The 144,179-nt window shown below is 38.0% G+C and overlaps 1 protein-coding gene across 15 annotated transcripts; it reads right to left on the reverse strand.

Moving 5' to 3' along the window:
* Window positions 1–3,036: 3,036 nt before the first annotated feature.
* On the reverse strand, window positions 3,037–118,249 carry AFDN (afadin, adherens junction formation factor). Of its 15 annotated transcripts, none has more exons than XM_084203589.1 (35): window positions 117,762–118,249; window positions 84,187–84,382; window positions 82,569–82,681; window positions 80,871–81,034; window positions 80,254–80,414; window positions 79,120–79,277; window positions 74,617–74,728; window positions 74,041–74,208; window positions 72,643–72,687; window positions 68,527–68,621; window positions 67,429–67,691; window positions 65,843–65,912; window positions 63,614–63,729; window positions 58,851–58,912; window positions 57,751–57,956; window positions 54,004–54,024; window positions 53,116–53,261; window positions 50,956–51,050; window positions 48,794–49,059; window positions 48,173–48,316; window positions 46,829–47,027; window positions 45,037–45,140; window positions 43,788–43,874; window positions 24,733–24,798; window positions 24,500–24,573; window positions 23,924–24,042; window positions 22,705–22,899; window positions 22,345–22,436; window positions 21,724–21,912; window positions 18,105–19,127; window positions 16,275–16,310; window positions 12,677–12,811; window positions 10,208–10,499; window positions 5,981–6,059; window positions 3,037–5,226 (listed from the first exon to the last, which is right to left on the reverse strand). In XM_084203589.1, exons 1-35 carry the CDS (start codon window positions 117,870–117,872, stop codon window positions 5,082–5,084), a joined length of 5,547 nt encoding a protein of 1,848 aa, XP_084059715.1. In that variant the 5' UTR covers window positions 117,873–118,249; the 3' UTR covers window positions 3,037–5,081. The 15 variants fall into 15 exon arrangements, with proteins under 15 accessions (XP_084059715.1, XP_084059717.1, XP_084059711.1 ...); XM_084203591.1 differs by having other exon boundaries at window positions 22,705–22,878; window positions 82,569–82,684; XM_084203585.1 differs by having other exon boundaries at window positions 10,403–10,499; window positions 82,569–82,684.
* Between the last annotated feature and the right edge of the window lie 25,930 nt (window positions 118,250–144,179).

Consider the following 144,179-nt stretch of genomic DNA (forward strand, 5'->3'; position numbering starts at 1 on the left):
ACCAAACCAAACACCCCTGTGCAGCTCTATCCACCATTTTCTGGGATCCTGCATCTTCAACAAGTTGCTACAATCTATAGCCTCTGTTTAAAAAAAAAAAAAAAAAAGAAAGAAAAGACCCATCTGGCTGGTTGCAGTTAGGTTTGGCACACAAAAATGTTACTCAGCAATTCCTCCTTGCAACTAGCTCTGCTTTGATGGAAAAATGAGAAATGGACACAGGATAAATGACAAATGGATACAGGCTAAAAAACAGTTCAAAAGTGCTGCAATGGTGTGGATGTTACAAGATGTTGGCACTAAGTAAGGCAGACAGGATCTTAATCAACATCAGCTATTTTGGGGAGGATGATTTAGTTGCTTGCAGGGTGTGACTCACAATTCTTGACAATGAGCTGTGATTTTATATGTAATGCTTATCCTGCAGCAGCAATCAAGTCAGCGAAACTCAGCATCATCCCAGAAGGATCACCTCTGAAGTGTAATGGTTAATCTCTCCCTCACTGTGGATTTTACCCACAATTAATGAGATTAAGGATCTTGTTTCTGTAGGCTGTAACAGACAGGACTTAATTTACTAGCACTCTTTGAAGTAGTAACCTAAAACCTGAGCATCCACTACTCCTATTTAGCCCCTTCTCTGTGCACCTCTGAAGGTCAAAGAGTACTAAAAATTGTCCCATGAGTAGAAAACAAAAAATCTCAGTATGACGTGTAACTCTTCATAACAGCAGCAAATCTCCTTAGGGATCTTCATTCTATTTCCAAAGCTTAGGAGGTTCCTTGATGAACAAAACAGCCTGTTGGTGAGACGTGGGAAAGAAACAATTATAAATCCAGCTATCTTCTAGAAATGCTGCCAGACTGTACTGCAGCACACCCTTCTACAGTGATTCTCTGTTTTAAATCATCTTTTCCCCCCCAACTTTCACCAATTTGATCCCATATTCCCCCTGCAAATGCAAGGCCCTGCCATATTACAGATCCTTCTGTGGAACTTCAGGGCCAAAAATTTAATGGTACTGTCTAAATCCACATTCAGCTCTATTAATTTTAGCATCAGTGAAATACCATACGTGGATTATAAAATCTGTCAGTGGATTACAAATCTTAGGATACTATTAAGTAAGCATTGTCTTGACTACTTCTGATGTATTTCACTTTAACTCCAGTGATGGAACCACAAGACCTACAACGTCCCAGCTCCATAAACTTCTGATGAGTTGTCCATTACAACATTCCAAAATGCAGAATGGGTAGAAAAGCATTTGGAGGAAAAGCCCAGGAAGAAGGCCATTATCCCTCTTCTGCCAAACACAGAGAGATGCTGCCGTATGTCCCATTTTGGGGACGTCCCCACCTCACCACTGTGAGGTGACATTCTCCACACTCAGCAGATGTTAACTTGAGACTGCTGTACTGCACACAGCCTGTAAACATTTTTTGGTGAAGCTGTAAATATCTCATTGTACATTACTGTAGTTGAGTTCTGAGCACCTGTCAGTACCAAAAAACTGAGATTCTCTGAGCAGGTGTATTGCACTGTGGTCTCATTAAATTTACCTGCTATTACAGCTGGGAAAGAAGTCAGCCAACTCCAAATTTTTAGCCCGTGAGGCTTTGCCTTCTGGAACACACAACCAGTAACTGACCCTGAGACAGCAGTATCATTTGACAAAACAGGAGGAAGAGCCAATTCTTATCACATACATGAGTCACTGCATGTGTTTTAAGACTGTTATTGCTGAAGCTCATTTTTACTAGCACTATGTTTTGTGTTATCTAGTTGAATAAGGAGGTAAAGAACAGTCTTGTTTATTCTGCTACTTGTGTACTCATTGCTTGACATACAAACAGCAATCTGTATGATCAAGTATATTGCTTATTATTTCAGGGAACAGGATGCATACTATGGACTTGGTCAACATCTTCATTTCATTGCCTTTTCCTCAAATCCCAGCAAGACTGTAGTACAGACTACCTAAAGGAGTTGAAAAACAGTATATATGCATGACAGGTGCAGAAGGGAGAATTTAACACAATTTTAAATTATTTGTTTTGTAGAGAGATGACTGCATATGCAAATATAACTTCACACAGTTAGCACTCTAAGGGCCATCATCAGTAAAAACACCAAGAGCTGTGCTGCCAAGGTTGACACCTCATGCCCCTAAAGCAAAGCAGGTGCTGCAATGCCCAACAGTATCACACTAGTGTGCTCAGTGAGCAAACCTGACCTGAAGGCATTACTACTGCACATGACACAGTTTCTCTCATAACCCGTGGAATAGTTTGCTCTAGAAATAAAAGTTTCTATGACAAAGTTCACAGCTGCAATAACTACAGACTCAAATACACCACTTTCTGTTTGTACTGGCTCTTTTGTTTAGACTGAGGGACTCACATACAGAAGAGCAATGGATTGTTTCCATTTTCTTCAAGTCTAGACAGTCTACATTCAAAATTATAAGTTGTGTTCTTTTGAGATTATAGGCGCACATCTTCAGCAGATGTACAGCTGCAGCAGAAAGCATCTACAGCACTTCACTGGGGCCAGGCTCCCTCCCCAAGCAGAATTTGAACTGCTGACTCCCATTAACCACAGCAATCCCAATGGAGACTCGGCATACACTATTTACTTTTCCAAAAGATGCCATGTTCTAGGTTCCTCTTTGCTGTTAGAAAAACAACTTTGCACTTGAAGAACTTACAGACACGATGTGACTAGTCTGTATAATCGACACCACTGGTATTTACTACTTCCTAAACTGCTGGTTAAGCTGTAAAAATCACTTCCTTCATGTCAGCACTATAGGTATCAAACAGGCTAAGAATTTTTCCTCTCTGATTAGTGAAGGTCAGCCTTTGTTGATTCTCCATGTAAAATTAATTTGAAGTTTTCACATGAGATACACTGACTTTACTCATAAATACATTTTAAGAGGACAGGCAAGGCAAAACATATTAAGAGCCCCTCTGGTTTATGATAATGTTGTTAGGAATGCAGAATTAAAGAAGAATACAAAAAACATTAAATGCAAAGTTAAATACAATACAAACTTTATTAAAAATAGGTTGCAAGTGAAATACAGTAGAAATGGGAAACTACAGCAGTTTTGATGTTCTTTTTTCAAATAATGCACAGACAAATATGAAAAGCACTTTTACACATATTCACACTTGACCTGAATGCCCAATAGAGGCCAAATCCACTCAACTGAAGGTTATAGGTATTTTTTTGCTAAGCCTTTTTCAGAGTCTAGCAGCAACAGTAATTCAGCCACAGCATAAGTTTTTTTCTTCAAGAAAAATTTGTCACTGTAAGGCTGCTAGTGTTCTCAAGATAAATTGGGAGAGGCTTGCTTTTGCTGATGAACAGACATAGCAAGCATGCAGATCCTTCATTAACACTTTGAACCAGTTTAATCTTCTACTTCATATTTAACAGGTGAAACGGTAAAAGCACACTTTCAAATAAGAAACCTGAAATATGTAAAAAATATTTACACTCCAATTTTCATTAACTTGCATTTATTTATCATACAACTCTTATTAAAAGTGATTTCTTTCCTAAGGCAGTGAAAGTCTACCCCTTTGTATTTGGAAGTGTGCACAAATCCCTAAATATATATTTATAAGAGAACAGTATGATACAGGAAAAAAAAAATCATCTAAAGCCAGTAAAGGGCTTTGTCAAATAGAAAATTTGTTTGGAATCACAATATATATTGTCTTAACATCACACAATGAGAAAGACTCTGATGAGGTCCTTATTCCCAACATCATCAGCCACATAAGCATAGCTGAGGAAATAGTGGGAGGAAAAAGATTAACAATTAAAAATTAAATAAGGCTATAACAGTGTGAAAAAATAGCTTGAACTGCCAAAAAGGCTTTCAGCACAACTGTAATAGGATGTCAGTAAAGCCAGCTAGACAGAATGGGAGCTCACTAGCATTGCTTCCTCAGCAGGAGCAGGGATGGTTCCTTGCTAGCACACCAGCTCTGTTAATGACCTTATGAACGTTCCCACTTCCAGACTGCAGTACTGTATTTGATGCTTTGCACTTCAGTCTTCTTCTCTAATATCCCAGTTGATATCTCCATAGAAAAAAAAAACTATTGCTGAACTGATAATAACAGACTTATCAATACTGTTCCAGGCCTAATTGCCCAATAACTTCTAATACACATTTCTCAGAAAACATACCCACGTGTTCTGCTCACCTTTTAACTGTAATCCTTGCCTTTAACACACTACTAACGTTTTGGTCCTAGCTGATGAAGGGCCACTAAGTGTAGCCTACTATCTATTGCTTATGTAATTTTTAATGAAACAGTTATCCAAAGGTTGTTATCTTCACATTTTTTCGAAGTTTGAAGCACAAATAGTGGGGATACAACAATGCAAACTTCTCCATAACTACAGATAAAATCTTAGGCATCCATTTTAGACCCAACAAATACATAGGAATAGAGACATTTTTATTCCAAGATTTTATCTAGAGAATGTGTGTTATGCCAGTACTAAGTAATGGTAAGATCTGTATTGATATGCTTATCCTTCTATGAACACCATACATACAGTATGTCACACTTGCATATGAAACCTTATTTAAGGTGGCCCAGACATTGGGTTCTTGTCAAACAACCTAAAATACTAATTTCTAGTGCACAGTTTAGTTTAGGCAGTTCAAGCTATTCTCACTCCCTCTGCTCAGCAGCTAAAACAAAAGTGTGTCTGTAAAACACCAGGAAACAGAACTTATCTTTGACAAGTGCTACTTGGTCTGGTGCAAAAGAACTTTACCCCCAAAACAGAAAAAAAGTTACCTTCACGTGATTCATATCTTTAAAAATTTACAGTGCTTTCATTGTATAAACCACAAGCTCCTGGCAAAGTAATCAGTTTTCTTGCTATTGCAACATCTCTAAGTCTTAATTAACAGTCTTAGATATAGAGGAATCAAAGTCACTCCTTTCAGAAAACATTCATTTTCTGTTCATACTTAGTAGTGTGCCCCCAATCTCAATCCCTCAATTTGGAGATCATCCATTACATCTGTTAAGGTGCTTTAATCTTATTTTGTGTTCAGCTCATTTTCCAGTTCCATTAGTTTCCTAGAAGCTTTTACTTTATTGGATACATCTTGACCCTGTGAAAAAAGTCGCTGGCGTTCCCTGAACGTCAGGTTTTCTGGTGCTCCAGGTAAATCTGCATCTTGACTGGAAAGGAAACAAAAACTATTTTTTATAATTCTCATCTACAAGAGTCTTAAATACAATCATTCTTGATGACATGTAATGACAGCTTCTTTGACTACAGCAAAGCAGTCTCCATTCTGTGTTCTGAAAGGTTTTGTTCCTCACACATACCTTAAACTCTGACATCGTGCTATCACTTAAGAGAAATTCATGACTTGACCACTAATTGCATGTCAAAATAAATGGAAATGCTTGCCAATTTCCAACATGAATAGCAGGTTATAAACTAAGGCTCTGCCTGTGTTAGCACAGCATTACTGCTTTGGCTAAACTAAAGCAGTTTTCTGTGGTGGCACATTTCTAAGAAAAAGCACTGGAAGACAAACCTTTTCTTGTCCTATCATCAGTATGCTACATGGTAAAGCCTGTATAAGATATATATACAGCTTAAGTCTTTTATGCTTATTACAAGTTTTTAAAGAATCCCACGGGAGAGATACTGTTCAGATTTATAAATACATCTAAACCAGCTGAAGTTGCTCATTTACAGTGATCATTTTGTTTACTTGTAGTGCCAAAACTCATTGCTGTTCAGCAGTGCTTCAGATCATCTAAGGACTTGTGGAGAGAACTTAGTTGTGTTTTGTAGTAACCCATAACAGAGCCAACAGCAGAACTCTGGAGTAGCCCCCAGAGATGCAACGATGACAACAGAAAATACTGCAGAAGCTAGCCAAGTCAGCTGTATAAAAGCTGATGGACTCCTGTATATCACCTTTTAGATTTTTTGTCTCGTGGATCCCGATAAACTTCCCCAGCAGCTGCTCCTGTAGATCCAGCGTATGAATTTATTCCTTATGCAAAAGAAAGAAGTAAGTTTAAGAACAGCAGCTACAACACAGAAGTTTTATACTGTATTCCTTCAAAAAGGTGCAGTGCTTCTTTCAAGAAACAATCTCAAATGAGAACCATAAATAATCAGAGGTCATCTGACTTCTAGAATATTTAATTCCAGTACTAATAAATTCAAACCCTCTTAAAACAGTCTGTTTTATTAATTCCTAATTTTGAGTCAAAACCCATTTTGTGTAGATTATTCAGCACATGCCAAATCATGGTCTTTATCTTACCATGCCTTATTGTAAAACAGCTACTAGAAGCTGTTCAAAGAGATCAACAGAAAGAGCAACACTCTTGATTACCCTGCGACAAACTTCACAGGAAGTAAGTTAGCTGTAGCTCCTCTCTTTCTCAGGCTAAAAGTAAGCAAAGATTAGTATATAACATCTTTGCAATTCAGCAGAATCAAAATTTTAGCCCCTGTTAAGTCTGATACACAAACTGCATCACTCAGAAGATGGCCCTTTCCTCCCACCCCTGAATTTAAATTTCAAGTCTTGCAGCACTGCACCTTTAAGCTGATATAACACACAGGTTTTACACATTATATTAATTCCTTGTAAAGGTCACAAGACAAAACCTTTTATTTCCAATCAGAAGTTTAAAAATTTAATTTATATACTTAAGACCATATTCTCTTAATAACTGTCAGGAAAAGAGTAAAAAGAAGCATATCACACTATTCACATTTGTCTTCAGACAGTTCTGATCTCAATATCATTCATGTTATGTCTTGTGAACCTTCTTTGGTACAAAAGGAGATGTTTGCTTCTTCCACTGGTACATCGAACTTTTCAGAAATATTCAGTAATTCTAAGTGAGGCTAGAACACATAAGCCAATTTAGCTAATGTGTTCTGGGGCAAATTTTTTCCACCAAGAATTTGCAGCAAACCAAATCATACTAGGTATGCCAGGCATATAAAGATTTTTTTTTCCTCTCAGTTGTGAGTCTTAGATTCCTGTAAGTACTGTCTTCCCTACTTTGAAAAGCTTGTGGCTGGATCCACAAGATGTGGCTCATGGTTTCATTCGCATTTGGATAGCGGTTTTCATTTCAGTGTTAACTTTCTCCTCGGTGAGCTGACAGACCCAATGGTCTTTAAGACCCAGTGGAAGAAAGCATGAGAGCAAAATTTGCAGAAGCATGGTTTACTAGAGTTAACACTCAGAACAAGAAAGAGCTGTAAAGGACAGGAATGTAACAGAGTCAGCGAGATGGGAGATGGTCAAACTGCACAGTGAATTCTGCATTTTGTGCAAACGGCTTTGTACGTTACGCAGGCAGTCTTCATAGAAGCTTGAGCAATCAAGTGAAGTTAACCTGTTCTCATGGCTATTTTAAAAATTATGAAATAAGAGTATTCAGAATTAGTTCTATGGTTTATGAATTAGGCTATTAAAGGCGAAGCATCATACTACAATATTCCTTAACTGTTACCAAAAACCTAATCAAATCTTTGTAAATTGTCCTTTTGATTGTTTTCCAGGAAAAACAAATGTGCACAAACAATACCACAGAACATTTCACTTTCCTGAGATTCGTTTTTCAATTAATATTAACAGGAAGCAGAATTAGAAATGCAAATATATACTAAATAGCATTCTGGGTTGTGGATGATGGGAGGCAGGGAGAGTGGTGCAGACAACTAGTGACTGATGGCTCTGGGGTTGCCTAATTCATTACATGTACAGCCTTCAAAGTGCCAAATAGGGAAGGGAAGCAAAGGCTTTTGCAAGCCTACATGCTGTGATGGAAGGCACATTTTATTTTATTACAGTCAGTTTCAAATAAGAATTCCTAGAAAAAGAAAGTCCTTTGAAAGAAAAAAAAATTAAGTACAGACATAAAGTACCCATATTTCATGTCAGAAGCCTGCCATTTCAGAATATTCTTAATTCTTTGTGATATCTGGTGTTCAAAAGCTGAAGTCCTCCTGGTACAAAATTGGCTGTGGGTTTATCAGTGATTTCACATGCACAGTAGTAGGCATTATGGTAGTACACAGCAGGTAGTGTCCACAATTATACTCCACTCTAATGAAAACACAGTCAAAAGCTAAAATGTTCCCTCACCTTCCTTTAAGATTCAGAACCTATTACAGACCCAGACCGGAGTGACAGTGGGTTTGCAGAAGAGAGGCTATTACCACAGAGACTACTGCATCCTGAGATCACTTTTTTTTTTTTTTTTAATGCAACTTGGGTGCTGTGCTGACCACAAACAGTGGAACTACTGATCATCAACTGCACCAGGGGGACAGTAATTATAACTGAGCTAAACTGTCCCATCAGTAATATTAAAAACTACACAATACAGTGCAGAGCTTCTCTTCAGCACTGGAAGCAGTTCAACGGTAGCAGAAGCTAACCTGACCTGCAAAGGAAAGGATGCTATTTTTCCTTGCTGCAAAATGATGACTTGAGCCTCAACTGAACAGGATGTGGACAAGCAGTTCAGTGGCCTTGTATGTATCCTAAATCAGATTCACATATTATTGCAGTTGGATTAGAAATGTTTCTAATAAAGGGAACCTATTTGGAGGCTCATATCCTCCCTATGCCCAGGGCACACTGCTGAATAAAGCAAGTGAGCGATTTTCCTCACTTTTTTTGTTAGGTGGCCAAAAAAAGCAATGAGGGATGTAATACACTATAGGATTCCACCTGTGCTACCAAGACTTGAGTCCACCAAACAAGCTGTCCATTCAGCTAGAAGCCAGCATAAACACCTTCCCTTAGTATCTCAGGTGACTTGCAACCTTTATCATTTTGAAAGGATGAATTGATCACATAGAGTTGGTTGTCAGGCACTTGTTAACTGCCAGTGTAAGTAAAAAGAATAAACTAGTAGAACGTCATGGCCACCACCTTCAAAAGAACATAGAAGAAAACAAAGGTAGAAGCACCAGCAGATGCTGCTGTTTAAAGACAAAGTATTATATCAATAAAGTGCAATCTTATCAGAGTGAGACATACTCAAAGAATCAAGTATAGAAGATTTCTCCTATACAGCAGCAGTTTAAAAAAAAATCCCCAGACTTTGGACTGAATTAGCTTTGAATTCAGGAGTATAGTTCAACTAGTACTTTGCAAGTAAAATATGGTGCTGAAGTTACTGGCAGCTAGAACTCTAACTGAAATTAAACTTCATTATGGTTGGCTTGGAGTTACACAACAACAAGATGAGGAGTCAAAGAAACATAGAAGTGTAGAAGGGAAGGAGTAAAGCAAACAGTACTAAGATGAAATTTGGATTTTTGTCTCTCTGCAAGGAAACTGCACTGTACAAACCAGAATTTCAGGAATGCTGCCTAATACATGAAACTAACTGTAAGACTTGTATTTCTCTTCGTGCTTGCGTATTTAAGATCTACATCTACAAATGTAATTTTTAAAGCCATTTGCACACACTATTAAAAGAGAGAGAACCCTGGTACCAACAACAAAGCAGAAGATAAGTTCTGTCCATGAACCCATTAGGAGAGATTTCCTGTGTTCAAGAAAGGTACACTTCCAGATGTTCTGAGTAAACAGCAGTCAGTCATACAAAACAAATCACTTAGAGATACAGAGTGAAAGCCAAAACCAACAGTACTTCAAACTGATTGAGTAGCAGTTAAAATAATTTCTGATTCATACATGAAAGATGGAATTTTTGCTTTTGAAAAGTTTGGGTAAAGAGCAAGAAAATTTGAGAGATCAAAATAATTAAAAATTGAAGGATTCATATTAATATCAAGATTTAAGTTAGATCACCAGAGTGAAAATAGTGATTAAGGAAGGCGGAAATCACAAAATAAGTGATTCAATCTAGAGCCCTGGAGTTGAAAATACAAGGACAGTTTTGTAGAGATGACTTATTTCATTGTTTCTACCTTTAGAGCTGCTGGCATGGATGAAACTTGGTTTGTTTGATGGGGGCAGGGGCTGGCTTTTTTTGACAGTAGTACTGTTGGCATTGACAGGAGATGACTGGAATGAGTTGGAAAGAAAGATGCCATCTGAAACTGGGCGAGGCTGGCGGGAGGGCTGCTGTGGCTTAAGGGTGGCAGGAAGAAAGTCACCATAAGATTTTCTTGTGCTGGAGTACTTATCCTGACCTGCTAGATTGGAATCCTCCTCCTCATCATCATCATCATTGTAAGCAACAAACTTGGCAGTATAAATCGTGTCAGGGGAGAGGACCTGTGTTTTGAGGTAAGAGGTGTTTCGCTGAGGTGGGGGAGGAGGAGCGTTAGATGAAGGGGTTGGGGATGGGAGTTCATATTCCCGTGGAAGTGGAGGTCTGTACAGACCAGGCTCATCAGGTTCCAGCAATCTTCGTTCGGCTTCATCGTGCTGCCTGCGCCTTTCAGCCTCTAAGCGACTGTAATACTCCTCTTCCTGGCGCCTCTGAAAGCCCAGAGGAAACAGAAACACAGTGGTCAGACATTTCAATCCATGAAATTTAAGCTTTCCATCACTGAGCTACAAACATTTTCTGTCAATCTTTTTTGTCTCCTTCTCTGGCTATAAGCAGGGCATCTATATGGACTCCTACAAACAATATTTACTACTAAGACTCAATGATTTTCATGGGTGCACTGGTGTGTGGCCAGTGGTTGAACTGTCACATTTGCAAAAAACCAGCAGCCATCCAGTAACACAATGTAGCTGTAATTTACAGATTTACCACTGCCTGTGGTCAGTAAAGCAACTGCCTGTGTAAACTAAGGGCATACCAACATTTATTACTCAAACTGTAAATACAGTTAATAAGGTGCAGATTTACTAAAGCTGTACAGAATCTGTGGGAGAGGAATATAACTAAAATTAACTACCACCTTAAAAAAGGAACTTCATAATTTTGTTTCATGCTTGTACAATGTAAATTAGTCAAGAGAGCCTTGGAATAGATGACTCCTAACAAAGTTTCTAGTATCAACACCACGAAAACTACTTTCACACAAAAAAATTATTACAAAGAACTTTTCCAAAACAGGCATCAAACAAGTACTGTTAAAAGGCATTTAAAACAGAAACTATGCTAATGATATTTATATGAGGCTACTGACCATTTAAAAGGTCATGAAATATCTTCTATGTATTCTTCCTCTTTAAGACTGTTCTGTTTTTTAAACTAAATAACATTTTATTCTGTTCAGCTCTTGTCTCAGACACATTGTAAATTAATACAAGGGTTTATTCAGTAGTTTGATAAAACAAGGTGTATTTGAGACCTGTATGTACATTACAAAACCCTTTGAGTATAAGCATGGAATAATTTCTTCTGGGAATACATGACATTTGAAATAACCATCATGTCTGGTTTTAATCCACAGGTTTTAAAAAAATCCACCTTAATGCTTATCTGTCCAACAGTGAGTCAGTTACCCTGAAAAAATAATAAATACATCTGATCTTGTTCATCTGCAGCGAAGACATGAAACTCATCTCCTTTGTACTACTATCTAAAACCATTTTTCTGATTTTCTGATGGTATTGAGTTCTGAGTTGGTGAAGTATCTCAGTCAACATCTGTCAGTGAAAACTCTTTCAAGTATGATCCAAATGTCATTTGGCTGCATCATTGTCAGAAGTTAAGAAAGCCACACCTGTTTTCTCTTGGTTGCATTTTTTAAGATCCCTACAGACTACTTTTAAAAACTTTCCGCACTCCAGATACACCTTCCTCACTTCTCTTATTACCACCTCTTCCACTCCTCAAACCATACTGTTTATGGGAAACAATTAAACAAAGCCTGAAAAATAAATGAACAAAGTTAATGTATCTAAAGTTTGGGGGCTTTTAAAATGTATTTGCTCAATCTCCCGAGATGAACAACTTTAAAAGCTAGCCTTCTTTCTGAAGTCAGTGTTATTAACAAAGCAAACTGAACAGAAGGAACTGCTTTCTCTAGGAACAAAAAGGTGTTAAGAAACATGCTGAGTCAAATAAGTTGCTTTGTCTTCTAGCTTTATCAGTAAAGCTTCTCATATTCATGTATAATGTTTCAACAGAACCCTACAACCTTGAATTTTTATAATTTGACTGCACACTCATCTGCTGAAATTATTTACTTGCTTTGTAGAAACCACTTCCCTCCCACAGTCCAAACATAAAAAACAATATGGATCATATTTCATACTTCTCTCTGTATATATATTATAAAATACTACAGAAATATGTAAGTGCCATCGACTGGGACACAGGAAAACCCAATAGCACTAACTGAGCCATAATAAAAAAGGTATGCAATTTATGATGGGAGCTGAAGGGAAACAGGAAATACCTGATTTCTTCCATAATTTTCAGAAAGGCTCTGAAGGTAAGAGCCCCTGCTAAAAACCATCAGGTACTAAGCCCGCAGTACTATTATTTCTGCAATACCAGTCAACTCCAGCCAGCAGGAATGGGCTGTGTGTTTAATTCCTTTTTGGTTTGGATAGGCAAACTGAAGCCTTGGGCCATGATCCTTATCACCAGGGCTACTGTGTTTAAACCCTGCTGACCCAACACTGAGCTGATACTGGCCAGGCTGAAGAGGAAAGGCCTGCAAGAACCCCTGTGGCACTCAGAAGACCACAACCTTTTCTTCAGCCTCTCTCCTGGTCCGCTCCTCCTCTTGCTGTCTGCGTTCTTCTTCCTGCCTGGCCCTGTCTTCTGCTTCTCGTTTCCGCATTTCTTCCAATTGTTGCTGCCGTCTGCGTTCTTCATCCTGTAACTAACAGAGACACAATTTTAATTGGTAACTCACATGGGCAAGATGGGTCAAAAATGTAACTAAATACTGGCATCTAAAAATAACTCATTCAGCAGAAAATGCTATGCTACAGATCCATCAATATAATTTCCAGTCATTACGAGTATGCTTTGTTACACTGGCTTGCCTAAAATCCCTAAGGAAAAAAAAAGCAAAATAGAGGTGCACAGAACTACATACATAAAAACACAAATTACACAGGGAGACATTTTTAGCAGTCATGTATGAACCCCCAGTAGAAGACCAAGGTAACTCATGTTCCAAAGAGCTTCAACAACCAGAGTCTCATAGGTACAGTAAAATGAAATTAAATACTTGGAACCAAAAGTCCACAGCTCCAGCAGTCAATTGTTTTTTTTCATTCTGGATTAGAATTTAAGCACTGGAAAATCATGACTCATTAGTCAAAGGGTCAATCCATTTAAAGTTACAGGCTCATTCAGCAAGTCTGCAAATAGTCTCAGGAAATAAAATCTCCCACTGTATCTGCAGCAGATGGGTTTTGAAAAAAGCAGAGAGTGAAGGAAAGAAAACTTTTGACTACTGGGATGAAACAGCTCACAAGAACAACTCATGTCCAAGAGACAAAACTGGTTTATATATGCATATGATTCTGCACAGATAGGAAAATTGGGCACAATCCAAACTTTGCATGATTCCTTAAAGCTAACAGCATATAAGCCTTTGATGGACAGCATCTGAATCGTAAGAAATGTGAAGACAACTGTATTCAGGTCAGAGGCTATTCTAAACATAATACCTATAGGAAAATGGCTAAAAATTGTATGGAAGGCAGAAGTGAGAATACAGAAACTTTTAAGAGATGGCATTTCATTTCTTGATGATCACTAACTAGTTTCTATTTTGGAACATTCTCAGATGAAGGCTGGGAACAGTGGGATGATGAGGTATGCAAGAGCACTTGAAGGAAATTGTGTCTGTAATTCTGTGTGTACAACAGTACCCAGTTCTAACTTCACCCCAAATTTTCAAGATGCAAAGGAAAATCAGCTTTGCATCCCACTTCTAGTGAGAGGGTTGTAAGATTCCCAGGTTGAGTATTTTGATTGGATGCTTCTCTATCCCAATCAGTTTTTCTCTTGTTCAAAAGTCATGTTTTTACCTGATTTACTGTACTTCCATTATCTCATCCAAAGCCACGTGTTCATATTTTAACAGGGAAGAACAACTAATTCATACAGCCAGAATGATGGAGAAAAGCATTCTCCCAGCTGTAACTGAGCAAAGCAGCTGAGCACAAAGCACCAATTCTTTTCCCCTGCTTTGACCCAGCTCTACTGCAAAGTGCCAACCATTTGCTCAGCCACACAACTTTGTCTCCCTATTGCCAACATACACTCGCAGCACTACTCCTACACCTAGGAGGGCAGAGAAGTCCACATTTCTTCTGAGCTACTGCTCCTGGTAAAGGGGTCAGTGGGCTGATCCTATCAGGAATTTAAAGATATTCACAGGACTGGCGGGCCATTCTCAAATCCAGGAAGTCTCAAATTTCAGAAAACATTCATTTCTCCAAGCACTGCTTAGAATACTCTAAAAGATTCTCCAGGAGAATTTTAAATTTATATCTATTTATTTAATGACAGCTAAAAAGCGATGTCAGATCTCACAGGGCCTGGGGAATTTAAAAAACAAACACTATCTAAGCTGACAATTCTTGTATTAACTGTTCATCGCCTTCCTTCAGCCTTGTAATTAGCAGAACAGCTATCAACAATGCTCACCCTAGACATACAAAAAAAAGCAAAAACATGACTAAGTTTTGTTGGTTTTGGGTTTTTTTTAGAAACAAAGTAGCAATTACTTGGGTATATGAAGTGGCATTGTTTAGATGCATTTATGTCTCGAAAGTCATGGGAATGGGATAAAAATAATGAAATTATGAAAAAGTGGTATTTGCTGGGTATAGTGTTCAACTATTTTATAATTTACTTGGTGCCTTTTTTAAAGCTAAATCTATGAACATCATAAATCATCAACTGATTTAGGCCATGCTTCCATCTAGCCCAGTATTCTGCTATCTCTGACCATGGCAAAAAGAGCTGTACATGAGCCTGGCCTTTTCTTCTAGCATTCCCCTGGCATTTAGCATACTACTAGAGATGTCAGCTGGTACAGTCTTGTCTAATCCTCTGAGCAGCTGTTTGCAGGCGTGATGTCTATGCATTTGTCTAATCCATTTTTCAAGCTGGTGATACCATCTGCCTTCACCAACCTCCTGTCACTGAAAGATCCAGATGTTTGCAGTCTGTTTGGAAACGTACTTTATCTATCTAGCTGCAGCTCCAGGAATCAAGGTTTGAGCAAAAAAATATAGGTAGTATGTAGAAAATACTGATAAGATCCTAAGTCTGAAAAATCCATGACTCCTGGCTTGTCCTTAAATTCAAAAAGTTGAACTACTTCACCTGTTCCACTGCTGTAAACCGTTTAACGCTCACGTAACACACAGATACAAAACTGAGCACCTTAGATTTTATAAGTTACCAGAAGTATGCATTTTAAAAGGCAATTTTTTTTTCACAAGGCAGTGCTGAATATTCAAATCCATATTTTGAACTGACAAATTGACAGTTTTTCCAAGCAGCACAAATTAAATTTTACTAACATTCCCTTTCTTCAGAACTGGTACACTAATTACACAGGAATTGACTTTGAAGGGGATGTATTTCTGCTCTGGAAGGCTACAAAACTCCTTTTCCATGCCCAGTCAGTGCAATAAAATACAAAATTAGCTGGAGTCATAGCAATTACTGCTCCAGTTTGAAAGCCTGTCATGTTTTAGATGCAAGAGAATAGTATTAACCAATTGAAACTGAAATTATATTGTAATATAATGATTGCATGTTTATGCAACCAACTTGGAAATATCAGTTTGGAAGTGATTTCTGAGTTTACAATCCATTTTTATGTTAATGTGCCAAAACCAAACACCTGTAACACCTGCAAGCAACAGGGTGTCAGGATGTGCTGAAGAAGTATGCTGCATCAAACTGTAAAGGAAGTGTTCTTAGAGCTCTTCTAAAACCTGCATGGGTACGAAAGGGAAAGGAAGCAATCTTACCTCACAGACTGTTCATTCAAAGTTATTAGTAAGATTTTGTAAACAAAATTGCACAAATCAGCAGATACAGTTTTATGTTAGATCACTGCTGCAACAAACAAATCAAGTCTGCAAGCAGAACACAACATCTAAGAGGAAGGAAACACAGGGAAAGGAATCACCATATCTGAAAACATTCAAATGCATGCTTGCAGATAACTTACTGCTTACAGTATCATAATGATCTCTGAACACCCAAAGATACAAAATCATCATCCAAAGCACATAGGGCTGTTATTAGTAATAATAATAAGGAACTGAAATGGGAAAGAGATATTGAAGAGAAAGAAACAAACATACCAAATCTAGAACAGAGATTGCTGGCACAGCAGTCTGCTGCAGGTAGTAAGAAAGGGGAAAAAAAGAAAGATGCACAGCGTAAATAAAGATAGGTTAGATATGTGCTATTTCAAAAGCATTTTCTTTTATTTGTTTAGTTGGCTGCTTTAGAATGAGGAACTGAATGGACATAAATGTGAAATACAGAAATTAAAACAAATAAACCAAAATATCCAAATAATCCACCTCAGTAGTTCCGCAAAGATGCTACTTAACTGCATCTCTAAAAGCGAAATGTAATCAAAATGAAAACATGAATTCAGTTCAAGACAACTGTTATTTTTTAGTTTCAAAATGTTCCAAAAAGCTGGAAGAACTTCATACACAAACAGTGTTTTAAAGCCAGCACTTGCAGAGAAGACTAATATTGTTATGCAATAGCACTGGCGGGTTTTTTTTAATAACACGTGGCTTTCTTAGCCTTGCCACAGTAAAATTTTTAAGACACTGTTTGTTATAATGGCAGTTATACATGAATTTTTTATGCCCATAGGTAACTGTCTATGTGCCAAAAATTGCCTGTTAGCAATGCTGGACTTTAGGGAAACCTGTTTGCCAAATACATATTTAGCTTTTTCTTTCTTCAGTTTCCAAGTTTGAGGTATCTATTGTTTTACACAGTAATAAAGTTAGGCATAAGGGAAAAAAAGGAAAGCAATGCAGACTGCAGCGAATATGAGAAGAGTAAGTTTAGGAAATGAAGCTGCCAAAACAATCGTGAACTCAAATCCTACTCAAGCCACTAGCTATTTCTGAATGTCAAAACAAGCATGTCCAAACATTTCTCAGGAATTAAACACTGCTTATCACAGAATTAAGTCAACTTTTCAAGACAAACACACAGAAGACACTGAACATATTACAGAGCTAAATTTTAAGCCTGGAAAAGCATAGCTATTGGAATGTAATTTTGGAATCCATGCTGTTATTCAGGAAAGAACAGATTTTACTATAGACACTTCTCAATAACAGTAGATTTATCAGAGTCTTGGGAGACAACAGCCACCAGCAAGTGGTTAAAAATTTCACCATACTATTCAGTTGTATTATCTTATTACATATATTATGAGCTTTCACAGAAGTGAAGCTAAGGTAAGCAAACCTCAGATGCTGATTAAACTGGACACCATGAAAAATCCAGGCCTGTAGGAGTTGGAGCTCTAGACAGGGTGTATTAGCTATTACACCACCCAAAACCACACAGCTCAAGCAATGCCCCCTCCACTGCTGAGGTCAGCACTGAGGGGTGGGTAAAGGTAGAGGTAGCAGCTGTATCAGACCAGCAAGTTGGAATGTGTGTTCAGCTCACGACTCCCTGGAAACAGTATGCATTCAGTGTCTTGTGTTCATGACCCAAGACTATAAATAAAAACTTTTAGAGGTAAATACACTGGGGAGGGGGGGAGAAATCACACTATTTTTATTCCTGATTCTCCCACAAACTTTTGTTATTTCAAATGTTTTTGCTTACCTTTCTGCAAGCAAATTTCTGCCATATTTTACCTTCTAACCATACTCTAGGCACATGGCAAAAAACCTTTATCCAAAGGAAACTTTTCTCTCCCCAAAACCAGAAAAGTAAATTCAATTGCTAAACTGAATTCTATAAAAGGTAGCTTTTCCACAATACATTACTTAACTAATGAAAACACTCTAAGTTATTAATTTTAACATTCAAGCCATTTAAGAAAGTGTCATCTTCCTTTACTCTCTAAGAACACCAAAATACTCAAAAAGCATAAAAACCCACCAAGCCAGAAATTTACAGTATTTCTTTTTAAAGGATTTTACCCTTGCTCTTCTTTCTGCCTCCAGTCGCTGCATGATGAGCATAGTATCCACCTCATCATCCTCCTCTTCATCGTCATCTTCATCCTTTTGCTTTGATTCTTGCAGTCGCTTTTGGAACTGCCACTCAAGCATGAGTTTGCGGAGGCGGTCGTTTTCTTCCGCTGTACGATCAGGTTTGTTCTGAAGGTCCTGAATCTCTTTACTCAGCATGTCCACAATGTGCATCTGTTGCTGCTTCTCCAGCTTCTCCTTCGCATCCCGTTTCCATGGATCTGGAGAGAGGCTATCACCAGAGGACAGTTCTTCCTTGCTGATAGTAATGTACTGCAGATCTCTCCGCTCAATAGTCCGCGGCTGCTGTTGGGGCTGCAGCTCTCGAATAACTGTTTCTTGAGACCTCTGCAAAGTTGAGGGCTTTTCTGATTTCACTTGTTGAAGGGAGACAGGAGGAACCACAGGCTGAGCAGGAATTAGTGGCTGAGAACGCATTTGGCCCAGCTTCCTCTCCTGCTCACGACGTTTCCTTTCTCGTTCTTCTTCCAAACGTGCTTTTTCCTTTTCATACCACCTCTGATGCTCTTCTCTTTTTTTACGCTCAGCAGCAGCTACCTGGGAGGATGCTTGTGCTCCTATCTGATTTGGAGGAGGTGGTGGAGGCAGAGGCAAATCCATTTGTAGTTCATCAAATTCAGCAGCATAATGCACTGGAGGAGGTGGTGGTGGAGGGGGAAGATCTGTTCTGATGGGCTGGGAAATGGCCACTGGAGTCGGCTGGCTAGTGGCTGGAGTTTTCCAACGGCCAGGTCCACTTTTAGTTAAACAAGAACCAGGTGACACTGGTTTGGAGGAATGGTTCAGATGTTCCTGGCTAGATGTGCTAGAATCCACAGATGAATTCATCCACTGGTCGCTGTCTGACTTCCGATCAATGTACTCCACATCCTTCCGTATAACAACTTCCAAACGATTCCTCTCTGGCTGGAAAACTTTGTCTCTGAGCTCTTCCTGGGAATGAGCTACACGCTGAAAAATATTAAACAAGGCATGTGTATCACAGTCCATCCACATTAAAGCATATTTGAAAATGGCTTACAAAACACATTGTTATTACTGAAAATAAGTACTTTTAATGAATTTCAGCATTTCCATACCCAGTAGGTTTCCCAAAACCAACAATAAAATATTTTTCTCAGTCTTCTTAACTCATTCAAGAGATGGAAGTCTTAGCAAGCTCCTCAGAACTGCCTGATAACTGGACTGGGAGGAATGATGAATGCCAAATGGAGTTTAAGCCGAAAACCTCCCCAGCTCACGCAGTTTCTCAGGACCATCCCTGACAACCCCTCCCCCACGTGTGAGTATGAGAGTCCTGGTGGCTCTGAGCAGCAGCTCAGTCATACCAGCTCTGCCATTCAGACTTAACTGGCTTCACTGAGCATCTTTCCTATTGGGAAAGCAAACACAAAGGCTACAGACAGAGAGAAGAGCGCCTCTGCCTACCCTCCTCCATTAACAGGAGAGATGCCCTGCAGGAAGCTCCCATTACTAACACAATTCAGGGTACAGAATCCAGGCAGGCAATCTAATTCTACCTGCTCCTGGAACATGAGTATAATGGTCTGAGATTTTTGTCACTTTAGTGCAACACCAAGTCTTTTTCTATAGAACCTCTGGGTCCCATTGCACTGAACAACCACCTGAAAAGGAACACTTTAATTTAACAGGATTATCAAATCTGTTAATGATTTTCTTGAAGCAAATATTCATACTTTGAATGTTAGGAACTGCTAAGCACTGAACACATAATGCACCAATTATCAACAACTGAGAGAAGACTAACAAAGCAAACTCCTTTTATTTTCCTTCATCAATGACCTTAACCATGACCTCTAAAGAATGCCTTCTTTGAGAGGAACAAGTGTATTTTTTATGCTCTATTAGTCCTACAGAGCTGAACACACAGTTATTTGTGGTAGATTTGCTGTAAAGATGCACCTAGTCAAAGTTTGCTAATGCTTTCAGAATAGAAAACAGGCATTTAGCAGCTTTTTTTACAAGCACAGTTCTCTCTGCAAAGATTAAAGATTATTTTTTTACTTTTGTAGAAGTTTTTCTTCTGTTTTCTTCTAATTTTCAACTTATAAGAACTATAGTCTGGCAGGGAAAAACTATTAACACTTTCAGTGCTAGGAAGAAGTAAAACCTTCTATTTTGCTTTAGCAAAATCCTTTTCAGCCCTGCCTTCAGCCTTAAGGCTATAGCTCAAATTCAGTTCTGTCAACAACTTTAATAGATGGGCTTCATCTTTACCAGTTTTAACCACCTCATCTCAGCTACTCGCTTAAGTTTGTTTTAAGCAGGGGAGAGATGCATGTCCAGGCAACAATTATCATAATTGTATCAGAATTCAGTTAAGACAAATGGGTAGGAACCATTCTCTGGAGACACCCACCTCCCCTTCTCCCATCACTGACAGGAAGCATGTAGATGTTAACTATGCAGCAAAGGTTAAGTGAGATAAAATCATGAAATGTGGAAGAGTTTAGCATGGAAATTCAGTAAAATATTTCTGCATCTATTTGCCTAAGTTGTTCAACTTGCAGCATCCCCTTTCAGAATTACCATCCTACTTTGAGCAAAGCATCTTTTTTTTTACAGCCCAAATAATGAGAATTCAATCTCTATAATACTAAAAAGCCACTAAAATAAAAGTGACTTTTTACTGAATTCACTTGCTCATGCATGTGTGAACAACCTATAAACAATTCTTTCTTTGCTTACTTAGACAGAATCTCAATATAATTTACATGACACTTTTCCAAAAGTAAAAGATAAGCCTGGTGTAAGGTTCTGCTCCTATCGCTAATTAAGAAACAGCACAAATGAAAAAAAAAAAAAAAAAAAAAAGCTCTATATTTTTAAGTCTGGTGGATTAGAGAAAGAAGATCATCCAGTAACTAGATTTAGTAGATCTAGGTTTAATTTCCCGTATGGATTTGAGTGAAGTTCTCACTAGCAGGAGCAGAACAACACTGTGTTTGAATTTCTAAAAGCACAATGGTCATTCCATGTCAAGATGCATCTACACTTTGATAATAGATATTATTTGAAATTATATATTTCTTTTTTTAACTAGGAACAGGGAATGTGTTTCAGTGAACACCTTGGATAGGTCTCAAAGAACTGTTTTATTTCAATTTCAATACTTTATCACTTAAATAACACATTCTTCAGGCAAAAATTTTTCCACATAAACCTTCTTGGAAGAATGGAGATTTAGTTTGCTTTTCAGAAAGCCACAAAACCTTTTACAAGATGAACCCCATTGCACCCCATTATCTCCAACAGGGGGATTAAAATATCCCAGATAACAGGTCTGCAGAACATGGTAACAAATTCTGTGAAAGGAAGGGGGAAAAAAGGCAAAATGAAAAGAAAAAAAACCCCAAACCACAGGGTTCCTGAACCCAAGCCCACCTTGGCAAAAGTATAGTTGTTCCCATCTCATGGTATAGCTGTAGAGAACTGACTATTCTGAAAAAAGTCTCTAGCAGTCCAGGAATGGAAAAGCAGTTTCTTTCCGATTTGTTTCCTCATATTGAAAAAAATTACTTCTCACCTGCATGGTAGTATTGATAGAATGATTACTTTCTGCCTGAAGCTGTGGTTTTTCTTCATAACTTGGCCACTGACTCTGAGCTGGACCCATTCGATCCTGAGACTTTGAAGCTGGGAATGTGAAATATTCTCTAGTATAGGTCTGTGTTGGGATGGGATAAGCTTCAGGTCGCGGTGGCAGAATCTGTTCCTGGAAAAGGGAGAAAAAAATAAGGTAGGATTGTCTACTCACATAGATCTGTATAAAAGATTGTTCTAAACATGCTTTTTCCAAATATTTTCTTTTGGCTCCTAAGAGCATTACTCATTTGGGACAGGAGATGAAGAGGTTGCCTAGTATCAAATATAACTGTGACTATGACTCATGTTTTTATGGTCTCAAAGTGAGTATGCAACATTGTACAAACATAAGAAATCACAAGGACAACTTCACGAACAAAATTTAATGAAATAATTGAAAACTTTCCAAACCTTTCATTAGCTGTAATAAGCAAAACCCCACCCAGTCACAAGCACCAGCACTGTAGTCAAAGAGTTCAGTAAGACACTGCTTTGACTCAAGCCCACTGACACTACTAATAGATAAAGTTTAATAGCCAGCATTTTGCTTGCCATTTCTGACCTCTGTACAAAGATTTCCAGTAGAGACTGAGGTTATTTTGGTGGTAGTTCCAGATGCATAAGCATTCTTTCCCCCAGGGCTTGGAGGCTGATCTGTTGGAAAGTTAAAGGAAGCATTTACATGACTGTTAATAATAATTTACAGACCTTAATAAGGACTTAATAAAGTAACAGTATTCACAAACTAACAACTATTTCGTCTTTAAGTAGTTCTAGCAAGAAGCTTGCTCCAAATGTTACCACTACACTGGTATTTTAAACTTAATCCATTTTTAAAAACAGTCACCCCCTTTTGAATACAATAGCCTCTAAAACTACTGGAGGAGGAATCTATTCCCAAAAGAAGGATAACTTTTCTTACTTGCTACATTGGGACTGGAACGGTGATCGGCCCTGTTCTTCATCAATCTGTCATCCCCTGGCAGCTTCTTTGGTTCACTGTACTCCGTCCACGGCAGCTGAGGACTCTCAGGTGATCCATTTTGCGTGGAATTGTTATACAGCTCAAAACCTTCACTCTTTGGTCGGGGTTTACCTGAGCCACGGCGGTCAGAAACTGTAACAATTGGATATGCAGTTTCTCCTTTTCACTTAACTACTGCCTAGCGTATTTTTTTTCAAACCAGAGCTACCTTGAGCTTATATTTAAAAAATTAAGTTCCCAGTAAAGAAAATGCTAGATTTAAAAATCTTTATTTTTTTCATATATGCAATCCCAGTCTTCTGTCAAATCTACAGAATTCCCTCCATCTGTGTTCTTCAAAAGAACTTCTGACAAGGTACCACAACAATTGGAAAAACTAAATATGTTATTCTGAAAGGTCTCTGGATGACTGAGACATATGGCATCTGGGATGGTGTTGTCAACTGTGATAATAAGGATTTGTTCTTTTAACCCATTCTTTCCTACACTGGTAGTACACTGTATGTAGAAAATGTCTTCATTAACAAAATTATTTCCTTTACAACAGTATTTTATATTGGACTTTAATATGTCTTTTGTTAGTACCCTGAAGTAGGATGATAAAACATTAGAAAGAACTTCTTATGATCAGATACTGAAACTTAAGAAGATACATTTCAACATTTCTAGTTTAAAAAAAAATTAAAATTCAATGGCAAAATACATTCCAGGGCTTCTGTTTACATTTATTTATCTCCTACTTGTTACACTACACTCTGTGGTTACACAGAAGACATACTCTGAGAGGAGAGAAGCTCTTCTAAAAGGGACAAAAAATGCCATTAAGTTTAATTCCCTTTATATTAATTATATTCCGTTTGTTAAAACAAAAATTAATTCAAATCAGAATTGTTTTTAAATGCATAATTAACTTTTGAAAGGTACAAGTGCAAAGGATTTGTTCATTAGTAGACTAGGAAAATTTCAAGCAGTATTTAAAACCAGATGATTTTGTGATAAGGAAGGAATTTTTTTTCTGTGCAATTAATTGATTTTCTGACTTCATATTATAGTAATACTTGGTACGATACTGTAAATTATTCTATTTTCTGCATTCTTATGAACGCAGAAGGCAGACTTACAGAGTTTTCATTAACATCAATATTAGTATCTTTACCTCTTTGCATCATTGGGGATGGCTGATTAAGCAGGGTTGCCAGGCCATGGTAAATTGCTCCTTGTTTTGCTACTTCGAGTGTTACTACAGAACCTGTCCTAGTCATAAGTTCTGCTGCCCTGTAAAAAAAGGCAGAGCAAATAAAACAAAATTAAATTAGGCACTGTATTACTTAGTTACCCTTATTATCAGTAATCTGTTGCTTGACAAAGCACTCTTTTTCAGATTAATACTTAAAATCACTTTGAAAAAAATTACAAGACAATGACAAGAAGATAGGCTTATGCACACAGACAATACTTACTGACAACTACTATTTAGTCCCAGTTTCTGCTTCAAAGGTCAGAAGCCAAAGTATTTAAAATTAGACCTAAATAAAGATTGTTCAAAACCAAAATCCAAATGTATAATACAATTTCTTCTATATAGATAACCCATAGTGTATGAAAAGAAGAGAAAAATAGTACACAAACAGTTGAACTTGTTGCTAAGGTTATCCGAGCTTCTGCCCATCTTGGTACATTATTAAGCTAACATTTTCTTTGCATAAAAACAACCAAAGAAAGCATTCTGTACCTCTCCTGGGACAGGCCCACCAAACTTCGACCATCCACACTAAGCAACTGATCCCCTGCGGCCAGACGACCATCCTAAATATGTGTTCAAGAGAAGAAAATTCATACACCAATGCTAGCAGGATCTCCATTAAAACAATCAATCATTCACACAAACTAGTAAACAAAGGATTTTCAAACATTTCCAAAGGCTCTTGCTACTTTTGAAATTGATGAATTAAGAATATTACTAACCACGTCTGCAGCACCTCCTTTCACAACAGACTTGACATATATTCCAAGTTTGTCTTGACCAGCACCCTACAGAGAAAGAGGCATTAATTTTGTTAATTTATATTTGATCTCTTAAGCACTCCACAAACTTTAATCAAAATTTTACATGGCTAAGTAAACCTCTACTTTTACATATTTTCAAACTGGAGAAAAACCAATTATGAAGAGAATAGTTCCATTCAATTGAAGTCATATGAAAAGTTTAATAGTAGGCCTCTTAGAACTGCAAGCTTTGTTAGAAGCAAAGACTATTTGGTCTTGATGCAAGTTTGAATTAAAAAAAAAATACATTAACCAAAACTTATACTTTAGAAGTTTGCTCTAGTCCCCTTCTAATAAGAAATACTTATTTGCACTTTTGCACACGTTGTTCTTAATACCTCTTTGTATTTTGCTTTTAAAAAGAGCACTGTACCCCAGTGAAACAAGGTAAATTGCAGATTACAAGAAAAAGGAATAGAAATGGTTTTTTACATTCATTAGGACTGTAAAGGAGCCAGTGTAAAGGAACGGAGAGTATCTTTAGCTTTACATAAACAAGTAAAGCAGACATAAGTATTTTAGAATTGACAGAGCCAATATTTAAGTCTAGTGCAAAACCATGCAATTTTGTTCATAAAACATCTTTCTCAAAAGTGTTCTGCTACATTTTGAAAGGACTGTTAACAGTGAACTTATTGCAAGACAGATACCAACAAATACCAAGATACAAGAATGGAAGCATCTATTCAAGCCATGCTGTTGTGTCATCCACATGCTCCACTTTACAAGACACCACACAAATCAGTCCAAATGTTAGTATCAGAAACCTTTAAATTGTCTCTTATCATGTAAGACTATTACTTGTCATTAATCTATTGCAGCAAACGGTGCCGTTTTTCTCTGCAAGTCACTTAGGAGAGTGCTAAGTACGTTTTCAACAGAGCACAGACTTAATTTTAACATCATTTTTCTAACTTCACCCCCCAAGTTGCTTTGATATTGAACATACAGCTTCCTCCTTTTTTTCCCCTCCTCCTTTTCAACTCTTTTGTTTTGGCAGCAAAAGCATGCATTGCTCTCATTGTTAAAATAGAGTAAAATAAGAACCAAGGTGAAGATTATTCCAAAGCTAGTGTTACACAGACACGGCTTTCTACACAAGTGAAAGACCTATTTTCATTAAGTCTAAGGTTAATCCTAAATGTTTACACAAAAGATGCAGAAAAATAATTCCTTCAAGTCCTTATGATTCTAGATTAACATTCTACGTGTCCAAATTTTTCATAATTGCTTAAGTCATACTTATTGATAAAAAGGAAAAATGAAAAAAATAACTAAAATATGGATACTTTCTTTGTCTAGAAAGAATACAGAGAAATTAAGAGAGTTCAGTTCCTTTTTGGTTTTCTTTTTTTTTTTTTTAAAGCTCTAAAGAAACATTGCTGTAACTGCGGAATAATTTTAACTTTATACCAGAAAAATTGGCTAAAATTATGAGAAACACAAGTCAGGAGACAACTAGATAAATGTAATGGAAAATGAAATCATGCTTCACAAATCTCTTTGTTTTTCCCCCAAGCAACCAAGACGTATATGAGGAAGGATGATCTAGCTGAACACCTAGACTTCCAAGCTGGACATCACAAGATCATTTAGCAGGAATTCTTCAAGACTTCAAGGTGACACGCAATAAGAAAGAACTTGTTCTTGTGTGTTAATCACAGGTTCAATAATGATCAAAAGTTGTTAGTTTTCACAAGGAACAGAAGTTTGCAGAGGAGCCGTAAATGTATGTGCCGTTTACCATGCTCCTACGTGTTCCAAAAAAAGGGCAAATAATAATAATGTAACTAAATGTACAAAATAGAAGATTTATCAAATAATTCAAAACCTAGAGCTGGAGATGGATCACCTGATGCTGAACACTGGAGCAGTAATGGCGTGAAGATGTACTTCACTGGCTCAAATGTGAAGTAATGTTTCGACCTCCTAAGGTGCTGGTTCCCACCAGGGCACTGTTGGCAGAACCAGTTACCATCTTTCCTAGCTGGGAACCGAAAATGAAATGACAGCGTTTATACGTCCCTTCCTCTGCCCCCAGCCACTAAGCATTCCTGAAGGCAAGTGCCTTGAATTCCAAAGGGCAAAATAATCAACAGCAACTCAACCACCCACCCTTGCAGTTATAACCTCATGCATCATCTGTCATTGCAGGAACCAAACACCAGCTTTTCTTGGTGGCCACACTGACCAAGATAACCAGATTCCTCTGAAGCCACCTGGAACTGATAGCATTTTTATTCAGTCCTAACTTCAAAGGTTGCTAGCAGGAATCTCTTCCCCTTAGGTCCAGAAATTCAGACAAAGATCTACCTCATACAATGATTAGGTAAAAACAAGCAAACCTTTGGAAGAGCACTGCCACTTAAAACAGTGCTCACATTAATCACGCAACTTTGATGCTCATTTATTGCATCAGACACTATATTCATCCATATGCATCACCTTTCTCATGCTTGATTATGACTCTTAGGCACATTAAACAAAGTTGAAACCTTCTGTATAAGCCCATGATACGTGGCTTATATTGGTTTGCAGATAATGATGAAATAAACATTTCCAATTGCACAAATACCCATAAGAATGGTTTCTAAACTGACTTTAACTTCTAAAGTTTAGTGACTATTTTCAGAGCCATCCTGTATCAGCTCAGAAATCTGGAAGCCAGCAAAACAGAAAAGAACAAAGTAAAAACCACTACGGTCACTAAAAATTTACAAGGGTCACATTTAGAAAACTGCTTGGAATTCTGATAACTCCATTACAAAATGACACAAACAGAATCATCAGAAACATGGAATACCTTTCTTGAGAGAACCAACTAAGCAGACACATTGGCTCCTCAGCTGAGCAACAATCAAGGAACTGAAGGCCAATGGGATTATGAGTTGCACTGATAGAATTATTTATCATCTCTCTGATCAGCCAGTAGAAAACACTTTCTTACTTCTCCTATCACATCTAGCATGCTTTAAATAGTAAAACACAAGCAAAATGCAACCAACCTCCACCCTGCAAAACATTTTCCATAAGATTTCATAATTAAATTGGGAAACAGCCAGGAACAAGACTGCAGAAAGATGCCAAAGTGTAAACAGAAGACAAGATTCTTAGTAGAGCTCTTTGAGGCTTTAGGGAAAAAAAACAACCAAACAAACAACATAACCCCCCACCAAACAGATATAAGGCACTCTGAAATTATAGAAATCTAGAAACCAGGATGAGCCACAGAATAGTTTGGGTTGAAAGAACCTTAAAGACCATCCAGCTCCAACCCCCTTTGCACACACAGGGATGCCTTCCACTAGAGTGGGTTGCTCCGAGCCCCATTCAACATGGCCTTGGACACTTCCAGGGATGGGGCATCCACCACTTAGCTGAGTAACCAGTTCCAGTCCATCACCTACCTCACAGTAAAGAATTTCTTTTCCCCATCTAATCTAAACTTACTCTTATTCAGTTGAACGTCATCCCCCCTTGTCTTGCCCTTCTAACAAGTCCCTCTGCACTTGGCTGGCTGGCAGCCTTTAGGTATTGAAAGGCCACAATTAGGCTACTCTGGGGTTTTTACTTCTGGCTGAACAATCCAAATTCTCCCAGCCTTTCCTCACTGCAGAGAACGATCTTACGCTTTTATGTTCTTTGACTAAAGGCATCACAGCTGGAAGATACCCTATCAGTCAGATTTTTGCTCTAACTCTGCCTATACTCTAACCCTGGCAGTAATTATTCATTATGATTCAAAGGAGCTGGCATTTTACTCCTCATTGCTTCTTTTTCAATGTTTTAATGATATCTATACAGTTTGTCAGTCTCTTTCCTGTTCTTTCAAAGGAAGTTATGAGCAGATGTATTAGCTCAAAGTCATCTCCTTTAAATACAAAAATAATGCATTTTGAAAGCATAAAAATTATTTTAAAATAAATCTCTGTTCAGATTACATTACAAGAAAATCTTTACCAGTTACCACATCTACTCATGTCTTACTAGGACCAGTGAGCTTCTCTCTAATTCACATGTCATTTAACATGTTTCTAATGATATGAATGTACAAGTTTGGAAAACTTCTCACTAAATACCTTAAAATCACCTTCCCTTCAACTTTTACCCTAAGATTTACGGTAATTTGAATCCAAATTCCTAATTTCTATTGAAATAGACTTGATTTTGCTTTGTTTCTACCTTCCAGAAGGCTGCATTAGAAGGAAATATACAATTTTTAGAAACACAAAAAGGTTCTTAATATGTTATCAGCCATACTAAACTCCAAAGTGAATAAAATTCTCATATGCTCCACATGGGTTTTCCTGTTTTAATTTAATGGCTTTACAATTAAACAGATTTCTTTGTGAACTACTTATTAAACTGCTTTTCTTTCAAAGGAATGTGAAAGTCAACACAATTAAAACTATTCCCCCTGAAATGGAGCAATAACATATGTGTATGAGTAACAAAAGTATGAAACCTTCTTTTCACTTCATTTTATTTTCTCCAATCCTTAATACCAGAAGCATGTGTATCCATATGGCTTTTAGTCCAAACAGAAGAACACAACTGTAAAGGACTCAGATGACTGTGGAAAGCAAGTAAGCATTAAGAGATGGCTTATTCCTTTTCCCCCAAGATTAACATACTGAAACCTACAGCATATTTTCTCAAATATACATAACCAAATACAAAATCACAAAAACCTTTTTAAGGATTTAAAAAAAAAATATGATATTCTAGATTTTAAAAAGCCTTATTTGCTGTACCACACTTTCTAGTGCTACCAATCTACAATTTTCTTTCACAGTTGATGCAACTTTTTCCCACAATCCTTGCAGAAAATAAAAGATACCCCTTGAAGGAAAAATTTGGGAAATCCTCCCGTTTAAGTAATAAGTTAAGGAAAAAACCCACTAAACTGCTACTGCTGCTTCAGTTCACCTGGGCGACAATTCTTCAACTGAACTGAGTATAATACGACTCTGAAGACTTCTAAATGATATCTACCTTTACAATGCATAGCCAAAACAGGACCCTAGGGGAGAAAAAGTTCTACAAGGAAGATACTAGCTGAACAGAATTCAACAAATACTGAACTGGGGACTGAAGAAGGGAATATGGTATTTAAAATGCTCATACCTGATGTACACCAGACCTAAGCTTCAATATGAGAAACACCTCCATTCTGTGCTTTTACAATCCAGTAAAATAATCAATACACAAAAACCTTTATACACAAATAAAGTGCATAAAGCTGAGAGAACTAGTTTGAAGGCCAGCAATGAAGCACTATGCACACACTGCAGGATTTTAAAAATCCTATAATAATAAATTAATTACAGCAACAGTAGTAGTGCACTCACACAGAGTGTCAGGAAGAAAGCCACCCGTCTGCTCCCCGCAGTCTCACACTTGGAGCTGTGTGCCCGCACTACCGTGTTGTGGCAGGTCCCATGACAGACCTGGCTGGAGACTCAGCTGATCCCTGTCTCCAGTTCCCCTCCTCCCAAATACAAGCTTTGTTTTCCACTTAATCAGCTTCCCTAAATTGTTTACAGCACAGCATGACTTGTTCATAACAGTGCAGGAAAGGAGGTTGCTAGGAGGGGCCTGAATCATTAAGGGAGGTTAATTCCTTTATTTGGTGAATAACGTTATTTTCAACCCAACAACTGAAACCATTTGAAATTCCTATATCCTACTATAGCTCACCTATTGACTTTTCAAGCAGCTCTGTGTAGTGTCTGCAAAACAACTGTATTCTAGGGGGAGCTGAGCCCCAAAACAATTGCAAAACAAACACCTACATACATGCAGGTTCCCACACAGAGAAGTAAACTAAACAATGGAAAATGTCTTTTTTTTTTAAACTTCTGAACGCCTGCATGGCAAACGCACTGAAAAGACACTTCCCAATTTTGCCAAGTCTCACCACTTCCCCTTCTATATGTAAAAAAATTCCTAACTTTAGCAAAGGATGGAGATGAATGACATGTAGAACTGATGAAAATGTGTCTGGCTAAAAAAGCACAACGCAGTTTTACTCGGGTAATTGTGCAACGGGATAAAAATGTTATGTTCCTGGCTCCCTTTTTTTCCAGAGAGCTTTATTAGGTCTCTGAGGCAAAGCATAAAAAGATTATTGAAAATAATCTTCTCCATGCTTGGGTTTATTCATCTTTAGGATGCAGAAAGCCAACACATGGGGGAAACTGAGGCAAGCTATTAAATCCAGTATCCAAGATGAAGCCACATATTTGCATGAGATGCAACACCTGTATAAAGATTTTCTAATCATCTCACACTTATCTTAAGAAGTAATTAAATGTTTTAAAAGAGCAGAAGTTGAAAGATGTTAACACATTGCACTTGCAAGTTTGTCATGCACTTGGAGTTTAGTCAGTGTGAGACTACTTAATCCTAAATTTGCTGTGGTTTACAAGTTGGAATTCTATGACAAAGGACAACTTTTCCATTTAACTGGCATTTTCATAACTGAAACTTTAAAAGATTTTCAAATCCTACTTGGGAGGTAAAAATAAACACTGGACACTTCTGCATACAGATATCCGCTAGAATGATTCTAAACCTAAATGGAGAAAATCTGTGGGAAAATATTTAAGTGACCAAAGTACCACGTAAAAACAAAACAAACAGGGACTCCTCCCTTACTGATAGACTAAAAGGAGCTACAAGTCAAGAGGATAAATGAAAAACTGAGGTATGAAACCCTATCAATAAATCCAGAGATTAAAACTCACCAGGAGTTCTACTTTCCTTAGACCTACCTTTATCTCATCTGTGTGGCCCTGTACAGATGTGACAATATTTAAAGTTGGACTGAAGGAAGATAGGGAAGCTTTTAGAAAAGAGGAGTAGCTCTATTTTTTACAAGCCAGGCTAGTAGTTTGAAATAGTTCTTATCACAGAACAAAAACATGTTTAGAAAAATCTTACAAGATGGAGTCTAAAATTACAACCAAAGGCTATAAATAAAAACAAAGGAAAATAAAAAGCAAGGAAATAAAACTCAGAGAGGGTTTATTAGACATTTGGCTGATGATGATTGTTGAGTTTCCTATCAGTACTGGTCACACGCCATGAGTGGAAGAGTCCATGCAAATCTAACTTCACCTGAAAATGTGACCAAAGACTGGAGCAGAGAACAGCTAACCAGCTGGAACTGCAGCAAGAGCTTCCAGTTCTTTTTAAAAAAACACTACTATTTATCTTGGAGATAAATGAATTCAGACAGACTGGAGCCAACAAAAAACCCATTAAAATCCAACAATTAAAGTCGACATTGAAGTCTCACCTGAGAGATAACTTTTTTTTCAACATACATAAATAACATTGGTATATTCTGACAAATGTGCTCTTATACATGGACACACTACATGGACACACATTTATTCTTCTCAACTAATTCAGGAAAAGTCCAGGCTAAGTACCCACATTTGGAAAATTAAGGTGTAATGAAGACTCTGTAAACTTTCAGTTATAATTGTCTTCTAAATAGCAGCAGTAGGATAACTGGAAAACCTGAGCTAGATCTCAGGACATATCACCTTTCATAAAGGAAATCAGTAAAGAATTTATTGAATAAACAAACAAATAAATTAACTGAATTGCTTTCCTGTAGGGCCTGGAAGATTGGAAGAGTTCTGAGAACTCATGCCACTATGGCAATCCATAGCAGTTAAAGAGCCAATTTTGGCACCTCTGGTCAGCACAACTTCAGTCTCTATAATGCTGATATGCTATATTTAAGATGGCAGTGACACATGGCAGGGGAGCAAACTAACCACTACAGTACCTGACTAAAACAGAGCCTGAAAGGTGAAGAAAATAAACAACTAAACAACTTCCCCCCAATTTATGTTTGTTATAGGATTTTCATTCTTCAAGTCACACAGACTTCAATCTCAAAAAAAAAAAAAACCAAAAAAACAAAAAAAACCCTACAAATTCACTGGGAGCAAGGGGATGGAAGAAAAACTAATTTGATACAACAGAGACAAGTCAACTTAATGCATTTAAAAAAAAAAAAAAAAAAGCTCAGCTGAGACAATGCTACACAAAGATTTCATACCTGTTGTCCAAAAGGGTATTTGCCCCTTTTAAGCCTGGTACAATTTTCTCCTTAATTACTTAATTACAAAAATGTTAAAGAAGCTGAAGGACCAAGCTGGATAATGTAATCTAACATAAGTTTTTGAGATAGCCTAACAAGAGACAAGTTCTTTTCCATCACATCCATTGTTAATATATCAGTACAAAGTAGCCCATAATTGTTTGCACAATTAGGATTATTTTGCAAGCCCCTCCTTGCTCTGAAAGGATTGTGCCCAAAATACTGCATTTGCTTAAAAATATCACTATGAAAACTGTAGAAGTAAAAGAGGCAGCATTAAAGAATACCTGACCAAAACAAACCATTACAGCTACTTCTATAGAGATTCAGACTAATGTCGAAGACAAGAACAAGATAAACTACAGTGATCTAAAAAAAGAAATTGCTACTCCTACATCAGGAGGATGTAAAATTGAGGATGTACAAAAGTACCACAATAACAAATTAATAAACATGACAGATTTAATCAGAGTAGTTAAGGAGAACAGATTTTATTGCTAATGTTGCTATGACACAAGAGGAGTTTTATAAACTTCCTTGTCAGTAACAGACACAGGGAACTTTGTCTCACACACATTCCATTGGCCATAAAATCAGAAAACACCATAGAGCACAACTGTATAGAAAAGTCACAGTTTGAATAACAGGAATATCCGACAGACTTCCTAATGGCAGCACCACAGCTATCCATGAGCTGGTGAGTCACCAAAGAAGCATTAAAAGCAGGCAGAAGAAATTCTGCTTGCTCCTCCTTCCTTCCCATTTGGTATTTGCCAGGACAAGCAGCCATAAAGGCATGGTGAAAACAACAGCCAGCTCCTTCTAGTGAGAATCAACAGGCAGTTTCATTCCCAGGTGAGCCACCCATGCTGTGACACGCTCATGGGGATCTGCCACTTGCAGAATGATGGCCTGGAGTGCTGAGATACCACACAGCCCCATCAGTATCCCAGTGTAAAGAATGAGAGGGAGTGAAGGTCCATCTGTTGACCTCTTAACAGCTGAACTACTCCCATGCCCACACATCATGCCCCACCAAACATAGGTGGATCACAACCCAGCTGTACTTTCTGTGATGTTAACAATTTTCCTGCAGTTTTAGGAGACCTGTAAATTGACCTGGTTATTTCAATACCTATAATAAGAACTAGCACTACAAAAACTATTATAACAACAGTTTTACAGTTGTTAAAAACAACAGAAGAATTGCATTAAGTAATTAAGGAAAAGCTATGCATCTGCAGAGCAGATCTGCAGTACAGCACCTAACCAAACCGGTGCTGCTCCAGACAATTAACAGAAGATCTTGTCATTACTTGTTCTGAAGCCTCTTTTGCCCACACCCATTGAGCTTCATATACTTTGTTTATCACTCTGATAAAAACAGCTTCCAACGAAGTCTGGCAAAATCATACCTGATTTAAAAAATACCCTTCAATAACAATTTTTCAAAAAATGTTAATGCTTTAATATAAAAAAAGTTTCAACATAAAAGCCAACTTTAATTTCCATAAAATGTCAGAATGTCTTCCTAATGATCTTTCAATATAGAAATGTACATTTCTGTTTTAAGTACATATACATGTAAATGGTTTCACATTTAACATAAATAGTAAAATGAAAAAGTAGTACTGAACTGAAAGTATCTTCCCTCTCCAATTATACTTTGAATCCACAAAAGTGTCACAGTCACCAACCTTTTTAAGTAATACTCCAATTTAAGTGGCTTCAGATACCAAGACTATATGTCAAAACCTTTCAGTAGTTCACATAACCATACAACTTTTAAAATAAGTAATTTTCAAGATTTTCTTAAATTCTTCAAATTTACGCAAAATGAAATAAGATTTTATTTTAATAATGTAGATATCACATATATATGTGTGCACACATACACAAATACATCCTACTAAAGGCATCTGGGATGTCTCATAATGCTTCAGCTGACAAGTCACTTAAGCTTCTGTTGTATTTTATAAAAATTAAACAGTTTAATAGAGAACGAATCAACTGGAAATAAAATGCGTTTAAAGAAAATAGCATAGAAATGTAGCTTATCAGGCCTGATAAAGCCATCATGCCTTTTATCTGCCTACACCAAGAGTAGATTTCACTGATTTTTATCAAGGCTAATTCCTGATTCCAGATTCTTAAGCTTCCACAGAAGCTCCCTGCAAGTTGTAATAAACATCCTTAAAAGCAAGTTTATGGAACAGAATACAGTCTCATTCTGACTGCCCTGGAAAGTAATTGGTTTAGAAGCAATTCAATAACCCAAGCTTGTAAGCATGTTAAAAAATAACAGTTTACTAAACTATGCAGCAGATTTACAAATTCACTCTCTAGGAGGCAAAAAAAAAGGGTTTTGACCACCCACTCACATTCCATAAAGCTGCATGTGTTCTTTAGGTTGTATCTGGATGAGTAAAAAATTTATCTTCTTTAGGTACTAAATATACTAAGTCTAAGACTCACTGAACTACTTGCTGCGGGCCCAGAGGCAGGAGAAAGGCCAACTTTGTAGCTACTGGTCCCACCTCTAGAAAATGCAAACTATTTTGGACTTGAAAATCAGAAAAACCCACTTTTTCAGAGAAAGCTAAGGCCTGTGTTCCCTCAAGACCAATGCAGACACTTTGGAGATCTGTCATCATTAGAGAAAATACTTTTCAAATATAAATGAGGCAAATCAGCCTACTGTATCTAAAACTGATCTGTTAACTGTGGTTAGTTACAGCTGCACTGAGTCATGTTGTACCATGACTCAAAAAGAATTTTAAAACTGACCCATGCTCTACATACAACATACTTCTGCCTTCCCCTCTCACACACTCCTCCATGTCAGGGGCCAGTCTCTGGAGCTTGAAAATGTACAGTCACAAGTGGGCAAAATATTTCCAGTTAAACAAACCAAAATACTTCCAAACAAAACAAATAATATATTTCCAATTAAACAAAACAAGCACAGGATTATCACCAAAACTTTGGTGAGAATCAATATTATTCAACAGGTAAAGAAACTAAGCATTTAACTGCTATGACCAGTTCCACAGCAGCTTTAAATTGCACTGAGTGGGAAAAACAGATGAGAAGTGCCTTACTACACAGAGAAAGAAAAGGCAGATTGGCAGTAGACATCCAACATCTGAAATATCCAACAACCAAGAAACTTTATGTCTGGTGTATCCAGATGCTCTACTGATAAGAAATCTCTAAGGGAGTAAAGAGAAAAGACTGAAGAGTTTTGTTGTTATTTTTAATAGAATAAGTGTTACATGTTACTTTTTAATAACAATGTTTGCAATCAAGATTGACTTGCACACAAAGCAAACAAGTGAATATACTCTCATCTTCTAAATGTGCTTTTCACAGGACAACCCAGGATGTTCTGAAGTGGACATCCTGAAATGGCATTAATAAATTATACTGTGCTGTACTCTTGTGCATATGTAGTTGTATGGGGATTTTAACAGTGTTTAGCATGGAAAGCAGATACACTGACACAAAGAGCTCTAGCATCTTCTGTGTTAAACAGAAATACATAAATTTACAACAGCATGATTTCTCTCCCACTCCAGGAATGCAACTGACCTAACATTTAATTCTAAGATTGGAATCAAGTATGCAACAGTTCCTAACTTACTTTACTTTTACTCTCATGAAATAAAAAAAGTGGTAAGTAAATGCAAAAGGTTTCATATACAACATTTGTAAAAGACTAAGCAAATTTTGTTCATTAGTCTTTATTAACCTTTCTGGAAAAAGTCGTCTTTTTTATTATTGTAAATGCTGCAACTTAATATGATATACTACGCACTAAAGGCACTCTTAATTTAAAAAAAATAAATTAAATACATGAGCCTGTTTGATTCCACTTCTCTTTTGTTTCAAAGGAAATACCTTTTATTGAGCTCAAGGAAAATATATTGCTTGAGCTCTATTTCACCAGACAAGGGTTAACTTTTTAATGTACATCTGATATAAATACTCCATGAGCACTGACACACTAATAATACTCAGAGTTATGTACAAATCTACAAACTGTACAGCAGGTTCTGTGATGCTCTTCCTCGGTAAGTCAGTTCTGATCCTACGGTTCAGCTTAATTATGTCTGCATTAGGCTTCACATGCAAGACATACTGAGCAATTTATTTTGGAAAAAAACCCACCCTGTATATCTGCACTTTTTCAAAGAAATAGCACTTGCCTTTAAGCGATATAGCACTTGCCTTTATAAGGATAAATTACAACCCAAAAAACTCAGAACATTAACTTCCACATAATGCAGGCTCTGCAGTTTCAGATGGATACAACGTAATCCTGGATCAGTGTGTACACTCACACATACTAGTAAATACCTAAATTCCTACTCCAACTGAGAGTATTACTCTTACAGCAAAAAGTCACAGAACTTTTTAAGTTCCAAAAGTCTTTCCCATTAATAGGAAAAAAAAATGTATTAATATGTATTTAAACAGAATTTTCAAAGTTATTAGAATGCCGGAATTTAAAGAAGCCTGGTACAGGAATTCTAGCTACAGTGTTATGTGCACTACAATTCTAGCAGGCATGCTAAGAAATGCCTGCATACATAGGGTGCAATGAGGAAATGGCACATGAATTTTAAAACTCACTTTCTTTCAGAAGGCCTAAAATACATGTCTGGGTCACCTAGTTGCAGTATCAATCTAAATACAAGCAAATAAATAAGACAAAACCCACCCCACTTGAGCAGAGCTGAGGTCTCAGAGCTACTGAGAAGAACAATCACACGGTGATAGTGTAACCTTCAGATTTTACACAGCACATAAAAGCATTAAAAAATTTTTGTACAACATCTAAAGGGCACCAAAATTCAAGCAAAAACTCTGCTGGAAGTTAGAAATCAACAAAAGCCAGGCAAACAGCTAACACACAGCTACTCATTGTTCATTATGAAAACTAAAGTGGCAACCTACATACTATTTTATTTCTGTGAGACTGAGAAATCTGTTCTGAAAATGAGAATTATATACTGTATTTTCCCTAAGGTCCTCCTAAGAAGCCTGTTAAGGCGATACCAGTAGTTCAGTTTAGTAGTTCAGTACTGAACACTAAAACAAAAAAGAATAAAACCAATAAAAAAGCACCTCCACAAAATTTTAAATCTTATTACTGAAACATTTCAATTAATTCATGCTGGGAGGAAAGGCCAGAAATTTTCCCTAAATACCTAGAAAACACAGTCACAGGAAGGCTTTAAATGCTGAGGTACTTGAAATCTTAAGACCTAGAACACATGTAAAGAGCTAACAAAGTCAAAAAAATTTCTATCAACTGTCTATATTTGCAAACACAGGTTAGATCCACATTTGTATATTGTTACCAGTATAATTAATATAAGCATAATTTTCAATTTTGGGAAAAATAACTACATTAATGATTAAACCTGTTCCTTCTATATGGATCTTCTACAAGATATTTGTCAAAAAAACCTTCATAAAAATTTTACTTTAAAATTTATATTCCTGTTGTCTCAAACCCTCCTTAAATTTAACACTATGAATTGACTGCTAAATATAAAATGACAAACAGTGGTTTAGAAATTAAAGCAACTTAGAATCAAGTTTGTTCTTAACTTATCCTTAAGAACAAACAAAGTTGCTAAATAATGCAAATTATTTCTGGGTAAGATGTTACAAATTTCTTTTTAGAACAATAAGTCTGTTCCCCTAAGTATTTACTGCTGAACTGTCATGTTTAAAATGCTTCCATTAAAAAAAAAAACCACCTTATCACCTCTCATACTATTTCAGTAAGCACTGCTTAGTCTGACTACCTGCTAAAATATCCTAGAAAATACGATCTGATTTATGTGCCAGTGGGGCCATATACATATGCATTTTGAGGTCCTTGTACATATTTTAAGGTAAATTTTCTATTGATACTACTAAAAGATGACTGGACAAGAAGTAAAAGTGTGCCATACTTTAAAGAACTAAATCACAATACACTAATGAGTATAACCAGCATGCAAAGATTAATCAACAAAACTTCCTGCAGAACATGGGAATCCTTTCTTTCGTGCAGTAGGAATCTAAAAAGAATTTAAACGCTTCTCCTCTGTGAATGTGATCAATAAGACACCCTACTTGCAACAAATTTGTGTTCTGATCTTTTCAGAAGGGTCTAGAGACTATTAAAAATCTTACAATACTTGGGACACTGATTTTCATTTTTCTACTAAGATTTCTTTAAGAGGAAAACAGACTTTTAGAGAAACCTGGATTAAAGCCAGCTAATATGACAAGTAAACAGATCACAGGTCATGCTATTCATGCTCTGGCACAGTAAAACAGTAGTTATCATACCTGAAACTTTAAATATTAATAGTCACTTCCACAAATTTCAGAAGTACATATGAAGAACAAGCTAAAAAATTAGTTTTTTCTTTCTAGATTTTAGAAAGTTAGCTACTAACATCTGACTATATTTAACTGCATGCTGTATTACATACTTGCTACATGAACAAGTAACTACTGGCAGGTTTAAACAGGCAAGAGAGCAGGAAAAAGTACAGGGATAGTAAAACTTCAGAGAAAAAAACAGTCCCAACAGAAACCTGAACGGACTTACCATGGATTCTGTTCTTCCAACAACAGAAAACCACATTTTGATCTCCGGGACTACAGATCCTTGAAAGAAAAAAAACAATTCTCCACTTCTCTTCCAGCCCTCAACAGCAACCACCAGCTCTAGTCTGCTGGATTTTCCAAGATACCCATCAAGATAACTCGGAGCTCGATGCTATGACACAGTGTAGCATTTATCAACACCAGCTATAACCAATACAATATTCAGACTCTTACGTAATCAGTTATGCTGTTCTGACTTCCATTTACTTTAGAGGCTTTATTAAACTCTGAAAACTGCTAGAAAAACAAAAAGGGAGCCCTTTTGTACTAAAGACAAAAAACCTCCAAATTAAACAGGAAGTAATGTGCTGGCCCACAGATGGCTAAGAAGTCACATGCAAAAGCCCCCAAAAAAGTGATATATTTTTAAAGTAAACTGCATGCACACGCAGCTTCCAAATCATCTGGATTTCATAAAAACTTAACCACAATGTGGTTGGGAATCTGGCAGCTTTTAACATCAAAACATCTTTCAGGGTTAGAGCAACCAAAGACTGCACACAACCTCAAAAAGCAACACTGTTCCCCTTTCCCTATGCCTGACCACTCCTACCAACTACATTTCCATATTCCATTACAAAAGCTATTGCTAATAAAGTTACAGAGTATTACTGTAAGAAAACATGCAATATCTACCAAAGGGCAGAACAAGAAGTTATTCTTCTGGATCATATATGAAGCTATACACTTTAATTTTATATAAAAATAAAAATTGGTTTAAAGCATTCATTTTAAGAATTGCTGTTAGGTATTTTCTCAATTTATAAAAAACAAAACAAAACCCAAACAAGCACAACACTGTTTACAGTGCTTTAGAAGCTAACAGCTGTTTCATAAATAAACCTGTTTTCTCTGCTAGGCTTGCATATAGCATATGCACTTACTACACATTTGCTCAGAGGGACTGTCCTGCCTCAGATAACACCAAAGTGAGGTGAATTAGGTGATGCACTGAATTTCTGCTCTCTCTGGTCCTCCTAGCAGGCTTTAAAACTTCTAATTAAATAAAATATGAATAGTTGTGATTAGAAAGTGAAAGAAGTAATGCACTTAAACATTTTACCTGTCTCTAGGTGGGAAGATGATCCAACACACAGTTTCCCAGGGACCTGACACTTTCACATACTCCCTGACTCACCTCTTCAGGTTTTGTTTTGGTTCTAATTATATTAATGTACACATGTTTGCAAACACCTAGTATCCCAAGGTAATACTTCTATCATAAGAATAAGCAGGTGCACAGCATTTCAATGCAAGTTGCATTCCTTCTCTGCTTGTACAACCTTTGCTTCAACTTCAGTCCTTGTTTTTTGATTGCAGAAGAGAAGGCATAACAATCACTTGATAATTAGGAACATTTGGTGTAAAGATATTATATAAGGTATGATTTCTAATCTTGTCATTAGAAACTCTTAATTGTCACAGACTTTAAGCCAATAAACCCTCAAAACTAATAAAAACTCAATCATTAGATTACAAATATTTTAGATGTTTCCTTAGAGTTGAACAGAAATTCACACATTTTAGGAAAGCACACATTTTTTCGCAATGCGTAGAAGGAAGAAAAGCAGTCCATTGGTATTATTTTTCTTTATGAACTCCTGAGAATCTGCCCATTTTGTCCACCTCTAGAATATCATGAAGGTGCATATCAACAAACTCAATCCAAAGCCCACGACAAGTATGAGAAGCCCCATAACAAGAAAGGCAGGTCAGCACTGACATGCAAAGGTATTCTTACAACATATTACTGAAAGCAAGTATTCAGGAAATACATCACAGGAAAAGAATTGTTTTCCTAACAAAAGCAAAACAGATTCAGGGTTGTCCTTCACTGGTAGAGTAGGGCCTGCTGACCAGCTGCATTTTCTACCACTACAGCCCCTTTCGAAGCACTGTAGAAACCAATTGTTCATTAAACACAACTGGGTCAGCAATCAAACTAGGTTCCTGTGCAGGGCAGCAGCAACTAGGGATATCTGAAAGTATGTGCTTTCATTTCTTCAACTTTATGAGCACCTGACAGCCAACCTTTTACTATTAAAAAGTTTAGAAAAATCTGGATCTATTCTCATACTTGCCTCTCCGTCTCATTTTAGGCATTCCATCCAGTTAATGTTTAGAAAATTTTAACAAATAGTCTATTGGACTTCTTCCTGAATTTTTGAAGTTAAAAATGAGAATTTTAACTTTTATGCTGCTAAGATACTTGAGACATGCAGAAAAATATGCTAGTAAATATTAACAATCTAAGGAATAGAAAGAAAAAATGCACCAACCCTTGCTAGCTTCTCAGTCAAACTCACTCAATTCTCTAAGTTGTTCTGCCCTGACCAGATTGAGAAAATTAATTCTTGTGTATTCTTTATATTCTTCTTTACTCTTTTTTTTAAATGGAACAGGAAAAGCAACGCTGATAATTACTCACAGTATGCAACTTTGAACCTCTTGAAAATAATGATACTTAACTACTACAGCAATTTGTTTCAAAACAATGCATACAATCATTTCTATCCAATGAACATTCTGATGACTTCATATTAAAAGAAGTTTCTATTGTACATACACCAAAACTAAAAAAAATCTATTTCTTGCTCATCTCAGAGCAAGATTTAAAACATGACTGATTTTATATCAGAATTCCAATATTAGGGCAGCACACAGCAGTAAGATAAAATAGGACTGCCTGAACCAGTTTTTCTGCAACTGCGCAGATGAAAACTGTTCCTTCCATGACTGATGAGGTAGGTATTCCTTTACAGATGTCAGAAATCATGAAATGTATTAACTTGTAAAAAACTTTCAGATCAAGCTTACACACTGACCAGTAGCACTCTTGCATACTGCTAATGGAAGCTAATGTCAGTTGTTAAATCAACATCTAGAAGCCAGCCAGTTCCAATGAGAAAGGAAACTTTTCCCCCTGCAACATGCTGCTTCACTCTAGATGAGAAATTAGATTTCACAGAGTAAAGTGAAGAAAAAAATTACTTCCATGGCACATTTTGGAACATTCAACAGAAATGCACATGGCAGTCAGAAGTCTGACACGTATTTAATCCAGTGTCAAGAACAAGTATTTACTTCTCAAATTATTAACCCACTCCACTAAAATCAGAGCAGAAAATTGACTTTCCAGATCCTGAACTGTTTCCTTAATAATTGCTGATTGTTTAGAACTATTCACCTGACACCAGGTATTTCTTACAGATGTCAGAAATAATTCTTAAAAGCTGATACCATGCAAGATTACCATTTCAAGAACAGACTATGAATGAGCGAAGGTTGTAAAAAAACCCCAAAAAACCAAACAGTGCTGTTTAGAAGCAATTAACTATGTGAGGTAACTTAAAAGTAAAACAATCATGTTTTCAGCTCATGCACTAAGTGCCAAGAAGTACCACAGTATTCTGAAGTTTCACATACTACACAATGAAGAGACATTAGGAAAGACTTATTCCATCTATTGTATACCACCTAATCACAACACAGACTTTTCAGCATCACTGTTGCATAACTTATAAGAAGTTTTAAACTCAAAAGATTATGTCTGCTATTTGATTCAGTTAATAAAGCAAAACCAACCAGCTAGCGGAGTCTTCCATCTGGTGGCTGGAGCTGTATGTGCATTCTATACATTACTATGTAGTGCTACCAGCTAGAGCATACACCCACAATTTTAGCTACTACACTGTAGGTCTCCACTGTAAAGAAACAAAACTGAATCGATTCTTGCACCTCTACTCTGTGCAAAAGAAAAGGTGTTGTCTTCATGGCAGAAAGTAGTCCAACTTTAATGTAGACATTTGAATTGTTTTGTTTATTCACCAATTAACCCACACACACATTCTTTGTGCTTACTTCTTTACATTCAGCAGAAGTGCTAAATACACCTGTTTATTAATTCCGTTTAATAACGCTGATAACTTTTGGCTCTGAAAAAATGAAATAAACCAGGAGCAGAGGTTTGAACTGAAGTGCTGTAATAACTACATCCGTATTATGTCTTCCCTATGTACAGTCCCCATCTGTATATTTTACAGAAACATTTCCCAATCAGAATAAAAGCATGATCAACACAATGTGCACAAACAACTAATGGGAAACAGACCTTTTCCATTAACATTTTCCGCAGCAGGCTTTTTTTAATAAGATTTAAACAAACTGACTTCCATACCTTGGCAGCAACGATGCTCAGTCCCATTCCATTTTGTTTTTTTAGTGTTACAGTGATAATTTCAGGTTCTTTTCTCAAAGGCTGAGCCTATCAAATAGTGAGGGGAAAGAAGAAAAAAATCAGAAATTTGTATTCCCTACCAGGCTAGGAAAGTAATTAAGCAAAATAGTTCATTACAAACAAACTACTTTGTTAGAGCAGCAGGTCTCACATCCTAAATAATATATCTGGTATCTATTTTACAGGTAATTTAATTAATATGGATCATATTAAGTACTACACCTGTGTTATACTACACCGCTGAAACTTGAGGTCTACTCATTGTTCCTCCTTCTTTAATTCAGTAAAGAGATTATTAATAAATCACAAATCAAAATATAACCGGTCTATAAAATTGTAGTGACTTTTAACAAAAACTGAAGTTCAGACTCCACAGGCCCTTGTTACAAAGGAAAGGGTGATCTACATAGAAAGCTCAAGTTTTAGTGCTGCATCTAGAAGATTATATTATCTTTGCAGAATTATGAAGAAGCCAGTTCATTAAAAAGGCAGAATTAAACCTTTGAAACAAAGTTCCAAAAAATTTCACTTCTGAATACTTTGGAATACAGCCAGAGTCCCCAAACATGTTCAGTAATTTTTTTTTAATATATCTTTCAACATTGCCAGTTCCTCAACTCAAAAAGTTGTCATCCCAATCTTCATTGGCTGAAGAATGTCAGTTGGAGCACATTACCTTGTATTCATACTGAAACATAACTGCAAGTTCCACAAGACCCATGATAAGTAAAAATATAAGCCAAGGAGAGTAATTGTAAAAAATCTTAGTACTTTCTGATTGAGTTCAAGTATTAGAAATGCAAGTAATTTTTCTAGAATTTAATATTAAATATTTAGTTGGTAACTGCCAATTTATAAATAAAACCAGCCTGCAGTTCCATAAGTTATTTATAGATCCACATCCATATATATTTTTGTCTGTGTTTAGAAGAAATTTCTTCATTGTTTATTCTCAGATTGGGGGAATATGACAAAGTTTACTTATGTGAAAATCATAATCATGCTACAGCCTAGAAAAAAAATGACTTTAAAAAATCTCCAAACAGTTCCTTAAATACACCCATTCACTGATGAACTACATGTTTAACAATGAAGCCTATTCTTCCTAATAAGGGCTCAAACTGATCACATAAAACTCAATGCCTTGCCAAGACTGCAGTCAGTAATTATTCACTGAATCAATACTTACCAGCTCAGCATTCTCATGGGACAGGTGACTTTCATAATCTGCACCTTCAAAGTATATTGTCCATGTGCCTGGTGACCGTGGATGAGGTGTTAGTCTACAAAAGCCTAAAAGAAAAAGTAATGTCAATATAGTTATGGTATTTTGTCATGGGATTTATTAAAATAAAATAGTATTCATCTTTTTATATTCATTAACATGTCAAATCTTATATCTCAGATGCCATTATGGGCTTTGCTGCAATTTTATGCTACTACCTACAAAATCCTATAGTTCTATAGCTGTTGCTTTTCAGAAACATTCTTATTTAAAAACATCGCAAGCTCACAAACAACTCCGGGGCTGGAAAATATTGCTTTTACCAACCAGATTCAGAAGAGACATGAAACACCAAATAATTTTTTAGAACACAAACTACCAGAACTCTGACTAAAACAGTGCTACAGAAATCTGCTTTGCAGAGGGTCTAGCTAACCAGTCTCAGCATAGATTTAGCAGAGGAGAAGCTCTGTGTGCATTCAATACAATTTAATTTTAAATGCAGCCCTGCAATTAACAGGTATTTAGTTTGATTTACTTTTTTTTATTTGAAAAATTCTTAGAATTTTGAAAAAGAAGCCATAGCAGTTCAGAAATATCCAACATTTTCTCCTATATCAGGGACACTGAGAACACACATCACACAGAAATTGTTAATCACTTCATCCAAATATATAATATTCTCCTCATCATAAAGACCATTTTTCAGCAATTCAGTTTACACTGTTTCATTCCAAAAAGTCCCTCAGCCTCATTTAAGGGATACCCAACTGTTTCACTCCAAGAAGTCCCTCAGCATAATTTAAGGGATACCCAAAAAGCAAAATTTTGAACATATGCATTAAAAAAGCTTTACTTATAATGAATGTACAGCCATTTGTATGGCAATGAATTATACTTACTAATTAAATAATTTATTCTAAGCTCCTTTAGTCTCAAAATTATCCTCTGTTACTAACTGGACTTTCAAAACAGTTTCCTACTTTTCTTTTAAATGCAAGAATATAGCTTTTCTGTAAACTAAATTGGAAGCAACAATTGCAAAGGTTCACTGTAGTACAGAGAGAGTCTGCTTTTTCAATAGCCTCCTTTGCTACAGCCTCTTATTTACCTTGACATTCCTATACAATTTTTTTTAAACAACTGCTTTTAAGCAGAAAATCAAGAAATTCTAATAAAATTGAGTAGCACCAAATAAAGATTATAACTTGTTCATTTACTGAAAATGCTCAGACAGACCCCCCCTGCTTTACTTCCACAAGTTTAAGTCAGTTTCATGCAACTACAAGATCTATCATCTACTTGCCATCTGAAATTCTGTTGGACTACAAATGCCCAAACCATAAATTCTTACACTGATCAACAGTGAAAGAATTATTTTAACCTCACAGGGTTTTTTAATGTTACATGGAAGCAGCTGATGAGTAAAAAAAAATTTGATTTTAACTATTCAATTCACATTAATTTTAAAAATCAAAAAAGTTTTGGAGCTAAGGCAAAAAAATATTTCAGCAGGCTCTAGTAACTCAGCGCTGCTTACTTAGAAGCTCGAAATTGAAAGAAAGGGAAAGGGGGGAAAGGGTAAGGATTAAAAAAGCCTTAATAATTTTAATGGCTTGCAATAGCAAACACTTGAAGAACACAGTATAAAAAGACTGAATCATACACAAAGAAAAAGTGGCTTACACTTTACTAAAATATATTCTGCATTGTGTGTTTGCTACACAGATCATTGCAAAACAACAGAAGAACTAACCTCTTTGACAGAGTGGATCTAAAAATTCTTGTAAACCACTTGGAACATTTCTGACAACATCACAGGAATAGCCATCTTCTGGTAAGAGAAAAGGTAGCTGTAAGTCAGGATCCTCTTCCAGCTGAACTTCTCGGCCATCACTGCGAGCAAGTTCATCAGCCGTATTTTCTGCAACAGTTACTACATTTTCTATCAATTCCTGGACAGAAGGCAGAAAGACATTGTTACTACAAAGGGATCATTTTATTAAGTTAAAAAACTTTACATTAAGAAGATGCTAAGATTGCAAGAAAAATCAACTTCTTTGGCTTTGCTATGTACAGTCAGTACACTGCATTGCTTTATTTTATGAAATCCCATACATAATTGTATTAGCAAATGAGACAAAAGCTCTTATTTTTACTTCAGTATTTTCCAAACCCATGGTGCATGTTTTTAATATATTATTAATAACAATAACAATAACAATAAACCAAGTAACTATGGAATTCTACCTCTGTGTAAACAGGTAATATAGGCTACATTCTTCAGCAAAAGACTTTTTAGTTTGGTAGCCAATACATAAAAATATCTCCAAGCTACATGTCCTTCCTCCCATTCCCCCAACACCTTTCAAGCTGTTATATTAGTGTTTCTGACTTACTACACGAATGTATTCAAAAGTTAATAAAAGATGGACTTTGCAGATAATGCATTCAGCTAAATAAATATTAGACTACCTCTGCCTTTTTTTTTTTTTTTTTGAGATAAGTTAACTATCAGAGTTTACCTGAAGAGTGTTTTTTACAATTCTGCAGTAACACAGCTGTCTTTTGAATTTTGGCATGGATAAAACTTAGAATAGTTAGTCATCTTAAATATCAAGGAAAAAATCACAGTCCCTAAATCAACATTACGCATATATATGCACAAAAATTACAGGAATTAATATGTTAATCAAAGGAAAATCTGTCCACTGCTTCTGTGAAGGGATTCCAGATCCCTCAATATTTACCTCCTGTATGTCAAAAAGTAGGAGGTAAATATTGATGCTTTCCTTTGATTTCTGTAAATTAGCAAACTTGGTTCCTTCTGGTTACACAGAACCAGATTTTAGGGGTGCTCTGTTCTCTCTTCTAGCACCTTTCTGCATTTCATTACAAATGGTGTAAGATGCAGTGACTTCTCTCTGAGTATGTGCAACATGGAATGGTACCTTCCTTTCCAACTCAGTGTAAGAGATTCTTATTAACACCCTGCTTAAGTCAGTGAAGTACATCCACCAAAGGTACGATACCTATTCACAGCCAGTGGTTTTTTATCTCCAGTATGTTAAAACTGGACAATGAGTGCTAAAAGACTTACTGTTGGGATGAGTGGTTCATCTGGAGCACAGTGATAATTCTGCAACAAGGCTTGCAGCTGCAGAGAATTCAGCTTAAAGCAAGTACTGTTAATATTTGGAACATCTGCATGTGAGTATTTGTCCATGGTAAGCAATGTGGTTGCCTAGAGGGGAGAAAAAAGTCCCAGATGACAAATTCAAACCAGAATAAAACTTTAAGCTTTGTTTCTAAAATGCTCTTTAGATGTGGGAAAAGAGAAAGCAAGAAGACAGATTTGTAACAGAAGCAACATCAATAGCCTCCCCAAACAAACACTAAATAAAGATTAATTAATACTAAATCTGTAATAAATGAAGCATATCAATTTTTCTGCTGCTCTTCCTGTCTCTGGTATAGTTACAGCTCAGTCTTATACATGGAAATGTAACAGCCGTGTTCATTATTTATTTCACTTGGAACTTAAACATTAACAATATTGAAAACATGTTTTGAGTTTTTACCTCAATGCTACCTCAGCATTCCAGGATTGAATCACTCAAGCTATATTTGTCCACATGCTATTTTCTAGGAACACAGCATAGGCAAATATTGTCTTTGAATATACCAATATGTGAGGAGTGTTAATCACAAATACACTCACCTGTACTATTCTGCTCAGGTGGCAATCAGCAGCCAATTCTAAACCTTGTTTTTCTGCCCAGGCTTCAATGTGGCCAAGCTGTTGGCGCATGATAGCTCCCCAGTAATGTGAACATAACCCTGAATCTGGGGCTGTAACTAATCTGTTAAAAAGCCACATGTTGATAAAATGAAAGAGCTGGGAGAAGAGCTGTATGGTCAGAGCAGCATTTACTCTACATCGTCGCAACAGGGACATGGCTCCAGTCAAGGTATGCAGCACATCATCTACAGAGATAAAACAAAAAGTCACTCATGTTCACAAACTGCAGAATACACCTGGTTTAGGCAGTAACACAAAGACACTCAAGTCAGGCTGGTGAACACTAGGCAGAACCTATGTGTATTTAATTATGAATGTAAGAATATTTATTTATTTATCAAAGTAAGTGTCTTTCAGAAATACACTTACTGGTCCATGATTTTAAAGATAGAGCAACATTAAAATGCTAGGTGGAACGTAACCCCTGAAATGAAAATTAATTATTGGGGAAAATATTTATCATACAAGTAAATAACTGGCTATACCCAACATTTAAAAGACATTCTCACTTCAGTAAACTGATTTTTCTATTATTTTTTATAACAAGTTCATATTCTGTTCTTCTATGCAACCTTTATATTCTACTGTTTCAAATGCATATTCTAATTATTCCATAGTTTCTTCTAAGTACTTGAAAATTTCAGCTGAAATTATTTGCATTGTACAATGCAGCTGAAGTATAGAATGCACCTCTTTTTCACACATCACATTTTTAAAACACTTTAAAATCCCATTTTCCAATTACTCCACTGCAATATTACCTAACAAGCAACAGGGACTTCTATTAGCATCACCAAGAGCAAACACCCTCATATGCTTCCCAGTGGAAGCAACACATTTATCTCCAGGTCTTTTTTAAAGCAATACTTTTAATTGGAAATCTCTTTTGAAGAGACCATTCGTTTTTTAAGAATTGAAACTCAGGGTTGTGTCTGAAAAACGTATCTGTAGGTTATAAGAAATCTATAATGCAGCTCAAAAATAACTGCAATAATAACAGCATCTGCTTTTATTCCAGTATCATTTTCTGGATTTGTGTCCCCAGAAGTACTCTCACAGTACACGGCCCTACAAACACAGTGCATCTTCAGTCTTCCTTAACGGCTCAATGCAGGAGCAAAAGCAAGAACAGAAAGCTTAACACCTAAAGTACCAGAAAGTATCTAGGAAATTTTCGTAGTTCAACAGAATGCTCTGTTTAATTGCGCTGCAGATCGCTTTTCCTTCAATTATTGAGGCATTAGAAGTCTGAGCACAGTCACTGAGCCAGGATTACAGACACAGGGCGATAGCATACATTGAGCAGGGTGCTCTGGTGGCAAGCATCACGTTTCAAGTATCACAGCAGGGAACCCTGGCAGGAATCTACATGGCCAGTCAACCTGACCTTAGTAGCTGGGAGGCTCTTGATCAGGTTCTTCCGTAACATCTCTACAGTTACGGGAGGAAACTGCCAAGGTGAGGACTGGATAAACTGATGCCAACACATGCTTGGACAATAGGACTTGGTGGATTTGCAGATAAAATGTCCAGTTGGCAATCACAGATTAGGGGTTTCCCTCATATTTTGAGGGGAGACTGATACTGTCTAATTAATGCCTTTAATTAATGATTTGAGCAATGTGACGGAGCACATTCTCAGTAAGTTCACAGATGATACCAAGAGGGGGCAAAACACTGATAAGCTGAAGAGCAGCAGCATTTTTCAGAAGGGCTGAAGAAACGGGCTGACAGGGATTTTACAAAGGTCCAAGGCAACTGTCAAGTCCTGCATGTGGGACAGAGTAAGTCTGTGCAACAGCACAGGACAGGTGCCACCTGAACAGAAAACAACCCCGATGAAAATTATGGAGAGATCCTAGTAAACATCAGGTTGAATGTGATTGAAGAGTGTGTCATTGCTTGAACTTAGCTGGTGAGTCAGCAGCAGAGCAGCTAGAAGGAGGGAGAGAGGGAAGCAATCCTTCCTATGCACTCAGCATTGCCAGACTGCATCTGGAGCACAGCATCCACTTTCAGAATGCCTGGCACAAGGATACAGGTTTAAGGAACCAAATTCAGCAGAGATCAAGTAGTCTAACCTATTTTAGGCCTCTGAGGATTATTTTCTTCTGGATCATCCAGGAATGCTGGCATGTAGTTATTAAGCTCTGACTGCAGACAATGAACCAGGTACCTGGAAGGGAATGGGGAAAAAAGTGAATTTTAAATCCTCTATGTGTTCATTACAAAGATCTAAAAAGGAGAGTTCTATCAAATTACAAGATTCCTGAAAATTCTGTTATGAATGTGATCATAGGAAACCCAATAATGCTTTTCAAAAGGCCTGAAAGACCAATTTTCCCATAAATTTCCTAGAAACATTGCACAAACAATTAGGTTGTCTGGGAACAAGCAGTAAGAATTTACATACAATATTGCTACCACACTCGTAAAAGAGAGTCATATGCTACATGAAGAGATGCTGTCAGGCCCAAAATAAAAATCTGTTTTAGTATCCTTTCTCTTCAAATAATTAAACATTCTCTTTAACTCTGTTTCTACCAATTCATATTTTCTGTTAAGAACTGAAACTAAAAAGGAATCAGATTGTAAACATATGTATACAAGAAAATATTTCATGGCTTTCTAAACCCCCCCCCTTTGTTTCACTGGAAACATTTTTAATGAAATACAATTGCTAGAAATTAAATCCATGGCAATTTCAACCAGTGCTGGAGTACACCAGTTATCATCAAGTGACATTTTCACAGCACTTCTTTCTGTTCATGCTTCAGTTGTGCTTTTTTATTTACCTTCTAAGTCCATATTCCAGGTGTCTCCTGAAGTTTAATACATGCATTTGGAATCTGCCATGTTACACTATACTTGGGGAAAATCCACACAACTAAAATTCAATTTTGCATCCAGACTCATAATGTAGAGATAAATACAGCATCATTCCTTCCTAGACAGCAATAGTCTGTCCTTGATGACTACCCAGCCAATAAAGTAGCAGGAAATTATTTTAAGACACCAATTCAAGACACTGAGCTGTGGCAAAAGGCACAGCTTCATTAACAACTGGTGATTCAGGGATGCTATAAAAATTGAAAGACTTTGTCAAAATAGCTACTTGCTGTACCCTACTTGCCCAAAATTTACCAACAGGGGAAAAAAAAAAAGGAATCTGCAGGAATCCATACAAAGGGGTCTGGTGCTCCCCTGAATCCTTTTGAAAGTTCAGAAAGCAATGACAAAGTTTCACAAACCACACATACTGCTTTTCTGAGAAACACAGCCCCTCAAAACTAAATTGTTCAACCATGGTTGGCTCTCCCAGACTTGTCACAGTATAACAAGAGCACACAACACAGTATTTAATATTACAGAAACATGAAAATACTGTATCTAAAACAGTCATCTTACAAGTGGGAGTAGGCTGGGTCTAAGTCACCCAAGGTACACTGGGACATCGCTAAACATTAGTTTCTGATTGACAAATTTGCTATGAAATACTTGTTCAGTAGCAGCTTGGGGAAAAGGAAAAAAATCTGCTTATGAACAAAAATAAAGCCTTTCTTTTTGATTAATGTTGTCCTCAGCCAATATTGTTACCTTTATTCAAGTACACTTTCCTCTGAGGGTTCCCTTTCCCATTTGGTTATTTCATTCCATTTTTCCTTTAATCAGTATTGTTATTGCCTGATCTGACAAGTATAGCTTGATTTTTACTCCAAACCAAAACCTGTTCTTCCTTTTTAAAGAAAAATCTGTGCAAAAAAACCACTGTGAAAATTGCTATTTATGAGAATTATGAAAGTAGATTATATTTAGAAGCCCTTAAAGATCACAAGATTCATTACTTTAAAGACCCAGGAATATTTAAGCCTATGTATTTACATACTAACAGCAAAACTAAACTTTCCTCACAATTTCACATTAAATTAAGAGAAAGCAATCAACACAAACTAAATTTCCCTGAAATGATCATTGGCAGCCTCAACTATCACAAGATCATCTAACAGACAAAACTCGTGCACAACTCAGTGATCAGTATTCACAAAACAGGACATCTGTCTAAAGAAGTAAGTCTAGGCCATTCTTTTAAGTTTTCCTCTCAGGTATTTAATAATACTCAAAGGATATTATTGCAATATCTAAAATTTGGCAGAAATCTGAAATTGTTCTATAAATCGCAGAATGAAAGAAAGAAAGAAAGAAAGAAAATGGTAATTGAAACAGCAGTTTGGTAGCCTTACTTGAATGCCATTTGAACTAAGTGTGCCAAAACATCTTGTGCATCCACAGTAATCCGGCTAAGATCTCTGTCTTGCTTTATGAAATTGAGTAGTTCAGATGCATTTGCCATCCAAAAGGCGAGGGCTCCAGCAATATTCTTCTGTTTCTGTAAGTGGAAAGAAGCAAGAAATAATACAGGGAAGTAATTTTCTGATAAAGCAAGGCAGCTTCAAAAGGCTCCAAAAGATAGACCAGTACCTCTTCCCATTTCACCAAACATCTCTCAGATACCAGATATTTGCAAAATGTTTGTACGTAATACCGCAATTGCTGTAACTACTACGTTCAATTTTAACATGTTCACTGAACACATGAAATGCTAATAAATTGCCAATAGCCACATCAATGAAAGCCACAGTGTAAGCATCAAATTACACAGTGCTAAGAGCTTAGCAGATGCAGTATCTGGTAATCTGTGCACTTTTAAGCGCATATTCAGTACTGCCCACTGCCACACTGATACTGCGCTCACTGGCTTTGATACCACGTGATTCAGTATCAAGTACTGATCTATCTCACCATCTCCCGACCACAAATGCCAGGCCAGGCAACCTCAGATGAAATCCAAAGAATAGGAACCACAAACAACAAAAAAAGAAAATAAAGGGAAGAAAAAGAACTTTGGTCATTTCATATCCACATTGAAGTGCGTTAAGCAGAAATTATGGAATGCCGTAAAAGTTGCAAAGTCAAAAAAGGATTTTAGTACTGCATGTTCCAGTTGCTGAATGAGTGTTATGAACTGTTCAAGTCCAGCTGTTTGAGTATTGTATTTTGATATGGAAGCAGCATGAGAAACTGAGCTAAGCCAACATAGCTAGGATCGGTTCCCAGCAAATATATCCTACCTGATCAACCTGGTCTACCTCCTGGAGAAAAACGGACGAAGGAAATCAAACAGAATAGAAGAAAGAAACTTGTGAACAATCATGAAAGCTTTAGAAATCAAACACTAAATATGAAGGTACAACACATGTTCACAGTTATACACAGATGCATTAATCAGTAGCTACAATGCAACTGAGCTCCTTCTAAAAAAATAATGATTTTAATAGGACCAGCAGCACAACAGCTATGAACTGAAGTGCCTACATGTCACAATTAATTCAAGGAATTAATGCCTTAAACTAGTTGCCATCCCAGACTGGTTATTCCACGCTCAGTGTGCCAGAGAAACCTCGCAGAAATTTTTGCAGGCAATGGGGTAACTAGCCATCCAAAAAACAGATCCTGGGAGCCATTTGCCCACACTGCTGCAATATAGACAATACACAAACACACACAAAGAGGGAACAGAAACCCCCCAACCAAAATGAAAAAAAAAGCAACCAAACAACAACATTCAAAAGCAAACAAAATACACAGAACACCTAGGACAGATTTAATACATGACTTTTCACTTAAAGAACAAAAAGATTGTTTGTAACAACAGAAGTGTCAAATGAAATACCATACTAAGTTTCTTAAATGTTGGTAAATATAAAGCTACAGAGTTAAAAGAATAAAAAGAACCCACCAGATGTTTGTCTGATTATTTAGAACTGAGCTCTTAATTAATTTTTGCTTTCTGTTCAGATCACTCTCCCCCACCTGAAACACAGCGAGCTTAGATGCAAATATTTGAGGTGTTACTATTTTAATTTAAGTTAGAGCTCAAAACACCAAATTGCTGCTTTTTTGTTTCCTCTCCCTTTCCAAGGAAAGGGCTCTTAACTGACTGAAGATGTGTTGGCACAGAACAAAAGGAAATGCTCCTTGTACAAACAAATGTTAAAATTTAAAAAGGATGAAAAATGCCACAGAATGATTTGAGAAAAAAAAATAAGGATACAAAAAAAGGGCTTTTTAATATGAACTAAATTTCTCATCCTGCTTTTTTATTGAAAGCACTGGGCCTTCTCATAGATCTCTCCTATTTTATACTTATCTCATATGAAGTCATCTATAATATTTGGATACAAATACTATATATGAAGTCACAAATTTAATTTATTAGCAAATACTTCTTGAGTAACTTCCCAAAGAGACTTGATAGCTTTCCGATCTGTTAGCAAATACTTCTTGAGTAACTTCCCAAAGAGACTTGATAGCTTTCCGATCTAGGCAGGTAAAATTAAGATCTCAGTCATTAATTTATTCCCACATTATAGCACAGGAGGTTGTGCACCTTCTCACTCCTGTTTTGGGTGCCTCTCTCCACTTGCCAATCATTTGCTTTCTGTCTCTCATACCATCAGATCCCCTTCAGTGCAGGAAGGCTTTACACTTGAGACACACAAAAAAGCTATTGTGATACAACTTATTACATAGTAATTTGATTGTGACAGCCATAAATACAACCACTTATGTTACACCTTAGATGAAGTAATTTGACTTAGCTAAGCTTGTACTGTTTCTACTCCACTAAGAGTGGTCCAAGCTAAAGACATTTTACTGGTCCCTAGAATCAATGTATTTCTTTGCCTTCAGACTATTAACCTTGAAATTCACTAAAGTTTTTCTCTTTTGTTCCAGGTGTATTTTCCCCCCTTTCCTCTGGCTCCTTTCACCATGACATTTGAATGAATCTCATAAATATTTCTATGCAACCTCTGACTCCTTTCAGTTAATTTCTTGCAACTAGGCAACATCTTTCACAAACCGCAAATACTGCTTCCTTGCTGATGTGTTCCATAATATTTAGGCTGGAGATTAATTGCAGCTGAAGTTAAAGGCTGTAGTAATGGCCTTTCACAAAGAGGACAGTCCAGTCAAACAGCTGGGTTTAACAGTTTTGTAATAGTATTAGCAGGATTATAGAAAATACATTTGCTTGCAACCACAAGGCTGCATGTGACTTGGGAAGCCCTTCTCAGTGCAATAAGTGAATATTTTTCACAGGATAATCTACTTTATAGCTTTGATTTGTTCCAAATTAAACTGATGTTTGAGTCCACCCCACTAGTATCTTCTAGCAGCCACCTCATTAGCCATTCAACACTAAGAACAGAAAACTTTATCTCTGCTTTCCCACTGTACCTGCCTCTGTCACTACAAGTCTTTCTAGGTTCATTATAACTGGTACACATTAGCTCTATAAACTGAGTGACTTTGATTCAGACCTGTAACTTCCAGTTTATATTTGAAGCCTACTTCTTGCTGTTTATTTTCCATTCTAGCCGCTGAATTGCTAATGTGCAGGCTGTTGCCAGTTCATGTTCTCCCCTGTAGTCACAGTCTCCTATCTTACACAGATTTATTTTTTTTTAATAAAAGAGCCTGATATTAATTTTTGATACCATTTCTATTTTATCAAATATCCATTGACTGTGACATAAAGATTCAAAGCAACATACTAGTTCTTCAATTCAGAAGCTAACTGCTGTTCAGTCTCTGATCAACTCTGGAATGTACAGAGAAGGCAAATCTCACTTTCTTATTGCAAAGTGTCCTCAATAACAGCATTTCCTTCCAATCTTTCTTGCAAAAGGTAGGAGCTTGTTGTGTAAGATTACACAGGTGTCTAGAGCTAACATTCCCTTGCTGAAAACATCATTAAATCTTTCCAAAACCTGAACAATTTTGGTTTGTTGTGAGTTTCATGACACTCGTGTTGATTACTTTCCTACTCTCCCTTACTCAAGCTGTTGTGTAACACTTGCATTGTAAATTCTCTAAGCAGGACTGACATTTGTTATGCCTGTACAGCACTTAGTGCAGCAGGGTCCTTGCTGCTACTCTGGCAGCACTATTTGCAACGAACACACCTGTTTTAATAAATATAGAAACAGATTTCAATTTTTCTTCTGAGAAAAACCGGCAGACAAAGAAGTTCAATTAATTAATTACTGAGGATACATGAACTAGCACTCCTTTTTGAGAAAATGACCAGTCTGTCTTATCAGCGCAAGGTACACAATGCAAGGTATTGCCTAATATCACAGACAGCCCAGTGGACCTTATCCTGAATTTTTACATAAAACAGAATTCCCCCTGTGATTCTGCAGAAGTCTTGCACATATAGTAGCAAGAGTGTTAGACTACCTATAAAACATTGGAACATTTGAGAACTTGCATTTTTCTTTACAAAGCAGTTGTGCCAGCTTGGTTCAAGATGTCCAGGTTTTATGTCCAGTTTTATGTTCAAGACATCCAATCATTTCCGTGGTTACAAAAGTTGTAAAAGTGACAGGGTCAGAATTTAAAAGTCATGATTCTTTTAATACTTTCATTTCAAGTATCGATCAGTGCAAACAAATGCTACCTGTACAGTATTCTTTAATAAGCCGATCCAACTTGTTTTACAAGGGTTCACAGCCAGAAATATTTGCAAAGATCTTACCTTCTAGAAAGGAGTCACCTCTTGTCAGGGAACATCATCTTCAGAGCAACAGCCACTCCCTAACTTCCCACATAGCTCAGGAGAGAGTTTCTTACCACTGACATTATTCACAGACATAAAAGCAGTGACTGTCCCTCATAAGGGCAGTCAATGCAGGTATTACTGTTTAATCAATTGCTGTTAAGGGTCAGACTAAGAAAGAGGCTAAGAAGTTTTCTTGGTTATCAACAAACTGCAGGTAATTCCCGTGACATATTTTGGCAGAGTAACTCACCTGTATCACTCCTTCCATCATGTTCACCATCTTGTTGACTATTGCAATGACTTTGTGAGTACGCTCAGCAGGAGTGATGTCAGGTCTGTATTGGCTGGACAATACATACCGACATGTCATATACAGCACATATGTTGGTGACAGCTTAAAATGAACTGTCGAGCTATTTGTGTAATTTATAATGGCAGATAAGAAGGCATCTTCAGCTGCAGATAAAGAGGAAAAGAAACAGTATGTCATAAATCCAAAGAGAGAAAGAAAATGAAAGAAAACAATTTCATAATTGAAGCATAAAGGATTTTCTTTGGGAAAAGAAGAGGAAGGGGGAGCAACTTACAGGAATCTAAACTCTAAGTTGTCTATTATGTACCTCAGTTAGTTAGACACACTAACAAAACACTTCCATATAAAGCCAGAAAATCTGATCTTTGGGAAATATTTCTGTACTATTTCCTATCTACTGAAAATTTGCATCTTCAAGGGAACAGGGAAATGAAAGATTTCTCTTGCAAATTGTACTCCAACAAAGCTCTCATACTAATAAAAATCAGTCTTTGCTTGCTCACTAATCTGTTTAGTTTCAAATATTTCAAGTATGGGCCATCTCTAGTATGGTACCAGATCTGGGCCATCTCTATTTTGCTACCAGATCTGAGGCCTTAAAAACCTGGGGACCAAGATAATAAAAACTGAACTCTAAAACACAATTTAAACCTAACCAGATTTTATAGAAAATGGATTTTGACCAAGGTGAAATCTATTACACAAGGCAATACAGAGAACTATATAGAAGACAATGAATCCAAGGTACTCTTGAGGAAATGGGATTAAATTTTTTTTCACATTTAATCTGAAAATCTGAAGATAAGGAGTTGAAATGCAATCAGAATTAAGATACACATCAGCATGCCTCAATAGCTGAAGTATCTACTCACCCTCCCAATAAAACAAGTTATACTACTAGACTGTCTAGCATCTGCATAGTCATAGTTTCTTTCAATGTTTACTTAAATCACCCTTAAATTTTCAAGCTGACTGAAATACTACAGTATAGAAGAATGTATTAACAGGTTAGTATTGCAACTTCACAATTTACTCACAGCTTTCCCTGAATTCAATACTGGCAGGCAGTATCAGTTCTGGTCCATGGGTATCCTGAGATCTAAAGAAAGATGAGAAAAATTGAAACAAATAATCCACATGGGTGATATTAATTGCTTTAAAATTACATATTTCTCCCAATACACGAGTTCCAAATATTGACACAACAACCTTTCACAGAAGGACACTTTTTTTACCTTTCCTCCACAATCATTCAAGCTGCATTTGCCAGCAACACAACAGATAAAAATACAGACTTGAACTGTGCAATCTGTGATATTAATGAGCACCCTCTTGTGTGCTGCACAGCAGACTGATAGGATCAGTTTGCCATCTGCCATTTACAGGATTCAAATAACAAATTATTCACGGACACATGAAAGAAATTGAATGAAGCTTTGCCTGAAACATCAGCTTGGTTACAACAAATGTACTTTGCTGCCTTTCATGCCTTCAAAATTTATGAAGACTTAGTCAACCTATTTGACCTTTTTTCTGGTAAAAAGGGAAAGGAGGTCAAACCCAGTCCCTACCTAGCTGTTGCTACATTACATCAAGAAACAGCTATTAGCCCCAGAACTGTCCTCACTGAAACTGACTGCAGAGCTATTTCTTACCAGAACCCAGAGTAGAGAACTGAACAGAGATTTGACTTTTCTGGTGCCTGCAAAAGGTTAAGTGTATATTTCACAGAATCACAGAATATCCCGAATCAGAATCATTGAGTCCAACTCCTGGCCCTGCACACAACACCCCAAGAGCCACAACATGTGCATGAGAGCATTGTCCAAATGCTTTTGAACTCTGTCAGGCTGGTGTTATGACCACTGCCCTGGGGAGCTGTTCCAGCCCCCAACCACCTTCTGAGTGAAAAACCTTTTCCCAATGTAATAAATCATTACTGCCTTAAGCAAAGTCATTACCTGAGCTGTTCTCTGTGGCTGGGCACCTATTTTTAGGAAATGAGTAAAGCTTAACATCTTCTGCATGCAATAACCATTTTAACCACACGTAACACAACAGGCAGCTTTCTACTTTCCCCAACAACTTTGATAAAGAAAGGAATGTAAGATATTAATGCTGTTCTCCTGAAAATCATTAGTTATGACAAAAGGCAGAGATAACTGAATAAAGGCTTTCAGTGTCATACCTCCTGTAGTAAAAATCCACAATATAAGTTTGATGGCTGATGTCAAAAGATCTAAACTAAATTTTAGCATACTTAATCCAAAAATCCGGGGCAACTTTGGGTTTTGGTAAGGGTTTGTTTGGTTCCTTGCTTTTTTACAAACTTGCAAAACCTTAAACCAGCAGAGAACTCAGGTTATGTCACCTAGATAATGCATTATTAGAAGAAGTGTTCACCAAATCAAATTTCTGTGTGAGTTGAAAGTTAAGGAATGGCAGGCACAGCATGGCAGTATGTACACAGATTTCTGCCATTTCAGTTATATTTCAAACATGACAGCACACTGTCTTTATGAAAAGCACCCAGCTGGTCTCTAAATTGTAGTATTTTCTTTTTATTGCTATAAATTTAAAATGAACTAATTTGTCACTACTTCCACACTATCAAAAGTACTTCTCCATTGAGAACTTAATGACTTCCATAGAAAAATTACTAATACACAGTATTATAAAATGGAAATATAGTGACAACTCCAGAAAAATTTTTCATCTTTCATTATTGGAATGGTAGTAAGAAATAGAAACAGTTTAACAAATTGGCTAATAAACCAGTGACAGATTTCAGCTGATGATTTATTTTATTTTCCTTAGAACAAAATGATATTGATCAGTTTCAGAACAAACAGAGGAACCGGATTCCCAGCCAATGAGAGACACTGTGTCATGAATGATGAGACCTGATAATAATGCAAGATTGCTCACAGACTTCTGGAAACTGGCCATAAGAGCCAAATTAATACAAAGTATTACTTAAAATTTAATTCTATCTGTAAATTAGGTGTCTAGGAACTGATGCAGTAATCAATTATTTAACTACCCTAATAGGAATTCCCTTCAACAAATCCTGGAGCCATAGGATGGTCTGGGCTGGAGGGGCCCTTGAAGATCATCTAGTTCCAACCCCTGTACCATCTTCCTCCTTGCCCTAAAACCACACTAAAGAAATACTCTCTAATTAAGCTTTGCATATTAGAAATCTAAGTTGAAATAATTCTCTGTGCTTCTGATATAACATTTTAATGGATATATTTTAAGTGTGTATTGTCTTTATGCTATTGCTCCTATAGATAAAGCCTCTCTGTGGTGATGAAATTCTTCGAGCTAAACCAGTCTGAAAGTCTAGCTAGGTTTAGAAGGCCCATAAATATTGACTAGGGGTTGCCTCCTTTCTTAGTATAGTGCCAGGTAATATTACACTTTATTATCGCATTAAAAGCAATAATGCATTCTCCTGATATTTCTGTATTCTCCTAGATTGCCTCTGATAGAGTACAGAAAAAAATGAAACACCCTTGTGTGATTGTTTCTGTCACATACTACGCATAAATTTTTAAGGCACGTTAAAGCAAGGAATCAGGTAAGCATCTTCATTCAGTTAGCACCACTTATATCATCACACTCTTTTCCAACCAAACACATCCTAAAGAACTCCTGAAAGGTATCCAAGGCAAAAAATTCTCTTTGCTCATTTTTATATGTTTGCTCATGTTAATTGTAGTCAGTTATCTAACGAGCATGTACGACCACAATCCTTAACTGAATAGTCATTATGTTTGATTTCCAAGAATCACATTACAATCAGAACAAGCATATCCAGTAAGTAAACTGGAGTTATGCTCTCAGATGTCAGGTTTTTTTCTTTCTAGAAATGCAAAAAACATGGCAGCAAAGTTCTAATTTTTGGTCTTTAATCTATTCAGTGAGTTACTGAAGGAAAGTCTTATTTGTTTTATTATACACCTTTACAGAGCAGTGATGAACACACAGAGTACCCACAAGAACATTTAGTGTGAACTGAAAGTTGTAGAAGAACCTGAAACTTGACAGTGAAGAATTTTTGGTCTTTTAAACTAATAAAGCAGTTCACTATTACTGTCCTTGGAGTTCACAAAATGAGGCCAGAGTATCCCAGAGGAAACCTAACTAAAGGTCCACTAAGACATCCACTAAGGGGAATTCCATGTATTCAGGCAATTCATTGTTCAATTTGTCAAGTCCTAATCCGACATCCTGACTTTGCTAATTTGTTATTCTCATGAACACAGTGAATGTATCTGAGAAAGAGCACCTGACAGAAGGGCTGTATTTTGATGAGTAAGACTCTTTACACAACATATACTACAGACATTTAAGATATATACAGAAATAAAATGTCAGTATCAGGGCTGATGAAGATCTCTGAAGTTGTAGTTGTCACAAATTTAAGTGTGATCTAGATGCCTCTAAAAATACTTTCTGCACACAGGAACCATGGTGAAAAATCCTTTGTAAAACTAGCAAAGAGTACTCTCTTTAGAAGGAATTTAAGATGTTAAAAAAACCCCACCAAAAGGAAACCAAGATACAGCTCACAGATGGTTCTGTGTTTTTGAAATACAGAACTACAGCACAAGATAATCCTCTTCATAGAAATTTAATAAATTTCATATATATACAGAAGCACAGTTCAAGAGATATTAAAGAACAGAAGCCTCAAGAACTTCTGACACGCTATAAAAAGTTCAGAAAGAAGTTTCTTTTCATCTTTTATGAGGAAAATTACAATTAAAATACTAGTAATCCAAGAAGGAGCTAAATCTTTACAACTTAATAAAATTCTAGAAAGGAATCTGAAGATGGTCAGGCACTCTTAACAAGGGAGTGTAGAGTAGAACTGAGTTATATTCTAGACTTCACTGAAGGTATTTAAAAGATGCCCCTGCTATAGAATGTTTGAACATTCAAGTTCAAGTGGAAGCATCATTTTCTGCACTTTTTGGGTATTTTTTCCTGCAACTCACATCTCTGAATTCTCTTTTCTGTCTAGTGAATAATATATCAATTTAAAGATACAAAAAGCTTTATACTGCAAGCTTTACAACTTGGATCATTGCACATTTTAACCCTGCAGCACATTTACCTTACCTTTCATCCATTTATCACAGCTGTTCATCTAAATTTAAAAGCTGATTTATGTAGACAGCAATACAATCTTGTATTTTTTGAAAGATTTGAAAAAACTTCTATTCACATTCTCACTGATTTGCTGAGGTGTGATAGGAGACTCTAGAATCTGATCCAACTTCCCTGCTCAAAACAGGGTCAACAAGAGCAAGTTGCTCATTACCCTGTCCAGACATGTTTTAAGTATCTTTAAGTATCTTCAAGGACAGACTCCACACCTGCTGACAACAGCACAGTAGACATAGCAATGACCTGGTTATTTCACTCTCCGGAGTAAATCACATCATCTTGCCACTGACAAATGAAAATTTTATGTAATTGTACTTTTCATTTCATATGACATGCCTAACTACAAATCAACAATGATGTGACATGACTATCAGCCTAACTTTACAGAACATAGAACCACAAATAACAGAATATTGAAGCAAAGGATTACTTTTTTTGGGTTTTTTAAAGTATTGTGAAGTTTTTTGCTTTGGTTGGTAATCTTGGGGCTTATCTGGAGAGAGATCTCATTCTCCATATGGAAAACCAGATCATTTAAAATACTTTAACACAGTACTTGATCTACTGGAAAAACAAATCAATTTTTTCGATTCTGAGAAGCAATGGATCCCATGTTTCCTACCTGCTGTCCTGTCGGCGGTAATCCTGCTGGTCTATTCTAATCATCGGCTTCACCATTCCTCGCTCGGCTGTGCTGGATGCGGATGATGTCCTGTCACCGTCCAGCCTGCTCGTGCTCTAATTCAAAACAGCAGGACAGGTGCTTAGCATGCAAGCACTGCATGAGCCACTATTTGTGCCTAGCAGCACTAAAATGAAGCTGAGTTCTGAGGCTTGAAAAGAGATGGGGAAACAGAAGAAGGAAGTATGGCACAGAGAGCGACAGCTCAGCGGGTGTTTTCACCACAGTGAAGCACTGAAGAGCCTGCTTCCAATTCAACAGACAACAGCCAGCTAGGAGCAGCTCTTTGTTAATGCACTGCTAGAATTTATAATGTAGCTTGCAAACATCTTCAATCAAAAGTTGCACAGCTACAATACAAAGTAGGAATGAGTTGGGAAACAAAACTTCAGGTAAGAGACAAAATTAAATGTATTTACAAATTTAAAACTGGTCATGCTCCCCCACTCTGCTTCTGCAATAGTTCCAAGTGTTTGCACTACTGATCTGCAACATAATTTATCCTGATCTTAAGGAAAGTCTGATCTGGCAGGCAGTACATTTCCAAGACAAGCAGGGGCAGTTCCAACTGTTATGTTTTTATATAACATTTGATTTGTTTTCTTTTGGTGTCTCAGGCTCCTTAATAGGAAGCTTTTAATTTATGATTTCTAATTCAATCAAACCCTATCAGGAATGGGACAAATACACTGCTTTAAGCAGCAAAATAAATAGCAAAATTTTTCAGCATAAAGAGTAAAAAACAAGACATCAGTAAAACAGAATATGTTTCAATATGTCATAAGAAATTTCTAGGACTAAATAATTTGCTTCAACATAGGAAAACCTGCTAACAAGTGCATCTCAAAGCAAGAGTTTGAACTAAATCACTTTTCACCACCACATCTTAGAGAACTTTCATTAAACTTACTGTTACCCCTTTTCCAAACAGAAAAGCAAACTTAGAAGAGAGTAAATGTTAGAAAATGAGTGATTCATCAGCGCTTTAACAAGATGATGTACACAGTTTCAAACAGCACAACTGAAAAATAAACTGAATTTTCCCATTAATCCTTAAGTTCACTAGAAGTATTTTTCTAATGACTGTGAATAGGATATGAAACAAGCTATATAATAAAGCCAGAAACTCTTATTCTGAGAAATTTTATGAGATTTTATCAGTTTACAAAGTTTCTCTTCTTCCTTTTAAAATACCACTAAAATTCCTATCAGAAGTAGGCGAAGAACACACATAAGATAAAAACACTACCTGATGGTACAAAGAAAGTAGAGAAACTAAATCAAAAGACTGTGGTAAGAAAACAAGACTAAAAATACATTCAAAAGCTATCAGAGTTATTAATACCTACGCTACAGCATTAATGTCACTAAATAGTTACAACTATTTCAGTTGTGTAATAACAGAAATAAAACATAAAAGGGATTGCAGTTCTGGGAAGATTAGTCCATTTCATACTGCTGAAATAATTCATTCTCTCATTTCATCTGAGGCATGTGATCATAGCAAGTAAGGCATTAACCATTGTGTCATTTACTCTTTGTTTGCTCTTGGAAAATGCAATTCTGACACAAAATCTATTAACGGAAAGTGCAGAAAGAAAGCATGAAAAGATTATCACCTCATAAAATGTTTATAATTATGACTACAGAGACAGTTTGTTTAGTCAATGTGTGCACAGGAGCTCTATTGAAGTCTAAAGTCGCATCCATTAAATTTTAAAAGCCTAGTTAAATTAAAATTCAACACCCTTTCACATTTTATATAAAACATTTATTTATCCCATCACAAATGACAACAGCCATATGCTATACACAGAAGGTAACAATGTACCAGTTCTAACAAGAATCTCTACCTGCACGTAATCAGCTTTCCATAAGTCAATTTAAGGAGAAACTACTTAAGGTTTGGAGAGTTTCCCTTTCGTGTTACTATCCTTGACATGAGATGCATCCCCAATGCCAATACAAATATAAACAAATGGGTTTCAGGAAAAAAAAAAAAATCAAATCTAAAATAACAATGCATATAATATCTGAGCCCATCCACAAGGAAAAACAGCTGGGGAGACTGATGAATTGGCCACACTTCCCTAAATACTACTGCTGTTGTAATTTTGATTTAACTTACATACGCTGTTATTTATTGCCAACTTAGTCATAATACAATACCTTGCTTGCTGGTAATGCTGTTCCACTGTGAATATCTCCCTCCAGATCAAATGTGGTTTCCTGGACAGCTCTATAAGCAAAATAACATTTCCAGTATGTTTTAGAGATTGTACTGTTTAACATTTAATAAACAAGGAACAGAGTAACTAAAATTAGTAAATTAAAATTCCAGAGTTATCCTATGAGTCCAGTTAATATTAACTTTTTAAAATACTCTATTACTTCTTCAAATCAATAAAACCTAAAAATATTTGTATAGACAATTTCATTTGCAAAACCAGATTCATATGTAATTTCTTCCCAGTCAAGTGAGAAAATATAAGTACACATAAACATAATACACATAAAACATATTCATGGCATTGCAGTCACTACAATAGACTAGCTACAATTTTTTACTCAGGTCTTTAGTATTAAATGTACAATATAATGTAAATAACTCATAAATCATAGTAATGCATATTACTATCTCCTTATTCTAAAGATTAAAAAAATACTTGATTGTTCAAGCTGCAACAGCCCTTTGCCATAGATTTTATTGTCCAGATAAAGCTTTGCAGTAATACAGTACTTTCCAGTTGACTGTAAATCTGCAAGAGCACTTATTTATTTATCTACAGGCTAAATGCAGGATGAACTCAAGATTTAAGCAAGAATATTACATGACAGCCACATGGCTGGAGGTCTTCCTGCAGACATGGCCTACAAAAAACACAGTGTCTTTCCATAAGAAAATACAGTGGAGAAAAAATAAAAGTGCTTAAAGCATACATCTATATTAATTCAGCAGATAAGCTCCTTTTCCTAGGTATCTTTCATTCATCTCCAAGCCAATTTGTTACTTTTCTGAATAACATTATACAATAGTGTATATATTAACAATAGCAGCCTCCCTTGGACCCAGAGAAGGTGGAATATAGGATGTTGGGATTTTTTCCCCTGCTATACAAACTGATTTTAAGATTGTTTTTCTGAGTATGTCTATAGCCATTGAAGAAAACACCTGAACCCCTATGAGCCACAATATCTATGATCAGTATTTTTATTATGCACCTATCAAAAATATGAATGTGAAACAACAGGGTAGACTTCTGGACTGTCAGTCCTTGCAACACAGAAACCAGTGGGTAAGTAATCACACTACAAAAAGTGGTTGTTATATTGAGACATAAAATTCCCTATCTTAAGAGTCTCATTTCATGATTATTTCATTTTGAAATCATTTTAGTGTAATTTTGAGTTATTATCTAAGAAAAAAACAAAAACCAGACTATTTGAAAACATTCAACAATTTCTTGACTTTTCCTGGAGCTAGGATGAACTATGAAATACATGAAAATAAAGCATTATAGTGTTTTCCACACAGAAGTGAGCAAGAGGAAAACTTGTTAGAATACTTCATAATGACAAAGACACTTGCTAATCCTACATAAAATCACAAGGTGGAGCTCAAGTATTAAAATTATATACTTAACGCTTGAATGAGTTCACACACTAGTCCCTGGTCATTTATAATGCTTTCATTATGTATTTTTTCCCAAGGCTTCCCTTCTAACCTCAGAAGGATGAAAATAAATTTTCCTCACCCAGTTTTGTGTCTTGGACCTTTGACCATAAGACTTGCATCAGTGGATCTTTTGGAAATAATATGGTCCTGAGTAGGATCCACAAATTTAAATACATGAGAAGACCCAAACTGAACCTTCATTCCACTTTGCAGCATGGTGGTTTCTGAAATACGTTGACCTTCCACATAGGTTTCAGCATCAATGCTTCTCGGGGTTACAGTAACAACTCCGTCCATATTAGTGAGGTCACAGTGATGAGGCTGAATTCCTGGACCAAATAACTGGGAATAAAATTAATTAACACAGAATAAATTAAATTATACTGCAGCATAAATAGAAAAACAAAGACTAAGATGCAGCTTCCCCTATTTACAGACTGATTATTTAACTTTGATTATGAAGTTACAGAGATGAGTGGTACTAAAATCAATGAGTTTCACTTCATTTTTCAATGCAACAAGAATAGTAAAACATATTTAACTAACATGTGCAGCAGACATCCCTCAATGAAATTTTTTTCACTGTTTTGGTCATATACTGTTTTCTTCTGCTTGCTGCTTTATATGAAATCACACAACGCAAATAATTATAAATCAACTAAATGCACTGACATGGACCCAGGCTACTGTAAGAGACTCTCTGGCATGAACTTCATACAAATAAGCTTGTTTTATAGTCTTAAAAAAATCTCACCTCATGCACTGACATGGACCCAGGCTACTGTAAGAGACTCTTGAACTTCATACAATAAGCTTGTTTTATAGTCTTAAAAAATCCTACCTCAATGGGATTAAGACTAGGATGTGAAAGCCATTAAGCAGTTACAATAACACTGATATGCACTATTGATCCAGTTATGAAAAAGAAAACCTCACTTCAAATAGTAAGTACCTTAAACAATAAAAATTGACTTAAAATAATGAAACCCTCATCTTAATTCAAGAGCGGAAGTAAATTAAAACAAATAATTATGACCATTAATACAAAATACCAGCAATATTTTACCCTTCAAACTTTGAAGCGTATTTACAGCATATTTTATTAAGATTCCACAATGACACATAGAACACCAGAGATCAGATCAGTACTGTAATATGAACCTGCTTTTTTCCATACCTGAATGGAATTGTCATCAAATTTTTCAGTTCCAACTTCAGTGACACTTAATTGTAGACGATAGAGCTTTGGCTTATCTCTGGAGTCAGAACCATCTGTAGAGTAAGTGACAAATATTAATTTGTAAGTTAATAAAGTTCAAATATTCACACAGTATTTCTACATTTACTGCAACTTAGTTCAGAATAGCAATATTTACAAAAAAAAGAAAACCTGAGTGACATTCTTTCAAGACTGTAGGGAACTTGGTTGTTCCTCATACTGTAAGAAACCTGGAAGTAGAGGAAGCCTACTTGGAGCAGCTGTTTACTACAAATGCAAAGAATAAAGTAATGAAGAGCTACTATTCTGAACACACCATGAAAAACCTTTTCTATTTCCTTAATACTTTAAGCAATAGAACAGTTTTTTTGTACTTATATGGGTATACCAGTATGGGTTTAGAAGATAACAAAAATAAAATCCCACATTAGTAGCATCTACTGATCTTACTAAAGTACACGTTATCAGCAATATCTGCTGTCAAGCGATCCACATACCAATCTGTTTCTAATTTATCAGATACTGAACTAGAGCAATATTAACAGACAAACCTACAAAATGTTTACCTATGACATTTAGTCTTAATATACAGGACTTTAGCACTTCTGGCATTATCTTTATAGTCCCATTGACTTATATTTTCATCTCACAGAAAATTAGGTAAAAAAATAAAGTCCAGCTTCCTACTCCCCTCAGAGAAATGATGGACATACAAAGTGTGTACAATTTGGCTGGTGCCTTTACAGGCTAACACAAATGGGTTTTGTCATACATATATATCCTCCCCACTTCCCAGAAAATCCTACAACTTTAAATATGAGCAGAAACTGAAATAATACTGTCATTTCTAACTTCTCTCCAATCTCTTCTCCAAAGTAAAGTAAAAGGCTGCAAGACAAAGAATGTCCTACCTGTGGAAATGAACAATGATTTTAAGTCATCTCCAAAAAAGCATTAGAGAATATTATTAAAGCCATGGCACATACAATGATACTGTTTGCAGTATGCTACCAGTTATCTCCAAATTTTTATGTGAAAGTCAATATAAACAGAAGTTCTATAAATCCAGTTGTAAACTCCCAGAACACCTTGTATTAAAACCACAGCACTAGAGAGAAATGCAATTTTTTCCTCCAGAAAAAAGGGGAAAATATTATGGAGGTATTCAGAGTTATTTGGGTTATTTGTTGTATTCCATCAGTATTAAAAGCCAAATTCTACAGTAAAGGGTATCTTAATCTTGAAGATAATTACAACAACTCCTAAGAATGATGAAAGGCCTTTTTGTTCTAGGGAAGGGACGCAGGAGGGAAGGGTGGTTGTGTTATACTACAGTGTAAAGTGTACTTCCTCTTTTCCAACAGCTGGAACCTCACCTAAATGGTATTTGGAATGCATCCCTTATAACTCACTGCAGCAGGATAGATAGTCTGCTACACCTATGGTGAAGGTCCTACTCCCTACTCCCCAGGCCACGGGAGTCCACAAAGGCTGATCTTAGAAAATTATGCACTACAAATAGATTTCATCACTTGATTTATGCACTTAAGAGTCACCATTCACACTTTAAATAGTAATGTTATAAAAAAAGCCTGCAGTGAGCAAAAGTGAATAAACACTGTAAGGACATCAGGTCAGTGGTTTGTAACACAAACACGTATTTTTTTAAACAATAAAAAAAAAAACAAGACAGGCCGCCCTTCATGGATATATATTGTAAATGTGTTACTTCACCACTAAAAGGTGAATCCTACACCACTTTGAAAATTATAACTTCAATTGATTTCACTAGTCCAATGCTTGAAACAATGCTGAGAAATAGTACTGACTTAGCACAGACCAAAACAAATGATGAAGATCAGCTCATAGAAAATAAGTAAGCCCACAGTTGAACAAAAATGGTCACACAATGGACTTTACCTACTGAGATAAAATTAGTTTAAGTCTACATTTTTAAAGCATATTTCCTCTACAAGTTCATTACTACTAAGGGTTTAAACACTAATAAGCTTAGGAGACGGTTGGACAGATCTGAAACACCATGTTGAATTCAGGAGATAATTCTACTATTAAATTTCAGACAAGATATGCACTTACAGCAGAAAGAGAAAATAGTAAACTTTTTTTTATTCTAACAGACAACAAACTGTGCAAAAGTGTTACACATACTACAGTTCTGTTCTCAGAAATAAGCTTGGCCAGGAAAGCACCCTGGCCGAGGCTTTTCACTTCTCCAACTTTCTGCAATTCTTCTGTTGAAGTTGTTATACCTCTATGTCCTCCACATCTCCCACTGCTATTTGTTCTACAGCTCCAAGTTGCTCTTTTTTTGTGACGAAGCAAGGAAAAAAGCCTTATGGGGTTGCCTTTTCATTTTTATTTATGGTTTGTAATTTTAATTTCAGGCTTACAGGATCTGAAGCTCACATCTGAAAATACGGGGGTTTGCAGTTTTTCTCAGCCTTTAAATATTATGATTGTACAACTGAAGTTATTAACATTCCTGAACTCATCAAAAGCCATATTCACAAATAATACAGACAGAATCAGCTATTCAATGTGCTGCTGAATGTCACTTCAGCCTACCCAGTCTATTTCTGTCAGATTCATCTCAGTTTACTGGTTCATTCACATGACTTGGATACAGAGACAACTGCTGACTGCCATATGTACAGCCACAAGCTACTGAAGTGCATCCTCTACCATACAGGATCTAATCTTCTGTCAATGAAACAGTCGTACAAACAGCAATATCAGCAGCTGTGGAGAAGTGGAAAAACTGGACATACTTCACTAGCAAACTAAATGAATTTGTGCAATTGCACAGGGCATGAAAGCAAGTCTGCTAGGTTCTTCTGCAAAAATATAAACAGCCTCTGTTTTGACAGAAGGACATTTCTACTGGAGTTATTTCTATAATAAATACAAGTATCCTAAAGTGCTCTTTTTCAAAGACACAGTCTGACTCTAGAGTATAAAGACCTCTTTTTCACACACTGAGATAAAAAATTAAAAAGTATCTATTTCTCTTTTTTTTCAGCGACATGCAATCAAATTTCAGTCTTCCTAGTTAATGGTCAAGTGTTCCTGCAGAGCCCATCCATGATTTTCAGCTCAGCACACTCTATGAAACCTTTCCGCTCTCTGGAATAACAATGTTAACAAAATGGAAGTCTGAATTCAATTCACATAATTGAGCACTGGACACAAGTTTGAATACAGTTCTTTAAACCCCAGTATTGCACTCCACAACCATAAAGGAAAGGGTGAGCTGCACTGACAACCACATGTAGTTCTACAGCAGTCTAGAAAATCAAGTGAGGAAACAGGGGAAAAAAGTAATAAAATAAAAAAATATTTTGGCAGACATTTTACAATGAAAAGAGAATGGCTTTGTGCTCTTGTCTATTCGGTCAAATCAGAACACATCTGCATATTACTGTAAAATCTAAGGAGAGTTGAAGATCCATAACAATTTGTACATTAGGCTACCAATTTTGAACACTACAAGTTTTTACTGTCTGAAGTGCTAAATCTTTGACATACACCACTAATATTAGACAAACCAGGCAGCAGAAATACCAAAGGATGCTATGGAACACCATGGCGTAGAAAGCGAAGTAATTTTCCCAGGGGTCCAAACACTATTTCCCATAAAAATCATCACAGACTTCATCCACTGCATCAACACAGTCAAATACTGAAACGGACAGCTAAGTTCCATGCCATTTACCAATAACCATTTTAACTATGAATTCTGCAAGCAGATGCCTGAAAGAACTTTTAGTTCTATTACAACATTGCTCATAAAACAGCCTCTGAAATTTAGCTGTTAACTGTTAGCTGGAAGGTTGAACTCTTTGGATAACAGCATATTCATGATCTACTTGATGTTCGTACGCCAACCAAATAATTAAATGGCAACTAGCAAAACATAACTACATCACAGAAGCCACCCCTGGGAAAAAAACTCTTAAGTAAGATAATCCTTCATTTGTCATAAAGAAACACAAGATTTACAGTCAGAGAAGTTTTTAGTGACTAATGAGAGAACAGTTTCAAATACAGCGTTACCTTCGTAAGTGTGATAGTTGTAGTAGGCAAAGTGATTCCTTCTCCCTGGGGTTAGAAACACATGCAGAGGACCCAGGTGAAGGCAGCACCAGCAGGACAGATACCATGCAGAACATGCGGAGGAGGGCAAGAAAAGAAAAGACAGGAAAGGGTGAAACTGTAGCCAGACAACACCTATTCAATTAATAAGGATGAAGTTCATGAAACTCTTTCAATTTTAGCAACTGTGTAGAATATAAAGACACCAGTACTACAAAGCTACTGAATGAAACAATTCTTATTATTTAGAGAAGTGATAAGCTGTTAGAAGAAGAACAGGAACAACAGGTCAGTCCCAAGGCAATGCGTGAAGCTCAGCACATAGCACTGAAACCTGCAGCACTTCGGACTGGATTTACTCTCGCCACTGCCCAATAACAATATTTTAATAATAAAGCACCAAATCCCACAAAAAGTAAGAGAACAAGAAAATAAATCCACAGTACTATTAAAAGAATCCGAAATATTAATATGCAAACCAAACCTCAACCTGCAGAACGTGACAGTATGTTTCATATATTCTGTGTACAGATAATTTCATCTGGATTAAAAAACACCAAGCAAACAAAAAAAAAAACCCACACTATTTGACCATAAATTTAACATTTTTTTTGCAGTTCTGATCCAGCAAAGGTTTCAGCACCAATTTCCAACCTTGCTTTCCAAAAGGTACACAACCCGACTTCAAACTAACATTTACTTGAATATCTGAGTGTACTCAAGTTACACTTAATAGGAAAAAGAGCTGAACATAACTCAATCACCAAAAATAAAAGTCCATATCCAAATCTATAAACATGAGAATGACAGAAATTAAGAACATAAGTCATGTATGTTTTATCAGTAGTTGTGCTATACACAATCAATCACCCCAGCTGTTCTTAGATCATAAAATGAATTGTAAATTACCACAAAGCCCAGCGAGTTCCAGTTAGACCAAAATAAAAGTCAGCTTGCTAGTGATTAGAAAGTTCCATATAGGCTGAAAAACGTTTCACATCTAAGTTTGATTTAAAAATTCATGCTCTTGTCCTGTTAAAAAAATGTGATTTTCCATGTATGGCACTGTCAAATACCATGTATGCTACAGTGTACTTGTGAATGTAAACAAAATCAGATTTGAGCTCAGTTTCACTCCAAACACTCCAAACTCTAGATTTTGATATTATAGCAATATGCATCTCTACCTTTGCAACTGTTACCTCCAACTTAGAATCTGACATCAGAAGAACAACTCATGTGGCACAGACTTCCTGCCACACAGAGTTCCTTGTGTTTACAAAGAGTGCCTTGTTTTTGAAAAATCCAAATGACTATACAATAATGTAATTTAGCTTAATAGATAACCGGAATTCTTACCTGGGCTTAATTCTACCAGGTATGGTAGTTTCTCAGGAGGAAGGCAAGAGCCATAGCCAGACCCGTCAACTCTTTCCTTCCCCTTTAATGGCTTTCCATCTGTTATCTTCCTGGTTTTCTTTGGGACATAATCAGGAGGCCGCCTTTTCAACTGAAAGACCAGTATTCCTAAAACACAGTATTATGCATCCTTTGAGTCACACTACCACTGCATAAGCACACAACCAACATCTATTAATCTGCAACTGTCCCATAGGATTACTTCCAGCTTACTAAATTACTGTCACTTCTTCAGAATAGTTTTAAATTAAAAATAACACACAGATTAAAGCATACTTCAGTATAGTGAATAATTTAGAAAATTTGGGACAAAATGCAAAACCTTTCTACTACCTAATGGTGTAATACTATGAACAGTGCAAAATGAAACAGTAAATAACTCTAATACTCCCCAGTATTTTAAGTGTCCAAAAGCAAAACACACTAAAATATATTAGAATTTCTTCCTTTACAGGGGCTCCACAACCTGGCTTATGACCCAAGGCAGAAAAATATCTTAAAGGCTTTTGGACATACCTTTATCACTAGGCCACTCCCTGAATATCTGCAGTGGACACTCATCATCATCAAGGATAGTTTCTTTAGCACCTTTATCATCAGAGTGCTGAGCACCAGGAGGCAGCATGACCTAAAAAAGAATTATCAGTTTTCAGAGCTGCTAGTGGACAATTAGAACATTCAGGGGTATATTCTCTGATAACTTTTTATGCATGTGTTATTTATAACAAGAGATAAGGCCAAAGAATTCAGTAACTTGGAATGTATTTTGTTTCCAAGATTTTCTAACACTCTTCTCTCGACTCTTGCTACAGTTAAACTGCACTTCCCAGAACACCAAGTCTAAAAAGCAAAGAACAGCAAGTTACACTTAAAGTAGGCGAGATCTTCTTTCAGTAAAAAAATGTTATTCCAATTTCTCATTAGCTAAGACAAAAAAAAAAAAATCTGTGGAGATGATAGTCAAAAACAAAACTGAACTCTCCAATATTATTTCACACACTGGAATCAGCATTTCATTTCGCTAATGCCGTTCTGCTAACGTAACATATATACATATATTTAGAAAAGACACAACAAGCTGGCAAAGACTATGTTGGACCTGCTGCATCCTTATCTTACCCAAAATTTACCTGGTCTACACAAGGGATTAAGGGCACAACTGGAGCATTTCACACAACTGCTTCATGCTGCCTAGCTTGAAGGAAGACATAAAACCAATAATACTTTTGGAACAGAACTACAGACTGTTCCTACCTTTTACAGCTATATCCTTACAAGGCAGAGGAAGGGGGGAACTTTGATTCATGAAATCTGATCTTAGAGGAGACACAGCCTGTAATTTCATGCATTACTGCTCCCCACAGCGATCAAGAACAAGTAACAATGACAGGCAGTATTACAGTTATTAAAGACAGATCTTTCAAAGCTGAATCAAAAAATAAAATAAAATATGTTGTACTCCCACACTTGTAATCCTAACAATGTTATTTAAATTCATAGACAGTTCTATTTTAAACAAACTACTCCAAATTATTCCCATCTCTGAACTATGACCAAGGGAAGACCTTCTGAAGCGATGTAGCTATTGGCTACGGCACCCTACTATGCTGCAGCCCTCTAGAGACTTTGCACTCATTTGTTCCCTCCTTTCCACACCCATTTCTGTGTTAACCAAGTTCTCACAGATCTACCTCAAACATCCTTTCATCTTCTTCCAGGCAGGAAACCAACTACATTTAAGATTAAAAGTATGCAATCCCTAAATCATTTTCCATGCAAAACATGGCTAAACATAGGACTAATTAAATTATCTTTAATTAGATTTTCAAATAGACAAGATATTATAAAAGAAGGAGAACATTAAAATGTATAAACCAGAAGGAAACAGAATCACATCTACACTCAAACCTTATCCTGCCAAACTGCTCTATTTCACATCTCAGATTTTAAAAACAATTACACATACAGGATAATTAGGGTAAAACTGTGTTTCAAGCTATGTTCAGGAAGCAACAATCTTAAAATTCCAAAGCCCTTGAGACAGAAGGCAGCTAGTTACAGAGCACAAAATACACGTAATACCAGGACCTGACCAATACTGGAATCAGAAGGAAACCAAAGAAAAACCAAATGCAGTGAAACATGCAGAAAATACTAGCCAAGAAATTTTAAATAAAGACCACAGCAACTTCAGACTTAACTTTCACAACATTTGTTGGAATAAACAAGTAAGAGAAGGCACATATTTGAGTATTAAGCCTTCTGTGATAAGTAATAACTAGAGATCAAATTATCAGACCTATCCTTAAAAGAAGTCTCACATGAGAACACTCTGTGCTGCAACAGGTCTTCAATAGGCTCTTCTGTCATTTTAATGCTCTTTAAGTAAAAACCTTCATATCTACAGTATATTTGTGTATATCTGCTTATTGTGATTAATTAACCTACAGTTTTCCTTACAAGCTGGGAACACAGACTCCGCACATGCCACTTTTAAACAAACAAACAAACAAACAAAAAAAACAACACCGAAAAAGAAAACCCAAGAAAACAACAGCAACAGCACCACAAAAAAACCTGCAAAACCCCTCCAATGGATCTTGCTAAAATACTCAATATCTTATGGCTGTAATGACTACTTCTTAAAAAAACCCAATAAAACTACTCACCATTAAATGCATATTTTTGCTTGACATTACAAGAAGTTATTTATGCCTTACCCTCAAGTAAAAAATAAGTGCATGCTAAAAACAAAAGTCTAATCAAGATTCTGCTTTCAAGAGTTAACTGGTTTGCTGCGTGCCTGAAGTCTAATGCCCTGAGTGAATATGCACAGGTAGCTTGGAAGACTGTCTAATTAATTTGACATCTTCAGAGAAGTGCAGTGAACCCCACATTACTCAGGGAAACTTAAACCAAGCAAACTGAAACAAACAAAACACACACATTGGAACAAACTGGCGTCTACTAGCTTACACAGAAAAGCACTTTAAAACCAGGAATAAAGGTACAGCCTAACACACTGCAAACTAATGTATGAAAGCAAACAACCAATGGGAGAATGTCATTTACAATAAAAGTTGTCCAAAATGTTATGAAAAGTCTTACAATGTTTATCTTTCAACTGAAACTTCAGGAGTGAACCTTATTTCAGGCACTTATACAGCCTTATAATGGTCTTGTCCTGTAACTTAAAATTCATTTTAATAATTAAGTAAATGTCAACTGCTTAAATCTTCAAAGAAGACACTGCACCTGGCACTCAAAGAGAACAAAACGTTTCAAAATCCCAGCCAGTAAGAAACTGAACTTGTATGTTCCACTGATAATAGCTGAACTTAACAAAATGTAAAGAATAAGAACATGTGCAGGACCTGTCTAACACAGAGTACCATAAAGTGCCAGAAGAACAGGGGCAAAAGCCAAACCAGGGACAGAGAGTAGCTGTGAGACTTCAGTATAAAGGGAGTGCCATTGGACAAACTGTGGTGCATTTTTGAGTCTCCAAAAAAGACAACAGTGATTAAGGACACATCCAGCTAATTCTTGCATATTTTCATGTTTTAAGCAAGGAAAGCAACTTTATAAAATATCAGGAAAAAAGTAGATTTTAAAATCTAGATTTAAAATACTCAACTTTATTAATAAAAGAAGCACTTAAATATTAAAAGCCAACCACTGTATCAGCAGAGGATGGCCAAGCAGATTTTAACCAACTACAACAATGTACTGTGAGCAAATAAGGTCTGCTACACTTAAGAGTTATTAAAACAGATCTGCTATTGGTCAGTGAAGACCATTCCTGTATGTCAAGTGTAAACATAAGCACGCAACTGACATCAGTTCAGACACTTACTGTATGAAGATGTGTTGCTCAGGAAACACAAAATATTTTCCAGAAGTACTTCCCAAAAAAAAAATTTAAAAATTTCTTTTGCAGCAATGACTTCATTAACCTTTGCCAAAGATCAAAGCAACATTCCCCAGACTATTTTCAACATTAAACACCCCCACACAAGATCAGAAAATAGGATCTAAGGGGGAATACGACCACTACAAAAAGAGTAACTTTCAGCAGTTTCCTAGGTAAAGGTGCAATTAGTCCAATAAATTCCCTAAAACTCAAAAATTTTTAATACATCCTAAGTCTGAACTAAGCAGAATGAAGTAGAACTATCTTCCAAATTTAGTCTCACTGTCTCTGCTGTAGCCCATGATTCTCCCAAACCACCACATTATTGTAAGAAACAAACTTTTTTGCCATTTTTCAACACTTTACAGAGCAAAAAATGCAAATTTATTAGACAAATCATAGCAAAAAATGTAATCAAACACCAGACTTGAAAAAGGATCAATATTTTCAAGCCTCACTGTTCTCCCTGAGAAGACAACATGGTCAGAAGTTTGTAATCTTTAATCAGTACTGCCCATGGGACTTTTTGATTAAAATCACACCTCTAAGAAATATTCTATTCAATTTGTATGGAACTCCTAAAATAATTAAATTCTGAAATTAAGTGAGTCACTTTAATCTTTTCTGGTTTGTAGTGAGCGTCAGCTACCACTGCAAGGTTTAAAGAAACAGCACACAACATACCTTTTACAATGGAGCTCACCTCAGCACTTCCACTTCAGAGTGGACACTCTTAGTTCAGGGAAATAGTTTTGTGGACAGATTTAGGTATCCACAGGATGAACTATTAGTTTATACATCTGTGAATCACCAGCACATTTAGTGGTATAAAACCCATAAAAGTGCCCAATGAAGAAATATGTCATTTTCACTATTAATGTTTTCCTGTACAGCAAGCAGTAATTTAGTACAACTGGAAGATATAAGTTTTAAAAGCAAAAAACCTGATATGTCACTTAACAATTCCTGAGGCTGTTAGATTTAGGGGGGGAAAAAGAAGTTAGTCACAGAACTGACTGAGTCATTCTATTTAGCTTGGAAGCTACCACAAGAAAAAAAAGCCAACCAAATATGAAATGTGAGAAGACTCTGTTTTAGTAACTTACACGAGCAATACAATAATCCTTAGGATTTTCTTTTTCCAGGCCATATTTTTCCAGTGCTTCAATAACTGCAAAGTCTGCAGTATCTGTAGTGGACAGCAGGATTGTCTTGTACGGTATATTTGGTTTTAAACTGTCTGCATAAATTCTCAGCGTCCCACCTTGGAAACCAAACGGAATTAACAATGCAACCACAGAATAAAAAGACAGACGTGAAGTAATTAATTGTACTTCTAACAGAATATAAGAATAAACCTTTTCAGAAATAACTTCATTACTAATACAAGAAAAATTATGTAACATCCCCAAAATAGATTTATCCCTCCACTTGTAAAAATCTCCAGTGATATTTCTGTAATTTATCTAATGAAGTGTTTTCCCAGTGTTACACCATGCTTAGTATTACAGGAAGTTAAAATGAAATAATGTCAATGACTGGTTGAAGAACAGACCATTACCATCTTGTCAGGAAGTCTGTGCTGACCTCCCCTTTCTTTAACAAGCCCATATAAGATTTCCTTTAGGACAATGTTTTCTACACCTCAAACTCTTTCTTCACTACTCTTCCATGAACAGATAATAATTTCACATTTTAGCAGTTCTCACATAGCTTCATTTGTTGTTTTCTAATGGTGTGTATACAATCACTGTTGCTATATCCCCATCCCATGAATGAGAAATACTTAATCACTATTATTCCCAAGATCTACCAGAATCCTTTATGCAGAACAATCAGTCCTTTACATCCTTTATTTACGCTACTGACTGAATTTTCTATCAGGACATTCAGCTCATTCTTCGTACAAGGAATGTCAGTTATCTCAGCCAGCCTCCTCAGTTTGCCAGGCTAGGTCCATCCTTCCTTTTTTCCTAGTTCAGCACTGTTAGCAAGCTCAGTGAGCACACTCTCTCTCAATCTGCCCACCCCTGAAAGCTTTGACTCGCACTCACCATGGAACAACCGCCTGTGGAATCCTACCCTCACAAACCCTTTGTTCAGTTACACACCAGATAAACTAGCCATGTGCAAAAAATGTTGGAGAAAGCAAAAGCTAAGTCAAATTTACAGGAGTTGCTGGCAGTAAGAATATGCTCTTGGTAAAATGTTTATAACTTAACCAGAAGAACTCCAAGTACCTGAGTCTGGTCTGCCATCAGAACTGCGAAATTCCTGCATTCTCTTCTCTAGTTTTTGCTGTCGTCGCCGTTTCATAACCACCTCAGGATTGGATATTGTGCGAGTGAAGCTGGTCTCAGGCATATCTTTGTAAACCTCAGCTGCAAGGCGAAAATTCTCACTGCCAAGTTAGTTTAAATAAAAAGAATGTTATTAAGAGCTTAAAATAGATACATCCATATTACTTCACATAGGATAAAAAAGCAATAGGTTTCATAGACACAGGAGCTCATTTAAGTTATTGTAAGATGGCTTCTACATGAATTTCACTTTTGCTACGGTTGATGCTCTTCGTATACCCATGCTCATCTGATGTAAAAAACCAGTTTAAGGACTACTAGCTACTAGCTGCTAGTTTTCAAAGAAAACAAGAGTCTTCTACCTCTTAAACAGGGGGACAGGCGAAAAGACATTAAAGAAACTTTACATTATACTCCTAACTTTATTATGATTTCCAATACTGCAAAGCATGGGAAAACTGAATTAGCATGTGCTTACGAGTTACGCTTTTTCTTTTGCAAATGAACTTAAAAACAACTATCATTTAAGTTTTAAAAAATAAGTTTAAGCCACTTACATATCATCCCCATGAAGAAGTCTATCATCTTTATCTGACGCTTGTCGCAATGCCTCTTTTTCACGCCTCTTTTTTTCCTTTTTTTCTTTTTTTGAGAGAGTTCGCTTGAAATTCTGAATTACTCCCTCTTTTTCTTGTTTTTCAGGCCCATTACTCTGAGCTTTCTGAAATAAATGAGTTTAAAACAGCTTCCATCAATTTAAATCCAAAAGAAAGTTAGTATTGGGTTTAACTTTGCAGATGAACCTGTTTAAGATACTGTATCACTGACCCAAAACCAACACTCCAGGGAGCAACACTCCATTACACAGCGATGGGACTAATGTTCTCAAGGGAAACACAGAGAAGGCAAATATAATGTCATGTTCCAAAGAAGGTATGAACTAACTGTACCCAACAAAGTGAAGAAACTGCAGAATTTTACTTGAATAATGCCTGCTATCTACTAGGCCTCAAAAGATTAACTGAAGCTGCAAAACAAATTTTTGCTTCTGAGTAAAAATACTCTGTAACAATGCTGCGCTTAATCTGCTTTCAAGGCAACTGTGTTGGAGCACCAGATAAGAATAAACTGCAAAGGGAAAAACATTACAGAAGACTTTTCCCCAATGGTATATTTTTCCAAGTCATCATTCCAGTGTTGTCTTCTTCAATTCCTGCTCCTTGCATACACAAGATACCTCTAATCCTAGGCTCATTTGCCTTCTGTAGAGAAGATTACAGAGCATGAGAGAAAGAAGATGCAGATTTTCTCACTTCTATCAGGAAGCAAAGAATATAGGGAATGAAGATTGCAAATCACTTAATTCAATTAATAGGAATAGCAGGGTTGGTACATGTAGTGCAAGGCATCATTAACTTTCCCTTCCGCCCTATAACATGGATGTATACTGTAGTCAAATGCCCAGTACAAGCTCACATCCCTTTACCCAAAGCGCTTCTAAAATTAACAAGCTCTAGTTCCAAAAGCAAAGGAAATTTAGTGCTCAGCACAAGATCAAAAACTTGCCTGAAGATAGCCCACACTGAACAGCATGTTTTCCATAGCTATAGGCAACCAAGCAAAATATAATATATATAATTATATGACTTCAGGAGCCAAAGTCTAATCTAATTTAATGTTTAAATTGCTAATATTAAAGCAAATTTTTGTACAGCTGATGTTGGCAGCTCATTCATTTTCCATTTTCAAGAGAAAAAACTAATCAAAAACCAAAAAAGCAAAACCAAAACAAATCAAAAAACCCTGCACAAAAGGAAAAAGTCTTCCATCATTTTTTTCAAGAAACAGAATGTTACCTAAGGAGGTAATAATTTTTAGCTCCTTAACTCCCCCTGACATTCCCTTTTAAAAGCTTTGCAAGAGACAGGATTACCTTCTGGTATGTGGCACCATATACTATTTGAGGTATCATACAAGTCATCATAATAGAATAAATCAAGCTTTAAGTTTTCTAGGCATGCTCCAGTACTGGACAGCTAAAGGGATCACAGCATCACCAGCCATCGGAAGATAACGAAATGCTGTGTTGTAAAGATGCACTTTAAGTATTTTAAAATACTTGCTCCAGATATTGAAGGTCATGAGCAGCAGTTGTTTTCAGGAATTACAAAAGTGAAAGTTATGTTTTCCTACAAAAGCAAACCCCAGAGATTTCAAAACTGCTGTTAGCACTAGCATACTCTGTAAAGACTCACCTTTGGAGGAAGTGTATCATTTTCATTCTTGAGGACAAACCTTCCCTCGCGATCATCTTTGTTCCAGTTTAACTGTACAACAAGAGGCTTCTCATCCACATCTAATCTTCTTTCTTCTTCAAAAAAATGAAAAGCAGTAACAGTTACTTGGTATCTCAAGAGCAAAGATAGTTTGAAATAAGTTAAGCTTTTAATAAAAGCACAAGTTTTGCCTAACAGAACACATCAGTTGATGTTTTCCTGTTAAGTATAGGGACAGAAAGAAAGCTCAGGAATGTAGAATTAATTACACGTTGCTTTTCAGCAACAAGCCCAAGTGTTCCATCCATCTGGGTAAGCCAAAGGCCCCCATAAGGTAGTCTCACACAACTCCTTTGTCAGAACAAAGTCTCGGAACACAACATTACCACTCTGGAGGAGAAGTTAGATTTAGAGTTGAAATGTTTAGCACTTTGTAACATCCTGGGGCTTGTAAATTCTCATTTTTCTTATTTTAAATTTACTTTAAAGTAGACCACAGTCTGGTTGCAGCCTGAAAAATACTATCCTAAAAAGACTGCACAAAAATAAACAAGATTACAAAATTTAAACAATAAAACAAATCAAAAGCCCTCACGACATTATTCAGATCCAAGACAAAATTTCATTTAGAGTATTACAACTATTTTAAGTATATGGAAAAACAACTGACAGAGTGGTTAAAAAACTTGGGCAAGTCTTGCCATTTGATTTTCCCTATGAAAAGAAGGAGACAGTACATATGCCCAGGAAAACAACAATGTCTTTGTGGTTATTTTTCTTCAGTAAGAAACTCCTATTGATCTTGCATGCCTCAATCATCTTTTAAAAATCAGGTACTTGTTCAGCAAAGAAAACAATTTCATTCTGACTACAGGTACAGCACTAACAGACTTTTAAAGAAATCTAAGGCAGAAAAAATAAAATTATTTTCAGTCTTCCAAATGCAGAATTTAAGGTCATTCAAGCACTTGTGTACACTTCTGAAATACAAAAATAAAAAACACAACCAAAAGATGGTTTCTCCTTTATCTGTCCCCACCACCACACACACTGTCACCTGATCTGTAACAGACATATTTTATCAGTACCAAAGGCTATTTAGATATCCGAGTTCTTTACAGGTAACATTAGAGGATCTGTTTAAGAAACACAATGACTTCAAACAATATTAAGCTGAATTTCCCCAGTTGAGCAGTAAAAGAACATGAGTTACAAGGCTACCATCACAGGCCCACAATTTCAAAGAACAGAAGATGTACTCTCAACTAGTCTAATTTAACAATCCTAGTCTCCCATATAAATTTCGTCTTTACCTACTAATCCTAAAAATAGCAACTCTCTCACAAATGTCAACAAACTAACAGGATGACACAGCATTTTATAGACCATAATCAAATCTTACATTAACTGCAGGCCTGGTATGTATAACTAGGTTTTGAAAACCACTCCCCAAAACCAATTAATAGCAACATATTTAAGAATAAAAAACCAAGTCTCATGTGGTTCAGAAACTGAGGGCAAAGTTAAAGATACTTGGGCTGGGAGCAGATATGATGGTGCTGAGGATGCAGGAAGGACTTAATGAATAAATACAAACCTCCACTGACATGCACTTCATAAAGTGAGTATTTAGGGGATGACAACATTCGCATGTCTGGTCGAAACTTCTCTGCAAGAGTTTCTATCACATCTTGAGTTGTGGCGGTACTAGAGACACGAATACATTTTGTTGCAAAATTTCCAGCTGCTTTGTCTTGAAAGTAGAATCTCATTACTCCATGAAACTCGAGATCCTGTAAAGAAATAAAATTATAAATCTGAGTGCTGGCTAACAGTTATAAGGTTCAGAGTTCCTTTATTATTTGTTACAAATTTATTATGAAAATATCAGACCTCCAAATATTACACTGGTTTTCAAAATTTTCATAACAATTAAAAACCAGGACACTATAAACTTGAAAAGCTTTCCTGCAAAAAGAAATTAAGGACTATTACTGAAAATACTGAACTTGAATCTTTAAGTATTCAAATTTACAGCTATATTCAGGAGAATTAATAAAACCTCTTTTCTGAAACCTAGAGACACATCTTGAACACTAACTGAGAACAGGCTCCTGCAGCCCAAGTCTGTAAAAGTGCATGCTCAAGGAACAGCAGCATGTCTTGATAGGAACAGCTTGCTGCCACAGAACTCACAGGATCATCATTTCTCTCCTCTTTTCACCCCTTCATGCATTCCTCTCTCATGCTAGCCCCTGTTTGTCCCAGAAGCAGCCTTTTAAGGAAGCTAAACCATTTGACTTGCTTGTACTTTTTATTTTAAGAAAGGTTAGTCTTTGGTACAGCTCCCTAAACACTCAGTGAGGGAAAAAAACTTCAGCACCACCCCCAGGTGAAGAAAGGGACTGCAGCTGTCAGCCAGGTGGCTACACTACAACCGCAAAGGCACTTTGTTCAAACTATTGTAAACTCACACCCTCAAGTGATTTCCTTTGCCACTGGAGCCTGTGCTCTACTGCAGCACACCAAACTTCAGGAGGATACTGTCTGCTTATGCTACTCCACTACTGGTCTGAACAACAACTCCAAATTCAAATTTTAGTTCCCCAGTAGTCTCCACCTGACCAACTTTTGCCCCTTGCATAAATCCCAGCAATCATGAGACCCTGCACTCAAGGGGAATCAAGGATATTCAAGTCTCCAGTTGACTTTGCCAAGTTTACTCTACAGTTTAGTAATCACTGCTCCTGTCTTTCCTCTCCAGAGGCTTTGAAATAGGCAAATCCTTAGTTGTTGAGCACAGTGATAGATTTTATGCTAGGCACAGCCCTTTCCAGTACTACATCTGATCACAGGACACACATTACAATGCTTCTTTGAACAGCAAAGAATCGAGATAGTTACTGAAGCTACTCTATAATTCAGAAGACCTTTGCAAAGAGAAAGGAAAAAACAAAAATATTTAAAAAGTAATTAAAAAGTCAAATAACCTACACTTAGTCAAACATCTATGTCACCTAGATACATGCAGAAATAAGAACTGTTCTTCTCAGGATATTCCCAAGCCTACACCAACACAGCAGTCCAATGAAATGCACCATGGACCTCGACAATGGTCAATTGTGTTTTATTCTCTGTTGTTATCTGAACAACTTACAGAAGCAATCTTTCTGAGCCTGCACTGCTGTTCCCACAGAACTATGTATTGTACTTAGCAATACAGTGTTCCTTCCTGCAAGAAGTTAGTTTCCACATTCCTCACTCCAGCTAACTCCCACCTCTGCATACACTCTGAACTTAACTGCAGTTTATACAGCTGTGGTTATAACTCTTCAGCTGTGAACATTTTTGTAACAGCTACTACTCACCTCTCAAAAATATCCTGACTACTTCATTTCTTGTCTTTAATTATATATACCAAATTATGAACTAATTATCCATACAAGGACTTACCCCTCTCATGCACAAGGCTACCTAATAACTTCTGGAAATCCTACCTATCATAGTGAATTGGAGCTTCCCTTCACTGTGTTCTTGCTAACTCCTTCAATGAGTTCCAAAAGTCTGAAGCACAACTTCTTTTCTAAGTCCTGTTGACCCTTCCACAGTCTATTATAACAGACACCACATATCCATGAATTCTGTAGGTTAATGCAGTTTCTTCTCACACAGAACATCACCAGTGAACATCCTTTGTAATACTGGTTACATCCTTTGTAATACTGTAATACAGTGCATTTGCATCCAACAACCTGAAGGTGTCCACCTAACAGAGCCATTACAGACCACTTAGTAAAATTACTTCATCTCTCACTTCCTTCAGTTATTGGATAAAGATTCTCTAGTTCTAGTAACTTGTTTTCCTGCCTTTTTCTCTCTTAACAAATGCTGATTTAAAAGCATTCCTCAATTTTATATTTTTTTAATCTCATGCTTTTATAATCTACTTGTCAGATTTTATATCCTCACAATTTTCCTCATTTGGATACTGCTTCAGCTTTCTAGTAACTATCTTTGCCTGATGTTCAGTCATGCCAGCTTCCTTTCACACTTCCCTCGATAGCTGGCATGCTTTTGGTCTGTACCTCCAGCACAGCATCTTTAACTCTCAGCAGGCATAGGTACTTGGCTACTTACTTGCCCCTTTTAGCTTTACCAAGCTTCCCTAGGGCCAGTATGCTGCATTTCCAACTGGCTTGGAAAATTCCATACTTTTTTGCAAGAAAAATGAATCTAATCGTGTCATGATCTCTAGAAAGGATAGCATTGTCACAGGTAATATTCAGAGCCACATTCCATGCACACTTTTGTGCAGCTTTGGTTTAAATGGTTGTCTCTCCTGCTAATACTCCTTAACTGTGATGCTTCACAAAACAGCCACAGTATTTTTATAATCAACTTTAAGTTTCAATCCACTTGTTTGAACATTGCAAAAGACTACACATAAACCTCCTGCAGAAGTATCATGAAGCATAATCATGTCCCATTTAGAACATTTATTTCCCTTTATACAAGGTTTTCCCCACCACCATCTCAAGGTACTGCTGAAGCAAGAATTTTAAAGGAGAAAAATGAGCACATTCCCAATCTTCTTCCACACATTATGTACTGTATGAGTACGTAATGAGATCAGTTTCAAGTAGCTTTTTTCAAAGTGGTTTTTTGTTTTTGTTTTTTGGGAGAGCAGATTATTTTACTGAGGACACATTCTACTGCCAAGTAACCATGCTTTGAATTAGAAGGATTTTTTAATAACACAGTAGAGATTGAAGAGCAAGGAAACGGAACACAGGTCCATTAAAACAGGTCCATTCAGAGAAGATGCAAAAAACAATCCAAGAAGCTTTCTAAACTACATGTTTGTTGTTGTTGTAGTATTAGTTAGTATTAGTATTAGTAATATCAATTATCAATTAGTAATATTAATAATAATAACAATGCAAGGTACAACTTATTTCTACTTCCAGGTACTAACAAAGCGGACAAGCCAAAAGTACATTCTGAATTCTTAAGATACAACTTCTGTACAAGCAAGTTTTGTTTTCATTTTCCAAAAGAAGTAATGTGTTTTTCTAATACTGCCATTTGACAACCTGGATATAAAAACAACTGAATGCAATGACCACTGGCTGCCCATTTCCCCCCAATCTCTTCTACAACAGCTTCTCAGGCTGTGTCCCCACAAGCCATGTCCTTGTCCCTTCCCCTCTACTTTTTCCAAAGTTTTCTGTTTAAAAAAAAAAGAGACTGCACAACAGCATCACAATCTTCTATCACTTTCCCCATATAAAAGTCCTTTTAATGTTTAATTTCCATTACATTGCAAACTGTACCTCTGGGCATTGCTTAGACTATTACAGATTTAAATAAAAGTATTTGATGACATGGAAGTAATTGGTTTCACATTTCAAAAAATCAGGAAATAGGAGACCAAAAAAAAACCACCAAAAAAAACCCTTCTAGTCCTCATTTTTTTTTTTAATATTGCATGTGTGTTTGTCTGTGTGTATAGCTGCAGTTCAAGCCATATTTAACTTTCCAGCCACGTGCTTAGCAGATAAATAAGTCCCAACTACACAGAAACAGATGCCATCACTCACACTCAGACAACAAGGTAGGCACTACACTTAAATTTCCACTCTCCACTCTAACACTGCATTAAAGTGTTAATTTTTCAGAGTTTTGTGTTTCATCCTCAAACTCATTCACTACTGAATTTCTTTGTGAAGACTGCTAGGTGCATTCACTGCAGTTTATAATATGAACTTGTGTCAAGAAAAGAGGCTAAAGCACAAAAATTGCTTGTCCTAAACTAGGTAGATACAGAAGTATCTATTATTCCCCAATACATTCTTGTAAGTGAAGGAATCTGCCCCAAAACACTTACAAATCTCTTGAAACCATTTTTCTCGAAAAATAACAACTGTCATTTATCATTTAATAAAAAGAAATTAAAATGTTTTCCGGGTTTCAAGAGTGACTGATTACTTAAGTGTATGAACACTCCTAAATTCCTCTCAAGAGTTTATATGCATGATAAGCAATTTTAGCTCTACTGTCGATCACATTTGGTATTTTATGTATTTACTGCAGAAGTTCATGGATCATGTAGGAAGGCATGGACACAGACACATCTTCAGCCACACAAGTACAGTCAATTTTTACAAAATTTTCATTCTGATCACCTAGACTGCAAAACATATTTTGAAGATCATGCAGCAAAAATCAGCTTTTTAGGCCTTTCAAATAATAAAGGCAACTTTCCTCAAACACAAAGCATAATTATTCATTTTTATCAGTAACAAATGAAGTTATGGTAGTTTGCAAAAACATATCCTACCCAAAGGTTTCAACTTACATAACAGTTGCCAGTTAACCATTGTTTCTTGGTTTTACGAACAAAAGTAAGCTGCAGCACCTTTTCCTTAGGCACAAAGGAAAGAGTTTATAGAAGCATTTCAAATCCCTAGTTATGACTTCTTGCATCAAGTCAATGACAGGCACTAACTGCTTCAAAGCCAATGGGATAAATATTCCAAAAGTGTGTCTTCAGAAAACAAAAATAAAAACATACAAAAGCATCAGAATGAAACACCTGAAACACTTTCATGAAGTGAAACTACTTCAAAATTCTACAAAATCTTGTGAAAAGCTTCCATTAAACATTACTAGAAAACATCTGCCTTCTCAGTGCTATCACTCTCCTCTGACATTCTCCTTCAGGACCTCAGACCATCATTAAATGAAAAAGAGCTCTACGAAAGCAGGAAGCAAACAAACTTAAATACATAACAAGTCAGTCACACTCAAGTCACACTTAAAACTGAAGATGTGAGGTACAAGTCATCACATCAATCCTCACCAATGTTTTCCATGAGGCTTCACAAAAGTGACTCCGGTTCCTCGAAACAGTTTTATTTTTAAATCTAGTTCCCAGTTACTTACTGTCAAGGGTGCATTTCTGCTTCAAAGCAGTAAGCAGTAATAATCAAGATCGCTCATTTAAAGTTATGCTACAGAGAAATGCAAGTAAGCAAAAGATGGAGGGAAAAACATTTCAAGCTCCCCTCTCCAATTCTGAAGAGTGGTTATATATACACATGTGAAAAGTGTTAATAATTATGGGAGGCAAAGGTGTTTAATACTTTGGCAATTCAAAACAAAGAAAATCCCCGCAAAAAAACATCGTTCTCCAAACCTCTCTTTCTGCCCATCATCCCACTCTTTTTACACAAGAATATAGTAGTCAAGAAGGAATATGAAAAACAAGTAGAAAGTGATAAAAAGATTGCAGTGTACATGAAGCTCAGAAAAAGCCTGCAATATGACACAATGGGATTCGCAGCAGGGAAACCTGGACTTCCCGAAGAATCTGAGAAGCTTCTGCAAACAAAACAGTAATATCCAGGAGCCATAATCTACAGCCATGCTCACATGAGAAAGGAAACCCCTGCTTTAAAGTTTCAGAGATAATGAGAGTATTTAGCACAATATGTAGGGCACAGCAATGAATGAGATCAAACTACTACTCCCATAAACCAGCACAGAATACCCATAGGCTTTTAAAACTCCTATCCCACCTGTATGCATTACAAAGCACGACATACTTCAATACTTGAGAGTATTACACACTACCCATTCTGTAAACTATTCAGTCTCTGGAGCAGCAGAGAATATACAAGTTTCTCTTCAGAAATCCTCATCTGCACCCCTTCCAAGAGGCTTTGATCTCTTTCAGCTGCATTGATAACACTGTTTGCCTTGCAAGCACATTCTGCATGACTGCATCTAGAAAATACCAAAATCCAGCACTAAGAACATCACATCTTTCTTCGTACCCCATTCAAATTCTGCAAGCAAAAATCTACAGAGAACTAAGCTGCAATTACTATTCAGGTACATGTGCTTGCTGCTCAGGAGTTTTGCTAATAGAATATAAATAACAATAAAACCAATCCACAGTGCAAAAAATAGAATTAAAGCATATACAAGTGGCTTTCAAATGAATTCGGGTCACAATATTGATGTAACAGGTCAGCACAGCAACAGTGTTTTCACTGAACAGTATTATTCTGAAACATTCATATAATGCCTTTGTATCTGACCTGTTGTCAGTCTACACAGTAAAATGGAATTGCTTCCTTTGCCTCTCCAAAAGCCATATGTACACAACAAATCTGTGGAATTCTAATGAGTACAAGAGTATTTTTAAAAAATCCTATAATATTTTAAAGCCCATTTAAATCAGTAAGGCAATAAGCACTGTGAAATTATATGAGGGTGAGGTTTCTAGCACTCATTCCCAGTTCTAGCACTCAATTCCCATAATGACTGCTCAACTTGAAACTTGAGGACAGAGAGTACTATTAAAAAGGAATTTCAAATTATTTTTTTTTTTTAATCCTGGTAACTGTTATAAACTGTTTCTCATGTAGAAAAGAAACACAGTGTTCTTGTTAAGCTACAGTTTTTTGAGTTAACTTCAAAAAATGCAGCTTCGTGGTAAATGACTACCTTTAATCTAACAGAAGAAAGGAAGAACAATACAGATGAAAAAACAGCTCCTACAAAAAAATAATTTTCATCAGCTTTACTTCCTCTTCCAAACCTCTGACACCTGGATCAACAAAGACTTTCCACTACAGAATGACTCATTCTGCCACACTTTAGACACTGTAATGTTCACAGAAGCAGGACCAACAGCTGACCTTTCTGTCAGAGACAATTACCAATAACCTACAACACGTAAGAAACCTCCTCTTTATTTTCCTGAGGAAAATTGCATCTTAGAACGCAGCCCCACTACATTCTGAAACAAAATCTCAAAACCAAAAGACAAGAGGTACTATAAACACTTTCACAATATCAATGTAATGCAACGAAGTCAATGCAAAAGCCACTGCACTAAATGACAAGCAGTACACAAAATCTTAAACTAAGGCCAAAAGACTTTTGCATAATTATTACATCCACTAAAAAAAGGATTGACTTTCATAAATGCAGCTTTAATGCCCATATGAACCCTGAAATATCACAGATATTTTACTGTATACTTTATATGCACTGTCCCTGCTTCTGTTGCTTATCTGCCCCAACAGCAAGACTAATTAACACAAAAACTCTTGGGATTAAACAAACACTATCATAATCTTCAATACTTTCCTGCTAACTTACTTCTCACAGATCAAAAAATTAAATTTCAGGAGAGACTCATCTACACCAGGTAGATGAAGCAGGTCCTACTGACTTCAAAATAAAACAAGTTGTTTTCAGAGTAGTCTTTTACCAGTGCCACATTCTGTGGTGTCATCAACCTTACTTCATTCTGAATACACCAAAGTTTTCATAACCTTTTACAAAAAATATTATTACACAAGCAACATGAACTGTCTTCACATAAGATTTATGAGTCAAAAAGCAGTTTTACATTAAAAATGAAAAAAAAAATTGCCAAGGGCATTCCCTGAAATCATGACAGACATTACTTTCCAATCCTTAATTTTCAAAACCAACTGTACTGATCAGCAAAATCAGCACAGCACTTGCAACACAGCTGCTGCCTGCCCCCTGCAGGGTGTACTTTGTTAAGCTGCGGCGGACAGCATTTACACAATCAACCAGAGAACACACATATCTGTTCTTTGCACAAAATGAAACCTGCAGTTAACTGAAGAAATCAAACAAAAAATGTTTTCAACAATAAGCACTAACAACAGTTTGGTAACTATTTAATCATTCATCAGCCTGATTACATTCAAAACACAAATAAAGCTACAGAAGTTTAATTCAGATCCCCAAGTCAAAATATACCACCAGTTACAAACTATATTAATGCTGGTATCATACAGAGACTCTCCGAATACCCTTATACTGAGGGCCTTGCAGCAACTATCAACACATACTCTGAAAAAAAATATACCCGACAAAAGCTTGTTAAGAAAGTTGTTATTATTATGATTAGGAAAATTGTTTGAAGGTGGTGATATGACATTAAGGAAACACAAAAGTAATTTATGTACATCTGGCGTATCAAAATACCCTGAAGGTCTCCAACAACAGGAGCAAGGTAAAGGCAGAGTTAAATCATACCTGAAACCAAGTAAAAAGCAAGTCAAAACCAAACAAAGCCTCCTTTGAATCAACATGACATATTTAAAAGAGCAAAAAAAAAACAAATAGCAATGGGCCTCAATAAAACATTGCTTCCCTTTCTACTATTTATTTACAACCCATCACTGTTGTGCAACTAAGACAATTGCTAAGGAGCAACACCAGAAAACTTGGAGGAGAAGAATTAAAAGTACAGACAATCATCCGTAATATTTTTCAGATGCTGAAATAAATGAGAGTTCTCCACATTATTTACTGTGTTAAAAACTGTTCCTTTTGAACAGTTCCATTTAGAGGAAAAGAAACAGGTTATTACATCCACCTCAAACCAAAATACAACAGGAAAATTGAAGGGTGAGAATGAAAGTTCAGGCACTGGAAGTCTGATTTTTCACTGTCATTGCTACTTGCAGAGCTGCAATCCCTGTATTTAAAACATCTTCAGACATCAATCAGGCCACAAAAAAGACTGCCCTTACTCACTTTAACATTAAAAGTGCAGACACACAGTCAGCAACAGAAACTCTAGAGCTGCAGAAAGCACTTCCTCATACTGACACACTTATTCCCACCTCCTCTCTTATGCCAGGCACCAGCATCCTGCAGCTGTACAGCAACATGAATCAGGTTAACTCGGAAGATATTTCCCTTCCCTTCATTCAGTGCAGAGGAAATTGTCAGTGCCAGCAGCTGGGGCAAACTGTCCTGCTGGCACCTTGTGATAACTTGAAGGAACCATGAAACAGCAACCTCTGCCAAGCTGGACACTTCATTCCCATTTCTGCACCAGCATCAGCACGTACCTGCCTCCAGCACGATAAGCCATCAGGCTCTTACTGCTTTTTGTCTCAGTCTATGCTGGCTCGGCTGTGAAGTCTTGACACAGGTCAGATAAGCACCAGACCAAAGAAGGCAGCAGAAATGCAGCAGCCTACAGGGACTGGCAGTCCTGATGAGCTAAGTGGAAACTGTAGTTTGTTACAGGAATGGCAAATCTCTCAAATATTTTAAAGACTTAGTCCACAATCACACGGCATTTAGATAAATTAATTTTCTACAGTCACAAAGTAAAATTTAGAATACTGTAACCTTAAGGATATTTCTATAACTGGCATACAGTTAGATTCCAGACTTACATGATAATTTCTCCACAACTTAAAAAGATTACAGTTTTTCCTCTGTAATAAAACTTCGATATAAGAATGTCTTAGAAACAGTCTTAAAACCATAAAAAATGACAATACAAGTAGTTTGCAAATTCATCTGTGAAACTACTATAAGCTGAAAAGATTCTGAGTTTTCACTCAAAAATAAGTGTCTCTAACAGAAATGTCAATCTACTTACAGCAGAAAGCTGCATTATGGAAAAAAAAAACATTTCCACCAGCAATCCTACTTATGAAGCCTGGTTTCTTGGGGCTGTCTTCCGAAAGCTGATCACAGTTTTATTATAGATGGCACAAATAATTTTATTCTTAACATCTCCCTCCCATATGGGTTCTCTAATGTCCAGAAGTACATACACTACTTAGTAGAAACTAAATCAAATTTCTTGTCCATTTCTGACCTCTTACCATGGCAACTTCACACTCCTGACATAGGCTGAAGATTCAATCAAAGAACCAACAGACCAAATAAAACCCAAATTTGACAAGCTGGTACCTATTGATAAGCTGTCACCAGCAAATACGTAGAGCAGCACAGAAACCATGCCCACTTCAACTACTTCACATTCACTGGACAAAACATTCATATTTATTTGCTTTCAGTATAACCTCTATATGAGAAATACTATAAATAAACTCTAACTACAGGACAAAAAAAACCCGACACCAACAATCCTTTAAATGAACAACTGTCTGGAATAATTTCTTGTAATTAGCACTTCATTTTTACTATTTTAGTATCAGGCTTTAGTATGATGAGGCTATCAAAGGAAACTATAAAAACAGAATCATTTTTACATAATGCAACAAGGGTCATGCCATGTATTTATGCTGACACAGCCAGTAAAGTTTGAGCCAAGTTCTACACTGTAATGATAAACTTGATTGTATTACCCTGGCTTCTCAGTCCCGTGGGATGAGCTGGAACAAGCACCCTACAGGGTTAAGACATCCAGTTACACTGGAACTAGAAAAATGCTGGTGCTATCTGATACACAGCATGGAGGAGCTTTGGCAACCAGGCTAATTAGTCAGGAGTCTGAAGTAGGAATGCTAACAAGCCTAACAGAAAAACAAGCACCTGATTCTCCTGAAGCAGACAAATTGCAGCCTGGAATCTGCATGAAAAAAAAACCAAAAAACCCCAAACCTCAAAACTCAACATTCTGATTTAAATACAACTTCTGACTAGATTTCAAAAAATTATTTCCCAAATAAGTTATGCTAATCAAGCAGGTTTTAATTAATATTATAAGGTCAGAAAGTATCACTAAATGCAATTTCACTGTAACAAATTCTAGAGAAACGGGGTAAAGGACCTCTTTTTGAACTACAGGTTTTCTTCCCTACCTGAAATACTTTCCTCTTTGCTTTTTAAGGGCAAATCAACCATACTTCAAGCTATGGAATAATCAACAACTACAAAAATAGTTCTGAAAAAGACCCCAAATTGAAAATCTGCACCGATGAATGAAATTATTGAGACTATCTGTGTCATAGCCAAAGATACACAACCGCACTGCTTTTATATGCAGCTTTGTGTAGAGTAAACATACACATACACAAGCTAAGACATCCTTCTGGTTACTTCTATCCAGGAAATAAAAGGTATTCATTCACTGCAGATACAACCAAACATGTTTCAAATTAACATATGAAATTGCCACACAGTTTTCCACATTAAAAAGCATTACCTTGAATACTTTAAAAAAAATATGGTGTTGACATTACAACTTCCAAACGGGAGCATGTCCCAAAAAGAGTTGTGTTTTTGTTTGTTTGGGTTTGATTTTTTTAATTCACTCAAAAACTCCTCCAGGAAGCCTCATTTTGAATGACCCTTTTTTTTTTAAAGGAATCAGGAAATTTCTTATAACTTACAAAGCAGTTTATTAACGTCATTAGTTATCTTAATGTTGGACTACCAAGGCCACAGATAGCTTGTGAAAAATCTATACAGCAATTCTAATAGTTTGGTAAAATTCCTCTGTTGATAACCTTCTCTGCAAATCCTACTTAAACCTGTTGTATAATCTCTGGCAACAATTTCATCAAGCACTGTGCTTTGTGAATGACATTCAGCCTCAGCTAGTTGCATTTAAAAACAACTGCTGACAGCTAAAAAAGGGCTTTCTCTGCAGTAACACCATATACAATATCTTCATACTGACAGTGGTTTTGTACTCTCTGTTTTGTGATGTTTTCTTTTGACTGTTCTCATATTACAAAATACTCTCTTCTAACACAAAAGGTAGCTCAAAGCACTCCTAAGCATATAAAAAGGTTTCTTCCTAAGGCACCTGTGCAACCAAAAACGTTACCTTGCTTCTGATTTTACTCCCTCAATGCTCTGTTTACTTTTAGATTTGAAAGAGAAGATAACATGTAGCTATCAACACAACAATACACTTTAATGTTTTGTGCTTGAGCTGACGACCTTCTCACTCAAGAAGGATTTTACATTCCAATTACCACCAACTTCCTTTTCCCCAATGGGGTTCCACACTTGCTCCCAATCTACAACAGCGTCTGTTTTGCCAGACTGGAAGCAAGTTCACTGGCTGAAAGGTCCTACTCTCTAAACAGGCATATCTAACAAGAAAATTTCTATACATTAATACTTTCTTCTTTTATGTATCTTCCATATTATTACTATTATTACAGAACACGGAAGGTATTAGTCACATAGACCTAGAAATAAATTCTCCGAGAAGTCCCTAATTGTTGATTATTGGATGGCTACCTCAAGAGAAAAATTACTCTGTAAATCCCGCTTGTGGCAGCAAGAGAAAACACGACATTAAGCTAATCTAATGGCAACTAACAGTTACATTGGAAAGGGTTTTCCCTACCCCTGTCTACCCCCACTCCAGCTGTGTACCATTATAATTGTTTCAACACAAGCATTTAGGTGAACTCTAGTGAACCAGTTCAGAGAGAAAAGCCCAACAAGAGCTAATCCTAGTCTCCCAGCTTCTCTAAGAACTTCACCATGGAGTCACATAAAACCCAATGCCAGCATAAAGGAGGGATTAAAAAAACCCAAACAAACCTGTTCAATTGAAGAAGGGGTGAAAGGAGCACTCTCTTGCAGCTAGAAAGCTATTTTACCACCTTCAGCTAAAAGCATGAAACCTCATCCACACACTTTTCCCTTGGGCAGCTATTGACACCCAAAATAAAACCAACAGCAGTAGTTTGCAGAGGCAAGGAATGCTTCTGCAGATCCAGAAATCCAACCAATCATATGATATGGTATGATAGAGCTTGGCTTCCACGGTGGGAATAAACTGGTTATCTGTGGGAATGCAAGAATTTCATCATCCCTGTCTAAACATCTATTTCACTTGCCTAAGGATGAACAAACAAAACATTATGAAAGTAATACAGTACTTGAAACTCACTATAATAGACCTAAAAAAGGCTATTAAAATAAAATCGGACTGTAATTCAATTATTAAATCATTTGACTGAGGAGAACTTTAGCCATGTTTTTGTTTTAGTACTAGACAGAGGACACAGCAACCCATGCCTATGAGTAGCACTACACACAAATATACACATTTTTCTACTGCTTCAACTAAAAGTAACTAAAGATATCAAATACCAAGGTGGTATTATTTTCTATTGTAAATAGTATTTTCTCCAGAACATCAGGAACCACCAAGTAGAGTCCATTAGAGCTCCAATCACCAGCTTCCACCTCTAGCTTCCAACTTTTTTTTTAAACGTCCTGAGCATAAAAAGGCAAGGGTTCAGTTCAAGCAGGAATGACACAAATGGTACAGGAATTACCCAGCAGTGCCAAGAGATCTTCTGCAAAACACTGCTGCATCAGATATCGTCCACACACAAACACTGACAGAGGTTTTATAGCCCAGGGTCTCCAAAGTCCTGCAGAGACCACAGTAGCACCATTCCAACAAAACAAGCCAGAAAGGAGAGTAAACAAAATGATTAAAAGACAATGAGATTTTAAAAAGTAGTCAATTAACAAAGTCAGTTCAGAGGCAGGGTGGCAACACACGTGTTTTAAAAGGTAAATTAGATCTGCTAAAAGTAACATTTCATTGCTGCCACCAGTCATTAAAACAGAGAAGCACTCAAAAGATTAACTAGGGGTGTAAAAAGCTACTTTCTTTCTGTAACTGCAGTATTCTGTAACTGCATGGCCACTGTATTTCCTTTTTTTCCCTACTGCTTCACAGTCTCTTATTCCTTGCTCAGGACAACAATGCAAACATAGCGACTGTGAGTAATCGCCAACACTATTCCCGATAGAGGAAACAGCAGTTGACCAGTTGATTACATAGGAAGCTCCTCATTTCCTTTGCAGTTCTCTTCATAATAGCAGAAATAATCTAGAGAAAGGTATCTTGTGGTAGTAGCATAAAGACCAACTCCAGCGATTTTTTTGTCAGAAGGAATTCAGTCAGAAAGCACCATTAATTTTTTCAAACAATAGTCAAGATACACATACCGCAATTCAAAAAAAAAACAGATTGACTATAATTGTTATCATAACCTCTCAAATATTTTGGAGTTCAGTTGCTCATTAAAGTAAGTGTTCTGTGCAAGACTACTCATGTTTTATGAAAAATTATGATTCTCAAAAAAAGTAGCAAGGCAGCTCTTTTCCCAGTCGTAAACACTAATATAGCATTACTTCTTTAAAACTATATAAGACATCTTAAATTATCATTTCGTTGCAATATAAGGTAATGCAGAAATCTGGCTTCACTTTCAGACATGATGAGGGATTGAAAGGTGCTCAAAATTTGAAGTTGTCAAGAACTGCTTGCTCGCTTCTCATTTTAGCATCAGAACAAATCTAGACTGGTAGGCCAGCAACCAAACTAATACTGCCCCCTCACTTCGTAGTGTCTTGCTCTTTGTTTCACAAAAAGTTGCCACCGCCTGCTTACAGAAGAGTGAGGAAGTTTCAGAGGGCAGGTCAGTCAGATTATCAGTTACAAGACTGGGTGTGTGGAGTTGGGAGGAGATAGAAACAACAAAAAGACAACTGAAAAGCTGAATACTTAATCATCACATAGGCATCCTTCACATTATTACTTTCTTCCTCACCCTTCCTACCCACCCTAGTCTGGAATAAGGAACTTGAAAATAAACAGTGCAATTCTGTATTTGTACATTGCTTGGTCTAGGTAGCAGCTTCATTTCTAGAACTGAGAGAGGGGATGATTACAGATATGAGAATACAACTCAATAGCTCCCTTCCAGAGTTTGGTCATCCAGCAATAAAACTTCATAAATTGTCATAATCTAGGCAGTCTCCCCCCACCCACTGCAATGACTGCCTTCAGCTGAGCAGATTCCACTTACCAAAGGAGACCATCAGAAAGGTATTTTTCTTGAGGAACTCACAATTCTATCTCTGAACTTCTGGGGCAAACCAGTCCTGATCTAATGATTTCCCAGGGTGCACAATAAACCTTTTAAACCATGGTTTTTTGGAAGGAAATCCTAGAACAAGCATCTGGACGTAGGGATTAACAGCTAAAGTAGTAGTTCAGCTACTTAACAATGGCTAGCAAGATTGCATCAAAATAGATTCAAACATAATATGCAGAAAAGGTGACATGAAGCTTCTTTAAACTTAATATCAACATATACAATTTAATGCTGAGTTTCTGAGATGCTTCTTATTTGGTTTATTTCAGTTTAAAATTCCTATTATATTAATACTGGCCTAAGAACACTTGCAGAATTAACAGACTAATGCTACCCAAGTTTCAAAATAGCTACTTAAATTTTAACAGTAAAAATGCTCCGCTGAAGTAACAAAGTTGTTACAAATATCTGTGGCCAGGCAAGATTATAGTCCACTTTCAAACATCAGCATTTCTTCCATCAAAAATGGTACACTACCAGCATGGCCTATTTTTAAGCATCACACAGAGAACCATATCACAATAGCAGAATTTAAAACAAAGAACATGAGGCTGAGTATGTGTAATTGAACTAGTCAATACACCATACTGTATAAATACAGTTTTATACACTAACAATAATCAGGAGTGAAAGCAAATCTTTATTCCCAAAAAATACGTATCAACAGAAATAATCCATTACAGTTCATTCACTGCACCTATCCATTCCAGTAACTAATACAGGCGTGTCACCTGGAAAAGGAAGAAGCACCGAAACAGAAAATGGGAGCAAAACTGGGGGCAATTCACACAACTTACTTCCTGTCCTGCAGCACTAGGACCTCACCCTATCTCCCCGAGGCAATCTATCACACAGGATACACTGACAGAACATAGTTTGCTTAACTCAAAGGATACATAAAGTGATCCTGAAACATTAAGGTATTTTCAGTCTTGAAGGTTGTGCAGGATGGATAGAAGAATAATGTGCTTAACTTCAAGAAGAATCTAAGTATTTCAATATTCAAAGCTTTCAAGTACATGCCTAAAGGCTTTGCCAAAGGAAATTCTTCAAGGTCGGGGTTTAGGTGGAGTATTTTTGCTTAAGGTTTTGAGTGGCCTTTCAGTTCAACAGAATTCAACAAGGGCAAAAGGAAAGTCCTGACAATAAAAGGTAAAATGTCTCGCAACAACACAGGCTCAAGAAATGACTGGCTGGGAAGAAGCTCTGCTAAAGAAAACCTGAGGATCTTGGTGAACAGCAAGCTGAAGATGACTCAGATGCATGCCCTGGCAGCAAAGTCAACACCATGCTTAGTTGCATTAACAGGAGGAAGCTTTAGGTCAAGTAAAACAATTGTACTGCTCTACCCATCACTCTGGTTTTGTGCTGTCAGTACAGGAAGAACAGAAATAAGCTGAAGTTCAGCAGAGAGCTACAGAATGTTTAGGAGGCTGAAGAACCATCTTAGGAGGTGAGACAGAAGGAAGGTTTCTTGCTCCATGAAAAGAGCTGGCTTTGGGGAGACCTACAAAGTAGCTCACAGGATCTGCAAAAAGGCCAAGAAGACAACGCAGCAGTGATGAACAGGGCATGGTGGCAGGACAAACACTGGACATTAAGTTGAAACAAAAGCAGCCTTTAAACTGACTATACAGAAAACATTTTTCATCATCAGGACAGTCAAGCCAATGAAGGAGGGTGCCCAGAGGTACTGCAGTTACTGGTCATTAGGGGGTTTTTAACACCTTATGAGAAAAGCCCTCAGGGGCATCAGGACTGACCTTGCTTCAAGCAGGAGGTTGGACTAGAAATCTCCTGAGGTCTATTCCAAATCAAATGATCATATTTAAACATCTGTAGAGGACAGGCTAATTTTCCAAGACTGTTCAGCTACAGAAAGCACTAATTGTTACAGCAGCCAGGCAGGCAGATACCCTTAATTTAGACATGACTTCAATCAACAGGAGAGCTCCCAATACTGAGATGTACCAAGATGTTTGTCTCAACAAGGGCCATGACAAATGAAGGGACGGAAAAAGCTAAATAAAGTACTCTAAGTGACAGCGTAACATTTGCAAATTTCTCTTCAGGTACAAGCCCAACTGGTAGACAATAGGGACAGTAAAGCCTATAGAAGTGGTTCTACTACACACAAGAAGAGTCATTAATAATGGAACACAATCCATCACAATTGGAAATAAACTGGAATGGCTATATACGCCATGGAACCATCTAAGATTACAGGATAATTAAGGGAGAAAGGAACTTCAGGCGTTTCCAAACCAAGCTCCTAGTGAAAGAAAGGTCGTTTTCGAGGTCTTACCAGGCTCTTTTGCAGCTTTCTCCAGCCTGCTCTTAGAAATCTCCATGGACAGAAACTGCACAACCCGTTCCACTACTTGACTATTCACTGGCATCTGAGAAGTCTTCTTTTGCAGAACACTTTTGTAGTTAGTGAATTGCATAATGATTTCACTTTTAATACAGATAAAATGAACTGCATGCCTGAAATAATAATTCTTTTAACACAGAAGTTCATCCTTTAAGAAAGATTATATAACCAAAAAACGATGAAAGATCAAAAAACTCAAAAATACAGAAATTTAAGGCAAAAACTCAGAAGAAGCAGTTTTGAAAAAAAAAAATCAGTATTCCTCACCCTCCCTACATCCTCAAACCAGTGAGATTTACATGGGTTCTACATGTTACTTTTGAAAGCAGTTCAGTCCTGAAGCTCTAGACAAGCATCTGAGAGGAACAAGGGAAGTGATTCACTACCATCAATACACATTTGTTGCTAACCTTTAGTTGCTATATGGTATGTGGGGCACAGGAAGGCAGGAGCAGGTGGAAATATTATTATTAATAATAATAGTCACAAGCTAACCACAGCAAACAGCTTGATTTTGAGAACACCACAAAGTAACAGAACATCAGAAGAAAACAAACTCAGAAAGCAGGAACAAAAGGAAAGTGGGGTAGACCAAGATAAAAGAGAAGGCTGGAGCACCTCTCCTATGACAGCTGAGACACTGGGGTTGTTCAGCCTGGAGAACTGAAGACTTTAGGGAAGCATTTTTACAGCAGCCTTACAGTACCTAAAGGGGGCTACAAGAAACATGGAGAGGGACTTTTTACAAGGGCATGTATTGGAGAGGACTAAGGGGGAATGGCTTTAAACTGGAAAAGAATATATTTATATTAGTCATTATGAAGAAATTATTTACTCTTAGGTTGCCCAGCAAGGTGGTGGATGCCCTATCCTTGGAATAGTTCAACGCCAGCAAATACCTCTTTTCCCCAAGGCCAAATTTTTCAGATGTTCTTCTGAATGACAAAGAAGAGAAAGCATAATTTTCTCGGTAAGGATATAGATGTCCATTTTGTAAGCTGCTCTCTTTGGACCAATCCATACTAATAAACTTAGATGGATTCATTTGCAACATCAAAGTCAGAAATGGTAGTTCCAGTACCCATTCATTTTTAAGCCGTGATCAAGTACTAGTGAACTTAGACATGCCATTACTCCCTGTTCCATAGCTACCCTCTTTTCATCATCAGTAAGGTTTACAAAAATAAGCACTGAAAATTTTCATGCTTGTTTCAAGAAGAAAGTAATCTTAAGGATCAGATTTTGAAAAAAATCAAGCCCAGATCAGATGCATTTTTATTAAAGCAATGCAATTCTTCTTTTTCCTTAAGTAAAATTTGTTGATTATTTAAATTCCAATCCTCTGGAATATACTTCAGCGTTATGAAAAAAATGCTTGAGATGCTTTTCATTTTGACAATACAATCTAATTCTTCCAATACATTGAAGTAAATTTTACATTGCAATTTGATATTTGCAACTGAACTTTTTTGTAATATGCCTCAAACACACAAAAAATATACTTTTTTTATTTGCATAGAATATATTTTTTTTTAAATATAGAATAAGAAGGTGAGAAGTACTTCCCAAGCCAGGAAAGTAACTTTGCTCAGGGGAGTCTACTCGTAAAAATGCTCATTTCACCTTCAAATAGCACATTTGGTTACCAAAGAGCTGTGTTTTAAAAAGTGCTACCAGTGCTATTCTACAGATTTCTTCTAGAAGAGAACAAATTACTGTTTTTATCATATAGCACTGGTTCACAAAACTGGTCTCTACAGCTATGTTAATCAGGAGTTGCCAGAAGAATGTGCTTGCCAGAGTACTGTGCATGAACTCTCACTTCTAACCAAGTTCCACACTTCTGCCCAGTAGCTAGTTTTGCAGCCAGTGACATGGCTTGTATGTTTAGTTAAGTTCACTTAAATTCCCACCTCTCATTTGTCATCTCCACATTGCAAGAAACTATCAGGAAATTAAATGGTTGCTTACTTTCAGGCATTTTCTTGCTCTAAAACACAATTCTATCAAATACCCCTAATTTTATCCTTATCAAGGGACTGTCAGTTGAGTGGCACACAGAGCAAGGACAAGTTACAATGCAAACATTAACGCAGATGATTAACCGTGAACAGGACTATTTCGAGTTTAAACAGGTTCAGATTACAAAAGCATTCAGTAACTCGGTTTGGCTTACTCAGATATTAAAACATAGTTAATGAAGGCATAAATGATACTACCGTACAAGATTTCAAGTACACTCTGACTCACAGTGAAACAATTAAGGCTTTAACTAACTGCTAATATAAGCCAAACAGTCTCAGCAGCAAATAATCAGAATTAAAACAGCTGAAAAGTTATACCAATGAGGTCTATTGTCTCAGTGAGGGAGTATGACACAAGGATTTGAGAAGATGACCCAAAGCAAAAATTCTGTCAGGAAGCAAAGACAGCAGCATGCAGAAATGGAAAAGAATTTATAAATCGAAGGAGTCTCTAGCTTCTTTTCCTTTTAATTAACAACCAATAATGTCTCCTAGTGTAGTATGTATCCTGACTACAGCATGTATGTTTCTCTACTACTGAGAACAGTAAAGTTTTCAAGACTTATTCTTACAGATATATTGTATTTGTATAGAAATATATAAAACAAAAACCAAACCCCAAACAATAGCACAGGCACATTCCATATAGTCTTAGTTAACACTATATCATTTGTCCTGTGCATTTTTTGTTACTCTCCATGGTGAGACACAAACTTTCCTTATGATTAGGTACCTAAGAGTAACTCATTCAAATAGATTTCATTTTTTTAATTATTATTGCAAAGCATTTGGGGATTTTGAATTTCTTTCTATTCAGTATTCACTTCAAAAATGTTAATAAAATATATATGCTTGCCTTAATTAACAGCTTACAAGATGTTATAATACCAGAAAGTTACACATGTGGAAAAAGGAAATTACTGGGGAAAAAGCTAGGGCTGTTCAGCCTGGAAGACAAGGTTGTGTGGAAATCTCAAGCAGCCTTCCAATATCTGAAGGGGGCCTACAGGGAAGTTAGAAAAGGAGTCTGACAGGAACTCAAGTGATGGGACAAGGAGTAATGGGTACAAAAACTGAGAGAGGGGAAAGATTAGACATTAGGAAGAAGTTCTTTATTGTGGGGGTAGTCAGACACTGGAACAGGTTTCCAAGGGAGGCTGTGGATGCCCTGACCCTGGCAGTGTTCAAGGCCAGACTGGATAAGCCCTTGAGCAACCTGGTCTAGTTGGAGGTGTCCCCACCTACGGAAGGTGGGGCTGTAACCAGGTGATCCTTAAGGTCCATTCCACCTCCTTAGCGGTTTGATTCCTCACATTTGGAACTAAAGTTACCTATTTACTGAAGTGAGGCAGTCTCATGTACATTTGATACAGAAGTATTCCTGAAACAAACAAAACCCCAAATATGAAAATTATTCAAGTTTTCCAGGAGGATACATAATGCTCTGCCTACTGTATGCAGCTCCCCAGCAGAGAAAAGGGACAATCTTTGCTATACCACAGAAGAGTTAAACCAGAGGTGGTGTGATGGTGCTGGTAGATGACACTCCAAGTGTGATTAACTCCCTTCCCCCTATGTGTTATAAGGTGAAATCTCAAATTAGGATAACCTAGAGAATTTTATACATCTATAAAAATCTAGCTTCTCTTTCTGCCTCTGTAGTAACTAAATTTACAAGAGTTTTCAACACATTACTTCATGTATCTGCATCACTTTTCCCATCCCACTGTCCTGGAAACATTATAACAAAGTGAGACTGCTAGGTGTCTTTTACACAAAGCAAGACAGTTTATGAAGATTATACAGCTATTCACATGTACAAGCTAAGCATGATCTAAATAAATATCATCTTGAATGGCTTGAATTGCAAGGGACATTAAAGATCATCTAGTCCCAACCCTCAACTTTGCTAATAGCAACAACTTGGAGAAGCACTCAAAGGGGGAAAAAAAGTCAAATCAAGTAACATGGCTCGGTTCCAAACACACTTGAATGACCACTGCCCACTTTCAAGAATTACACTTAAAATTGTTCATTGCATGAACAAAATGTATCATAAATGTTCTACTTATGTTGATTATCTGTCTAAACCAGTTTTATAAGGAAAAGTCAGACTACCACATTATTTTGTAATGGCATATACAAACAGGAAAGCTCAGTAATTAAAGAGAAAAGTCTCCTTGCATACCGCAAGTAAGCAGCTTTTCCCAAAAACAAATGCAGTAAGCTTTAGCAAAACCTGAACTTGTTGAAGCAATTTTTTTCATTTTACCTAAATTTCACATATGCAAACATAGAAAATAAACGTTGAAACAAACTAAGCACCAATTTTAAAATGTTGTCAACATTTAATGACATTTAAGTCAGATGGACATTGGGGGTGGAGAATAAGGCAGAGAAAGGGCTGGTCAAAGCTGAAAGCCATGGTAAAAAGCAGCATACAAATTTAACTGCTACCATGTACTTGTGGTTGCTGTAAAAGTCAGGATCATCAACACCACAGAGCTGGAAGACAAACAAAGATGGACAGTTCTGCGTGGCAGAAGACAGAACCCCATGACAGCAATCACACGATGGCAGTGATGGTAGGAAGAGGGTCAACACTGCTCACTTCCTTTCTGTGCCTCAGAAGTGCTGAGAGGTGGGTAAGAAGGGGCTGCAGAACATAGTATGTGAGTACCTGTGAAAGTGTTCATCCTCTTTTGCAGTTGCTGAGGTGGAAAGAGCTTCAGATTACTCACACATCCATCAGCCATGACAAAGAACACTGCTATTCAACATTTCACTTCATAAATTAAGGATATAAAGGTATCAGAAATATGTTGGTATCTCACTCTACTTGCAGGTTTCTACTACTACTGATAAAATGATACTGCCATAGAAGAAGACAACAGACGCTAGGAAAAAGGCATGTGTATCAAGGATCAAAGAAATTGTTCTTTGCAACATACAGAAACATCTATCTATCTTCAGGATTTGGATAACTTAAGCTCTACATGCTCTGAGTACCATCCTTATTACCTCTGAGGTGGTTAGGAAGGCATTTTTCCCCTTGGAGCAAGACTTCCTTCTCAGCAGCTAAGGAACTCGGTATAAAGTTAATCCAGAAAACTCAGTCTGTCTTTACCAAACAGATACCCAGAAGAGATGACACAAGCCAAAAGCCTATTAAAAGGAATTCTCTCCAAAATAAGGGAAAAGTATATATGGTTATAACAGTATAGCAAGCAAAAAAGCACTCCCTTAGAAGAAAACCCAGGTGTCACAGCCACCATCAGCACACAGACTAGCTGGTTATAAACAGGTCCAACTGCAAGGCCACTCCAAACTACAAAGTCCACATGGCAGGTGTACAGGATTTAACGGCTGATCTGTAACCTTGCAGGAAACTTCTGACAGAGGCAGATAATCAAAAGGCTGCTCTCTGAAGCCAGTGCAGCAAGATGAACACATTTGAAGACTGCTGTAATTGGCATTTTTCCCTGAAAGTAGAAGTTTGAAGTGTCTGGTTTAAGGTTGTGGATGTGAGAGTTTTGGCGCAGAGTGCGTGTGGGAGGAAATGAGGGGGAAAAGGTCTCAACACAGGTAGGCTTACTGAGAAAGCTAGATCAGTACATTTATAATTATATACATGGATATTTATGAGCATCCATACACATAAGAATGTCCAAAGACCTGGTGACAAATGTGGAACACTGAAGATAAGACTGGCACTTAAGCAAGTGCTGAGTTTCAAAAGTTTTTACAAACCACCAGTATCAGAACATTGTACAACACTTGAGCTTCAGTATGTGACTGTCTCACATTGGTACAATGCTACCAATTTTTGTGCTGCCACTTGACACTTTATCACTCAAAATGAATGAAGACTTCTTTGAGAAGGCAAAGTTTTCAAATTTGTCTAATGTATCAAAATTTGAGGTACCAATTTTTGAACTCAAGCTTAAACTTAATGCAGGTGAGAAAGCAAATCATGAAACAAAAGTATTCTGGAGCTTGTAGCAGACTACAAACAATTTATTTACAACAGTAAGAATTAGTAACTCCTTCAGAACATCTAATACTCAAGATACTGAGCCAGTATCAGAATGTTAGGAGATACAGTTGATTATTGCTTCAAAAAATTCTACCAGAATTTTGAAGACTGTAAAATTCAAGCACTCTAATTTCATCACAGATCCTACTTTACAGGATCCTGTTTTAGTCAAAAGCTACAGACAGGCAGAAATCAGAAGGTAATAGAAAACTAGATGTTTTACTGTAAATCCTGACAAAGGCTCCAGGAGAGAGATAAATTCTCTCTTAATTTCACTTTTTTTTTTCCTATTAAATGGACAGAACACCTGAGGCAGACCGCAAACACAGCTCATATATTGAAAACTTCCCAGAACTGCAATAATGTCACCACTTTGGGTTGGTTAGGTATTTGGATGCTGGTAGATGGCTTTGGTGAATATACCAGTAGTCAGTGCATAAAATTACTTCATTGTTCTCTATTTTTTTTCTTGCCCAGTCTACATATCAATCCTTATCTGTTTGCTATAAGCACAACAAGTGAATTTATTGAAATAGTCTTTGCTGCGCTATGGCAACAAGAAAAACTCCATGAAATACTTGATACAGTTTCAGTATTGCTGGAGACTTTATCAAAAGTATAACAATACATTTCACACAAAACAAAGAAGGGCCTTGTTAGAGCATTTAATTGATTTTTAAAGAAGGAAACAGTTGTTTGGCCTTTTATTTTTTAAAGAGGCTTCAAAAAGCTGAAGAATTAGATGCAGTAATCTTAAGCAATTCCAAATTTGACCTTCTTCACTCTACAGCAAACAGTAGACCTAACAGGCAAATCCATCAAAATCAATTAGCAGGATTGAGCAGTGTTTTCATTAGCAAACACCATCTTTCCATCACCATTTTCAGATTATTTTACTTTTCCAGATAGGAAAATAAACTATCCTAATCTTTAAACAGCCAGAATACATACAGTGAGTATTAAAGAAGTCTTAAAACTTTCATTCTGTCTACACTGAAAGTAAGCAGCAGCCATGTTCAGTAAGGCTATCACTTTTAGTGGAAACAACTTACACGTTTTCCAATAAAACACACAGCATTCTACAAGAAGTATGCAATGCTTGGATATGATCCGAATGCAGAAAATATTATCAAACTGTACACGGAAGGTGAATGCAAACCAGATTTTTCAACATAAAAGAAGTGATATTATGAAAAGCATTTTAGCAATGCAAAGCTTTCTATAACACAACCTGGTTCAATTTTGTTTGTTTCCACATAGACATTTTCCCATCCAGGAGGACACTGTATCACAGACAGCATTGCCCTGATGTTTTTAAAATTAAGAACATGGCATAATTGTTTTTACTAAAGTTGAGAATGATAACAAAATGTTTAAAGGGACCTTCTGAATTTCAAGGTGATGTACTGCTCAAAGTAGAGCACCTTCTGGAGGGCAAAGGAGACCTTTTCTTGTTTTAGACATTGGGCAGGGTTTCTTTGTCCTTTGAACTCTTGCCCAACCACAGGTTATCCAACAGTCCCTAATTTTCATTAAGAAGTGAGATTCTGATCTTCCACTGGGTTTTGTAAGCAATACAATACATGAAAAAGCAAAATGTAAATATTTGTAAAAGCATGACACTGACATCAAATTATGTATCTTGCGTCTAAGAACACAGAAGAGTGTGGACTGACAAATCAAGTCATCTAACCAAGAGAAAGCTCTACTAAACACATCATGGAGTGCTTGAAAAGTCTACACACTGAAATCTTAGTTCACAAATACTGCTCTGAGCAACATACTTTGTCAGCCAAATAAATACTGTTGCCAGACAACTCATTCTTTTTCACTTTTTCGCTCTATAAAAGGTGCCCTTACTACACAGCAGGGCCATGCCCTAGGACACAATTCACCAAGGGGAAGCCTTAAACCACATAATCAGGCAACTATCATCTATCACTAGGTAGTGAGTTTTTGTGAGAGCTTTCCTACTTCTGAGTTCCAGTTATAAGAGTGCAAATTATCAAAGTAGTAAGAAAAACACTGACCAAATAAAAAACCCCACCCTGCAGCCATTGTTTCAGTCTGCCATCACTCTATAGCAACTAGTACTGTAGTGCATAAAACCCATTCCAAAATATTTACCCAAGAGTTGACCTGGCATTAGGAGTCATTGCCAAACACATACGCAATCACCAGTTCCATACCAAGCCAGCCAGTTTTCTAACATCCTTGAATAGAATCACTATAGTAACTCATATTTTTTAAAGTTAAATCTATTTTATACTCTTGTAACACATAAGTAAAATTAGAAATCCATTTATTATTATTCTTAAGATATACCAAGCACCACTTAATAAAAGCTTAAAATTTTCAAAACTAATGATGTGTAATTTCTGCTCTTCACTGGAAGGGGTGACATGAACAAACTTACAGGAGTGTACACAATTTCATCAATACAATCAAACTCTTACAGACACTTCTATTAATATGATGAAATTCAAACACAAATTACAAATTCATGTAACCAAGTAAAGTTTACATTTAAGTGTAAATTTGCACTTACAACTAATGCCCTATACTGATCTTCTAGATGACAACCCTAGTTCTAGGACTTTTTCCAGTTCTTACAGGATTCAAACTCTAAACAAATTTCCCAGAGTAATGAGTACTCTACAACAAAATTCTGCAAGACATACCAGGGCAATAAAGAGCCCTGTTCTACACAGTGCATAGAAAAATGCAGCAAGTAGTATCTACACAGAAGGCATCTTCATAGGAGACAAGAATGAGCAAGAATCAAAGGAACGGCTCCCTGGTAAGAATATCTGTGCTAGAAGATGATCTGAAGAGGAGCTGTCTAACTTAGAGGTGAGCACACAATGGAAGAAGGCAGAACTAGAAAATTTAATTAAATATATAACAACAATAAGTTGATAACCTTGAGGCCTGTAAGAGAAGGAGGTGACCATTATCCTGAAGCATTACACAAAATGGTTTTAGCGAGTTACATGTACCTAACACAAGAAAACATTAAAGTCATGCATAATAAGAAGGTATGACAAAAATAGGTGATGGCTGAAAAAAAAAAAAAAAAGACCATTGGACTTCATGTCAAAGCAGGTTTTTTTAGTCTTTCTAGAGAACCAAACTAGACAGCAGCAAAAGGCAGAACTGCAATTGAATGACTGAAGGCAACCAACCACGTGGAAAACTTATCCCTACGCTGAAAAAAGTTACATTACAACGTTATACGTCCTCATTATGCAAAAGCTCATGAGGCACAATACAGTCCAGGAAGATAATTTGACTGCTACTGCTAGGTCTGAACTACTACAGAGTTTTATCTCTGTTGGCTCAAGTTTTCATCTTTGATTATTAAGCTTCTGGAGAGGGACAGTTACAGAAAAGCAGTAATTTTTACTTGCAATTAAAGACCTGAGGGGAAAGAGGAATCTCTGCAAGAAGTTTAACAACAATTATAAGCCAAGTGATGCATGCATTCAGAACAACTATCAATTAACTCCTTGGTTTATCTACCGAACAATCTTAACAGCAGAAATTAACAGGCTTTAGCCTTTTCACAAGATGAAATGAGCATCACTCAATATCTATTTTACATGTAAATATTCTTCCTAGCCAAAAATCTTCAAAAACCAACAATTACCTACACAGTGCTTTACTCAAATACACTTCAGAAGAGGCTTCCATTAGCATGAAGTTCACTTTGAAAGACAGAGTAGACACTCCATTACGTATCTGTAATATCTGCTAAATTAGACTTCTCTTAAGTTTATCACAACATTTAGTTTACTAATTCACACTGTGATTCTCAATTCCACCTTCATCAGAACCACTGCTCAAAACAAGGAGTTACTTTCTTTATGCATGTTCTGAATTTTGCACAGCTACCATTTATTCCCCTTTATTTATAACAAAGCAACTACTCCAACAGATACTGACACAGAAAGTAACTCAGAGAGGTTTCTTATCACCTACAGCCTTCCCACAAACACCAGTTCATTTCAACTTCTATCACTTTCCAGCTAAGTTTTAGCTTTTGTTACCCCCTTTAGATGACAAAAGCATCTAGACACAAGAGCAGAATTTCATTAATTATAAAGCTAAGTTTTTCTCAAAAATTATGAAAGTGCGTTCCATTCATCTTGGTTTAACCTCTCTGAAAGAGAAATGGTTTTGACAGAAAAAACACACTTGCACAAACAAAGCAAATCCCTTACATGTCTAGATGACTGAGGGTTTTTCAGCTGAAAAGTAATGCTTGTCAATGGCATTTTAGGCGGAGAACAGATCCACACATCAGGAGGGAATTCTTAAAGCCAGTATGTCTGAATTGAATGGAACTAATTGGCCACAGGCTCAAGAAATAACTCATATAAGGAATATTAAAAGCACAGCCTAAAACTTCTTCCTAGAATTATTTTCATTACATTATGATGTCTGCAGACTGTGGTCAATATCTTAATTCAGACTTAAAATTGGGACTCTCTAGAGAGCTCTAAGACTTCATTTGTAATGACTCAGTTAAAGGAAAACTGGTCTTCAAATACCCCTTCTGATGCACATGAGCAGGCCTGCATCCCTGACTTATTTTCTCCAACCATTTTAATGCATAACTAGAGTTCAACAGACTCAGTAAAGTGCAATTAGCAATCCCTAACCTTCAACTAATGCCTCAGTGTTTTTATGTCCTCTTGAACTGTGCCTGCTTAGTGGTAGCAATTATTTGAAAAACATTCTGTTCACTAAAAAGCACAGGCATCAGTCCTCAGGATTCCAATCACCCTTCCAGACTGACTAAATATTAGTTTAAACATTTGTTGCAAAGAGAGTTTACTTTCCACACCATAGGCTTGGCAAACTTAAAAGGACAGTATTTTCAGATATATTACCAGCTTCTTGAGGTCTATATAGTATGAAGAGCTGCACTTGCTTAAACTACTAAAAGTGGTACAATCCAACTAGTAGAGATGGCACAAGTATTTCCACTATTTAGATGGCGTTTCCTCAGCTCCAGACTTGCATTTCCACTACTAGTATCACCCATAACACAATAGATTACCAATTTTAAAAACAGGTCTTGAAAAACCCTCAGAGTCAGATTTTTAAAAGAGTGAGATCTTTTTGTGGGTGAGCAACCACGTAGATAAACAGCATGGGGGTTAAAACCTAAAATTTCCCATTTCTTGTTGCTTTAACTAGATTTAAAGAACAAGCTTGCATAACTACCATTAAAAGGCTGTAAAGCTTATGTCTTCCCTGTGACACTTAGTGAACTAGAAACAGATCTGAACGCAAAAAGTTCAGAAGAAGACCAAAATTCCATCAGCCCTAAAATATCCTGCCATACAGTGTACTGTGCAATATTTTCTGTTAATAGATTGCTTACCTCTATTTAAAGCCAAAGAAAACAATATAAAACATACTGAATAGACCAAACATACATAACACAACACATGGAAAGTCAATATTAAAAAAAAAACCAAAACAAAGCAATCCGGAAAAAAAAAAAGCCCCGCCCACATTCTGACTGGTGATTTCAAATACCTTGTTGCTAAGACTAAGTTTTTTCACACATAATCAAATAGCATGAACACTTTTGAAATTCCTTCTTTTTTTTTTTTTTAATGATGGCCATTTAAAAGCCAGACTCTCAGGAGTTATTCTTTAATGCAAAGTATATTATTTCCTAAACTTTTTGATTAGGCCTTTCTACTTTTGCTGACACAGAGGTATATCAGTCTAGAAAAACATTCTCCATCAGAAAACAAAACTACAACAGATCAATGTTTCTGACAACAATCCCCCAGCCCCTGGGCAATTGTTATAAAAATATCCCACTTGTTCTACAAAGTGTCTGTCTCAAAAGAATTAAATGCAATTCACATTCCTAGTCCACAAACCATGCTTAGAAAAAGCACAACACTTCTCTTCCTCTCATATAACAGCTATGAAAACATACATTAAAGATGAAACCTTATTTTGTCATCAACAATAATTGTAACACCAAGCTCAGATATGGTATCTTATTAGATGCATTCAAACAGTGATAAATGCACAGTCTACAGTACCCCTCCATTCCTTCCTCTCACCCAAAACATCCATGCGCAGTTATTTTATATAACAACCAACTCCAGTTAGCACTTTTATTAAAGGAGGAGGTTAAAAAAGCTAGACTGTATAAATGTAAATAATTTCCTCTCTACAAGTTCCCAAAAAAACTCCATGCACTTATTACAAAATCATTCCTTTGAACTTACTCCTTTTTGAAAACTTTGGATGCTGTAAGCACCCAAGACTTAAATCAAGATCAAACCATCATTTTATCTCCTACTGCAAAAGGTCTAAGTCTTTTCTAAGTCTCTTTACTGTGTTTCTATGCCTGACCAAAAAAATTTTAAAACAATAAAAGGAAAAAGCATCCACAATACTTGGAACAAGGGTAAGAAGAAACAATTGAAGAAAAGGGTTAACATTCTGCTTCATTTTGAATCTGTTAATTTCTCTACAAACAAAAACCTATTCACTCCACCTTTCCCCAGAAAGTTCACTATTTTTCTCAGACTTGCCAAAGTGAGTAGCTACCTCACATAAGTTAGAGACAGTAAAGCTTAATCAAGTTTAAATGATAACCAGTATTACAGACATCTTTAGCAAAGGTCTGTACCTAGCAGCACTCCTGAAACATTATAATTTAAACTTCTCTAGTAAATGCAGAGTTTTGGTTTTGTTCAATTTTAAGTTTCTCAAGCCACAGAGCTTCTCTGAGCTACTTTCTGAATAAAAAGAATTTTAAAATTTCAGAGTAAAATAGTGCAAATTAACAGGTTTCTCAGAACAGCAACAATGGTTCAAATAGGTAAATATCTAATAAATTTAAAATTACCACTTTGCTCTCAAGCAGAAGTCCACAAATTACTTCAGTGAAAGCCAGTGAAGATAAGAAATCCTCACTCCCAAGAAGTTTTTCAGTTTTCCACATGATACAGACAGAGGACTACTCAACTTTGAGCATGCAACAGGAAGTTTTCATTTTTGTTTTGCTGGGCTAAAGCAGCTCTGAATGACTTAGTTAGCTACTAGAGTAAAAGAGAAGTTAAGAAAAAGTTACAGAACTCAACATGCCCTATCCAAGGCTTTTGCTCTTCATTGTCTTACCTTAAAAATTTGTTCCTGAAGTCTCACAAGAGGCAAGTAAACAAGTAGATCTCTAATCCCTTAGGACTAGTCTACTCAATAAAATATTAACAGGAATTCAAACAGATTAATTTCATGAACCACTTCTCCGAATAAAGCCCCACACATTTTAATTACTTTCAAAATACCATCCAACCTTCAAAACAAAGTCACATTTTCCACACTGCAGTAAAGCGAAGAGGATCTAATGGAGTTGAAACAACTGTATCTCACCAAAGAATTAGACCTTTCAAACTAATACCAAGGTACATCAGTTGGTCACATTGAATTCCTTTCACTGTCACTGCATAATCTATACTGTCAGAACCCTAGTCAATTTACATTAGATTTCACTTTACCAAAATCTCTGAACCCCACTATTAAGACTGTGATTAGCCCTCCGGAAAATCCTACTCTGTTATATAGGAAAGTTACAAGAAAACTCACTTGAACCAGGTCACTTTCACTGAGGAAATGCCTGAAGAATCACAACAAGGCATCAGCTCTACTGATACATCCAACCAGCAGCTCCTGGATGACAGCCTGCAGTTTGGGCTACAAAATTAACCCAGCAGGCCAACAACTATGCCTGGACAGCTTAAAATTATTCAATTTGACTCAGCTCAGGCACACACAGCCAAAAGTCATATCCAGGTTACTGCATCTTCGCAGTGCCAGACTTGCTGCAGTCCCTACAAAAAGCAAGATATGCCTTATGATCAAGCTGAGCCTGGAAAAACAGGCAAACAAGCGAGGATTGTCAGTTCTCAAGCAGTCTAGTAAAAGGGCTTTCATTTAAGCTGATAAACAGTACAAATGTGAATCACACCATGACCTAGGTTGAAAATATCGCCAAATTTGTGTCAGCTCAGGGTAAGAGTGAAAATAAATGCGAGCATTCGTAAGTGTAAGTATCTGGAAGGAAAACATACTTTATCTATAAAATTGTTACCCACTGCCAGTTTGATGTAAAATCACCAGCAGTCCTATCAAATGCTTTTAGAACTAGTAGGCTAAAGTGCTCATACATTCAAGGATATTATGCATGCACTTCATTTTTTACGTTCAGTAGTTCAACTGAAATGTCATCACTGACAGTGGTGAGTATGCTCCTATGCAGGTGGCTTAACTGCAGAAGTGTGGAGTGAATGCAAGTAAATTTTTTTTTTCAATAACATCTATAATGAAGCTGGTGACTTTTGTGCAACTATGTTAACTATGATAATAAATATGCATGGCTGACCTAAAGAAAGTATGATTTGTTAAACTACTTACTAACAAAACCACAGAAACACAGTCTGCCATAAACACAAAGAAGACAGGCTGGAGTAAGAATGTACTGGGAATGGACAAACACATCAATAAAGCAAAAAGTTCAGCCACAGGCAGTTAGCAAAAAGTCTTCCAAAAAGACTGTGCTATGTTCTCAAACACAATCAGGAAAGCTTCTTGACACTGGCTTCAGCCGACTTTTTTGAGACAGTAACTGTCAACCAACAATGACATTGTTAAAACCTAAGCAAAGCAATAAAGGAACTCTACGATAAATCTTGGAAGATGTAGGAAATAATCAGAGAAAACCTTCATATTTGTGTTCAAGAAACTGCCTGCAATGAGCAGAACTGAAAATACCCGAAGGTGTCGTAGTTCCTAATCTTAGAATTGCTTTCAACACTTTTTCGTGGCTCTGCTAGCAGTCAGCACCTAGGAGCAGAACAGGAGCCAGCTCCAAGACCAAGCCAACGTGATTTCTCAGAGGCTTCTGTTAATAAACAACCAGGAGCAGGCCAAGAGCAAGTGTGAATTTCCTCCTTTTCCCCGGGAACACGCATATGATCAGCCTCCACCCTCTAAGCAGGGAGCCCGCTGTCACACACAAACAGGGCTGTAACCTGCGTCCCCAGCCCTCCCCCTACCCCCCCTCGACGCTTTCAAACCAGACGCGCAGCACGAACCAGCCAAAGGGAACATGACAAGGGGCAGCGGGAGGGTGTGGTTTGACTATTACATTTTTATTTTTTTTTAAAAAGGACAAAACCCAGCCTCTCTAGGCCATCAGAAACACCCACTTCATTAGGCAGAAATTACCCCCTGTGTTTTTCCAGTACAACATGTGAACTCGGGTCTACGAACCTGCTCCTGGTATTTACTTTAGGCGGCGGGCTGGCAGCCTGCAGGCTCGGAGAGCCAAGGCGCTCCGTCCGTCACGCCCTGGGAAAGCCACTCCGGGGATTGCACCAGCAACCCGGAGAGCCGCCGGACTGTAAGCGGCAGGTTGCTTTGTAAGAGGCGCCTTCTGCACAAAGACGAATATTTAAAGAAACAAACCAGCTAGCAACAAAAAAAGCGCCTAGCACCGGGTTCTCAATCCTCCTCCACCAGCCGCCTGTATGTACTGTTAAAGTCACAGACAGACAAAAAAAAAAAAAAAAAAACCAAACAAAAAAACCCACGGAGGTACCCGGTGTCGGGCTCGGGACGGGGGCAGCTCCTGTATTCTCGCCCTTGCCCGCCCCTTTTCGCCACCTCCATCTCCCAGCGGAGGGTTTCTCCCCTGCCTCGGAGCAGTCTGTCCGGCGGGGTCAGGCCGGCATGTGCCTGCGGGAGGGAACAGAGGGAGGAGGGGAGGGCTCCGGCCCTGCGCTCCCTTCCTCTCCCCGGCCGCTGCAACCTGCCTTCACCCGGGCACGGCAAGGGGGCCTCGCTGCCCACCGAGGAGCGGAGCCCCGGCCGCGGACAGCGCAGGAGAGCCCGTGTCCGAGCCGGGGCGGGGGGCGGCGCGGGAGCCCGGCTGCCGCGGGGCGCGGCCTGGCCCGGGCGCGGCGTCTCACCGGGCCGGCCGGGCGGGAGGCCCTCGCCGGGGTCGCTCACCTCGGTGGGGTCGCTGATCTCGAACAGGTCCAGCCGGTTCGCGTTCCAGTGGTTGATGATGTCGGCGAGTTTGCGCCGCTCCTCCTCCCGGCTGCCGCCGCCGCCCGACATCCTCGCCGATCCCGCCGCCGGGGAGCCGAGCCGGGGCCGGGGCCAGGCCCTCTCAGCCGAGCCCCGGACGGAGCGGGGGGTCCCTCAGTCCCGGCGGGGCAAGGGAGGGACCGGCTCTCCCCGCGGCCGCTGCCGGCTCGGGAGCCGCGGAAACGCCCCGGGATCGTGCCGCCGACAGCGATCGGCCCCGGCGGACAGTGGGGAAGGAGAGAAAGAAAAGGGGGAAGGGCGGGCAGGGGGCGGGGAGGAAGAGGAAGGATGCCCCGAGTCGGCAGCGCCCGCCGTATCTCCCGGCTCAGCAGCGCCTGTGGCCGCTCGCCTGCCCTGAGCCGAGCGAAGCCGCGGCTGCCGGCGCCTTTCTCCGCCCCGGGATCGCCCTCCCCTCGCTCTCTCCCTCACACACCGGCCGTGCGCGCCCCCGCCCGGCCGCCCGCCCTCCTCCTCCCCTTCCCGGGCATGTGCGCGCCTGCGCGCGCTCCCGGCGGCCGTCGCCTCCCGCCGGCGCGCGCCTCCGGAGAGTGCCCTCCGTGTCGCGCCTTCCCTCTCGCTCCCCTGCTCCCGCCGGCGTGGGGGGGCGGCCGCGGCCCGGCGGTGGCCGGGGCGGGGCGAGGCGCGGCCAGGTGCAGCGGGAGTCCCCGCCCGGCGGCCGGGGACACGCGGCGGCGGGGTCAGCGCGGCCCGGCGAGGAGCGCGGTGCCGGCAGGAGGCCCCGCGGGAGAAGCGGCGAGAGCCCTGGGCGCCGCCTTAGCGCTGGGCCCGCGGTCGGGCTGTGGCACCAACAAAGAGCCGCCGCGGCCGCGGGAACAAAGACCCTGCGGGCGGATCCCGGCGCGGCCCCGCCGTAGCTTCCCCGCGCTAAGGCGGGCGGGCGGAATGTCGCCGCTGCCCAGCCCTCCCTGCCCGCGAGCGGAGGCCAGGGCTCACGGCCCGGGGGGTGGCTCCAGGTCAAGGCCGCCCCCTCGCCCTGCGGCCCCCGGGTCGCCGCGGTGCCTCGGCCTCTCCCGGCACAGCCTGGGGAGCGACGCTCCGCTGCTGCCCCGGTCGCTGCTGCGTTTGACAATGGTTATGGAGTGCCCTGGGAGCGCCGCGTGTAAGGAATTGTCTAAAAAGGCCGTATTGACAGAAATTTCCACAGCTTGAGATAAACCTGATAAAAAGTTAAAGCATCAGATACGTTTTAATGGATTTTAGACACGTCGTTTTTCTGCGGTTTCTCACAAAACGTGTTAGTTGGCCCTACGAGGCATCGCCCATTGTGTAGACGTTGGAATTCAGTCCAGCTCTGGGGGTTTGGCTTTGTTTCTTCACCCGCAGAAGTAATGCATCCTGATAGTTCAGCGGTCATATTTGTTGCGCTTTGGGCATCCTCTGAAACTTAGTACTTGAAAAATGCTGTATGAACTCAGTTGTCCAAGTGTGTATTTTTTCTGGTTTCTTCGAGTGCTTAAAAAGGGGGAACTACTGTTTCCTTTTAGCATACCTGGCAAAGCATTTCAAGTTCCTCTTTGCTGAGGGAGTACAGAGGACTGAGTTTTGCTGATGAAGTTTTGATTTGGCTGGGTTATTTAAAGAAGGAGATTCCTCAGAGGCCTTGTCTGCATTAAGCAATTAAATTACTGTTTTTATCCAGTAGTACAGCACCTGTATAACTACCAGAAGTTCTGGTTTTACGGGTGAAGGTCAGTTATACTTTTGCCCTACATATGTAACTGTGCCATATGCTGACTTCCCAGTTCCAAGGGTGGAAGGGATTCTTTTTCTTGGATCCCAGGCTTTTGGAGGTGTTGAAAGCCTGTCTGAGCCCTTGGAGAACTTAGCGGGAGTCAGGGGAGACACACAAAACTTCAAGTTCTTGTAGTGCCATCATACTAAAGCTTACTGTATTCCTTTTAGATGCAAAGTGTAGAGAAAAGAAAAAATCAGACATAACCCTTCTTGCATAAAAAGAAGAGGGAAAATAGCGTGAATTTTTCTTTTTTCCCAAATGCAGAGTGTGCTGCCAGATAGCATTGGATATCTTGCAATGCCTCCCAGAAACCAAGTATCACATCTGTGATGTGATAGCTCACTACCCAAGGCAGATATCTCCATGCTCTCTCACAGATGACATTTGTAGAATGTTGTGCTGGTTCATATGCTTGGCTCTGTCTGCATATTGGTGAAATGGGTTGGTTCAATTCGCAGGGTGAGAAACAGTGGCTGTATTGCTTCAGTTTTAGAAAGGAGACTTGGGTACAGAGTGTGCATAGATCAACGTTTTGCTGTTACAAGCTACATAGATAAAATTGGTTTTCCTGGGGAAAAGAGGTGGTTGCTCTCTGGGAAAACTGGCTACTGAAAGTAGTTGATTTAGCAATTCTGGCATGCCTGGGTTTTCAAATGCCAGGGAGCACCAGGAATGAAATTATCATTGTACTGGATCTACACTCGATTCCAGCCTAGACACAAACAAATCCCTCAAATGAAGCAGAATTGGAGTAGGCTGATAATGTTTAGACGTGACTTCTCAGAAATCCTGAGTGACTACAATGTATTTCTGTGTAGCAGGAGCAGTGGAAATGCTGCTGATGGTCAGATACCAGCAGCGACTATGCTGATGATTAATTCTGCCATGATCTGGTCAGTGCTGAAGCAGCATTGGAAGAAACCAGGCCTGCTTGTACTTGCTGAACAAGTTGCCATGAACAGTCAAATGACAGCATCTTTAGTACAGAATCATGTTTTAAGAAAAATACTCATGTAGATAAAAATTTAGATGTCTGAGTGAACCAGCAGGACCAGCATATAGAGACTGTACTGTGGAAGATAAAACATAAGCCCTGATTTCCTTGGAAAAGCAAGTGTGCAGGGAACTAAAGCATTAAATTACAGTTTACCAGCTAGTTTTCTGTGGAAAATGTGTGCTGTTTCACTTGCAGTCCCTATGTTTTTCCATAGGGCCATTGCAATGAGTAGTAAAACAGCTGCTGTAAAGCCTGGAGAGTGACATGATTCCTGTGAACAATTGTAAAAAATTAGAGATATTTGTGAATGGAAAGCATTATATGTATAAAATGTATTATAAACAGGATTGTGTGTTTGACTATCATCAAGGCATCTTCTGTTTAAGGTAATGCATAAGGTTCTCCTCTCTATTCTTTGTGAGATTTTTATCATTTACACAGTGAGAAGACAATCCTGTTTGAGGAGTTTCCAATTCAGACTATCATTCCTGCAGGTATGCCCACTGAAGCTGGTGGCAGAGTTAGATTTAAGTCCTTAGAAGATCACATGCTTGATAAGAAATAATAGAGTAAGTGAAGCAAAAGAATGGGAAACAAAAACTGCTTTCCTTGCAAGTGATGGTAATTTTTTAAAAAATTTCTTTTCTTGCTGAACAGTGTTCTTTTCCAAGGTGCTAAAGATAACTAAGGTGCTGTAAGCTATTATTCTGATTGTTTGTTCAGCACTCAATATTTAATATGCATTTTACAGAACAAATAAGATAAGTGCCCTTCCCTGTAGAGCTTGCAAGGTAAATTTTGTCACAGGTGAGAGCCCCAGCTAGAAGATAGGACCATAAAGAAGAAACATAGATATACAAGGAAGGCTTTACAATCCTCTTCATTCCTTGGACATCACAAAGTCACAGGTGCCCATGTGATTACCTGCCACAAGGGTCTGTCTGCTGTTTGTGCAGCTTCTCTCATTAATCACATTGGCATATGTTGGTCCCTGTGGGATCTGATGGTTATGAGCAACAACCACGTACAGGATCCCTTTACTTCTGCTTCTTGGCTAGTGCAGTCCATGCAAACAGTTCTCCTGCATCGGGAAGCCTTGCATGAAGGTAGGGTCATGCTCTGCTGGTCTCCTGGCTGCTCGCCAGCTGCCCATATGGTTGCCAGAATGCAGCATTAATTTTCCAAGGCTGCATGCATCTGATGTATAGTGCCATGCTGTGTAAGTCAGCACACTACTGAAAGTTGTAAATTCATATGTAAGACCAAAATTATTAAAGTAACCCTTCTCATGGCTTTCCAAGCGTGCATATGTTTTGAGAGCAGAGGTACCAGAGCTGTAATTTGGCATAATGCAGTGCAAAACCTTATGTTAGAGCAACATTAACAAACCTGGGTCATCAAACTGCAGTCTCTACATAGATGACACACCCACTGAGGAAAATAAATTATCCAGAATAAGGATTGCAGCTTTGGACACTATAAATATACACATAAATCAGGGAAAGAAAAGGAGTTTTTTAATGTGCCATTATTCCACCTAGAAGAATTGCACACATTGTGTACTTCAAAGTATCAATTTCATACCCGAATTGGTAAACATAGTATATACAGGCTATGTGAGCAAATTCACATACATGAAAAATCTTTACTATGTACTTAGTCCCTGCTTTTCTTACTGTGTTAATGCAGAAGCCTATATTTGGTAACCTTGACCTCTTTGAAATACAAGTAAGAGGGGAAAACAGAGGAAGTGTGGCAAGTTATGTAATTGGGTTTTGGAAATCTTAAGGTTTTTCAGTTCAATTAGCCTCACTCTATTTTTAGGGAGGGGGAAGCACAGAACTGTATAAAATGGTGGCTTTCTACTGCCATTTAATAAATATATCTTACTTTTTGGTTTCTGTATGGATGAAAACTGCCAAGAAACTTCCCTTAAGGAAGATGCTTAATTTTTATTATGCATAGATTTTTCAAAGTAATTTATTAGTAAATACTTCCTGCATCAAAATATCTAGAGTTATATTTGTACTGATGAAATAGGCAATGTAAGGACCTTTCTCTAGCCCTACAGCCAAGTGACCTAGCTTGACCACCTCCATGGTTTAAAATTGTTTTAGCTCTAAAATAGAGTGGCTGCATGCAGATTGCCTGCTGGAGAGGTCACTGGCACATGCTCTTTCCTAGTCCATGCCCAGGAGTTGTCTATGAGCTATCCATTTCACAGCCAGACTTTGCTAACCACTTAGTTTATAGATAGCTAGGCATAAAGGAGATCTGGATGCTGAAATGGCCCAGGGGACCATTTAGCAGTAGAGAAAGCTCTTCTTGTGCATCTGACTTCAAGGCAGGGTCCTCTGCCGGATGGGGTGCTCAGTCATACTTGTGTTTGTAGGTTCAGAGCACAGACAGCATTTGTCCTGTCTTTGTTGAGCTGTGCTGTGATCTGTGTGCAGCAAGGTGGATGAGAGTCTGACTGTCTTGTAGCACATGGGCATTCAGGTTGACTTCAGCAAGATGTGTGTTTGTCCTCAGGTGAACAGCTCCTGGAAATCAGAAGCATGTGGGATGAGAGGTGGGTCCCAGTAAGAGGTGTTATCCTAATACTGTAATATCTGCTGGATTCATTTTCAGATAAATACTGACTGTTTTTCTTGAAAACTCTTTACATCCAGAGAGCGCTTTTTTCAAAGCAGAAGTATAGAGGAGAGATTTAATGACTGGTATACACTGATATTAATTATCAGGTGATATCTCCTGGCCTTTTCCAATATAATCTAAAATGAAATCAGTTAAAACAAAGTTCAGAGCAGCTGCAGGTATGAAAAAAAGCTTTCTGATAGTTTTTATTTTTAATTACAGATCTCTAAAGTATTTTCTTGCCAACTGCTGTGTTGTGAAAGAAGATGAGAAATTGGCTGGCTGTAAGAAAAGGAGTCTATGTAAAATTCTCATGTGGACCGTGTAAATAAACTGACATCTCTTGTCTCCAGAAATTTAGCTAGTCTCTCTCTGGTATACAGCATTATTTTTCAAAATAGTAAAGATTTTTAGGTAGAAGTTATGCATTTCTTTTAAGCTGTGGGTAGCCCTCCAACCAGCAGTCCAGACTAGGCTATTAGTTACAACAATGTGTAATCATTTCAGGGTTCTTTGTGCAAGATGTAGTGGGTGTTTGGTCATGTAATTAACCTCCTGCCATTGGCCTCACATTCTCTCCACCCTGTAATTACTTGACTGAAAAAATAACACCTTTCAAAGCATACATTGTATAGAAAATTAAAAGAGCATAAATTTTAATCTTCCTTCACACTCACACGAAGAATATAACTCCTATGTACATTTCACTTATTAGCAGAAGTCATCTGGCCACATATGAGCAGTTTTTGTTAGAAAAGTTTTGTTTGGGAGCAAAGTGGGTCAACATGCTCTTGGCTTTTTTGTTTTTCTTTCACTTTTTTAGAACAAGTCCAAAAGTACCAGAAGGATTTTCATGTAGAAATATCCAGTGAGCTGAAAATGTAATGAATATTCATTTCTTTGGTCCAGCAATTGCAGTTCTTTTAACTCCATATGTGTGAGTTCTGTATGTGGAGAGCTTCAGCCTTAAAACAAATACTTCAGAAAGCTTCTAATTGAAAACACTAATGTAAACCTGTGAAATGAAAGCAAGAACAAAAAAAAAAAAAAAAGGTCAATCTTCCTCTCTACAAGTTTCCCATTGTAATGCTTCTGCATTTTTGAAGCCTTCATCCTGAACAAGTATGGAATAGAAGTGCAGTTTGTATGTACAAATGAAAAGTAACAGAAAGCACCAGGGAACTCCTGTGTAGAAACCTGGAGTGGGATTTATATTAGCTAACCTGGATTGTCTAAAACTTACAAGAGGGTAAGTATAGACCCCTCTATAGGTAACACAGACAGTAATTGACACATATCTGGTGACAGGATTGAGCCATAATTTTAGAAGGCTACAGAGAAGTGAGATGAATCCTCCTTTGAGGGTAATTCTGCTATCCCCGATTTTCCTCAGAGCTTTAGTCTGTTGATTTTGGTATAAGCTACACTTCCCAGCCCTCCGTTGCTTTAGCCAATTGTGCTATTTTTCTATCAGGTGTGGCACAACTGTATTGGTCATCTCATTTACATGAAGACCAGTCTCTCCATCTGTGTTAAACCAAATGTCACAAACTCAGTGAAGGAATTCAATTTACAGGTGTCACCGCTCAGCCCTGCCCAACTGGGTAAAGAAGGAAATAACCATGGGGGGGGCATATTAGGAAATAGATTTACACTGTAGAAATAGAGTTACCTGGGTTACATTTTAACGCATGTCCTTTTCAGGTGGCTAAACTTATCCAGGTGAAATTCTTTTTTGTTTCACCTCCTGGACAGCTCTCTGTGACATCTGTGCTCAAAACCACATCTACCAGCACAGGAATACTCGATAATTACACTTTGAAACAATGGAGCCTTAACTCCTCTCTGTGAGATCAACCTTTAATACCAGGTTGTGCTTTTTTTTTATTGCTATTTTTTCTCAGTCAGACACCCTCACCTTTATCCCATTCCGCTCCTTTATTGTGGAAATACACCCAGCCAAAATCACCAAGGTACTTCTTTCAGACCTTTCTAAATTCACTACAGTTGTAAAGCTTGTCAAGTACTAGCATATGGATAATGCACTTGCTGTGGTGGGACTTCTGTTTGCTGTGTTAACCACAATCCTTACATTTGTACCCTGTTTTCCACATCTTCCCCCTTTCTGATTGGTCATTGTATTCCTTTGTACATTACTGTGTTTCAGTAGGTGCTGGGATTTGTGTACTGGTTTGAAGCAGGACCAATTTTTTGTGTACATGTAACAGTTAGCACAGCTCAAAACAGTTGGGGAAGGTTGCATCACCATGTGATTAATATTAAAGCTTGCTGGAAAGCAAGTGGCCCTACCAGACCCTGGTATAATAATTATCAGTATTTTGTATCCTTGGCTCTCTCTCCCATGAACGCAATTTTGTACAGTTCTAGGGAATGGAAAAATCAGACTATCTCCTGGCCAGTACAGTCAGGCTGACACAACAGCAGCTACATCCTGCTGTTAATGACCCTCATCAGTCAGTTAAGAAATGTGTAAGAGTGTCCTTACTCAATGTTATCCAGCAAGGCACTGTGGAATTTATTCACTAAACAAATCCTAAATACAGCGTACTCTACCTTATAAGCACCTTTAGGGTCAACACCTCCCAGACAAACCTTCCCAAATGCAGTTTTTCTAAGTGCAAAGTTTGTCCTTACATTGTTTTCACATTATAAAAGTGCATTTAGATGTTACCAGATGAAAAAGAAAACAAAACCATAAACAATTTGAAGTAGACCTGACACAAAGGAAGTAGCGTTTCCAAGGCATATATCCCAAGGAAGTTTTTTCAGATCCGACCCTGGAGGCCAATCAAATGAGAAATCAAAAATTCAAAGATGATTATAGACAAAGATTATGGAGGAGTACAGCTCTGTAAGTGAAGGATCTCCTGAATTACATTGCTTCTACATTTCAAAATGGGAAGATAGTACTTTCTTGCTTTCTGACTAAAGTTAGAAACACATGCACAGAAATAGGCACCTAGATTAATGACCTGTTTTTCAAAATGTCATAAATTCCATCAAAGGCACCTTCAAGTCTTCATTTACAAATTTGGACCATGAGGCTTGAAAAATGTGTCCTTTGCCTCCCAACAGCACCTATCCAAATATGGGAATTCAACAGAAAGGCAAAATTGCTTCACCTGACATGGTTATGGCAGATGGATGTCAACTGCTTAGTGTGACACATCACCAGTGTCTGGAGGCACTGCTCTGAAGCAGGGGCATGCTGCCAGGCTGTGGGTTTTCCCTTGCAGGGGCTCTGCCTGCTCAGCCCTGGCCCCAGGGCACAGTGCCCAGCTGCTCTGGGCCCATTGATGCTGTGCTCTCTGCCATGTGCTCCCATGGGGCTGCACTGGCCGCTTTGCCTGTTGCTAGCAAGGATGCTGTGGCAGCAGGGAGCTCTGCAAACCTCACTGAGCATGACGCTGAGCCAAGGGGTCAGTCTGGTAGACATCTTTGCTGCCAGGGTATGCTGCCAGCAGCATTTTACAGCTTAGACAGTGTTGTCATCCCAAGACATGGGCAGTTCAGCATGAGTAAGGGTGTTTTGAAGTCCCAAGCCTATATTGGATTTCCATGCAGTTATTGACATTAATCTGACATTGTCTTGTGAGAAGGCAATATGAAAAGATTACAGCTCCTTCTCACTATAACTTTTGATTTACAGTGAACTAAGTAAGCTTCATCTGCTAAGGAGACATAATATAAAATGCTCTGCTGTAGGCATGGACTGTGGCACAAGTGCCACTGTGAAGAGGGAGCAATGGGAAAACTCATCTGTATGAGGGAGAATGAGCAGCAGATTTGTTCTGGCTTGTTTAATGCAAACTGTAGAATTTAATTCAGCTGGTCTTTAGAGTAATTCAGTGACTTACATTTGGTGAAGTCCCATCTTTCATAACAGCTTGAACTCAAGATGGCAAGAGACAGAGGATAAAGAACCTCATGGGGTTTGTTCCAGCCATTAATCATCCTTGCCACTGAGAGATACGTCGTATCCAATGTGCCCAAATCCAACTTCCAGGCACTAGTACTGTCACGCTTCTCTGTTTTGTTGAATAGCCCTTTGGTGCATTCTATTTTCTCTCTTTTAAGACACTTCTATCTTACCTGCTGGTTTAAAGAGACATCAATTTATCTTCTTTTTAACAAGCTAAACAGACAGCCCTCTCTCTCACGATAACACACTTTTTCTAGCTTGGAAGTAAGCACTAAGGTTGTTCACTGCACTTGCAAGCACATTTTTACTTTTCAGAAAGGAGATACTAGCATCTAGCAGAACAACAATTTATATTTCCGTCTGTAGGAGTCAGAGCACAGACCAAGTTCTCAGGGCCTCCTGGCACAGAGGTTAACTCTGCATATATCAGGCTGTACTTTTCCTATCAGGTTCTTCCTGAACTTCCAGTATTGTATTGTTTCATTTGAGAGTGCAAAGCATTACCAAATTAATTTTAAGAAGTGCATATTAAGGCAACGTTCCTCTGTGTGCATAGTAGCATTCTTTCTAGCCATATGTCTTTTTAAAGAACATAAAATATCTTAAGGAGAAATAAATTCTGTCTGCAGTAATACAACTGATTTCATTCCCTAAAACTAGTCCTTCGATGTCTGAAAGTGCAAAGAAGCTTCTAATCACTCACAAATCTCTCTAAATAGAAAGAAATATATATAATGTTGGGATTTTTTTCCCACATCAAGCTTTTAGGCCAAGAACTGATGTGTTAAGATACGTCAGGGATGGTCTAAAGTTCAGTCCTAATGATCTGGTGGGTTGCTTATGGAGGAAATGCTAAAACATTCTTAAGGAAAGCAGTGGTGGCTGTTTTCAGTGAATCCCAGATTGCTTGCAATGAATCTGAAGACTATGTATGTATATATGATAACTCTTCTATTGTTATTGTTAAACGTGATAGTGCAGGTCAGAGAGGACATGGTTAAAAATTCCTGTGATCCACAGCATTGTTTAGTGGCCAATTTGGGGGTTTCTGTCTCAGAGCAAGCTACAGCACATTCAAAAAGGAGAAAAATTATGTAGGGGTATTAAATGTGCTTTCAGAAATATTTACAAAATGTTTCAAAGTCCTAGTTACTTGCATTTGTCCCTGGGAAGCAGATATATCAGTGTTACAGCCTTCAGCATTTCAGCAAGGGTAAGAAAGTGAAACAGATTTAAAAGAAAATAGCAATTTCATACTGTCATACACAATAATGTCTTCAGCTCAAGGGGCTCCATTAGACTGAGCAGAGAAAAAAAAACAGTCTCCAGAAAGTATTATTCTTTTTAAATATAATTATTTTCCTTAAGAATCATCTTAAAGTGACTGCAACTGCCCAGCCTTGCTCTGATTTCTGTACAGCAGCCTGTTGGATTAACTGTACAGGAGATTTAAAAGGGTTATTCTAGGTTCCACACCACTGGTGGAAAAATAAAATTACACCAGACCCAAACTGAATTAAGTAGTTAAGAACCCAGCCTAACACGTTATAATCACCTTCTTGCTCCTGATGCAATGTTTTTCAAGCAAAGCCACTATGATCTTTAGCCCTTGATACAAATGGATTTGCTAGTGACTGTAGCAAAATCAAAATTGAGGCTCATTTTTGGTTCAAGATTTTTGCAAGGTGATTTGGCACACTTAATGCTTAGTGATAAAGCAAAAGCAACGCTGAACCTGTAATAGATACACAGGGAAGGGATGAGGGTAGAATAAAATAAAACCTTGTCCATTTTAGAAGAAAGTTCTTCTTCTCATTCTGCTTTTTCTGATTTTTCTGTTCTGCTTTCCTCCTTCCTCCTTTCTTTCTTTCACTTACTATTCTTTGCCTAGCCTTGCCCATTCTGGAAGACAGTTACATATTTGCTGAGTTCCTCTTTATGAAGAACATAGCTCATGCTATGCTTACATATCTTTCTTGACTACAGCTATTTAGGTGAAGTCAGACTTTAATTAGAATCTTCAAAGACTTCTCCAGCTGATAATAAGATGCTCACAGAGGCTGGGAAAGCCACACTCACTTCAACTTCTTTGTTGTTTAAGAGAGGCTCTCACTCACAAAGGGCACTTCAGGACAAGATCTTCTCCTCACTGTTCAGAATCAACCCCTGGAAATTATTCTCTTAATTTAGAAGCAACAGTAGGAAATCCTTCCCATATCACACACCTCAAGTCTCATTGCATGCCAGACCCCACACCCTGTGCATGGAAAGTCCCACACCCTGAAGCAAGGTGTTTCAGTCACTGTTTCTCTGCTGTCCATGGTCTGCTGTCTCTGGCCCCCATGGGGCTGGAGTGGGAAAAGGAGCCTGGTGCAGGGCAGGGGACAGATGATGTGCTTCAAGCTCACTACTACCATATCCCTGGGAGCTGAGGGACACCCACTCCCTCCAAGTAGTGTCAACTGCAGCAAATACCCTTCTTCTGGCTTTCCTGGGGAGAGAAAGCTGGGTAAAAACTCAGGTTGGTCAATTCACCACATTATACTATGTTTTCGTATAGGATGGGCATGGCACACACATATGTGAACAATGAGGGAGAAGACACAGATGCATGTTCCAAAGTCTCATGTCATGTTGTGGTGGATCCTCCATTGCTTGACATTTTCACAGCTGTGCCCCAGTCTACCGTGTTTTGGCACTCATCTTGTTCCTGCACTGAAGTACCCAATGATGTTATGTTCCTGAACAAATGCCTGTGCTATTCCTTACACAGGACAGAAGGAAATTCGCCTACTGCAGAGGGAGATCCTGATCCTATCTGATACAATTTGAATATCCAAGTCAGGCAAACAAGTTCCCTGTGGGAATGCTACTCTTCTCTGACATGCCCAACCAGGGAGTTTGACTGCATTGTTGAAGCTGCCATATCTCAGAGTGGGGTATAAACCTGCCACATGAGAAGGTTCAGTGTCTACTGACTACTGAGTCTTTACAGAGCTGGGGAAGGAGTCAGATCATGATCTCAGTTTGATTTTCTCTTTGACAGAGCTTTTCAAAGCCATGAGCAAGCCTAATAGCTGCTGATGAAAATTAATCATAATGTGCTTCACCTCTTTTCATCCAGCTATCAAAAGTGGGAGTGAACTTAAGAAAGTCCCATTGTGCAGAGAAGGAAGCAGATGCTGAGTGACTCAATGAAGCAGAAAGAGGAAGCAGTCTCCTGACTCCTCCTATCCACTCACCCCCCACTAACTTTCTTGCTGCTCTTGGCTGTCATTTGTGAGAGGTGTTAGTAAACACAGCTATTCTTAGCTGTCCCTGGGCAGACCCATGGACACCACCCTGGGCTGAATACCTGTCAAGTACCCTAGATATGTTCAGGGAACTAGGCAAGTGCTGATGCAAATAGTTTCCATTCCTGTGGAGAGGGTAGATGGGAGGTGCAAGTGCCTTTCCCATATTCAGCAGCAGCAGTCCCAGCACACCACTTGCCTTGTCAAATTCTCCCAAAAAGGATTTCTTGAGGACCTCTCCACTTACCATCTGTTCCTGTGGTGTACTACTTGCAGGTGAAGAGTTTTGTTACAGAGGGAGGTCAGCAAAAGTGTGTTTGAATCTCAGCAGCAAAAGCTCCACATTGGAAGGCAGGACTCCACCACACTGTTGTTGGTTACTCAGTAAAACTTAAGTTACAGTTAAAGTAAAAAAACCTCAAATTTAGGCACCAAGCAAAGATAAGATCCTAGAAGTTCAGACTATGCCTGAGAGATCTTGCTGGAAAATGTCTGGTGGATGAGCTAGCAGCTAAGTCCACAATGCCAACGTGGAAACCAGAATAGGTTGCAGAGGGTCTTAAGGGTTGCCCGGATTATGTGCTCATTTATGTCAGCAGTGTTGGCAATTTGCCTTCTACATAGTGGCAGTGAGTATCTGCTTAAATCTACTTTGTAGCTCTCTAAGAAATTAATGCATTTTCTTGCAGAGCGCTAAAAAAAAAAAAAAAAAAAGCAAACTAAATACAAATTGACCTGTCCTTCCTTTAGACAGGAAGAAATCAGCCAGTTATTTCATTATTAAGTTCAATATAAATAATTCTTTTTCCAATATGTAGTAGAACTCTGACTCTAGCTATCAGATAAGCAAAACCTTAGTCATATGGATGAGAACTGGAAGAAGTAATTAGCTACAGAGAGGCAATTTTAACAGTTTTGTGTTTGATTCCCAAGGAGAATTTCATATGACAGCCACATTTTCTAAACAAAAAAAAAAACTTTGGCAGTCCTGTGCAAAGTAGTATGTATACAGATAGACTCATTGGCTTGCTTTCACCCAAGCTTGTTTTGATACAAAGAGATAAATGCATTAGTTGTTTTATGAGTGTCTTAAATTTAGACTTTCAGCTGATACAAGTCAGTGGGCTTTCAATGATTCAGGTCTGAATTAAATTCACCAAAGTCAAGGCAATGCACTGCAGTGAAGCTAAACTGATTTACACTTGCTGAAAATCTGGTGCATTTTTTAAGCCTCTTTTGTAGTGATATAAATACAGCGCAAAGTCAGTGTGAAATCATGGATGCATAAGAATTTTAATACTTGGCTGTAACACATACGTATGTGGCTATGTAACTAAAAATGTACGACTTTGTTTTACTCCCCAGTGTTTGTCACAGGTTTAACAGAAGGGAGCACAAGTGAGTGCCCAAAGTCCGATTGTTCCTTACAAGTGACGCTGCTGGTGCCACTTTACCTGTAGATAAAGGCGGGTCCTTACACTCATGTTCCCTCTGTATTGTGGGAATGGTAGCTCAGGCAGGTGTAGAAATTCACACAGATATGAGCATCAGCTCCAGCAGCGGTCCATCAGCCTGGGCTTCCCTCTGTTCTGACTGTTGTAACAGCCCTAGTCGGGAGCTCCTGGCATATCAAATACCCCATGCTCAAGCCTTCTGGTGGAGGAAGAAGAAACATAAAGAGTAAAGACTTAAAAATGAGGGACAGTAGGACAAGAATTAGTCCAGGCAAGAGATGCAAAATAAAGCATGTAGACCCAGGAGGCATGGGTAGAGATAAAGATGACAAGCTCTGTCAGGGCAGAGACTAAAGAAATAAGAATAATTTTTAAGCAATTCTGGGGGAACGCTTCTGCCCAAATCTTGGAACCACAGCTTCAAAACTGTCTCTGAACCACAGCTTCAAAACTGCCTCTGAGTCATAGCTCCTGATGGTCTCTCTCTGTTAATCTACATCTGCAGCCTGCAGAGTCATTCCTTCTTAGCACTGGCAGTTTCTGAGCAGTTTTCTGTTTGCTCTTCTCTTCTTATTGTGGGTAAATGATGAAATCTGCCTTGCAGAGACTCTGTCATGGGACAGTTTCCCTGTAGGAGTACTTGTAGCACTAGTAGTTCTGCCAACAGGATGATTTAGCCCTGGTTTTCAGGATAGATAAAGAATTAGTTGGCATTTATTCTTCTATTCCCATCTAAGAGTCACCATGGCTGTAATGTTTTATGCCTTGTTAATCACATTCACCAGCACAATATTTATTTTCTTCTGTTTGCACTGACTTCAGACAAAAGGTGGCTTGCTGTGGGAATTCAAGGAGAGAATGATGTAAATGTCTGTGTGGATTCATATAAATAATATTTTCTACTGCTGCTGGCATTGTGAGATGGTAACATTCCCATGAATGCAGCTCCCAGTGAAAGTGACATTATGGAAGAAACTTGTACAGTATTTGCTATATTTGCTATATTTTTCAACCATTCTCTGTTCTCAACAGCACAGATCTGTGAAGTCCAGATTTCCAGCACAGGAAGATGAGCTAAGGAATGCAAATCTGCTATATACAGTTTATTCCTTAAAGTGAATTTTACTCCTGAGCAGCTTTGAAATACTTTTCTCTTGCAAGATGAAATTCCCAGTTGACAAACAGCTTGACTTGGAACCAATTCGAGTGCTAGTAAAACATTATATATCATCTGTTTCTGGGAAAAAAAATCACCATAGTGAAACTTACCTTTAAAATAAACATGCCGAATATCTCTGATGGGCACATGCTTGGTGATGAATGTTTATCATAGTTCCTTTTTAAGTAGTGACTTCTATTTTTATGCTGAACTTTCTCTACATTAGTGACACAATGTTATCTCAAGACCTTTCAGCCAGATAAGACCACACCAGTTTCCTCAAAAAGGTCTTCTGTCTAAGGATTTTGTACATAATTGAAGTAGAGAGGCACTGTGGGAAGCAGAACACTGACTATATTTAAATTAAGAATTCTTAAAAGTTGATATTAGTTAGGGAGTTGACCTGACAGTTTTTGGTAACTGACATGACTTCAAGATAGGTCTCATACCAAATTTGTCAAAATACTTTGGATAGATACTAGGGAAAGCAAGAAGAGCCGGCCCAAAAAAGAATAAGAAGAATCAAAAATCTCTGTGACCATCTACCTTGGGTAGAGAAAAGTGACAGCACCAAAAAGAACCCCTACCAGCCTGTGCCTAGGCATCGTGAATGGAGCTAAAGTCTGTCCAAGAGATGGGATGACCAGCAGATCACCATCTGCCTTATCGGCTGCAATCCTCGGTTTTACTTTGCATGAATCCAGAAGCCTGAAAGAGTTGATATGTTCTCAGATTTCAACTGTCTTCAGAAATTTATTATTACTTCCCCCCACCCCTTCCCCCCCCACCATTATTCTATGCTGTGAAATGCCATGGTCTTTTTATATTCACTAATCTGATGTGTGAAAACAAGCCTATCAAATGCATGCATACAAGCACATGGCAGGTCGATCTAGGGGAGGCTTTACTATCCAAATAATATTTTATAAAGTTGGTTTTAGAGTCTATTGTATGTTTGAAAGTCTGAAAAGAATCAATTATCTACAATTCTTAGTAAATAAAGTTTTCAAACTTCTTATCAAATTAATAAGCATCTCTGACGGTAGAGGCAGGGAAAAGCAGCAACTAGATTTTCAAGGTTGCCAATATGATTTTCAAAAGCACAGAGAAGGCTGTCTAAGTACTCAACCATTCAGGAGCACAATTCTAAGAAGAAAGCTTTATCATGGTTTCTAAGACCATCAAATTGTCAGATGGTAGTTTTATTTCAGCACACAGAAGATTAACATTTTCAATATCAACTAACAACTCTACAGGTTTCAGCAAAAGTGTCTCGTTTTCTAAATAGAGGACATCCCTCTTCTTTGATTCTTTTTAAAATGCATAATGTAAGATCTGACTATTTTTGAATTTGACTAAATTCCTATATAATATTGAGGCTCATCTGCCTTTGTTATGGCAGTTGTAATTAGTTCTAAATTAATTGTATTGGAGCCAAACCCGACAGTGTTTGAAGGCAGTGTCCCTGGCTACCCATGTGTCCACTGACATGGCAGTGAAATCACTGTGGGCATGTTTGGGAGTGGCTTAGCCGTTTACTTAGTAATTCGTGTGACTTAACAACTTTCTTCCTCACTGCCTCTGCTGTCCTCTTTGTCATGCAAATGCTGGAACTGCTTGTGCAACAGTCCATCCACTGCTGCCTCTCACAGAGGCATGTCTTGAGCAAACGAAAATCTGCAAGGCTTTGCTTTTCATTGCTTGACTGGAAGCTTCACAGCAGCTCAGATCTGAATAATGAGCAGCACAGGGCCAGGTGAGCAGGCACGAGGAAGACATCTAGAGCATTATTGTCTCAGGCATCATTCCCCAGGACAGTCCACTCTTAAAACAGAGGCTGAGGCTGTTGTCCTGATTCTGCTCTGGGCATGGTGACAGCCGGCAGAGCGGTGGCAAGAAACAGAGGGTAAGAAAATCTTCCAGTGACTTGTGAGAAAAACATGAACTGAAATCCTCAATGTGTCTTAACTTGAAGAAAGAGTCTGCAGATAAATCTGGAGCAGCTGGATGAAATGAGAAAGACCTGAAAGGAGGGAGAGCCTTGCTGCACCCTGCCTGCCCCTAAAGCAAATGATTTTGGACAGCTGGCCCTTGCTTGCTCTGGCAGAGCCATGTGTGGGCACAAGCACAGGTGTGTTTGGTGGCTCCCACAGTGTGATGTAGTTCAGGAGTAGACATGAAGAGCCAGGAGTGTTCAGGTGGCTAAAACCAGGGCATATAAAGTCTTGCATCTAAACCAATGTTTAGGGGCTTGGTTGCCTAGAGGGAGCCCAGGGAAGGGTCAGGGACTCAGAACAGGACACAGACCAGCCAATGTCAGGTGCTGCTGCCAAGTGTTCCTGTGTAGAAACACTGGACACAGCTGCCTTCTCATATTCTTTCAAAAATATCACCGTACTTGCTGTCTGTAGCTAAATGTTGATGAAGAGTGTGCATCTCCTATGTGTAAAATAAATTGGTGGCTAAGGAAACTATTAAAATAAAGAAGGCTTCACACACCCAGGGGCTTGCAAGCACAAAAACAATGCCCTGCATTCTGCTTAAAGGAAAATTGCTCAGTACTTTTCATTGTCGTGCTGTTATGTGAAAAACTTATCATCATTTGGGGCATGAGTATACAAGTATTCATTTGATTTTATATCTGTGTTATTGATTTCTGGGATGAAGATTAGTGCTTCTGGCCCACTTTATGAATTCTGAATCCCATCTGTATTCCAAAATGTCTAAAAAATGACTGTTCATTAGATGCACTAAGAAGATGGTAGTATTTTACAGAAATTGTTGCATACATTTCACTGAAGTGACAGGCAGAGCACACTTCTACTTTTTTGGTCCCCATATGTCATCTACTTTGAGCAGCAGAGGGGGGAACTAGGAGATTCACAGAGGTTCCTTGCAGCCTCAACTGTTCTGTGATTCTGTAGCTTGGTGGTTTTGTGCATAAACTACTGGTTGAGGATAATGCTGCTTTCTAGTCATATTTCATTTTAGACTTAATCTGTTTGTACAACTGGATTTGCTTCTGAATCAACAGCAAAGTAAAGATGCTGATATAAAAGAAAACAGATACTTTCACAATATCTGAAGATAGTGGAAATGAGAGAAATCACAGTTGTTTCACTTTCACCAAAAGGAGAAGTAAAAACCACAGGGGAAACCATCAAAACTGATGATGTCACATCTTCCTGTATGTAATTGTTAGCTCTCTTACTGTTAGCTCTCAGTGGGTATCTGGCACATTTATTTAATCTGATTACCTGTTTGAAGACAGCTGCAAAATACAAACTTCCACAAACCATCTTTTGTTTATGGTAAAGACGTCTTCTCTCCTGCTCAAAGCGTAAATTCTACCAATTTGATTAAAAAAAAAAAGTAATGCTCTTTCATTTGAAAGAAGGTAAGATGGAGATAAAGGAGAGATAATTTAAACTACCTTTATATCATACCTGAACTCAGCTATATATCTAACTATATAGTTATATATCCTTCCTCTCTGGAAAATTTTGCTTCTCCCACCTAAAGTTAAATAATAAAAATGATGAATCAAATTTTGATAATTTTTAATTTGTCAAAACTATGATTTTGATTTCAAAATTTGTGTTGCTGTATCTTCTGAAATCAATTTAAAAGGTAAGTTTTTAGCTTCTTTTTGACCCTTTGCAGAGGGGTGACTGCCAAATTCCTCAGTGGAGGACTGGTGCCCGCTGGGTCCATTGTGCCAGCCAGCTGCAGTGGTCCCCAGCCAGCAGCCACTCTCTCTGGCCCCTCCAGTGAAACCAGGGTGACCTGCCTGGCCTGAGCAGCCCATCGGTCACCACACCATCCCTTCCTCTGCTGGGAGTCCCCAGCACTGGGCAGATGTGGGGGTTGGTGCAGGGAGGCTTTGCTCTTCCCCTGCTCAGAGGTCTGAGGTGACCTGTTAGGGGATCTCTCACATTTTTCCTTTCTGCACACCCTTCATTTCAGCTCCCCCATCTGTGCCATTTCTTCATTAGACATAATTAGTCCAGCAAATGAACCGAAATTAGCACTGTTCATTTGTGCTTTTTCTGGCATGTGCTGGGAAGGAGAAACAGCTTAAATTTTTTGTGACCTAAGTGCTGCCTTGCAGCACTGTGTTGGCAAGTACAGCTTCCCTAGAAGAGGAAAACTCTTGGCTGTCTTGTTGGTCACCCATAGGTATTTGCTTGGAGCCTATGAACTGATATCTTTAAGCTTCTGCATGAGAAGTGAAACTCAACCTGGTCTATTTCCTTCCTGGGTCAAAAGGAGGAGTAAAAGAATGTGTGGACTTGAGCCAGGGTCACCCCCACTGCTGTCTGCTCCTTTGCTGCACTGCACTGGTCAGGGACCAAAGATTTGACCTTGCTGCTTTGGAAAGGGCCCTATGAACACAGAAGGTGGATAGGACCGTGCACTTCTGCTTGAAACATGGTCTTCCCTGAAAGTGCCATTGCAGTAACAGGGATGGCACTGTGCTGGGAGATGAATGCAATCAGGAGGAGAAACAGCTTAGACAGAAATCTGCCAGTCCTTTCAATGTGCCATCTATATAGCACTTCTTGTCGACACATCTCTAAGTGCTTCCCTGCTTTTGATTCCAGATCCTTGTCTGCTCTTTTTCTTTTTTTTTTTTTTTTTTACACCTTGCTATCAGCTTTCCAGTAAAGGAAGATCTGCACTATGATGATTTTCAAACCCAAGACTATTTTTAAAGGTCAAAGAGCAATATAACTCCTTCTAAGACATACAGGAGTGCAAGGCTTGGAGCTGTTAAAATGAGCCCCTTCTTGCGTTTTGTTTTTTTTGTTTGTTTTGGTTTTGGTTTGTTTGTTGTTTGTTTTTTTTTTCCCCTGGGCATTCTGAGTGTTCCTGGTAGTCTTCCTTTGTTTTCTGTAGTGTCACTGGGACTGGGCACCAGCCAAAGGGGAGTGCTGGGGGCCAGTTGCCTGTGCCCTTTCCTCCTGTCTGTGAAATAACATTCATGCAGCACATTGCTGCAGTGACAGCCACCACCTGGGAAGGGGACACAGTGGCTATCAAGCACATATGGGAGTGGGAAGGCAGGTGAGGAGATGCAGAAGCCTCCCTGGTGCTGATCCATGAAATACATAAAGCTGTGGGTCATGTCAGAACATGCTGTCCCCAGCATCTCTCTCTTGGGCTTCAGCTCTCAGTAGCTGTACCCTGCTGTGCAGGGGTAGCACTTTCTGCATGCTGATGAGCAGTGCTAAAGACAGGTGTGCTTGTTTCTGGGCTGCATTCTCGCTGGGCTCATGTCAAGTGCAGCAGGGCATGCTGGAGGCTTACAGCTCTCAGTGTGTATCCACCAGCATGCTGCTGCCCACAGTCCCACCGACTGTCACCTCCTGAGGTCACACACATGCACCATTGCCACGTAGAAAACTGTTCACACACACCAGCCAGAGGCTCACTACCCAACAGACAATGTCTGCTCATTTTTAGGGTGTTTTTTTACCAGGACTTGTGTGATTATGCTGGCAGCCACAGTGCAGGTCAGCAGAGGGGTTGTGGAAAGTACTCCCACTGCAAAGCACACACAGTGGCTATCTTATTCCTTGCACTGAAGGAAGACCTGCTTTTAACTCTTGCCTGTTCTCTCATCTGGTTCATCTGGTGCACCACGACTTGCACAACTGAGCAGCACCTGAGAAAGGACTCGCATCACTCGGGGCTGCACATCACTCAGGTGTGGGCTCAGATTCCTGTATTCCCATGGGCTGTGCTCAGTGCCAGCCCATCTGTGTCTCCTGAGAGCTGCTGAGGGCATCAGCAGCAGGGGATGAGGAGAGGGCCACAATAGAACACAGAGAGGCTGTGGTGCAGACAGGTGTCAGCGAGAAAGGAGACTGTGGCAAACAAGTTTCACCAAGACCATGGCAAAAAAACAGGCTCATGATGTAGTATAGTAGGGAAGTAACAGGAAGAAAAGGAAAGACACAGGCAAACAGAGATTTGGATGCCAGGGTAAAAGGGGAGCAAAAAGACAGAAGAGGGAAAGAGAAAAGCTGATCAGAAGACAAAAGAGCAATAAAGAGTATTACGAAATAAGTAAATGTCAATAGCAATCTGCTCAGGGTACTGGGCAAAGGATGATGAACTTGCAATCAATTAGAGGTGGTGAATATGCTTTATATTAGAGTCAGCCAGCCAGCACACAACCAAATCAATAGCAATGCAGAATTGGAGGATGGCAGAAAATTCTAATAGCAGACAGGTAACGCATGCATTGCCCTCTTGGTGGGATACTCCTAGAAGGACCATAGACTTGCATGTCTGGAAGGCAGAGGCATGAGGAGAGAGAGCGTGCTGACAGAGTGCTCTTGCACATCAAAGAGGTGTCAAGCTGGAATGGCTGTCAGGATACTCATACAGATTCTCTATCAGATTTCAGATGTGCTTTGAATTCATGCCACACCTTGAGGAAGAATACAGAGAGTTGTCCATACAGTTTTCTCTCTCTGGAAGGTAGGCCTGGAGTGCCTAGTGGCAAAAGGTCAGCTCTGATAAATGAGTGGATTATGGCTGGGATGTCAAGACTCTCCTCTACCCCCCACCCCCCTATATATATATATACACACACACACACACACACACACACACACACACACACACACATATATATATATACAGAGAATTGCAACTACCTTTTTACTAATCTTGCCCACAAAATAATGTTCAGATGCTACACATAAAGTCAATCTAACGGACAGTGGGCAAGAAAGCCTAGCCTAGATGTCCCTATAACTGCATCATTCTCCCACCTGTTCCCTAAAGCTGCTGGCATGCATCCTCCAGGAGTTTGGATCTAAGAGCTCCTTGTAGAACACAGGGAGGATAATTAATCTGAGAAGAAATATCTGCTGATCAAGATAAAATACAGGTCAAGAGAAATACAAGAGAAATCGCAAAACATCTGCAGAATTTTTTTTTAGTTACAAATTTTATCCATAGGTCTTGACCTGAGTGCCTGGTACGTATCTTTGAAAAACATCCTATCCCATTTTAGCTTTAATCTCTAACTCCACTGGATTGCTGCCATGCTCCCAGAAGTGTGCTAAGTGGCATATGCATGTCTGTTATACTATCTTCCAAAATGTGTCAAAAAGACATCTTTTATAGAACATGCCAATAGCAACCCGACACCCTATGCCATCCTGTCCTCCTCCTAGCCAGGTCTTTCAAGCTGTGGGATTTGCCTTCAGGAAGCACCTGAGCACAGCATCCTCACCTCCTCCCACCCCTCTGTGCACCAAGCCTTGCCATATGTACCGTGCCCAATAACAAATGAAGAAGGGATGGGATATATTATCCAAGGAGGGAAAGAAAGCTCAATCCCATGAACAGTTTCCCACATGAGCCATAACACATGGCAAATCTCTGCAGAAGGGAGCAGCAGTCATCTTCTCACAGTTTCCTTGCAATGACCTATTCCAGCTCATCTAAATGATGGGGTGAGTGAAGGCTAGCTCGAGTTTTCTTGCATGCCATTCATGTTGCATGGGTCCTTTGCATCTTGTGCATGCTCACAAGAGTGCTTGTCGCTAGTTTGTGACTTCTAAAGTGCTGAGAAATGCTGTCTGAATACTGAGCTGTCAGTGGGAAAGAAGCTGCGCTGTCAGGCTCTAAGATGCCTTAATGCTCTTTACCATGACGTGTCCTTGAAGCTGCACAAAACAGCTGCTGCTGAACAGCTTCTCAAGACCTCAGCTCACAGGAGTCACAGCATTTCTGCCTCACCACCTGCTCTGCCTGACTCTGGGTCAGCAGCGTGTCTTGGCATTTTACACTGAGCAACTTGAATGGAACAGAAAGCCTGGAATGATGCTGTGCAAGTCGGCAGCATGGCTGCTGCTCCCCACAAGAACCAGCTGGAATGATACTAGGGGTACCTGGCAGGGAAAATGCAGCCACCTTTTGTTTGCCTCTACACCATGGGGTAAAGTTCACCTGGAAAGACACTGGTCCCACATTTCATGGCAGACATGGAGGCTCCCAGCATAGGTACCAATCAGCATCCTAAGAGAATGATCCTGGAAGTGGTGAGAGCAAGGAAGATGTGGTCTCCACTCCTGTGCTCACAAGCTGCTGTAAACTTTATCCTGCCAAGCACTAAACAATATGTGAGATCTGTAGGGTACTCTTTAGTAATCTATATTTCACACTGATTGTGTGTAGTTAAGATCAAAAGCAGTGGACAATTTTTTCCAGCTCCATACAGCTGATGATAAACATTTGTCTTGCTTTTGGGGAAAGGTGAAAAACTCAAATTTTCCTGGAATCCATGTTTTTTCTCTTGATGACTAGCCCTTTGAATGTGTGTCCAAGGAAAAAAGAAGTGGTGTTTTGTGTCTTGTCCCAGTGTGGAGCTGTATGATTATAATTATATCTAAGGTGCAAGAAAATACTTGTGTGTCAGTAAAGCAGACTGCCATCCTGGCTACAGCTGCTTGGTGGATGACAAATTGCAGGACCACAGAAGAAAAGTAGAAGGCTGTGCCCAAGCAATTAGGGGCTCCTTTCTAGTGGCAAAGAGGTATAACAGAAAGGGGCAGTCAGTGGCCCAGCATGTTGAGTTGAAAGGCCAGAGTATGGCCCAGAGTGGAAAGTATGGCCTTGCAGAGAGTTACCCTTTTTCAGCTTACACTTTCTCCCACAGTCCCTCAGAACAGACAGAGAAAGAAGACAAAATAAATCTTCTGTTTTCGCTATCAGAGCCTTGATACATCTCTGCAGACAGCATCGTCCTCCTTCTTGGCAGTCAGATCTTTTTTCTCTCCCAAGAAAAGAGCCTCTGGAGAGCAACTAAAAGGAACAACTTCACTGGAGCAGCTTAGGACAGCACGTGCCGCCCCACATGGCCAGATTGAAATCTGAACTTCTGCCCCTTCCTTGTGCATGAGTTCATATTTTGGCAAGTCTGTAGAGTTTCTAAACAATTATATGTTTAGTTGACTGGTTCAAAAGAGGAAGCCACTCCAGACGAGTAAATAAGATGTGCAGATAAGTTTCTTGAGAAATTAGGGTCTCAATGAATACACAAATATACAAAGGATGTATAAATAAATCACATTTATAAATAGTATACTTGTGTACCATTATTCACACTTTCTTCTCCAGTTACTCTTAAAAATAAAAACATTCCACAAGCATATTTTTCTTAACTGTATTCAAGATGGCCAACATGATGGTTTGAAATCATTAGAACACACAATAAAAAGATGCTGCTTCCCTACAGTAAAAAGAAACATTCCTGTATAATGTCTCTCATTTTTATTTAATGCATTCAGAGAAGTGACTAGTCTTGGTCATCATAAAACAAGAGTTTGTCTTGTTTTCCTCTTGCCAGTAGCAGGGAGCAACCTCAGTTTCCAGTGCAGTTCACCTTCTCTCACTGTCCTCGGCACCAGAGCCTGTGCTTGCTGTGAGCACAAACAGAACAGGAGCAACCAAAATAAGCTGCAGCCCTGCTGTACTTTTCAGCCACTCCATTAGAAAGCCCAGCTCAGAGACATTCATGGGGACATTTGTCTGGTTGTTGAAATATAATCTGGAAAAAACCAACCTGTGTGTTATTATGCCCTGTAGACCTGTGTAGGTCTCACTGGTCAATTTTACGTGGGGATGGTGCCAAACTCCCACTCCTTGTGCTGACAGTGCTTCTTTGCAGCAGGAGGAAGCTCTGCAGATCCTTTCCAAGTGGGCTGTGTTGCCCAAGGGACAGGCCAGCAGAGCACCTCTGAAACACCTGACACAGTTATCTTGCTCAAGGGCACACAAGAAATTGGTAGCAGAACTGATTTTGAAAGTTAGAGCATCAAGCTCACATCCATCTTCCTAACTGGTCTTTTTCTGGCAAATAACAGGGCAACATATCATTAACTGGAAGGAGATGGCTTGGGATTTTCAGAGTACACTGTTGATTACTATGATGTTTCATGGTTTGACTTCCAGTTTGAGACAAAAGGTCTAATTTTCAGAACAAAATAAACTCGCTTGCTGACAAACAGACCTTTTAGATTCTGTCAAAGTAGATACTTCAAATATGAGGCAGCTAAAAATCATTAACTGGGTTTGCAAATCTTTCTGCCTTCCAGCAATCATTTGCCTTAAAAAGAAAAAAAAAAAAAAAAGCAAAGAAAAGAAACAGAATTTCATTCATTTTAAGAAGCTTATGATGTCACATGTGAAATGTCAACAGATAGCAACTTAGACTAATCCCTGAAAGATGACCTACTTGAAGGTGTTTGACATACCAGGCAGTCTCTCTATACTGCATCAATGAATGACATTTTTTTGAAGCCAGATTTTAAATGCATCAGATTTTGTGCAAACCAGATGATTTACTGTTGGATCAAACTTTGATTTCCTAGTCTAACATTTAAGACAGAGGCTGTTAAAGACACAATAATCTCACAATAACCTGCAGACCTGAAGCTTTCGCGTTCTTTAATTCATTTTTATCTGATCTGTTCTTTTTATTACTATAGGTATGAAATAAGAATTTTCTTATAATTGCTTTTCTTTCCACAAAGGTCTAACTCTCTCCAGGTTTACGGCTTGCTTTTCCTACTATCAAGGGAGTGTTAGCCACAGACTCTGGTGGGAGCAGAAGTATGAGCTTAACAGTTAGAAATCTAAATTACAATGAAATATATCATGTGGATAATGGTAGGGAAAAAGAAAACTCCACCCAGTTTAGACCTCTCAAATAATCAGGGAGGGGTTTTTCTCCCAGTAGAGGTATTTTTGCATGTGGCACCCAAGAGATTGGAGATGACTCCAAGATAATAGAGATGTTGGCTGAGCAAAATTCAGCCCTGCCCAGAAGGCCAGCCCAAGGTCTTAAATGACCTATAGGCTTTGTGCTCACCCCTGACTGTCTATGCAAATGAAATGGGTAGGCATGCTTGCACTGAGGCTGGGAAAGGGCATGGGCCAAGTGTGGTTGTACAGGCCATTCATTTCATGCTCTTGTCTTAATTTTCTTGTTTCATCAGTGCTTTTTGGCTTAAGGTTAATGACTCCTGGATGTGCCTGTAAGAGGTCTGCCAATTAAGAGGTATTTGGTGGGAAT

This window comes from Fringilla coelebs (assembly GCF_963513975.1).
Source record: "Fringilla coelebs genome assembly, chromosome: 3".
Taxonomy (NCBI): Eukaryota; Metazoa; Chordata; class Aves; order Passeriformes; family Fringillidae; genus Fringilla; species Fringilla coelebs.

Bases quoted from the DNA above. Each gene is read 5' to 3' on its own strand.
- AFDN (XM_084203581.1), bottom strand. From the start codon at position 117,872: ATGTCGGGCGGCGGCGGCAGCCGGGAGGAGGAGCGGCGCAAACTCGCC. The intron at 22,437-22,704 runs GTAAGAAAAGTT...ACTTTCCAACAG, and splicing joins TTCCAGTCCCAATGTAGCAA to ATCAGCCTCCAAGCCCTGGG. The intron at 16,311-18,104 runs GTAAAATCCTTT...TACTACCTGCAG, and splicing joins AGGCAGAAAGAAGAGCAAGG to CAGACTGCTGTGCCAGCAAT.